We start from the raw sequence: 144179 nt of genomic DNA, 5'->3' as shown, positions 1-144179 counted from the left end.
TGCCGTTTTGTGCGTCTACTTCCGTTTTGTGCGTCACCAGAAGTGGGTCAAAATGGGCTTCCAAGATGGGACGAAAATGACCAAGAGTTCCGCTACTATCGAATTTCGAGGTCGTTAATTTCACACCGCGCACCTTTTTGTGCGCCTACTGTTCGCCCATTCGGCAGAGACCTCCAGTTGGCAGAGTGCCAAGGAGAGTCTATGTTAATGAAAAGAGAGAAGTGTAAAAGAAGAAGAGGAAGGAAGGCATTGGTTATTGGCGAGGGTGGTTTGTTTGAACAGTGTTACCAACCCGGCACCAAAACTATAGCTGATAAGATTTTATGAATAAAAAAATGAAATCTTAAATTTTACGTCCCACGGTTATGCCGGCTAGGCTAAAGGAGACTGATGATGAGAAATGAATGAAATGGTGGAATGAAGAAAGTGGGAGGAAACAGGAGAACCCCGAGAAAACCCACGAGCACGATGTTTGTTCACACAAGGTCCACACGTCGCGAGCTGGGATCGAACCAGGGACCCCAAGCAACGGAGGTGAACGCTCTACCACCGCGCCCCCATTTATGAATAATAATATGAGAATGAAATCGAAGTGGGCCTGCATCACTGAAAGCACGATAATCGGTGATTATTACCCGTAGTAGTGAAATGTGTGGTAGAATGATTTTTGTTCGAGTGCATCAATGGGGGGGGGGGGAGGATATAATGGTTTCTAACAACTAATTCGCGCATTAAATTGCTAAAAGAGAGCCCAAGAGCCATGATAAGAAGAACTGATGCTAGTTTGTTGTTCATGTCTATGTGCTGGCGATGTCCTCTCAAGATGAAATTTCACAGTTTAACGTGGGACCGAGCCACCTGAGTCTCCACCGGGAATCGAACCTGAGACCCCTTAATTGCAAGGTAACGAGCGTAACAATTCATCCACCGGTGATAGTACTTTAATAATAGGATATAGCAAATTCCTTTAGCTACATTGTCCCACATTCCAGTGCGCAGTAGTAACAACTGAAGGCAATAAAATAAGTAAACTAAATAAATAAATAAGTAATAAAATGTTAAACAACAAAATAAAGAAATAGCATTTTAAACAAAATAAGTAAATAAAACTAAACAGCTCACCTTAGGTTAAATCCGTTCATTCATCACTGTCATCAGAATAATCACTGTCATCATCATCATCACTCGCACTTACACTAATCACTATAGGATCACATACTTCTTCAATGATTCCATCTCTCTCCCAATACGTATTTTCCAATGACACCACATGAGAGTAATGCTTTTTCCACTCTTCCACGGTAACACTGTTAATCGCCTGCTCAGTGTACTTAAACAGAGTCATCATATCTAGATCTCCAGTTACATTTCGGTCACGGATAAACCTTTTCACATCTGCCCAAACGTACTCAATGGCATTAATGTCGCAATGGTATGGGGGTAATCTCAAAGCCATGAATCCATGCTCTTGGAGCATCATGTCGAATTTGAATATCTTCGTTGTGGGTGCGTTCTTTTTCACCAGGTCTAGCAGTTCAATTTTACGCATGTCTGGGGAATGAGGAACGTTGTTTACAGAAAGCCAATCCATGATCTCTTGCTTTTTGTTAGATGATGTTGGGGGTTTGTTTAATTGTATTGAGTGATATGGCGCATTGTCAATAACGACCACAGCATGTTCAGGAAGGTTTGGAATAAGTTTTTCTCTTGTCCACTTTTCGAAGATTGTGGAATTCATCTGACCATGATAATCGCCAGATGTCGAATTGGCTTTGTACATTAAATTGGCATTCTGTATAAAACCCATTTCTCCCCCCGCGCATAAAATAATTATGCGTCGCGAGGCATTTCCGGTTTCCACAACTCCATGTTCTTCACCACTTTGCCAACATTTGCTGAAGGTTAACTTGCTGTCTATCCACGATTCATCCAAAAATACGGTCGGTCTTTTTTCGTTCCTGTAACGTCGTACTGTTCTCAAATATTGAGTTCTAGCTAACACTATATTACTCCGCTCCATTATAAACTTTCGCTTGTTCTGACACTTCTTGAAACTAAAACCGATTTCATGTAAAACTCTCCTTAACGTTTCGCGTTGCCAACGAAAATTAATACGTGTTTGCAACACAGGAAGCAATTTGGGGAATAGTAGGAACTTTTTTCTCGTTCGCATAAAATTCATGTATAACTCTCCTTATAACGTCTCTATCAAAATCGTCCAAAGCTATGTTCTCGATAGTGGCCTTTTTCTGGCGCTTTTTTGGCGATTGAAATTTCGGCACATCTTCACCTTTCGCTTCTCTACGAATTCTTTTCACAGTTGACTCTGAAACTTTCGCAATTACACTTGCACGTTTGGTAGCCTGAGAAAGGGGAATTAGAAGACGGTCTTCTAGCGCTTCTTTGTCACAAAATGTCACCACATTATGGATTAGTCTTTTCTCGGCACTACGTAAGTGTTTCTTCACGCCAGCGCTGGTTGACGGTATTGGCTCCATCGTATTAAAATATACACAAAACAACGCACGTACACACACACACACACAACACACAAGCGCAAGCATAAACACGAAACAGGTGAGAGAAAGAACTAGAAAAAACAGTAAACTTCACAACCACAAACGTGTATCTACTGTAGAGAAAGACAATAGCTTATGTCCTCGCGCGAGTATTTGGCGCAATCAACCGAATATCGAAACCCCTAGAAACACAAAGCTAGGCTGCATTTAAAATGCGCGCGCTCTATTCACTGCGTGACATCATCGCCTGACTAGAATGTACTGCTGATCTGGATCCAATTTATGTAGCTTGGCAACTATGTTTAAACTTCCAGCCTTCTTTCTCTCGCCCCCAGAGTCGCTCCCAGAGGAGAAAACGAACACTTGTTGCCTGTACCTACACATACCTATTTTTTGTAGTGGACTGTTCTACTTCTGTCATGCGCAGAAGTGTCGAGAGACCTAATGTCCGCGGGTAAACAGTATTTCGACGTTTTGTGCGTCACTGGAAGACGGTCAAAATGGGCCTCGAAGGTGGGACGAAAATGACCCACTTCTCCGCCACTACCGAATTTCGAGGTCCTTCCTTTTGCATCGACTACTGAATTTTCGTGCTGTTGGTCTACTTTACGTTGATTTGGGACTTTTAAATTTTATTCAGTTTTCCACTGAAAAGTATCTATAATTCAACAAGGAAATAATTATTAATTATAATTATTATCTATATAATTGAATTCATTGTAATTTGTTCCATAACAAACACTTTACCATTTCGTACTAGCTGTTATGCCCGTTCTTCGCATGAATCAGATAAAATATCAATGTAAACGAACTGAACAATGGGAGAACAATTAAGAAACATTTCTAAAATTGGATATATTTTGTGTGAATATATATCCAACAACGTACATGTGTTTTCATAGGAAAGGCCGATGGGGGCTGAATTTGAACGTATACACTATCGGGGGTGTCACTATACGTCTGAGCAACCCCAATAAATATGGATTCAACACAAATTCTACTACTTTTACATGTCCCGGTGAACCACCCCTCAGACCCCCTTGGTTCGTATTGTGAAAAAATCTCCTCTGGCCCCCATCAACCCCCAACCAATACCGCGAAAACTATGAATGTGACACTAGCATCTGCCATTTTCTACTACTTTTTACATATGCCGGTAAAAGTCCCTATAATCCTCTGGTTCCAATTTTAAAAAAAATGCCTTTGGCCCACAGCCGATAGGGTCTGTATTTGGAAGTCAACGCCTGTGGAAGTATCACCATTCATCTCAGCGACAGCGAAAACTATGGATTTGACACTAATATCGGTCACTTTCCATTATTTTTACATGTCTCGCAATTCCCCACCCCCGGTGACTCCCGGCCCGCATACAATGGTGGCTAAATTTGAAAATCATCGCTAATGAAAGTATCACCATTGATCTCAGCCACCGCGAAAACTACGGATTTGAAAAAAAAAATGAAATTTTTAAGTTTAACGTCACACGGTTATGCCGGTTAGGCTAAAGGAGACGGTGATAATGAGAAATGAGTGAAATGGTGGAATGAAGAGAGTGGGTGGAAACGGGAGAATCCCGAGAAAACCCACGAGCACGGTGTTTGTCCACCACAAAGTTCACACGGCGCGAGCTGGGATCGAACCAGGAACCCCAAGCACCGGAGGTGAACGCTCTACCACTGAGCCACCGCGCCCTCCTACGGATTTGACATCGGTCATTGTGGATTATTTTTACATGTCTCGTGATCCCCTTTATAATGCCCACCTTTCTTAGCTGATGGGGGCTAAATATGAAAGTAAACGCGGTCTTGAGTTTCACCATTGAGCTCAGCTATCCCGAAAACTATGGATTTGACATTAATATCGGTCATTTTCGATTATGTTTACATGTCACGTAATTCCCCCCCTCTGGTGACCCAAGGCCCGCATACAACGGTGGATGAATTTGAAAGTCATCGCTAATGGTAGTGTCGCCATTGATATCAGCAACCGCGAAAACTATGGATTTGACACTAATATCGGTCATTTTGGATTACTTTTACGTTTCGGTACCCCCCCCCCCCGTTGACCCACGGCCCGCAGCCGAACACGGTGAATTTGGAAGTTAATGCAATCGGAGTTTCGCCATGGATCTCAGCGACCGCGAAAACTATGAAATCGACACTGATATCGTTCTACTTTTACATGTCCCGGTAAACGCCCTCCTGAGACCCCCTGGTTCGAATTTTGTTGAAAACGCTTTGCCTTGGTGTGGGACCTGGACCAAGGTATCTTTGGTCAAAATTTGGTAACTCTCGGTCGACTTTTCTGGTCCCCAGGCCGGTCCCGGTAAGCGTCCCCTCGAGACCCCCTAGTAAGGAAAAAAAACTCTTCGTCTTGGTCTGAGGCCTAGACCAAGCTACTCGTGACCAAATTTTGAAAAGTTTCGGTCCACTCGTATCGTCCACAGGCCGCACAAAGATAGACAGACAGACACACGAACAAACTCTATTTTATTTATATTAGAAAGGTCAGATCCGCCGTTATTGTATTAGTGCGGTGCTTGAGCGATTGATCGTAGAAATTCAAACTCCGATGAGTGATAATTTTATAGGCTTGTTTTATTACAAGTTTAAACTCTTTAGTCAGTAGAGAAGAGGTCGTGAATCATGGGTCAGAGTTGATGACAATGGGTTTTGGTGGGTCTGTGGGTCACAGTGGGTAAGAGTGGTTTATGGTGGGTGGTGGGTCAGAGTGGGTCACGGTAGGTCATGGGTCACGACGGGTGGTGAGTCAATTTGTCGTGGCTAAAGTTTTCATTGCCCCACGCCCTCTCTGAACTACAGTGTTGAAAATTAATCAGTGAAAATCAATTGCAATTGATCAATCAATTGTAAGTAATTGCTGTGGAAATCAATTGCAATTGAATCAATTGCCAATTAATTTCAATTGCAATTGAATTACAGAATTCAATTGCAATTACTTTCCACTGCAATTACTTTCAATCAATTGATCAATTGCAATTGATTCTCCTTTTTCAACGGCCAACTGCAATTAACAATTAACCATTACTTATTTCAATTGTTAATTGCAATTAACAATTAAATTTACAGATTAATTGTTAATTGTTAATTCAATTGAAATTTGCCCAACACTGGCTTTAGCCGAGCCCACCATAGGTGACTTTTTTTTTTTTTTTATCAGACTGTAGACAGCGTTACATCTGTTATCCAGAAAACTAGTGACTTGCATATTCCAATCTCACAATCCGTTTCATATCAGCCTAAGCTTCCGCCGAAATATCTCACTATAATCAGACGTTAACGTTAGTTTTATAGCGACTATCCCCGAACTCACAACCCAAAAAACACTCCGACATAGCAAACAACTTCAACGCACACTTAACTCCATCAAAGCATATAAACTTCGCTGTTGGGTGAAGACATGCAACAATCTTTCTGAATCAACGCATCCTACGAAATTCTGAATCCACTTCAATACATTGTGTGGAAAATTCTCTATTCACCTTACCCAATTTTATTGGGCATCACGCAATTTTTAGTGATAGTGATGAAGCAAATGCCTTTGCAGATCACTCGCAAGAAACTTTTACTCCGTCATCTTATTTCTCAAGCTGCAGAGAAGGTTAACATCTCATCGATGCAACTTCAACTGAATGATACTCATATCCTATCTATTAATAATGTTGTCTTCGCTCCTATCACCGTTCACAAAATCTCAGAAGTTCATAATAAACACAATACTCCACCTGGCCTAGGTGACGTGACTTACCAACATACTAAGAAATCTTCTATTGCTTACTCTTTTGAATATTTACATTCATATTGCGCATCAGGATCTTTCCTTTAGTCTGGAAAAGAAGATGTTTATGTTTCCCAAATCACATAAACCACCACAGAATGTTACATTCTATTGGGCTATACAACTTACTACCACTTTCAGTACGATACTGAAGCCTATTCTGGTTAAACGACTACATCTTTTTACTTCTGATTACAGCTTGCTTCCAGTCATACAAGGAAGCTTTAGGCTATTGTTCTCTTTCAGTGATAAGCTACTCCTACTAGCAATACTCATTACGTATTCATTATAATCCTGGCTAGCATTAAAAAAAAAAAAAAAAAAAAAAAAAAAACTTTTAGAGTTCATGGATTTCTTTGACATCTCTGTTCTGGGAATGCTTAAAACAGTAGAAAAAGCGATTTTACAGAACGAATCATGGGAAGTGAAAAGAGAAGAAAATATTTTTATTTTTTATTTTTTCGTTTCTTTCTGAACAAAAGAAATTAACATGGTTATTCTTCTATATTGTGCAGATATTAATTTTGCAATGATTTAATCCAGTCAGAATGGCACAAAAACAAAACCGTACAAGCAATAATATTCACTTACAGCAGTACGGACAGATTAGTATATTAGAACATATAGACTTAAAAAATCACAATATCCTGTTTTACAACGAGAAGTATTAGAAAAATTATCAGAACTTTTCCTTATGTTTTGCAACAGTGTACGAGAATGAAAACATAGCTATGTTTCACTTATTATCAGCTATTGACAATGCTTCAAATTAAGAAAAAAATAACAATTTAGTCACATAGTAACGCAAGAATCATAAAACTCAGAAAAAAAGAAAAATGTAAGTGAGGAAAGAAATGTAACTAAGAAACATTAGTATAACTTGTGTGGTTGATAAAATGAAGATAAGAATGTGTACAGTTTTAAACAGCAGTTATTTGTGATGAAAATAGGTTTCCTATATGTAAGTAGCTAATAAATTAATTTTACTATTGAAAAAGATTGGTACTACAGGACGACCAGAAAGTCATTTTATACCCGAGCTAAATTGATGTAACAATGTAAGATGTTAAGATATTTAAGATTTGAACCTCCCCTCCTGATCACTGATATGGCAACAGTGTTTCTCACGGGAATCGCCACGTGATTTCAGCGTGACTACCTGCAGAGGAAGGAGAATAGTTTGTGCGTTCACCAGTTTATTGTCTCGCCTTTTAGTGTTTGGCCAGCAATGGCAGGTGAAAAACAATGGCAGATACAGACGTATTCAAATTATTACAGTTGTGATATCACCGTTGAACAGCAGATGGCATTAGTGGAGGGGGATAGTTCTGAAAGTAGTGTTTCAGTTGTAGACAGCTATTGTGGCTTCTATTAACAAATTACAGTTTGAAGTGTTGTGGTTGCAGTCGTAAACAGTTTCAACATTCAAAGCGTTCATCAGTTCAAATGGGCCAGTTTAAAGTGATCGTGACGTGTTTTGTGTATTAACCTTTATTCTGTGAAGTCCTGTAATAATAATGGGAAAAGCCAGAGACCTTTCTCCGCATAAAGTGGAAGTTATCATAACAATTCTGGCGGAAGGAAGATATATATAATGACAAATTGTTAGTAGAGTTGGGGTAGGACAAAAATCTATGAGTAGAATCTCTGTTGCAATGAGCAAGAAGCAAAGGTATCAGCAAAATAGGGTTGGAAGGTGTGGGCGAAAACCAAAGCTATCGCTAAGAGGTATGAGAAAACTAAAAAGATTGGCGATGGGAAACAGAAACGCAAATTCTAGAGACTTAAGCATAACAGTAGCTGAGTATGGTGTCGCTGGAAATGTTCGAAGGATTCTGTGTGCTGAGGGAATAAAAGCACGCAGGTCAAGAAAGAAAGCAAAAATTATTCCAATCGTGGGAAAGAAGCGCCTCGAGTGGGCACGAGGTCTGATGATTGGAGAATATTGTGCTTCAGTGATGAATCATTTGTCTGTGTGTGTGATGAATGTTCACAACATGTACGACATAGAACTGGGGAGAAATTTAAGTTGGAATGTTTCCAACAAACCGTACACTGTATAGTAATTATTAGGGCAACCCAAAAACATGACAGCAATTTACACATATGGTTGGTACCTTGAACATGGTTGTGGTTGTCTAAGGGTCCAGAAGAAACTAATTTTAAAAGTATAATAAAGCATAATTTTAGAAAATAAAGCATGATTTAAAATATATAGCACAATTCTTGGAAAATTCTATTAGAACAATTTTCGGAAAATTCTGTTTAACTGCAAATTTAACATACTGTATTTAATATTTTTCGAAACCAATGTTCGCAAAATCGTTGAGAACATTTGCAACAATGAAAAGCTTATTTTTTTCTGTAAACTTTTCGGTGTGATCCTTTGATGTGGAGAAAAGAAAAAAGGAAAAGAAGAAAACTTTCTACCAAGAATGAATAGTACACAAGAACTCCACATTATATTGTTTTGTGTACCTTTTGAACTTGAGCACTTTCTGTATTTTTTGGTGGCATCTTTTACTTTCCCTTTCTGTACATATGCACCTCTAAGGCACACACAAGTGATAGAAAAAAACATATCTCTTTACAGTGCACTAAGTAGAAAGTTCATTGCTATAAAAGAAACTGGTTGCATAAAATATTAATAGATCAAGATATTTAGAATATTTACTATGTGGCAAATATTACACATTATACACGATTAATTAAAACAATAATTGAGATTAACAATAAAGCATAATTTGAAAAAAAGCATAATTAAACAAAAAATAAAGCATAATGTGGGTTGCTCTAGTAATTATATTTGAATATCACGTACGCATTTGTTTTATTGATATTGAAAGCGTGTGCCACATTCACTAGAAATTAGAACAGAGTTACAAAGCAGTAATTTGGACTACGTTCCACAAGGTGACCAGACGTCCCGTTTTAGCCGGGACAGTCCCTTATTTTCAACCCGTGTCCCGTTTTATTCTGATTTAGAAACGGGACAGCTAAATGTCCCGTTTTTAAGCAAACATGACCCAGGTGTCCCGTAATTATTATTCAAAATATAAATGGTCAATGCTAATTCTACACTCTTCCGTACCAACACTCATTGGGAGAGGGGCGGATCCAGAAGGGGCGATCGTCCCCCCCAGAAGAGGAAACTTTTATTTTATATATATAAATAAAACCCATCCCAAAGTTTGGAGCCCTTAAAAGTAGTAGTATGACAACCCACAGCCCCTCCCCCCAGAAGTCGGTCCTGGATCCGCCCCTACATTGGGAAGGTTCAGCCGTGATTAGAACTTCTGGATGTTCAAATGGGAATTAAGTATTCTATGGTTCAAGTGGGAATTGAGTGGGAATTCTGAGTGTTGAAGTAGTTAAAAGTACTCTTGGGTAGTACTTAGTAAGTTAGAAACGGTGTGTTATTATTCTTACTTGTGTATTTTGTAAATTGAAAACACTGCTGAGTCTCAAAATGCAATGTGAAAATCACCCACCCCCTCACCCTCGTCGCCGATTCGTATGCGTCCCCCTTTTTAAAGTAAAAGTTCTGGTCACCTGGACGTTCGAACGTGTTCTTTCACAAAATATTGTAAGAACAGTAAAATATGTAGAAACTGAATGTTGAGTCTAATAATTTGAACACGTCTGTACTAGCGACTTCACTTTAGAGGAGTGCTTAGTGGCAAATATGTGGGTCTATGAATAGAAGTAAAACAACCAAAATATACCGCAGATGATGGATATGTTTCGTGAATGGTTCGGTAAAGAACCACGAAGTCGAGACTTCGATCACGTGAGAGAAGAAAGCTTTTCGCCAGTACCCTTGCCCTTCAGGCCCGTATCCACAGGGGTCTAGGGAAGCCAGGCCTCCCTAAAATTTTACTGGCACCCTAAATGTTTCACGGTAGGCTTCCAAATGAACTAATAAGGTGATGAAATACAATATGGTTGGATTGGCCCCCCCTTACACTTTTGGGCTGACTACCGGCCTGATGCCCTTCATTCTGGTTGTTTGTCAACCTGAAAGGAAACATGTGCAGAAGTTAGTGCATCAGTGATACGTTCACCCTGCAAAGCATTCTGCAGAACTTGGAGTTGGAGGGAGCACAATGCAGCTCCACATGAAATAAGTGCTGGTATAAAGGGACTTTCTGGACACCCTATAGAGAAACTAAATATTACTTTAATATAAATCTCAAAATCTCTACAAACATGTTATAGAAAATTAAGTTCTCACTTTATTTACTTACGATCGTTCCATAGTCACATCTGTATACTTCATGTAACTATGATTTGCTATACTAACTCCTCAGACTAATTAAATTTACTCTCTTGTGGCCAGCTTTGCTGTTAGCACAATAATAATAATAATAATAATAATAATAATAATAATAATAATAATAATAATAATAATAATAATAATAATAATAATAGAGATGGAGTGGGTCGCGGGTCAACAGAACGTGCCGCACTGCTACCTACCACCCGCCCTGACCCACTCTGACCCACCGACCCATTCTGCTGTGTATTGAGACAGCATCTTCTGAACACTAGTGAACTTATCTACTTTCAAGGCCTCTGTTTTTTCCTTTTTCATTTGTTATTAGTTACTTACCTGTGAAAAAAAACTTTAGGCATTTTTGGATATTGATATTTGTAATTGTAATAGTAGCAGTAGGACTTACTACTTTGCTTTCGATAAATAGTCGAATATTACACTGTTTTTTTCCCCTTACTATACCTTAATTTGAGACTCAAGTTTCATCCTATTTTCCGCTGAAAAGTATCTGTAATTTAACAAGGAAATAATTATATATGATAATTAAGTTGAAATTCATCGTAATTTAGTCACGACAAACACTTTACAATTTTATATCGTGAAGGTCAGATCCACCTGTATTGTAACAAAGCGGTGTTTGAGTGATTGAACAGTAGAAATTCAAACTCCAATTAGTGATAATTTCACAGCCTTGTTTTATTACGAGTCTAGGCCTACTGTAAACTCAGTAAAGACAGTGGAGAGGAAGACGTGGATTATGGGTCAGAGTTGATGACGATGAGTTTTGGTGGGTGGTGGATCAGAGTGGGGATCATCTGTGGGTTGTGAGTCAGAGTGAGTCAGGGGGTCATGAGTCAAGTTTTCATTGACCCACGCATCTCTAATAATAATAATAATAATAATAATAATAATAATAATAATAATAATAATAATAAACTCTGATAAAGACAGCAAAGAAGACTGCGCGATTACACGAATGGGATATTCCAAGGAGCATTTACAATAAGAAAAGCTACAATACCCTTTTATTATAGACAACAAACATTTCTTTGCTACTTGGGCTGCATAGAAGCTAAGGAGTGTTATAAATGTTAAACAGGAACTATCACCGTTAAACTCACCGTTATCCATAAATAGTTAACGGATTACTCCATTAACGAACTCGACTGATTGCAAAAAAAAAAAAAAAAAAAAAAAATCATGAAGAGTTAACGTGTAGAGTAACAAGCGGACGGAATTAACAGTATAATCTTAAACGTTCTACTAGCGTGATTCTAATAATTACTATTTCTAAAGGAAATAAATGAGAAAAAATTTTCAGTCACAGAAAATGAGTCATTCGATAGAAAAGGAAAAACCAAACAGTTGAACGTAGTGGATTCTTCAATTCCAGGGAATTGTGAACAACTATTCATATTCAACGAAAGAATGATTTAAGATAAACATTAATAGTATTACCAATAACTGCACTGAAAATGTGATGTTAGATTTTATTCCACAGGATTATAATTTACAATTATGAACGTATTATCTAAAACTTCAGTTAGAGAAATTAAATAAAAAAAACTTTCTAGTTTAACACCACACAATTATGTCCTTTAGGTTTAAGGAGAGATCGATTATTAATGAAAGTGAATGATTATGAAATGAAATTTTTTGTGCTCTCACTGAGAATCGAACCTAGGACAATGTGCACCAAAGGCTTAAGCATTAGTCAATAGACCAGCGGGGAGAGCACATTTATAGAGGTTGTGTTGTTAAAATTCGATGAGAAAGTTAGAAACGTTATTCATTTTTTAAATTTCAAATATAATGACACGATATAACAGCGAAGAAGTTAGAAATTCTGTGAATAATGAACTTCCACTATTGCCTTAAACTAATTCATACCCAAAATTGCCGTTTGGGACGTTAATTTTGTGCACAGAACTCATATTGAGTTATTTTAATAGAATATTTGAAACTCACTGAAATATTTCTAGAACTGACAACATGATGGAAGCATAATTTTAAACCAAAATAAAAATGTTCTGTATCTACTTCTTTGTTCATAGATTTAGTTCTTTTGTGGCTTTGAGATTCAATTTAAACAACCAGAAAGCACGTGCAACAAGATATGTAATTTTCAGGCTCTAATAAGGTGGTTAGGCAACCGAAATAACATAAATGATAAGTTCGGTTACATAACTTCCCTTCCAGGCAAACAATTCAATGCTAGTTTGCCAACCAATGAAAATTGTCTAGCGCACGAAGAACTGAGTATTCACAAGTATTATAATGTATTTTATCAACTGTAGAACTTATTAAAAGAAAACAACATGCTAAATAAAGAAGGAAATCATTTTAGAAAAGCGAAATTTTATTTTCCCCCCAAAAGCCAGCTATTTATTAAAACACAATTTTCCACAACTTCTTTCATATCTAATATACATACATACTCGTAAATGTAAACGTATTGTGGGTTCTTGTTGCTTGCGTCCTTATACAATACCAAAGTTATAAAGGATAGGACCTTATTTATGTAGATACTGAACCATGTCCATTGGTTGCATCCAGTACAGTTATCGGGCGTATGAGTCATCATGCAACATCAACCCTCACTGCATAGACCGTTCTCCACTAGTTGTTTTACCCAGTAATGATGAGGGAGACTCTTTTTCCTTTAAATTTTATGGTCGATAGAAGAGTTGATGTGGCGCGGAGTTTCATAGTTCAGGATAGTACTTCATTGTTTTGATATGTTTTTCGATGAGTTTTCCGCCTCTTTTCTTTATCTATCTCTTGAAGTTAGTTGCATGTCCTGGTGTGGATATTTGTAGTGTTGTTATTCGCATCATTTAATAACCGGTTCTATGATTAGTACAGTAAGTTGATCTAGTATTATTATTTTTATTACAGAAATAAACTGGGAAGTAAGACTTACTATAGTGCAGAAGTTAAAACAAATTATAATTGTTACGAAAAGATCACAGTCTACAAACGATACCACAAAACTGTAACATAGTGTTGTCAGTTTCGTAACAGTAAATTTCTTGAACGAAGCTACACACTTTACTTTCCTGATTTGATGACTGATTACATGAAAGTCGACTAGTCATGTATGACTCCATCCAGACATTGATAGAAGATACTGGTTGCCTTAAAATAATTAGTTTCCCTTGCTTCTGTTTAATATGTTCGAAAAATGGATTGTTTTCAGAGCGCGGAAGTAGCAGCAATGTAGAGCAGATTCAGAGTTTCGACTTCTTTGATCCTCGATTTATTTGTCCTCCTTTTCACCTTTTCAAGTTTTTCTAAATGCCATACTACAGCGGAGTGATCAACGCTTAGTTTCTCTGCCAACTCTCGTGCCGTTTCCAGCTGATCTGCTTCGGGGATCAGCTTTAATTCGTACGAACGACGTTAGTGATCTTCCTCATCCTCCAAGCGTAAGCCATCACGACAAAATTTTTGAATCCAACCTTCCATTATATAGTCGCTTATATGACGTAAAGACGTAAGCGCCAGTTTTTAAAAATAGGTATTTCACCTGGGGACTCTTCAAACCTTACTCTATCATCTGACGAAGTGGCGTGAACAACTCAGAAGATAAGAACGTAAGTGACAGTCAGTGCGAAGATTGAAATAAGAACAAACGTGATGGTCATTCTGAAGATGAAGAAGAAAGTGTTCAATTACCTGATACCGTACATATAGGAGTGTGAATACTTAAACTGAAAATGTGAATATCAAAATATTCTCTATGTAAATGTTTCTTGTACTTCAAGCAAGTTGCCCACATTGACAACTGCAGAAACCACCCATCAGCTTCTGAAGAATTAGAAATCAGACTTTCTCCACGTAAGAAGCTTGCACATTATACAAATTGTGGTGAATTGGCGGCTCCAAGTACATCTACAGTTCAATCAATTTCTAGTACATGGCTCGTCGTGGGCCACCACACCATGTGCACTGAATAAAAGTTGAAGATTTTAAAGACTATAAGAATATTTCGGAAAGTATATGTAATAAATCCCTGAGAGAATTTGATTCTGGCATTAAAGTGGATTGGACGATGCACAGTGGTCGGAAACATGGAAAAAGCGGACAAAAATCGTTTATTCCGAAATAATGGAAGTTGACGGACGTCTGTCTATCGTTCTATACGTAACTGTCCCTTCTAAATCGATTGCAACTACTGCAAAAGTGATTCGAAGAACCCCTGCTACAATACGTGCAGTTATATATATATATATATACAGGGTGGTCCAAAATCTGGAAACCCCTCGCATAAAGGTCAAATACTGCAAAATATAACCAAAGAAACAATGTAGGAGAGTAATAAAGGTGAGGAACAATTGAGGAGGATATAGAACAATGAAAATCGCCATATTGAAATCCACCATCGTGAATCATATCATACATACAGTTTATAAATTGAAAACATAACATGTTGACGCCTTATGTGAATTGGACATCGCTAGTCAGTACGAAGTTATAACAGAAGTTAATATGCATTAAAGAAGCGATTACAGGTTCAATGTGATCTCCCTCTAATAGTATGTGCAGCTAATAAAAAGATGGTGTAAAACAAATGAGTGTTTGGCCTTAGGGTACAAAATTAAAGTTCGCGGTTTTTCACCCGCACCATCTTCGAAGAAACACTAATACTTACTGGAATGTAATTTAGTTAAGGATTATGTTGTTTCGGTAAAATTAAAAAAAAATCAATGTAGAATCTTCTTATATACTACTGCATTGACGTGTAATTTACAGCAGCTTCACGTCACTGATAGTTTATCACTGCAATATGTATGAATTCACTACAACTTCGATTCAGGGACGAAGGGCAATCCAGATTACGTACAAGACAATATGCCTTTTCCCTTTGTAAGGCTCGGATAACGTATCTCAACTGTGATCACAACAACATTATTCATCACGCATTTCCAGTTAGATGGGACTGAGAGCCGTCATATATCATTTACACAGGGCTATTATTTTGAAGCTATAGTTTTTAGCTGTGTGTGTAGAGCGATTCAATTACACTGAATTTTTTTTAAGTGCCTCTCCTGTAAAATTACACTTTAGGCAGTTATTTCTGTACGTCATATAAGCGACGATATATTTGCTCATGATGACTTAATTTAACCGTCCCTTTCATTAATGTTTCGAATTGTTTGGGTTCCTCTGCGATTGAATTTAAATAGTTACGCAGAAGTAGATTTTGCGAAAGTCGTGTTTTGGATTCCTACCCTCTCAGGCATAAAAATTGACAAATGCACAGATATATTTCCTATGACGTATATATACAGAGTTCTAAACATAAATTTTCGAATATTTAAAAAACAGCCAACATTTTTTATGGCCACTGATATGTGTCAAAATACCGAAATTTCTACATTAACTTTGGTCAACTCAACCAAATAGAACACGGGAATATCCTGCAGCCCATCAGAATATTATATGCTTGGAAGCCTCCAGGAAAATGGTCACTTCATTTTGTGCCGTGCGAGTCATGTTAGATTTAGACACGGGCTGACACTGGTCTTATTACTAAATTAATCTACCAAGATTATTATTATTTGCATTATTTCCAAAAATCAAGTAGACTAGACTGTCGACTATACGCTTCATTATTATATAGCCTAGTTAAAAAGAAAATAAGGAAAGAGAGAGAGAGAGAGACAGAGAGAGAGAGAGAGAGAGAGAGAGAGAGAGAGAGAGAGAGAGAGAGAGAGAAATCCTTTAATAAAATGAAGAATATTTTTTAAAACGGTTTACTCGACTTGTAACTCTTTCATAAAAACGAGACTGAGGCAAAGAGAAGGAGTCAACTACGAATCAAGGACATTTTCAAAAACAAAGAACTCAAACTCTGACTAATTTATACTTATTTTTTCACATTTGTGCAATCATTTATTAACGTTAAGGTTTTACTGATGTAATGTACCATTACAATATGAATACCAATTTCAAGAACGCCATGTTGGTAAACATTGATAATTGTGGACAGGAGTAGCATCAAAGTGCTTTGATTTTAGTGTTGTGAATCCTCAAGATTTAAGAATCAGTGATTTAAAACGTTTAAAATACTTCCTTTCACCTTCCCAAGTTAAGTTAGGTTACGATAGGCCTTGTCCTAACATAGCTTTTGTCTGCATACATAGTATATGTGATTTTTTTTGTACATGGCGGTATTCATAGTCTTCTTTATAGTTAAATTAATTTCCATGATGCCAGTGTAAGTTAGCATAGGGACTCTCATTAACTCCTAAATTGACCGAAGCTCCAACGGAAATGGGTTGAACGATTTTTTGAGGGTTCTTTTCCCATCATGAAAGGGACCTATCTTTTTTTCTCATTAATAGTAATTGGAAACCATAATTTAATTGGTAGTAGGGCTATTGGGCTCTATTTATTCCGTTTCTTTTTCATAGTGCATAGAGCCGGTTTAGGGTGGTAAAGTTCAGTAATTTGTTTGATTTATGTATAGTTGAGCTGTGTGATAAGATTATTTAACATGTGTGGTGATATGTATTAATATTTGTTTTCTTATATACCGTATGTGGGATGTAGCATGTATGTGTGTATAATTTAGTAATTTGACCTTAGAAGTGATGTGTAAGTGAAAGTGTGATTTATTTCTTTATGGACAGTGTATTGTCTAATCAGCCATCTCTTGTAGACAGTTTAAATGGATACACCAATTCGCAACGCAAATTCATAGTAATACTGTACCGTGATTACTTATTAGATTACTTATAATTATCGATGACAAAGTACAGGTTTTATTTAAAAGTAGAAAGTTAGTTCTCGTAGTATTAATGCCATCTCGTGCTGAGTTTGAGAACTATTAGTCGCTAGGTTTTTGTTACTCTGATACTTAACGATCTGGCCAACATGAAAATTACCCTTCTTTTGTGATTATTGATAAGTAAATATTAGTTCTGGCCCATATGAATAGGTATTTAGATGATTTACATTGTAAATTAACTTTTGAAAAGAACAGTCATTCATATAGGCCGGTAATCAAATTATTAATAATAGTAAACTTTGCTTTTTCTTTTAACCTGAAGTTTGCTTTGAACAGTCTTGGGCGTAATTGTAGAGTATAGGGTGTCAGAAAATAAATCGACGTCATAGGAAAATGAATAAATATATAAGTAAGCAATGATAATATTAATAATATATGTGTATATGGTAGTGAATATGAATAAATAATAGGACACCCCTACATATATGTGCCCAGTTGTAATTTTGACAATGTATTGTCTGTTTTTATATATATATATATATAATACATTAGTACATTAATCATTACGTCCGAATATTTGTGTGAGGAGAGTGTGTCGTGTAAAAGTGATGGATTGTATTTTCACTTTGTAACTTGACATTTGATAGCAAACATACATACTATCATCCAGCCTGACGATACGAATAATGGCCATATGGCACATGATTCCGGATATTTTCCAGTTAATCACAATACAGAATAACAGTTTGCAGAATTGATACAATTTTAAAAAACGCGTTCAGTTTATATTTGCGATACTACTCTGCAACTTACTTTTTCTTTTTCCCACGTCACCTGATGTAGCTAAGTTCACTACTGTCCGCAGAGGTGACGAATTGGATAGGATCGAATAATATAGAAAATTTATTATTACAGTAGAATCTCGTTATTCCGTACCAAGATGTCGATCTTCACCTCCCCAATATTTTCATTTTTCTCAGTTTTAAACTAGGTATTGATTGAAATTAAATGACACCTCAAGGTTGGCGCCCTTGCGGATGTGGGAGCTACTAGTAAGATTTGGCAGATAACTTACTAGTACGAAACTTATTTTATTTTATTTAATTTTATTAATTTTGGTAAATCCTTGCTAGAATTTTCTCTATTTTATCGCTTTTATTCTAGTTTCCATACTTTACTCGGAAGTCTTAGTTTCTGAGGGGTCGGATAATTTTTTTTATAGAAATCCTAAATTAGAGACCACAACACTGACTTCTCGGTAGTGCTGGAGTCTCCAAGGTTTCGGCCGGACACAGAGCGAAGTGAGATTTTCATAAAGCCACTGTCTTTTTGGAAATCTCGCTCAGGACACGGACTAGCTCGTGGGCTTGGAGATATTTATCTTAGGCTACATATTTAGTAGGCCAATTTTTTCGGCATATAAAAGCGTATTTGGCTGTGGATTGTTGTATGTCTAAACTCAACTACCTATCTTTGTAGTTTTAGTGTCCTAGCTTATTTCTTTGGCACAGCTTCTGCTTTTTCTTTCTCTTCTCTATCTATCCCCCTATTCTCTTCTTCAAGAGTTTCTTTATTTTTAACCTCCCCCCAGTTTTGAACTTGACAAATATCAACCATTCAACATATATCATTTGAACTTGATTTACCAACTGAGGTGTCGCGAGACACGATTCGTGGAGGTATTCGTTGATGTGGAATATTGAGGAAAGGTTTCTCCATCATACTTCGACCCAATGCAATAGCAAGCACACGATAAAATGTTACCTCTTTTCATTATTCGTTCGGAATTCCCCTTCGGATTATCAATCATTTCTACTGTTGTTTCTATTGGTAGCCATAAACGTAAATGTTTTTGTTGTTTTGGGCCCAAAAGTAGTGTTAACATTTTAGAATCATATATTTAAACATATTCTGTGTTTACGTGCCTGGCATACGAATTAAGTGCTGTCAGTTAGTTAATTTTGCGATATATTCGGACTCTCTCATGTGAAGTGTTGCAACCTAAAAATTTAATTTGTCGGGTTTATTAATTTGAAAGTTTAAGTGTTTATTGAATATATGTATATTAAGATATAAATATGTGTGGAATATAAATATGATATTGGAGTAAAGTGAATAGTGGTGAATTAAATAAATAAATATGTGTAAAAGGTCTTGATTCCTACCCCGAATGGTCCTTGGTTACTATAGTTCCGAAATATCCAACAAATATAAAATGTGAATGTTAGAAGATACCGCCGCATGTTATAGATATTCTCCTTGTAATCCTTGTAATCCTTGTAATCCTTGTAATTTTATTAAATAACATATGTAATGACTAACCTGATCTGTATTAAACTAACTTCATGTAGCATGAGATTTAGGCAGGTCATCGTAACCCTAATGTATCCTTAAATCAACCCTCAAGTTAGTAAACTGAAATCCTTCTGTAAAACTACATTTCGATTTTACGAATTCTCAAAGGAATTCTCAAACTTGACCAGTGTTTTTCCACCTCAGTAGTCGTGTTCTCAATACAAACAAAGTCCTTCTGAACTTGGAAAATTCTCGTTCCTTTATATATTGTGTGAATCCGACGATAAATGTGTGCACCTGGTAGTACAAGGTGATATTAACTGAAAGATAGTCAGTGAATGGGATAGTAAGTGAACGACAGAATAAGTAACATTAGTTACTGTGATATTAGTGACAAAACTTTGCTCTCTAAACCCCAGAAATGGGAGAAATGCCTCAATAAATAGTTCTACCGACAGAATATGTGTCAGTTATGATGAGTAAACATAATCTCATGTGTGTGTATAAAGATGAAATAAAGTTAAATGCTTGAACACCAGAAAGGGTGCCAGGATAATACATATGGTATTATAGCTTGTCTAGAACTACTAGAGAGGACTGGAATAATTACTTGAAGAATTTTCATATACAGTCTACAATATGAGATAAAGACTCATTTCTAACCCTCATCTCAAGTTTTTTTTCTTCCACTCATCATATTGTAGACTGTAATTATCCATGGACTTATATCATATCTACCAAGAGTTAAATGAAAATATATTTTTTCTTTTCCTCTCTTTCCTTTTTATTTGTTTTTAAATACATATAAATATATATAAATATATATATTCTTGCATTGCTATTGTTAAATCTCTTATGTGGATTGATATGTTTATATGTATGTTTATTGCATGTTCATAAAATTCTGTGTTTAATTTCTCAGTAAATGTAATAAACGTTCACCAAATTGTAGTTAGATGGTTTCTTTAAACTATTTTCACTCATGTCGATACGCTGTCCTGTATGTATTAGTGTATGACGGAAGTCATGAAAGATAACCGATTCTAAAATAGTCTAAATCATCTCTGGAAGAAAAGCCAAAATAACAGAATGAGCCTGAATAACGACAGTCTATTCAGAAATCTCAAAACTTCTATTTGTAGAAAATATATACATTACTTGAATTTTTTTCTTGGCTGACTCAAATGTGTATTCGATCTCCATTATGAATATTCAAATACTGGATACAGGTTATTTAATATTTCGAAATAATAGACAAGCAATTAAATTAAAACTTCTCGTCACCTGGGCTGGGTTAGGGCAACTCCCACTTGTGCAGTTGCCTACATCCAGGTCGGGATAGTATGAGGGAACATGTGTCTCTTCAGGATCATTTCAGACACGATCCTCAAGAAGTAACCTTCGAATATGAATCACCTTTTGATAACTATTCAAGTTTCTTTACCATATTTCTATAATTATCCAGTAATCCTTTATCTCTAGTTCCTCCTTCCTTTATCCTTTTCTTCTTCCTCTTTTCTTCCTTTCTCCTAACTCCTTCTCTTCTTTCTCACTCTTTCTTTCTTCTTTCTAATAAAACTGAAAAGGGGTCGTGATTGGGAGTTGTCGCTATAGACACGGTCATTAAATTGCTTTGATGTTTCTCTTCGGGTGTCCGATATGAATCAGTTAATCCTAAAATATATATATATGAAACAAGAATTCCAATTTCTTTTCTTTTTTTTTTTCGTATTTGGCTAAATTATCATAATTACAAGATTTCAGTTTAAAAATAAGTCGGTGACTAATTTTCCCAATCACGATGACCTATTTCATTGATTTTAAAATTACATAGTGTATTAAAATTATGTACAGTGTACATAACGTTTTCTCAACCTGTGGTAATGTTACGCACGCTGATGCTAGGTAGTGCGTACGATTTATGGCGGGTGGCACGGTAGTGAAAATATTGAGGTCCTCTAGCTTATATTGTTTCACATTTGCTGCAATTTAAGTGAGATAGTATTGACTTTATCAGAAATTTATACAATATTTATTTTTAGACATTTTTTTAAACGTACAGTACAATACAAAACAAATATTTAGAAAGTACTAAGAGATCAGAAAACGATAAGAGCAGGACTAAGATAAAAAAAAGTGAGTGGGGCAATAAGTTAGTAATTATAGAAGTCCGGTCTATCTGACTTTTTTATTATCAGATCTGCCCTTCCACCACATCAGGTCAGAAAATCGGTAGTCCACTGTATGTACATTTACGAGACGAGACGATAAATTTTCGAAACGAGACGAAAAAAAGTTTGCCTTGTACCAAAATCACTCTTAAACTATTCTAGGGTTTCTTCTAAAGTCCACTACTTTTATCTTTTTCTTTTAATGAAAAAAAGCAAAAGTGAATCTTTAATATTTACAAGAGTGAGGTTAAACATATATTTGATGAGTTCATCTTTTCCTTCATTTGAGTTTTATAGGCTACCGAACCAAGGATCATTACTTCTTTATTTTGTTTCTTCTCCAGCTTACAGTATCGGAGAAATACCCCACTTTTACGCCCAACGTACTAAATCAGGCGAGAATAGCTACAACTCCCAAATCGTAGCGAGATTTACCACATTCAAACGGGCCTGCGTATTTCCCCTTGCCTCCAGCTTATGTTACCAGGGGCAAGAAACTTACACTGCCCAATTCACTCTCTCGGGTTAGAATAGCTAACGTTGAAATCTCGCTGAAAACCATATCATTCAAACGGGATTACCTATTTCGGCGTTTATTTTGCTCTCCAACTTATAATACCACGGAGACAAAGAACGAATTCACGTTCAACATGACACCTCTGCTAAACATAGCTCACTTCCCCGACCTTCGCAGGAAAGCCCCTTGACTTTTATCCGAGCGTTTTTATATGTGGGTGAGAAATTCTTAAAAAATGAAAAAGTAGAAAAGAGATCGCTTTCTTTCCACATACACACAAGCATAACACACACACACGCACAAAATATAAGGGGACAAAAATATGCAAAATCTATACTTAATATTGTGATGACTATATTCCTAACTTTTCACCTTCTATATCCTTCCCAAAAATGATGGATATCCATCAAGTTCTTGAGAGTTTTTGTCTCCCGGATGGATGGACACATGTACAGATAGGGTAGAAATTTTGATTGGTAAACCAAACTCCTTAAAAAAAATAATGATTTAAAGGTTGTTACTTTACATTAAGCTGTAGCGAAGACTAATTATATGCTGTATAAATATGCTGACTGAGCTGTGTTACCAGTTACATAATCAGCTGACTTGCTGTTCGATTTTTTTTTTTTAATTCTCTTCGTAGGCCTTCCTTCGTCATGTGGAATATGCAAGTCACGAATGTGTTTCATCACAAAATGTTACTAGTCATGTTGTATTGCACCGTCAAGCTGAAAAAAACGAGGAAGGAAATGAAGAGAATCCTTCTAATGACTTTTTATTACTTTCTGTTTCATGACCTATTACGAAGTGCATACACAAGATTGTTAATAATTACGAATAATTACGAATAATTACGAATAGATTATAAGATAAGCCATATCATGGGCGTACCGGGATTTTTGGGGTGTCAACATCTGAAATCCCCAAACTTAAACTAGTTAAAATGTAATTACATAAACTTACATTTTGGTCTTCCATCGGTGTTTTATTTATTTTAACTTACGTTTCTAGTTAGTTTTGATGTTAGCTTCCTGTTCATCAAAGAGCCTCTTCCAGGTATGTTAAGTTTTCTCATAAGAGCTTTAAACTGGATATAATAAACTTATTTAAATTAGTTCCAACGTCAATTACTTTGGAGAAATTTTATGAGCAAGTAGAGACTGTAGCTATGGGATCGACTTTACCACCAGTCATTGCGAACTTCTGTATATGGAGCGTTGGGAAGAGAAAGCATTAGGAACCGCTAAACTGAAACCAAACTTTTGATATCGACATGTGGATAATACGTTTGTAGTTCGGGCATATGGAAAGGATGCATTATTAGAATTTCAAAATTTCTAAATAGTATACATCTTAACATTAAATTAACAATGATATCGAAAATGAAGGGAAAAATATCATTGTGGACACCTTAATTACGAAGAAAACCTAGGGACAGTTGAGTCATAGAGTATACAGAAAACCAACTCATATAGATTTTTATTTAGGAGCTAATCCATACCATTATCCATCCCAGAAAAATACAATATTAAAAACCCTGCTTTACAGGACGAAAACAACATCCTATAAAAATCACCTTCAACAAGAAATGTCATTTAAAATGTGCTTTTCTAGAAAATGGACACAGTAAAACAGATGAAACTAAAGTAATAACAAAAAGACTGAAATGTAACGTAAGTAGAATTCAGACAGGATTTCCGAAAGAAAGCAAAAATCAGCGTTTATATCCTTCATTCCCAATACATCTAATAAAATAAGTCATTATTATATAAATATGGAATAACAACAATTCGCTTGCTAAAGATCATTCAAATATTACACTCTATGAAACACCAGGACAGATTAGATACCCCAGGTATTTATTCAATCCCATGTGAATGTGGCTTAACGTATGTTGAACAAACAGGACGTGCAAATAAAAACCAGATGTGAGGAGCATACACAGTATATACGATTAAATCAACGAGGAAAGTCAACATTACCACAACATGCACTGGAAGAACAACAAAAACTTTTGTATGGAAATGCGTCCGTTATATGTAGATCCACCCATGGATATTAAAATGTTATTAAAGAGAGACAATGGAAACAAAATTACATGACTGCACATTGAACAGATGAAATTTGAAATGTTTTATTACAATAATAAAGAAAAATGAACGAATAATAATATAATAATTAAGAAAGGTTATACCTGTATTAAATTTGAACAAAATCGTGAATTATAGCAATAGTTGATTAAAATTTAAGATATAAAATTGCAGCAATTAAATTATCTAATATAAATAAGAGTTTGTGTGTTTGTCTGTGTGCGGCCTGGGGACCAGATGAGTGGACCGAGAGTTACCAAAATTTGGTCACGGGTATCTTGGTCCAGGCCTCAGATCAAGACGAAGCTTTTTTTTTTTTTTTTTTTTTTTTTTTTTTTGTAAATTTCGAACCAGGGGGTTTCAGGGGAAGCGTTTACCGAAACCGACCTGGAAACCAGACAAGTTGACTGAGAGTTATCAAGTTTTGGTCACGGATACCAAGATGAAGTTTGTTTTTTTTAAATTCGAACCAGGGGGGTCTCAGGGGGCATTTACCGGGACATGTAAAAGTAGTAGAAAATGACCGATATTAGTATCGAATTCATAGTTTTCGCGGTCACTGAGATCAATGGTGAAACTCCCATCACATTAACTTCCAAATTCACCCTACTCGTTTCCGGGCCGGGGGTCACCGGGGGGAGGGGGATACCGAGACATGTAAAAGTAATCCAAAGTAACCGATATTAGTGTCAAATCCATAGTTTTCGCGGACGCTGAGATCAATGGTGACACTTCCATTAATGCTGACTCGCAAATTCATTGTATGTGGGTAGGGGGTCAGTGGGGATACCGAGACATGTAAAAATAGCCCAAAATGACCGATATTAGTGTCAAATCCATAGTTTTTGCAGTCGCTGAAATGAATGGTGATACTCCCATAGGCGTTAATGTCCAAATACAGCCCCCATTCGAAGAATGGTTGTATTCAGCTAGTATTACAATTATTGTACAAATATTCTTCAAACTTGTAAAACCCTGACAACGAATGCAGTCAGGGCATTTGAAACGTAAGTTAAAATAAAGTAAAAAAGCAGGAAGGAACACCAATAATAATAATAATAATAATAATAATAATAATAATAATAATAATAATAATAATAATAATAATAATAATAATAATAATAATAATAATAATAATAAAGTTTATTTAATGACAGATATATCTGTGAAAATTATATCGAATATGTAGTTAAAACGTACATCAAAATTTCTAAAGTTGGTTTTATTTATTTTTTTTTTAAATCCTCTCAATCTAGATATTTTCTTGTTACATGATAGGCTATATAAACATACGTATATTTTTGTCTTTATTTGAAGAACAAATAAACGAACAATGAGAGTGTATGCTACAAAAATTAATTAATGTTTAGACACTGATAGGTCATTTTTAGAAACTGCTTACTTTTGGTCATTTTTTAACGTATTCAAAAATGACTTGAACTGTTCTGACGCTAAACAAAAAATGACAAGAATACTTCTTAACAATGTTAAAGGTAATAGTGTGGTATGTTAGCGTAAGTATCCTGCATTTCCGGTTACCAACATGAAAGTTCGCCATTTTGTTACAAGTCCAATCAAGGTTGGAAAGTTACCGGGAGACAGTTTATAGGATCATTATGGTCAACACTGGACGCCATATTGGAAAATGGCTAACTTCTAGTAACTTAATCTAAATATTTACATGAAAGGTTTAGAAAACACTTTTCTTCTTCTCCAGTCTGCTCTTAAACAGAATAAGAAACAGTTAATAGCAAAAATTTTCCGATTTTAGTCATTTAACCCTTTGGGGACCGATGGAACCCTTTGGGGACCATAGCGTCGACCTTTGGAATTTGCCTTATAAGTCTCTACTTAAGCTTTCCACACCGGGTTTTTTGTATTTATTCAAGCATCGAAGCATCAAAGAACGTGTTTCGTGGTCATTTCTAGTCACGCGTGCGATGTCTACGGGTGGTGACGTCACGAACATTGAAGAAGAAAAAATGGTTAATTATTTGGAAAATTTCTGACACGTTTCTATTTATTCTAGGATCATGGTTCCTACCTCGTTGTGTTCGTAATGAAGTACTGTTTCCAACTGTACTATTACAATTTCCCTATTGTGTATCAGAAGCGAGAAAATCGCGTCCAAATTGAAAAAAAGTAGATTTTTTAGGAAAAATTTCCCTTTTTGGGATTTCCCCCTCAGGGACAAGATAGGGACATATGAGTGGTACCATTCGAAAGCTACCCTAATTTGACACGAAATCGTTTGCGAATTATGATCCTCGGATAAATATGGACGTGTCAGGGATTTTTTTGTTTTTCCCTTAAAGTAGTAGGGGTTATGCTTTCCACGTGAGGGAATTTGCTTTACCGCCCTTAGTTTTCAAGATATGTGATTGATATTTTCCACAGATATTACATGCACCATGTAGTATGTTTTAGGCGATTTTCAGATCCAAGCGTTAACACAAGGGGGAGAGGGACCCAAACTTAAAAAAGGGTGTTTTTTTCTGACAAAATTTCTCTTTGGAGGTAATTTTCTGTCCACAGGCATACGGTACCCAATGTAAGTGGTACCATTCGAAAGGATGATTCATTCCAAAGACAACAAGTATAACGACTCTATAGAAAAGCGTCGTCAACCTGGTTCGTCTCGTAAAATATAAGTTACGAAGCGATAATTACTTTTCTTTATGCAAAAATCAACTCAGATATTCAAAGATTATTAGTCTCACCTTTATTGCTTGATATGTCTTAAATATTCTTTTTAAGACCGTAAAATACATAAATTCACTTGACTAGGTCAACACATAACATGTACATAGCCACAACTATCCCATAATAATCTCTTACATATATTAAAAACATTCTTCTTTTTTTGTTGATTTAAAATAAACATTCTACTAAGTATATTACATATTTATGAACACTTTTTGCCCAAGGTACAGGTTAATATTATACAAACTAAAGTATTTCGTTATAGAAAATGTCGCCCGATAAAGGGACTGAATATAAAAGTCATGAGTATGCTTGGCTTTTATATTCAAGAACCACTGGTCTGATTAGATTAATGTTCGTACATTACATATGTTTTTTATATTTTGATCACACCTCGTATATATCTTCATTACTTTTTGGTTAACCCTCATATATATATAAAATATTAGTTATTATCATTCACATAAATACATTTACAATAAATCTTTGATTTCATTAATATTTCTCTTTTATTACATTATTATTTATTCTTTATCATTAAAAACATCGTCGCTTAGAAATATAATTAACGAGGGTGAAACACAAATTATCAAGATTATTAGTTTCGATCATTATTACAAACGATGATGTGACAAATAATATTAGTTCTTTTCGGGCGCATTGTATAACAAATAAGTTAGATGTTGCAATTGCAATGTATACATAGTAGCACTAAGATGTCCAAAATAAAAAAAGAATTTCACTCAAGGTAGTCATTGAATAATTGATTTTATAGAATGGATCTTATTCTTAACATAATCTTTGATAATTAAACACAAATCAATCTAATATAAATAATCTTTGCCTTTAACTAATTATAAATTGAATTATGATTCTTCATATTAATAAGAAAGAATAAAAATTAAACATAACCTACGTTTGAATAATCAAATGGAAGTAAATAAATTTATTTTACAGAAACAAAAGACACCCTTTTGTTATTAAATAAACACATTTTTCATTATTATTGTTATTTTTCATTCTTATTTATTTGATCAAGAATGTTGGGTTCTACTAACTCTTTAACTAGATGCATTTCAAATATTTATAACCATCGTTTTCATTATTAATATTAACACAAACTTTAAAACGAAAATTCACAAGAATCTATAACCAACATGGGTTTAACCTAATTTCGTTAACGGTAATCATGTTACATTCGCACTGGCATATGGATCTAATAAAGTGCACTGTACTGCACAATCGTGATTATGTTCTACATTAGGTTGTACATGTCTTTCATCGTGATTTGAATTTTGATACGAAGTACCATCTCGTGAACAATGATTATGTCTATACATAGGATTGGTAGCATCTCTAGGATTTCGACATGTATTTCTATTATTTTTGTGTCTACTTCGGTTGATTAGGTTAGGCGGATTCCCTACATAGCCTTGTCTATTTTGTTCATTTTGATTGCTAGAGTATACTCGTCTTAGGTTCGGTTCATTATTATTCACACTTCGGATATTCAAATTCCGAACAGGGACCAAATGATCTGAATTATTCTTATTTTTACCCATTCCTGATTGTGTTAGATTCATAGCATGGTATTGAGTTTCGTAGCATTGTACAAGCATTAATAAATGACTGAAACTCATACACTGTGTGGAAAATAAGATCTGCTGTAATTTAAATGGAAGCAAATTGCGAATCGATGCAATTATTCTTGATTCCGATTGCAAGGGATTAACAACCTTTAATTCATTATAGACATTTACAACAAACTCTACAATAGATTTGTGCAATCGAGGATTGAAATGTTGATTTCTAAGAGTGGCATCTCTGTTTGCCAGCAAAAAGTCATTTTCGTAATTCGCGATCAATGCCGCTTTAAATTCCTCATATGTACTAATGTGATCACGTATTGCCTTAAACCATAAGGAACAAGGTGGGAGTAATACATGGGGTATTAATTTCATGTATTGTGATCGGTCGATAGACATTATATTACATTCGTCTTGGAACTTCTCTAAGAAAGAACTAGCATTTTCATTGCACTTACCACTAAATTTACTCATGGCTTTGATTTCGCTCATCTTGACACTTAACTTTACCTTTCTTTTCTCACTCCTTGTTCTTGTGGTGTGATTGTTCCGGTCCGTAGCGTGCTGTGTCATGATACCATTTATATTTCGTTCATCAGTGATCTTCGGACAATTTTCCTCTAATATAATATCCTCCTCAGATTCCGGCGAAGGCGTATTTATATCCGGTGATTGGGGAAACTCGAAGCGATCACTGCCCAGATTATTGCGATAAATGTTATCTCTAGCCTGTAACATTTTAATTTCTTCCTGCATAGTAGCCAACTGGATCTTTTGATGTTTAACGGAAGATTCTATTAACGTTAAATCCTTTTTTACAGCACGGATTTCATGATTTTGATGATCGTGCTTTTCTTGACATTCATCGGCTAACCTTTTTAACTTCTCTTCAAACTGCGAGGATATGTCGTTCATCACCTGGACGATTGTTTGTTTCGTATCGTCTGATTTCAGTTCTATCCGTTCTATTCGTTTACTTAATTCTTCATACTGCTTGCTAGCTTCGTTAAATTTCAGTTCTATCTTCTTTTCCATGGTCTGGTTAGCTTCATAGAACTTCAGTTCTATCTTCTGTTCCATGGTCTGGTTAGCTTCATAGAACTTCTGTTCCATGGTCTTGTTAGCTTCATAGAACTTCTGCTCCATGGTCTTGTTAGCTTCGTTGAATTTCAATTCTATCTTCTGTTCCATGGTCTGGTTAGCTTCATAGAACTTCTGTTCCATGTTTGTGTTAGATTCATTGAGCTTCTGTTCCATGGTTTGTTTTATCTCAGTCGTCATTTGCATAATTTGTCGCTGCACAACTAACAAAAGTCGATCCTCAGATGACAAACTTGGTGTTGCACTAATTTCACCTGGATTACTGGTATTAGATTCCTGTTGCACTATTTCACTATCCATTTTTCTTTTGATGACCTTACCGCTTCGTAATACGGTTAAGTTCGTATTCATAAATGGTAATATCCAAGTAAATTCAGCCCTACTTTCCTTCTTCGGGAACTGAATTTTCAAAAGTCCCGGGTTTGGTAAACCAAATTTTTATAACGACTCTATAGAAAAGCGTCGTCAACCTGGTTCGTCTCGTAAAATATAAGTTACGAAGCGATAATTACTTTTCTTTATGCAAAAATCAACTCAGATATTCAAAGATTATTAGTCTCACCTTTATTGCTTGATATGTCTTAAATATTCTTTTTAAGACCGTAAAATACATAAATTCACTTGACTAGGTCAACACATAACATGTACATAGCCACAACTATCCCATAATAATCTCTTACATATATTAAAAACATTCTTCTTTTTTTGTTGATTTAAAATAAACATTCTACTAAGTATATTACATATTTATGAACACTTTTTGCCCAAGGTACAGGTTAATATTATACAAACTAAAGTATTTCGTTATACAAGGTACGATTTATGTTCCTACGAAGAATAGTATTTATGCTGAAGCTCATTGAAACACAATTGACTGACAATGTATTATTGAGGGAAATTGGTAAATCGGCTAGAGCATCTACATTAATTTTAAGGGGACCATTCTTCATATCTCATTCTATTCACTATAAAGCAAAGTTTTTTGGTACCACATGCATGTTCGTGTCATGTACCACTTGCATGTTCGAGGGGAGATATTGGTGCCATTTTTTTGTGATTTCCGTTTTTCCTACTTTGGGCGGGAATTTCCCGCCTCATGTACAAAATAAGGAAATTTGACTAGTACAGTTGGAATCGCAGCTTCATTACAAAACAACGAGGTATGAACCATGATCCTACGATAAATAGTCTCATTGCAATAGCTGCTTGACTGAAACTCTAACATTTACCTAAAAAGGCAAGGTCCCATAAGGGTTAACTGTTAACTGCATGAATGGCCTCCCCACTCACCCGACCTTACTGTGAGTTTTTATTGTGGAGGTGTTGTATATCAAGTACAAGCTAATACAGTTTATCATTCTACAACTTTAATGCGTTTGCTACAATGTTACATATCTACATAACTCATATACACTTTCACATTAAAAAAAAAAAAAAGTTCAGCTGCTGTATTCATAGTGATATCACTATGAGCTTTGCCCTTCACATTTGCAAAGCAATCTACAGACGAGGCCGTACTTAATACAAGTACATTTCCCAGTACAGCGCAGTTTGCAACGGCATGTCACTAGTTGTCGACTGTTATCAGACATACTCCTCAACGTAGTCCACACAGGTTGGTAACCGAGTCCGTCATCTGTTTCCTTCCAACCCCAGTTCAGGGGTTCAACGTTATACACATCCCTTTCGAGGCACTGTCCCCAGATCTTGCACTGAAGAGTTGCCCTTCTTGTATGGAGATTCAATGCATTTTCGATTGAAGGTATTCTGTCTATTGTGCGATTTTTCCTGCTGAATAGAATACGTCTGGTTTCGTTGGGTTCCTCGCAAGTACTTGATCTGTCGTACATGAGCGTCACAAATCGCTGGATTAGCATGCGAGATTGGTAGATTACAACATCGTGAGAATGAACGACTGACAGTTCCTGGAAAGCTGTATTCACTTCTCTAAACGCCATCCAAGTATTCCATGCATTTGTCTTGTCAAGGAAGGCTGACACTGTGTCACAGCCCGTAAAACTGTGAAAAATCGGCAGCAAATCTATCATTCCAGAAGGTAAATTCGTGCACATGGTGTGTGTAGGAACGAAACGTCGCATCTTTGCAGAACCAAAATCAATCCATAGTTTCTCCAGAGTGGGTGACAGATGCAGAAACGCATAGAGAGCGATAACAACATCGGAGTCAACTGTGCGAACTGTAATAATTTTGTGTCCTTCTCGGCGGCATGACGGACGTGCAGAAGGATTCTTCCATCAGCTTCTGTGTGGGATGAGGGAGAAATACCAGTAATATCTAAGTCTGAGGAAGAGGATAAGACTTGATTTCCTCTTGTGCAGAATATTTCTCTTTCTGAAATATCAGCTGCAGTTATAGTTTTGGCGAGGTAATGAAATAGCCTTTCCTTGTTGTCATCGTTTGTAAGGAACTTCTGGAAAATTTTCGGAAGCGGTCCCGTTGGCTTGACAACAAAGCGGTCACCATGCCCACGCTTTTGACGCGTCTGTGTTTTCAAGCTCTTTTCAATGTAGCGGTCTAAGCGTCTAGTGTCTCGAAGTGTGAAAGAAACCCAGTTATTCACAACTGCGGCGTATTCTGCAAATGATTTCGCTGCTCCTGGTTGCAGTTGGTGTACCAGCATCTCTCCATCGACAACAAGGCAATAGGAATGGAAGGTGATAGTACTTGTACACCCGTCAAATTTTTCAAAACATTTCAAAATATCTGATTTAGAGGTAGGAAGTCTGAGATCTCCAAATTCAGATATTGATGGAGGATAAGTTGTGTTCTCATGAGAAAAGAACTCTCTGATATCGCCCTCCCTTTCCTGACATGCTATGAACATCTTGCAGAACAGGCTAGAATCTTTGTGTGCACTAGTAAGTTTCATCTCATCTTTGCAATGAACTTTCAACGAGCTACAGTTGAAAAGCTGAATATTAACTTTCTTTATAACATCGTGTATGGACCGCTTGTATGTCGTTAGACGGTTATAAACGAAGTCCTCGTACATTTTGATTCCTGTGGTAGCTGCGATGCGGACAGACTGGTATGAATCTTCTGGCGCTATACGTCTGGTGAACCCAACTGTAGACAGATGCTCTTCTTCAAAAGGATTACCAGTATCACGAAGTACATCATTTAGGTTCTTCACATGTGTCCTGTACTTGCTTTGGAATGCATCCGTGTCCTAGTGGTGTGATCTCCATACGTGCAACTCAGCAGAGTAGCTGTCTTCATACTCAGCCAGTAAACGAACGATTTCGGGACAACTGACTATTTTTTTCAAAAGAGTAAATGGGTTATCGGAAGCTCCCCATAGAGAACCACTTTCTTTTATCAGTTTGTTATTCTGTTCGTGAAGCTGGTCATCTGACATATTACGTGAAAAGTGCCGGTAAGATTTCCTACTGGTGAAACATCGTTTAGAGAATTCCTTAAATACATCAGATGATGAACTGTAAGTTGCTTCAGAATATGTATGTGTATTAATAGTCGATACATGTTGCAAATTATGGCGGCACTGTGACAACGCTAGATGTGAAGAAGGGGGCAAGTGCCCTCTGGAGGCATCGTGAGCCAGGCTCGTAGCCATCGCAAAAATGTAGGGGGGCGGTAGAAGTTAAGGGACCCGATCCAACCATATTAACTGTAATATCTGCTCTTGCAAGCCTACCGTGAAAACTTTAGGGGCAGTAGAAATTTAGGGGGTGGCCCTCCATGACCTCCGTGGATACGGGCCTGTCGTGAGTCCCCTTGCCAGGGATGTTGACTTGATATATAGGTCAAGTAACACAATAGTGTTATTTTTGGTGTACACAAAATAACTGCCCCCTCAGAAATCCTATTCCTTTTCACTAACCCCCCTCAAGAAATTAAACCTATTGCCGTTATTATCTAGCAGTTCACAGTCATCTATAGTCGTTTTGCCTGTGAATTTAAGCCCAAAGACGGTATAAATCGGACAACATTTGAGGAACTTGTGAAAAGTAGGCCATTTTTCAAGATGGCGCCCAGAGTCACACGAAACATATTAAGAAGCTGTCTGCCGGCTTTTTTTCTCATTTTCATGTTGCGTTAAACACTCTGACCAAATTTCGTGCTGGTAACCGGAAATGCACGATCCATACAAATTATTGCACTTACAGACCGCACTATAACTGCTCTAAGAGTGTTTAAACTTCTGATACATTAAGTACGTCCTGGCAGAAATGAGTTTTAAACAGTGTTAGAACACTTTATATATTACCATTTATACAAGTCGCTTCTATCCGTATACTCATTAAACATATAAGAAATTTAGGTACATTTTGAACATTGTTAGGGCAGTTCGTATTAATCACTGCTACGATGCATTCCTTTTCGCACATCTTCTGTAATACGCACATATACAATTTATTTCCAAATATTTGTTAGTTACCCATGAACTCAAATGAACTGAATTAAAATTTCTAGTTACACATCCCACAGTTGCGTCCTATAGCCCAAAGGATATAGATTATTAATTAAAGTAAATGATTGTGAAATAAATGGGAAAAATGAGTAAGTAGTAGGAAACGAGGAAAACCCGGAGAAAATCTACGAGCACAATCATGTCCACCACAAATTCATATGGCTTGGGATTGAACTAGGGATCCCTAATACCAGAGGTGAACACTTTACCACAATTATTATCGCACATTCAATGTATCCGTAACAGGTAGGAATCAGTCTAGTTCATCCCATATGGGCTGTGTGGTGGACAACCACTGTGTATGTGGTACTGTATGATGAAAACTTAATCCAACTAGCACAAAAGAAAAAGATATATCTAGAGGTCTTGAATCGATGTAAGTATATATAATACTTTCATTAAATCAATAAATTATCCAGGGTCTACTAAAAGTCCCTTCCATTACAACCAATCACAACTTCCTGCGCCAATGACATACCATCGTAGTCCCTTGCAAGATAACCACAGGTTACCAAGTTTTGATTCTATGTTATTAATTTCCAATACTTGCTTTCGTTTGAAATTTACGAAGTAAACGAACATTACCACAAAAGAGGGCTCAGTGACTGCTATGATATTCACAAACTTAATCGCCAATTGCCATGGAAAAGAAATTTTGGCCATCAATTAGGACGTTATCGCTTTTCAAGTCCATTATTCCGAGATGGGAAGAAAATTTAAGAACATCTGGTAGTTTGAATGACTGCAGTGGAGTTAGCGACCAATTTTTGCCAGAAACTATGGACAACCTGCAAGTTCCATTTCAATATGGCCATCAAATATAAACTCTAAGTGCTTATCAGGATCTACAGACACCGAAGACAACTGTTTATGAAGCAATGCATAAGATTTATGTCTTCATGTTTTTGATGTGCAAATCATCTAAGTGGGCCTCCCTTCCGACTCAAATTCTTTGTTCTATGTTAGACAACGTCACTGAACACTGTGAGCATCTGGTGATTACACTTTCCATTTGTCAGGACGTATTAACCGGTATAGCGTTCATGTATATGATTCTGAAAAATTAGAATGAAACTCATTAATACATTGGCAATATTCCTAAGATTAGTGTGTAAACAACCAAAGGGATAGCAAATTGTTGAAAGATGTTGAACTGACAAGGGACGTATGCAAACCGTGACAGCTAGATATTTATGAAAATTCGTAACCTCACTAATGGTGTATCTCTAATCGTCGTGGTGATAGTCACTCAGTGCGGAAATCTCTTGTTTACCCCCTACGTATAATACATATACCAAGCAGTGACCGGGTGGGGCTGTGCCAAGTTATACACCAAAAACGCCGGAAAAAGGCAGAAAATGAAAAATGTGTGCGGGTATACTGATACCTACGGGAGGGAAATACGTGACCAAGAACACAGCAGTAGTGTCACATAAGCAGTGTTGCCATCCCATCACAATTCATAATTTTTCAAATAGAACGTGTGCCATTTTATGGCATTAAAATAATTGGTATAAAACATGAAAGAAAATAAGCAAGAGATGAGTTATCAGTGCTGCCAAATAAGGGACATATGAGACTGTAATATTGATAAATTATTGGGTCCGTACAGAGAAACGAACAAATGTAGAAAAACAAGAAGATTGCAGAAGGAACAAATGTATGGTAGGGAGTAACCTACAACATGCGCAGTATCTAGTGACTAACGGGCTTGATGCAGGATTCTCCCAGAAAGCGTACATGTTAGAGTAGCCGTAGAAAGAAGAAATCCCATGCGGAAATATAAACAGCAACTCTTCCTGTTGCGCAGCAATTCCAATGGCGTTTGTCTGGAGTCGACATCTCGAACCGATCCCAAGAGCTATAAAACGAATTGTCTTGAGGTTGCAACACTGCATAAAATATTGTATGCCTTTCAAACCACAGAAACGACGGCGCAGCGCCTGAAAAAAGTAGAGAAAAGCTGTGGCACGAAAAGTAACAAATCTGTGGCAAGAAAGTACGTCAGAATCGATTCGCAAAGATTAATGAAATGTGATAGGTGTCAGTCGAGAGTATAGGAAATGTTATCATGTGAGACAACGTTGAAGACAAAACACGCTGCACTCAGGTGACCATTAATATACATTCGCAAGATATTTTAGCATAGTACACCAATACATGCAACAGAAAAGCCATAGATAGTATGGCAAAATACGTACATTTCTCGTCCTAGTTGCACACTCTATATGACGTATCAAATTCGTTAGTCACTGGATGCTGTACATGCTGTGGTTTACTCCCTACTGTACATTTGTTCCTTCGGCAATCTTCTTGATGTTGTACATTTGTTCGTTTCTCTGTACGGACCCAATAGCTTATCAATTTTACGGACTCATATGTCCCTTATTTGGCAACACTGATAAGCAACCTTTCGCTTATTTTCTTTCATGTTTTATGTCAATTGTTTCAATGAAATAAAATGATACACAATCTATTTGGAAAATTATAAATTTGTGTTGTGATGATGGAAACACTGCTTGTGTGATACTACTCCCGTTCTCTAGATCACATGTCTCTCTTCCGTATCTATCAAGTTACCTGCACACATTTTTCATTTTCTGCCTTTTCCGGCGTTTTTGAATAAAACTTGGTCCTCACCCGGTCACTGCCTCACCCGGTCACTGCCTCACCCGGTCACTGCTTAGTATATGTATTACACGTAGTGAGTAAACAAGGCACTTCCGCACCGAGTGACTATCACCACGATGATTAGAGATACACAATTAGTGAAGGTACTAATTTTCATAAATATCTAGCTGTCACGGTTTGCATACATCCCTTGTGGAAAAAGATCACTCGGAACCTGGAAGAAAAGTTTTTAAGTTCAGAAAAAAATAGGAAGATACGTTTGTGCGATTGCAGACGAAGTAGTGGGGGGGGGGGGTATTCGCGTAAATCTGAGAACGGTAGATTTTGAAGAAACAAAGAATCTTGAAATGTTATTGGCTTAACTCGAATAACTGATGATACATTTTAAGAGAAGATAACGACATATTGATAATGTTTGTTATTTTCGATAAACTTCGTATTGAGTGAATTTAGGGTATTTGATTGGGTGCAAAAGAAACATTTGGGTGGAATGAAGTTGCGTTGGGTTGGAATAACATTGATCTTCTGGAATTCACAAGATATCCTTCTCACTGATTATATGGGAAAAGACTATAATGAATGCCAATATTAGTGTAACCTTCTGAATAAATTATGTATAGTTAACAAAAAGATAGTTGCATGGCAGAAAGATTTTTGAAGGAGAATTTGAAAACTATTTTGAAAAACAAGTGTTTATGATTTTCTTTCAAATGTTTTGTCTACAGATAGATTACATTAGAGAAGCTATCTAAAACTTAAAAATTTCCTGGTAAAATATGCAATTATAATATTGTTAAGGATTTCAGAATCTGTGATTAAATTGCTTGCTTGTTGTGTTTTAAAAATAAATAAAAAATTTTGACACATTATACATTTGTAACAAAATTCTTAATTGAGAAATAAACCTGCAATTTTTTTTATTAGTTTTAGCATCGGTCGAGTGAGACAATGAAAAATATAAATTTTTAAGTAGAACTATAAACTAAACCAACTTTTCTTATCCGTAGGAAAATAATCTAAAAGGAGTAAGGCAACGTGTGGATTGTCAATGAGTCTAATGTTGCCACTCTTACAAAGTGTTATCGATTTACTATTGTCACCAAAAGGCATAAGAAGATTGACCTGTTCTTCTATTCAATAAAGTCTTGGCCTTGAAGTAAAAAACTGTATTGTTTGTGTGCAAACGTACTGCATATATTGATGACTTTTTGTGTGAGTGAGTATCTAGTAATGTCTATGCAGAAGAATGTCATTTGTCATTAAGTCCAACCGGAAGTACATGCTGTAAACAAGTTCACGAAGTCTGGATAAAAAATTCTCATCACCCCACAGAGGGTTAGTGTATTGGATTAGTTTGCGGTTATTGTTTTGCTTAAGAACAACTTAGTACCTCAGTAACTGCATGGTTTTCTTTAAATGATTAACAAGTTAAATGAAAAGAACACAAATGTAGTGAAATATTTAAAAGTAAGCACCTTAGTTTTCATGCTCATTGCTATATAATGGAACGCGGAAGTTTGCAAAAAATTAATAAATAATTGCCTTCTGAATGAAGTAAAACATTCAGTTAAAATTACTTGAGAAAAGAGTGTTTTGTCTTTCAGTGTAAAATGAATTTATACGGATAGTGGGTCTGAAAACTTGTTCAATGTCCTCAAAATACAGATTTATTGCACAAACATATAAACAGTAAAAGAATCGATATTTGGTAAATAAATACGTAAGGAATCGTTAACAAGTTAGTTTACTATTTTAATAATGCTTTGTCCCTAATTTCCCTCTATGTTCTTTATCCGTTTGTTGTCAGTTTATGTAAACAAAATAGTAGAGTATGTTGGGTAGAGATATCTCAATTTTTTCAGGTAAGGCCAATTGAGGTAAGGCTGCTGAATTTAAGTTCGATTAGGAGACCGAAGTCTTATTTGTAATATCTCAAAAGATATTTTTATTTTAGCAATTTTAAGAACGTAAAATAAACCATTTAAAAAATCAAGAGAGGCGTCTTTGGCGAACCAGGAGGTCTTTTCTAAAGCAGGTTGTAAATAATAATAATAATAATAATAATAATAATAATAATAATAATAATAATAATAATAATAATAATAATAATAATAATAATGAACCTTTTATATTCTTATCATTTGGTCATTTTCTTTCCAAACTAAGGCTACAATTAATGCAGTGGCACATATTTTTATAGTAATTTCTCACACACTCTTATATTTAATCGAATCACATTCTTCTTTTGTTGTGTAATAGTAAACGTTATATTCGTTACACTCAATACAGCGATCATTAGCATAATGTTTGTTCCCGTCTTTATGCACGTTATTATTATTATTTTGCTGCCACTATCTGTTATGTTAACATCACTTTCTTTGTATCTTTTTGATCTTTACTAATCGTAATTGATCTCATTACTTGTTTTGTGTTTACGATTGATTTACGTCCAGTGATATTGAGAATATTTCCATAAATGTTTATTTTGGGGTTAGCTGTTTCTTTTTTTTTAACTTTTTAATTACGGGAGGTAAAGCTAATTCTATAACTAACTTAGTCGGTAGGGATGCACACGAGTCGAGACGTCTCGAATCTCGACTCGACTCGACTCGAATTCGAGTCGAGATTCGAGTCTAAACACACTTTGTAAAATTCGAGGAGAACCGAGACAAACGTATTTCTCGACTCGACTCGAATGTCCCGAAATTTTTTCTATAATTTTTAATATTATTTTGAAGAAGGTATTCATTCAGAAACACTCGGCACGAGAATTTCGGAAACTGCAGGACTTGTCGGGTGTTCGAGGAGTGCTGTGGTGAGTGTGGCGAAACCAAGCGGTATCGACGTCCAAACTTCAAGGGGTTGCCCCCCCCCAAACTCATTATAGATGTCGGACGTCGTAGGCTGGTAAAATAGGACAGGCAGCGAACTGTGTCGGAACTAACATCAAACTTCAATGCTGGGCAAAGTACAAGTGTGTCTGAACTAGTGTAGTAAGATTTCCGGAAATTTTGAACCTGTTGTTTTTTCTTCTTTCGATTTCTTTCCGGAAAACTTGGAAAAATTGAAAAAACTAAATAAAAATGTTTGTATTAGGGTAATTTTACTAGTAATGGAATATTTTTTTTTCAAACGCGTGAAAAATAAAAGTTCAGAAATTTCAATATTTCGAATATTGAAAACAGCACTCAAAAATACAACTATTCCAATTATTATCATTTATCTATTAAAATGCTGCAATAGCAACAAAAGCGCTTTTTTTTTTTAGTTCGTCTCCCATTTAAAGAGTTGTGCCCTTTCTTCGGGTAAGTGCTGCAATGTAGATCTATTGTCTCTATGGAAACGTAGGTGGTCTAAGGGTTGTCAGGTTTATTATTTCTTTATTCATCACATTAATATTAAACATACATTGATTGGAATTATTTCAAGAGCAAAACTAAAATAAATATATAAGACAAGCAGTAATAGATTAATGACTAGAAGTGAACATTGCCAGTTATTACAAAAACACAAATGATCAGAGGAAAAGAAAGTTGAGGGCTGCAGTAAATAAAATGAACAAATGTAATGAATAGATGAAATGCAGTGCTTTGGACGTCACATCACAAGGTTATGTTAGTTTAGACGAATAAAATTATCTGGGGCGATTCAGGTACTGATGAAGACGGAGGAGGTCCTTGTTAATAGGTATTACTGTGCATATAATGGATAGATATCAGATGAAAGTTCATGCGGTCGGTAGATTGTATAGATTTCGGGGTCCAACATGTCATCATCTAACTGTAAATGATATAATGTCATGAAGTGTTGGAGAGGGGTGTCAACGAAAGTTGGTGGAGCATCGCTGTCACGGTCGTAGTGGAGTATATCAAGTATCATAGGATGGGACTGTGCCAAACGTTTGCTGATGTAACGTATACGAAGTTGTTCCAGGTGCGTTAATAATGGCGGAAAATCGATCATTTCATAAAGTAAACGTGTTGGACGCGGTAGGCTTATGCGGTATGCTAGGCGTATAGCATGGCGTTCTAGTATAGCAAGTTTTTGATAGAACTTTAGGGGCGCAGATGCCCAAGCTGTATGTCCGTAGGTTAATGTAGTCCGCATGAAGGTTTTATATGTATTGAGAACGGTATGTGCTCTTAATCCCCAGGTTGTGCCAACTAATCGTTTGAGATTAAGTCGATTTTGCGCTCGACCTATGAGTTTGTTGATATGTGGAGTCCAGGGAAGATGAGTATCAAATATGACACCGAGATACGTAATAGTACTTGAAACTGGAATAGGCGTAAGTTCAACCTGAAGGCGAAGCAGATTCGGGTTTCGATATACTAGTGAACGGTGTCGATGTGGTAAGAAAACTATGGTTTGTGTTTTGGAAGAGTTAATATTCTACCTCCAAATAAGATCAGCGACGTACAGTAAGTATAATAAAGGAGATAAAGATGAGCCTTGTGGTACACCAGATTGCAACAAGATAGGATGAGATAGCGTTCCATTGATTGAGATATAAGCTAGTCGATCTATTAAGAAGGAGTGTATGAAGCGGATGTACGAAGTTGGCAGGAGGTAGTTATGAAGTTTATATAGTAAGCCAGGGTGCCAAACTTTGTCAAAAGCCTTTTTCAAATCAAATGTTACAAGGCAGGAAGGAAAATCTGTATTATATTGATTGTAAATAGCTGTGGTGAGACGGAATAATTAATCTTGAGTACTAAACTTTGGTTGAAATCCAACTTGGTATGTTGGAAGAAGATTATGTAAGTGAAGATGGTCGTGCATGCGACGGACAAGGATTCTTTCCAAGATTTTGCAGAGACAACTAGTGAGGTGAATAGGACGATAGGATGTGATTTCTGATGGAGGTTTCTTTAGTTTAGGAAAGAGAAGCACTTTTGAGTATTTCCAGTCGAGTGGAAAATATCCAGTTCCCAGAATAAAGATATAGATTGTGCTAAGAAAGAGTAGCAAAGAGTGAGGCACTTGTCTGATGAGTACATATGTAACAGAGTCAAATCCTGGTGCAGCATTGCGTTTACCTCTAAGTGTATTACTAATAGTTTCGGGGTGAATCGGAATGGTTGGAGGATTATTTGATTCTAAATCATGATTAGCAGATGGGCGAATGGAAGTAGAAGCTGCATCAGTATGTCGGTTTATAGTTGCTTGCAAGCGATCAGGCATATGACAACCGGGTAGAGGTGTAAATATATCTTGAAAATAGGAAGCAAAAATATTAGCCTTTTCTGCATCCATAAGGATTGCTTGATGATTATGAACAATAGAGTAAGGCGTACGAGATACTCTACTGGTTAATTAATGGAACTTGTGCCCATATTTTGTAGGATGTGTACCACTAGCTAGTGTGTTGCAAGTTTGAATCCTTTGGCGTCTCTTAAACGCAACGATATAATAATGAGTGATCCTCAGGTATGGCAATGAAGCCGAAGTGACTCAAGGTTGCCCGTAGCGAGATATTTACGGAAAGCTCTTCGGGATGCTGAAATAAATGGTAAATATTGCGGAGGTAACTTAGGTTTTTGTAGCTGAACTTCGATTGTTGGAATGGAACGTTGTGCTGCGTCTTGAAGGGCTGTTGTAAGTGCTGTGATTGTGCGATCTAGTTCGTATTGCGTACTAGGCATTGTGAGTGTAGTTACTGCAGTATCTAAATCGGTGCGATATTGTTCCCAACTTGCCCTTTGGTAGCAATAGACCTTCTGAGGAGGAGGCTTCGTCTGAGTATTCGGAGAACAATGAAGTTCGACTTCATGGGGACATGGTCGCTACCTATGGAGCCAAGTACAGATAAATGAATGGACTGAGATAGTGAAGATGAAGTTATGAGTACATCAGGAGTAGTGCGACTGATAGGAGGTGAGGTTTCGTTAAAATATGAAATTCAGCTCGTGTTTCATTCCGAACAAAATCGAGAAAGTTGTCTCAGTCATGTTGGAAGCGGCTACGAAAATTGAGGTCGGCCATGATAATGTAATGTCGAAAGTTGGTATCAATATAGCGGAAGAAATCATAGCTGAAAGCTCTGCCTGGACGATAGTAAATAGTAACAAACGTAACTATTTTGCCTCTAAAATAAATTATCGTGATTAGTGTTGTAAATAGAAAAAATACCGTTCGTATTTTGTCAGAAATGTACGTTTTTTTAGAAAAAAACATTGCCCCTTGTTTTTTTCTAAATTTCGTTTTTTTTAAATAGTCATTTGTAATGCATCTTACGTCTATTTAAGTATTAAATATTTTTATGTAGGTATAATCACCGTAAAATCCAATATAAATTAAACGCTAGATACTGATACGCTACAAATATTTTACAATTTACATGAATACCATACCTATTAACAATTCGGGTTTAGCAGTTTCCGTCAATATCAACTAAGAAATAAAAGTAGAAATGAAATTTTGTTTTTTCGTGAAAGCATTCCTTTAATAAGTACGAAAATAGAGTCACGAATAGTATAAAATTCAAATAACTTGTCTAAAGGTAAAAACTAATACTAATTTCCCTAATAGTATTTTTCTAAATGACATATATAAATAATTTGTCGACTAGATATATATTATATGCAGAGTCGGCTCTACCATATATGCAACACGTGCATTTGCGTCGAGCGGCAAATTTGGATGGTCCGGCAAAATCTGTCATAAGTATATTATTTAAATTAAATATTTCTTGTTGGAAACAGACTTCATGATGATGGTAGTTACATTTACTAAGCTGACCTTCCATTTGAATACTACGTTCATAAATTATGTTTAGGTTGTATTAGTTTAAGGCCACATGGACAATGCTAAAGCAAATGGTCGAATAAATCCGAGCACAAATTGCTTGATTGTTGCCAAATACAAGAATTCAATTCTCGAATAGTAGTGAATATCTGTTCCATTTAGTAAGTTATCACAGTTTTGATATGACAACTAGTCTTGTTTTTGTCAGAAACAAGTTCCTTATCATTGAAGATAGAAACAGTTTTTTTAAATGTTGACAGATATAGAAGAGAAATCAAGAAATAAAGATAAAAGAGCTAGTTGCACTGGAATTGCAAACTGATACATTGAGATTGAAGCTCGATACTGAATTCTATAAAAAGGATTACTATCTTTCCTCTGCAGGTGTGTTTGCTTTATCTTTCACTAATATAATAGATTAATATTTAAAAAAAAAAAAAACAGACACAACGTGATTGCATTTTTAGTAAGTATTTAAGCCCTTTCGAGTGCAACTGCACTTACCCTCGCCTTTGTTGTTCATGCTGGAGTAGCATACTTAAAATCATGACTTTTAAGATATGTTTTTTCTGGAGAAAGTGGGAGGCGGCAAATTATGCCATTGCATGGGGCGACAAATTGACTAGGACCGGCCCTGATGATATGTATATAAAAGACATGTATATAAGATGACACAATTTGAAGTAATGCAGGGTGTTTCAAAATTAATATTAGTGTTTTGAAACTTCGTAGTGTCTATTACAATTAACTTACAATTATAAATATTATATCAAATGAAAGAGCAACTCAATACGCACGCATGTACATGCATTGTTTCTTCTGTCTGCCGTTAGAAAGAGCAAGTAGCAAAGATGGAGACTAGACAGCAGAAAGTTTTTTGTGTTTTAATAAAAATTGAATCTGTACAGTGCAACGGTCTGTGTGAAGAATATTAAGGAGACGCTTGCAACTACGTCCTTATCGTTTGCAGTTGCTACAGGTCTAAAGCCTACAGACTAGGGTTTACGTGCCAATTTCGCAAGTGAAATATTGCTGCATAACAATGAAGATTTTCTGGATCGTGTCGTCTTCAATGATAAATCGACATTTCACCTAAGAGCTAATGTGAACACTCATAATGTTTGTATCTGGCCGTCAGCAAATCCTCAGGAGATGGTACAGTTGAAACGAAACTCCCCTAAATTGAATGTGTTTTGTGCCATATGGCGGAAAGTTTATGGACCTTTCTTACCTATCGACTAGATGTGTGCCGTGTGACGAATGAATCTTACATTGAAGACTTGTAGCAAAGACTGTTTGAGGTGCTCTTTTACTTAATGCATTGCTTATAATTGTACGTAAAATGTAATAAGTACTATGAAGACTTAAAACCCCAAAATTCATTTTGAAACACCCTGCATTTCTCACAAACAGTGTTGGAACTAAGATGTAAAAAGGAGAGAAAATTTTCCTTATAAAGTTATTGGTTACAATAACGATATTATTATTAGTCGAGACTATAACTACAACAACAACACGAGTTAGTTGTCAAAAAATGTAATCAAATGTATACTCGGTGGCCCAGGTGGCCACGGGTGTGTCATTTGTTTAATCCGCTCCTGTGTGGACACTAATTAAAATATTGGGATATTATTCTTGCAAAATATGGTTGGACTATAGTTAATCATATTATTTTTTTCTTCAGGGGCGAATTTCCTTCTCAAATTTTACCCCAGTCAAAAAATTGAGAATTTTCTAATTTCGAATTTCCTTTACTTCTTTCTTCCCTGTAGCTTCCTTCGTTGTAGAAAGACCTCCTTAAGACTTGCCAGGTAGATACCTCAGATGGATACCTAACTGTTGACATCAATTAGACGGGCCTGCACGCAGTGTTGCCAATTAGGGAAATTAAAATTTTCCTAAATTTGGGCAAAAAATTAGAAATTTTTGTTTATAAATCCGTACCTATACGTCCGAGTGCAAGTCAACTTACGCCAATCGAACATTTTTTCTTACTTAACAAACGCAAGTACAGATCGTTACAGTGGGGTAATTAGGGAACGCACGAAAAATTCGTATTTAGGTTCTAACCCTTGAATTTTCTAGTTTTTCCCTACTTTTCTGTTTACCGTAATATATTTTTGGTAATTAGAAGTTTTGTTCCTTAAATATCGTCATAATACTTGTAGGATATATTAGTGGTGTATCAGTGTTTAATTTAATATAGTTTGCGTGTATGTCTGGTAGCAGTGTGGCCAGCTACAGAAAATTTTAATTACAGATTTTAGGGGGAAATTTTGGAAAAATTATCTGTTTTGTATCTTCCCTCTTGTTGGCTATATCGGACCAAACGTACCAGTATCTGGAAGTCTAGTCTTTGCTCTACAGAACGCACTATAGAAAGTTTCAATAGGATAATTAGGGGAAGTACAGTTGAGGTTTAGAGTAGACCTTGTTCTCTAATTGGGAAGATATCTGTGATTTTTTAAAAGGTAGAATGAGATATTTTTTATTGACATGCTTACTTTATTAGATATCGTCACAATACTTGTAGGATATATTAGAGGGATACCAAAGCTTATTTTAAGATAGTTTGTGTGTGTCTTATAGTAGTGTTGCCAGCTACAGAAAATTTTAATTCCAGATTTTAGGGGCAAATTTTGGAAAAATTCCCTTTCTTATTTCTATTATTTCCTTCTTGTTGGCTACATTCGAACGAATGTACCTGTGTCTAACAGCCTCATCCTTAGCCTACACAATGCACCATAAAAAGTTTCACTAGAGTAATTAGGGAAAGTACAGTTGAGGTTTATAATAAACCATGTTCTGGAAATGGTAAGAAAATGGTGAATTTCTGAAGTAGAATGAGATTTTTTTTTTTTTTAATTTCATGCTAACTTTGTTATATATCGCCATGATACTTGTAGGATATATTTTTGAGGTACTAAGGTTTATTTTCAGATAGTTTTTGTCTGTCTGATGGCAGTGTTTCCAGCCAAAACAATTAATTCCCGCTTTTAGGTGAAAAATTCGGAAAATTTCCTTTTTCCCTCTATTATTACCCCCTCACTGGCTACATTGAAACAAACGTACCACTACCTGATAGGTTCCTCTTTGCCCTACAGAACATACCATAAAAAGTTTCAATAGGTTAATTAGAGAAGCTGTAGCCCCGGCATATTTGATTTTTGCTTGTGAGGCGTAAAAAGTGTCAAAATTTCATGTGCATGACATAATTTTTTTTCTTTCCCTCCTTGAATAGAAGCCAGCGACTTCAGGATTTCAGTGTACCTTGTCAACACACCAAAGATTTTTTTAGGTGACTTGAACCCATATAGCAGCAGCGGTACTAGAAACAAGAAATTTTGAAAATCGGTTAGGGATTATATTGTAAATTTTCACTCCTACATTTCCCTCAATAATTTCCCACCCACTGAAAACACTGCAATGCAACTTACACCAAAAAATAGCCACATCCATTTTCTAAAAAACAAGGTCTTAGCTATATCAATCGAGTGAATGGTTTTTGAGCAATAAGTCACTAACTGGAAATGTAGGAAAACGCCAAAAATGACTTGGGGCCGAAAGGAATAATCACACAATTTTGCTAGTATATAGGTACAAAGAAACAAAAGATTTGTAAGTTACAAGGGCTTCGACTCAAGTTCTGTTGATTATTTCAATAATCTGCAACGTAAATCAATAAATAATAGTTGCCAGAAAAAAAAACAGACATTTGGAAAAAAACATGAAAAAGAACGATGTTTTTTATTGAAAAAAACTTAACAGAAAAAAAAACATTTTTTTACAACACTAGTCGTGATGTGATGTTCAGGAAGGTGAAGAGCAGGTGGGACAGTAACTGCACGATAAAGAAGACTTTGCCGAATAACAATAGCTGTGACTCCGTAGAGACGTGGTCCAGTTGGAGCGTCGTGTCGAAGTAAGTGATACTTTAGTATATAGCATGTTAAAAATGGCACAAGATAAGTTTCATTAAGAGCATTTGCGGCAATTTGTTCTTCCTGGAGGAGCCGTGTAAAGAGTAGTCAACAGTGTTCGTATGTTAAGAAAAAGTAAATTGTAACTCATAATGAATGTGAATATAAGTCCGTAGGTAGAGTTGTCCATATTAAACGTAAACTTCAAGTGGTTGGATTTGAAAATGCACTGTCGGTCCGGAATAAGTTGCATGGAGTTGTAGATTAAACACCATTTTGGCTGCGTGCATGATTTGAGTTAGAATATGGTTGCGAAGAAATGGATGGATGTTCTGTATAGAAATAGTGAGAAAGCGGAGTAGATCTTCGACAGTAACTGGATGGCGTAGCGAATTTGCTGGTGGAGTTGGTGCATCGACCGAACGTATTGTAACAACTAGTTCAGGGTTAGCTGGATCAGCTGTACGTTGGGTGAGGTTCAGAACAGCGATCACAAAATGGGGGTTCTTGAAGGTTTGGACAGTTTTTGGTAGGATGTTCGCGAGAACATTAACCACATTTGATGTTGTTTGTGCATTCAGCTGTCGAATGTGAATTATACTGTTGGCATTTCTCCCATCGAACAGGCAGAGGTGCTGGCGTGCGAGATGGATCAACCTTATGTCGACGTCTATAGAAATATGCGCCCTTGGATAGAATTTGGTCAATTAGCTGTTGTTGATCAGTCATCACTCGTACGAGATAAGTTAGCCTTTGGTTGTTCTTGATCCTAATACAACGCTTTATAGGTAGCCCTTCCTGGTGAAGTTCAGCAAGAGTTTCGTCATCAGTAAGATCAGGTTCTACACTACGAATAACTACGGACAACATAGGAGGTCGCCGTGGTGGAGGAGGAGTTTTGCGTGTACTCGGTTGTAAAACCTTTGCTTTTGTCCCAAAAATTTCATAAGTTGCCTTGTTACGAACATGTTTGGGGAAATTCGGGTTACTGGATTTCAAAATGATGCCTTGGCGTGTCTTAACAATTTCACGGATCTCAGGACGAGGGACGTACTTAACTAATTGCTGGAAGACAGCACGAATAGTGTCATACTTCTGATCATAGTCGGTTAGCAAGAAGTTATACACGGAATCTGACTAGTATTGCTGCTGTTGATTATCGGCAGAATGGATGCCCAATCCATAGAAAGACTGGTAGCTGTAGTCTGATTAACATTGGGAGTAATTGGTCGCTTCTTTGGATCTAGGGCTTGTTTGACATCAGAGAAAGAGTGAGAACGAATCCGATGTCCTTTAGTGATGCAATCAGTATAGGTAGACGAAGTAGTAGTGTTACGCTCTGAACAAGGAGTTCCCATAACAATTCGTGCCCGTTAGGCGACCGTTAGGCCCGATGTTGAGTGGTGGAGGTTGTATTCCTAAATCCTGACCGAGATTCGTTGATCCGTTAACCTTGCCAATGCCTGTCATCGTGATAGAGTAGCTGAGGGCCGGAGCCCAGATGCAGATGAAGAATATGAAAACATGTTAGATGAAGTTCAAAAAACAAGGCACCTTCCGAAAGCGAAAACTTTCGTCAGACCCTAATTGTTGTAATTTTGCTATGCTCGCAGGTACGTATGCAAGTGTTGGTCTTCGCTGGCACAGGACCTGACACAAGAGAGGTTAGCTTTCTTGGTAATGTATGATCAAAAGCGCTTTTTTTTGGTTAAGGAGAAAGAGACAGTATGGGTTCACTAGTAGAGTTGAAGTCTATGATAAAAGGATTTTCATCCTCCTGCCTCTCAGAGGGTTACGCCCTCTCTTTGGCATGGGATTCTTATACACAAAATAGGTGCAAGGAAAGGTAGGTGATGGGCTAGGAGATATTCTTTATTAACTGCTGAAGTGGAGCATCTATTAAAAGGGTTGTGACTCATCGTCATTTAATTTTATATTATCGTTTTATAGTTATTTTAATTTATGCTGATATATATAATACATAGTACAACAATAACTGTAAGACTGAATAATTATATAGTGCAAAAGGAGAAAAGATGAAATAAATGCAAAAGAAGAAAAGAAAACAAACATGTTTAATCCTCAGTGCAACAAAATCAAAAATGTAGAATAGGTGCAACATGTGGCGAATGAAATTATGAGGAGTGAAAATGATAAATGAGATGAAATGCTAGCACGTCACAAACATAAATGTGTTAATCAGACAGATGAAGGGTTATATCTTCTGTCCGGGGGCGACTCGGGACTAATGAGCACAGGGGGAAGCCCTTGTTAATGGTGAGGATCTTCGTGCAATAATGGAAAAAGTTGAGGAATGTGATCGGTAATGAAATAAATGACGTAGATTTCTCGTTCGTCCGGAGTCAAATGTGTGCTGTTGATATATAGAGATATAAATATGTTTAATGGTGAAAGTATGAACCGGTAGGCGGAGTCTGTGAGAGCATCGGAGTGAAGAATGTCTAAAAAGAGCGGATGCCCTATGTGTATGCGAGAGTTGATGTATCTAATACGGAGTTCTGCAAGATGTTCTGTAATTTTCGGAAACGAGATATATTCATAGGTGAGCCATGTGGGATATGGTAGCTTAAGGCGATAAGCTAGACGAATAACATGTCTCTCCAGTATGCAGAGCTTTTCGTAATAAGAAGCAGAAGCATTACACCAGGCAGTATGTCCATAAGTGAGGATAGGACGGAGGAACGCCTTATAGGTGTGAAGCAAGACATCCGCTTTAAAGCCCCAAGTTGTTCCAGTGAGTCGGCGTAAGAGATTCAATCGATTTTTAGCCTTAGCTGTTAGCCTCTTCAGGTGGGCGTTCCAGGTGAGCTTAGAATCGAAGACCACGCCTAAGTAGGTGACAGTGGGTGTAGGATGTATAAGATATCCATCGATAGTGACTCGGAGAAGATTTGGGTTCCTGTGAACTCTGGAACGTCTTTTAGGTGGTAAGAACACTACTGCTTGTGTTTTTTCTTCGTTGATAGTTAGATGCCACTTCTTGCACCAGGTGATGAAATTATTGAGTGTAGTTTGAAGAGCAGTATTAAGTTGATGTACAGTTTTGCCAAGAGCGAGGAAAGCCGTATCGTCTGCATATTGAAAAGTGAATACATTGTGCGGAGTGGTAGGTATGTCGGAAGCATAAAGTATATACTGTACAGTAAGGGGCTAAGTGCTGATCCCTGAGGAACTCCAGTAAACGGAAATACAGGCCAAGAGAGCACATTTCCAACAGTGACATAAGCAATACGATTTGTAAGAAAAGAGTGAATTAGCCTCAAATAGCACATGGGAAGGTTGAACGACTGAAGTTTTTGAATTAGTCCATAATGCCAAACCTTATCAAAAGCCTTTTCTAAATCCATGAGTATAAGACATGAGGGGAATGCTTTGTTATACTGGTTGGTGATGATAGTGCTAAGGCGAAGCAATTGGTCATCTATTGAGAAACGTGGTCTGAAGCCTGCTTGATGAATAGGTAGTATGTTACGTGCTTCCAGGTATGAATGAAGCCGGCACACGAGAATTTTCTCTAGTAGCTTACTGAACACTGATGTAAGTTGGATTGGTCTATAAGAGCTGACAGAATGTATAGGCTTATTTGGTTTATGAAACATACAAACTTTTGATACTTTCCATTCCAATGGATAGATACCAGTTTGTAGGATAAAATTGTAGATTTCTACAAGCAGGACCAGCAGCGATTGTGGAGCTTCTTGAATATGACGGTAAGAGACGTTATCAATTCCTGGTGCTGTATTCTTTTTCCTCTTTAGTGCGGTTTGAAGTTCAGCAGTGGTGACAGGTGCTGTAAGAGGATGCTCCGGATCAATGACATGCTCTGTGGAAGGCTGCAGAGCAGGGATGCTAGATAGGTTTATCCGTTCCGAACGTGTGGAAGCGGCAGAAGGAGTAAATACAGTCTGTAACTGAGTAGCAAAGGCGTTCGCTTTATCTTGATCCGAAAAGAGAGGTGTGCCATGGTCAATGAGAGGGTAGGTAGTTTTGGTGTTCTTTCCAGCAAGTTGATTGAAACGCTTCCAATATCTAGAAGGATGTGCGTCCTCAGATAAGTTATTACATGTTTTAATCCAATTCCTACGTTTATATGCATGCATTCAGATAGTTTTTAACTGTCGTTTCCACTGACGGTGGCGCTGAAGAGACTCACGGTTGCCTGTTCGATAATAATCGCGAAGATGTTGTCGCGCTTTCTGTGCAAGTGCAAGGTAGGTAGGGAGCAATTTCGGCTTATAAGGATGTACTTGATCTTCCGGAATGTGATGCTGAGAGCTGCGTTGTATTGCAGTAGTGATAGTATTGAGACAAGAAGCGAGGTCAGTGTCATTAGTAGGTGGTATCAAAAGCGCCTGAACTCCAATCTATAAAGTCTGACTTCAAGCCTTTGATTTACGGTTATTTGTGATTTCACGTTTAAAAAAAAAAACAAATATTTTAAAATATGTGCACTTTTAAATAAACTATTTAAATAGACCTTTTTAAAAATAAAGTTTGTGTTTTAAAATTATTGTTCAAAGCCTTTGTATTTTAATAATCCTTTTCCAAAATCAATGCAAATGAATTGTGCTGCTATCTTTGGAGTTCTTTTAAAGTATATGTTTGTGGAAGTTTATATGTTTGTGGCAAATCCTTTCGACATTGAGATCTCGGAAACCTCAAGCTATAGAAAGATAATGTTTTCACTGATGGATTGCAAATTTTGTGTAGATTGTCCAGTTCTAATTAAATATTTTAAAAAAACAAGGCTATTATTTCTTTATTACATTTTTACGGGTACACTAGAAGTGTTGAAATTAAAAGAGAAATAAACTAAAGCATTATATCCTACGCATTATACATTCCAACACCACATAATTGTACACAGAGGTTGGATACCTCTCAGGCATTTGTTTCATGGCCAAATGATAATGAAAAACGAGGGATAACCATTTCTCCACTCTAAGTTGAATCTTTATTGTTTGGAGGGTTTTGCCCACTGAACACCATTTGTCACTGACATTATAATTAATTGTCTGTCTAATGTATTTCCTTATTACATACTGCATGCAGGAACAAAGAAAACACTGATCATACATACATTAAAAACTCAACCGGAAGTAGTCTGAAATCTTACAAACGGTGCGAGATATTGAACAAGTAATCGAAAAAATCTCCCATTTAAGGTATCTCTTGCCAATTTTTATCAAGACCTTTTTGACTTATGTCTGTAAAGGGACATGTACATATGTTGCGAAGAATGGCAAGGAGATTCATGCTCATATGTGAATGATGCGCTGTGTACAGAGCGTAGGTTCAGCTAGTCTATATATTAAAATACTAGGTTTATATAGCCTATTTGTTAACACAGAAAAGTTTATATGTTTGTCTCCAATCCTTTCGACAATGAGATCTAGAATCCCACAAGTGCTAGAAACGTGTCGTTTTCACTGGTCGATTCCAAATTTTGTGTAAATTGTCCAGTTCTGATTGAATATTAAAAAAAAAAAAATGGCCATTAGGTCTTCATTACATTTTAGGGGTACACTGGAAATACTAATTTTTTTAAAAAAGTAAAGCTCATACCCTACGAGTTATATATTCCTACATCACATAGTTGTATATAGGGGTTGTTTATTTCTCAGGTGATTGTTGAATGGCCAAATGATAATGAAAAACGAAGGATAACCATTTTTCCGGTCTAAGATGAATCTGTATTGTTTGGAGTGTTTTGCCCAATGAACACCGTATATCACTGACATAATTAATTGTGCGTGTAATTTATTTACTTAATATATACTGTATGCAAAAAGAAAGAAAATACTGGTTATATATGAATTAGAAATTAAAACCAGAAGTGGGCTCAAATCTTGGGAAATGTGAGAGATATTGGAAAAAATAATCGAAAAAATCCCTTTTATGATAACCCTTGCTGATTTTTATGAAGACGTCCTTCACTTGAATCTGTAAATAGACATGTACAGGTATGAGGGATGACATCGAGATTCATGGTCATATGTGAATGATGTGCTGTGTAGAGAGAGCAGGTTCAGCTAGTTGAAAATTAATAGTCTGCACTCATTTATGGTATGTCGTTTATTCGTAGATGTGCATCAATTACGAAATTTTTACATTACATACGAGCCTACTATCATGAAGTGTTTCTGCTGCAAGAAACAGGTCTCTCGAATGAAACTGAGTTCTTAATATGCTCTTTGATCTGGTGAGATTTTGTTAATTTTAACCAAATTACTTCTAAAGAGAAAGAGCAGTATGCAAATTTCACTAATACTCATGCATTAAAACAGGTAATTACTATTATTTAATATTCTAATATAGACATTTATATAAATTTTATGTACAAAATCCTGTATGTGCACAAATACATGTTTTCTAGTGCGACAGATAATCTATTACATATCAAAATGAAGTGACTATGTTTGTAACTTAATAACTCTTGAATAATCAGACAGATCTCGATAAAATTTTCAACATAGATGAGGTTCGAGATGGTTTTTACCATTTCACTTTGAAGATGCAACTTGGGGGAAGGGGAGAGGGGGAAAACGATCGATATTAGTGTCGACTCCATAATTTTCTGGATCGCTGAAATGAACAATGACATTTCCAATGCCGTTTAAATCAAAATTCAGCCCCCAACTTGGAGGAGGGAGGAGATATATAAAAATTATTGAAAATTACCGATATTAGTGTCGAATCGATAGTTTTCGGGGTCGCTGAGATGAGCAGTAACACTTCCGGCCCTTTAAATTCAAATTCAGTCCCGCAACTTGGGGAAAGGAGGAGTATATATATTTTTTTTCTGGCGTACCGGTACCTTTTTGATGAGACGAAATATTTACTTTTCTGTCTTAAAAATGAGTTGACAACAAACTTAAAAATACCAAATACTAAATGTATAGTTTACAGAAAATCAGTTTTTTTTTTTTTCGTTTTTTCTTTCTAGGGAAAGAGCTGTGAATCCTTGTTCCTTCTTGAAGCTAGTTAATAGCATTCAGGGACTAGAAATATATGAGCCCTTCTCTCTTTCGTTCGCTAGTACGTCCTTGCGCTTCTCTTTGTTCATTCCATTTTATAAATTCTCTAATAAATCATAAAGGCTCTCAACCTACCAGATTTTTTTCTGAAAAGACTGACGTCTCACAACAAAATAATTACATCAAATTTGTCTGTCGCTAAGGTTCAATGGCCATTAGAGATGGAAAGTTGAGGGTTGAATTCCTGAGATAAATAAAGCAATAAGGCAAAAGTGGACGGTGAGCAAAAGCCAGTCTCTCTCTCTTTCACACACACACACACACACACACACACACACACACACACACACACACACACACACACACACACACACACACACACACACACACACACACACACACACATATTCATACATGTCATTGGTAACAGTAATGCCCATTCAACATGCAGATTACTTGAAAATTTCCATTCAATTATCTACAATAGCCAGCTACGAGTCTTTTTTTGGCCACGGGTACAGCCCGAACTACCCTTTCCTTCTACCAGATTGAGCTTCTTACGGAAAGTGTAACCTACCGAAGGACCACACATATTTTATCGAAACTATTGTGCTATTGTTTCTTTGTATTTCTTTGGCAGAAACTTCTTTAGATATCGACGCAAGCTTACTTTTCTTACTTGCGGACAAGTTGAGAAAATCAATTTAGTAAACCAAGCTTTGTGTCTAAAATCTTAGTGTTTTTCTTCGCATTGAGAAGCAACTTAATTCGTCGCGCTCTCAAGTTTGTGCTGAATAACGCGTGGAAATGATTGAAGTTCAAACCACGGCGGCTCAAGATCCTGTGAATCTGAACATTTTACAAGCGGCTTCGGTTTCGGGGACTTTGAATTTTCAGCAATTAAGTAATCTTTCATCTAGTTGTTCGTGTGATATGTAATGTTTTGTGGCAGACAAGAAAGCTGTTAATATTTCCGAACTATGAACATTTTACTTGAATCTTGAACGTGCGTATAAGTGTGTAGTGTGTAGAGGAACGTCGAGTAGTTATCTGGAGATATGGTAAAAAATATACGCGCTTTTTTAAAGTTGCCAAGGACCATGTGAGTAAGTACATTTGTTATCCTATGAGCCATGTTTTAAAATATTACGTTGTTTTTTCGTAATTTCCGTTGCTGTCTGGAGTAGGCTATAAAACGTAGATATTTTAACAGGAACGTAGGCAGGGGGCTTGATTTGGGAGTTCGGACCCCCGAAATACCGAATTTTGTACAAATTTAGTTTAATTCTAGGGATAAGTTTACAAATTTTAATATTTATCCTCAAATTAAATTTGAACCCTCCTAAATACCTTTGACCGTTCCGAAATAAAATCCTGCGTATAGATGTTCATTTTACTCCGACCTCACACACCCTCGCACTCTCAGTGGCAGTTGGCCCTCGCCCTCGTTCACCCTCACCCTCGCGAAAGGAATTGTCCGTCATCCTCGCGCACCCTCGCCCTCACGAAGGGAGTTGTTCATCATCCTCGCGCACCATCACACTCGCAGTGAAAGTTGGCCTTCGCCTTTGTTCACCTTCACCCTCGCGAGGATGGTTGTCCATCGCCCTCGTACTTGAAACTTCTCCTCGTCCTCGCGATGTGAGTTGTCCATCGCCCTCGCTCGCCCACGCCCTCGTGCTGGAAATTCGTCATTGCCCTCCCGTACCCTCGCCCTCGTCTCGTTCTGTAAATTTACGTACAAAATGTATTCTCTTATCTAGAAGTTTTTAGAATCTTTTGCGTCACGAGAGGTGCGAAAAGGGTGTTATCTAACAACATTTAAACCATTTTTATTATTGGAATATATTGTGTAATGATTTGAGTATCTTTAAACGTTCATAAATGCTCTTCACTGTGATTATACAATCACTTTTATCAATTTATAGGTTTTACGTACGGATCATTTAGCACTATAGTAGTGTTTGAGACCTAAGACTTGGGTGAACTAGTGTTGCTCACGAGATTCGAAAATGTTCTCGTTTTGTCTCGTAGTGCAAATTGTAAGTGACAACGGTGATGAGATTTAAAAAGTGTTGTTTTCAACGTATTGTTTCTTATAATTACTGACATATAAGGATATACGTATGTAAAATTTAGGTAAAGGACTAAGTTATTAGCACGAAATTAGTTTGGTGAATTTCATTTACAATTCCAACAATAACACCCTTCGTAATATGTGGTATATATTTTTTATGTGCAAAAATCATTGACAATTTTTTTAATGTTACTTTTGTGTGTAGAAGTTAGTTTTTATTTCTAGTACGGTGATGAGGAAGATGCCTCTACTAAATTCAAAGAAATCTCTGCGTCAGCACACGACGAAGTGTCGTTTGCCCTGTGGCAGCTTCAGATCATCGGAGAAATCTTTCACTGCCCCTCCCCTCAGGAGCCCATCGTGAATCCAGCCCTGGATAGCCTGTGGGTCATTCCATGTCAAATCACCTAGAGCACTGTGCTTCAATGTCTCAGATTCTCTTCAAAATTTTTTCATACAATAATACCAATGAAATTATGGTAAATTAATTTTTCTGATTTTTTGGATGAGAAATGAGCCAAGGAAAATTTTTTGAAAAATGTGAATTTGCTTTAATTTCACTTTTTGGCACTTAGCATCATGGAACTTAATTACCATACCTTCCTTATTTTTGAAGTTATTGGGTTCATCCAGGTGCGAAGTGAAAGTTTGATTTCTTTTCTTTCAGTAGATCTTAAGTAATATTGCAAAAGGTTACATTGTCAAACATGATCATATAAAGCAAATTTTACCGTTTTTACAAATTGTGCCATTGCTCAAAAGTTACAACTACGAAACTTTTAAAACTTTTTTGTACATTCATCTTAACACGTACATGGTATGGTTAGAAAATAAAGAAGGTGTTTTTGTATTTTTGTAATCATTATTTTTTTTATTACACAGAAATAAAATAATAATGTTATTTTATTATTATAAAACGGAAATATACAGTTTTAAGTTTTGTTACAAATTGTGTCATTGCTCGTAAATTACAACTGTTAAACTCTTGAAACGTTTTTTATAAGATCAGTTTAGCACATACATATATGATATGGTAAAAAATAAAAAGGGTGCTTTTGGTATTTTTGTACGTCAGAGTGCAATTCATGAATCTCTCTGGGCCATCTATATTCTACTGACCAGAAAATGAAGAATTTTGTTGGATACCTTTTGAAAATATCATCTGGAAAGTTCCTGTTCTATCTTTTACAAGCCAATCAGCCCGGACTTACGCGACTGAAAGCAAAATTAAAAGAAGACATCATATCATCAATGAAAAGAATGAGCTGTGAAATATAGAACACAACATTTTGTATGTAAAACTACGTAATTCTAAGAAAGTAGTGTAGAAGTTATCGATCTGGGCCATTTTTATCAAATTTTTAGTGATTTTTGGAACCAGATCTAGTAACTTTTTGTAGTCTTTTATGACCCCTTTTTCAATTCTAAAAAAGAGTATGAGGGTGTACGCATTCTCTTTTATGACCCTTATTTTCGACCCCTATATAACATTGCAGAGCATATAACTACTTTTCGCAAACCCTATGTAACATAGCAAAGACTACTAACATAACAGACAATAAACCGGTGTACTCGTTCTCTGTTATGGCTCCTATATAACATAAGAGTATGAACACCAATTTTTGCAACACATAGCAGAGCTAATAAAAGAGTACGACTGGAGTACCAAGCCAGTATTTACCGAATACTACTAGTATTAAAGAAAATTCAGCCAGGATGGTTAAGGGAGTAAATAGGTCAGTGTTGAAGCGCTCAAAGTATTTGGTTCGATCCAAGATCACATGAATTTGTAGGCAACAACAATGTGGTCATGGACTTTCTCAGAGCTCTCAGTTCAGAGCTTAAGGGAATCAGGTCCAATTACCAAAGATATAAGGAAAAGAGACATTATCTTTAAGTACATGGAAAAATTAACATTGTTTTTCAACTTCTAAGCTCTGAAAAGAGGTTAAGATAGAGATCTTAAAGAGGAAATATGTCCAAAATGACAAAGAGGACTCGATCCCCTTGTGCACTAAACGTGCTATATAATCAATCTTCCATCTCCATTTATTGACACACGTGTTCCTTTCAGCATAAAGGGCATTAATTTTTTTATTTTCTATTTCCTAATCCATGTGATCGGCCCCAAGATTTGAGCCAAAGAATTCCTAACTACGAACCGAGAATATCAACAGCTGCCATATAGACCTACAATGTTCTGTATATGTCAACCTTTGTCAGCATTGCTTTCTTTCTGACTAATCTTCTTACATTTTGATCAATCTTAACATTGTGTGTTTCCTGTAGCCTTTTATACAATAGAACCAAGTCAATGCAATCCCTATTTCTAATTCATGTATGCTATGTTATTTTCACAAACATTACCATTTAACTGTTTTATTGTTAACACTTGGAGTATAAAACACAATGAACATCCTGTATGGTGGCTATTCTTCACATACAAAAGAAACAGCGTCGAAGCGAGGCTTGCTTAAGGTCACATGATGAAATAGTTCGTAATGAACCTGAATACAAAGATCAAAACTATATTATGATGCTGATTTTATCCTACGTTTATTTGTTTCATTGATAATAATTTACCTTCCATTTCTCAATTTTATTCTTGCAGATATGGTTAGGTGCTTACTTGATATCAACTGACTCTAATATAGGGAATACGTACCATAAGAAGTCCGGACAACTTGTGAGGTGAGTTTTAACCTAACTCGGCTTTTAGTTTGGTTTTATTTGTCTTCTGGCAGTGAGTTTGAGTTGTTGTTTGCTTTTGTAAGATTTATGCAAAATCCTATTAATGCGATGGACTGTAGCTTATTTCTCAGTTATAACTATTGATGGAGAGAATTCCCTAGCGAGTAGAGTCTATAAACATCTCCATTGTCGGCGCAAGAATATTTGAAGAACAACTCAGATTGTCCTCTTAGTTCCAGGAGGCGTTCGGCAAAAAATTATCTAGCAAAACCACATGTTGGTCACATGTTTGAAGTAGTGTCTACTACTCTGCCTTTTCGTGGGAAGGATGGACGATCGTCGGTCTTTAGAGACAGTACCTTACAAAATATAGATTGGGCCATACTTAGATAAAATATGTACTAATTGCTCGTTCTAATGTAAAATCCTCAAAGTTTATGCGTAATACATGTAAAAACATGTCACAAGTAGGATAATGGGAAACGTTCATTGCGCAAGAGGTCGGAGTGTATGTACTAATTGGTATGTACTAATTGCTCGTTCTAATGGAAAATCCTCAAAGTTTATGCGTAATACCTGTAAAAACATGTCACAAGTGGGATAATGGGAAACGTTCATTGCGCAAGAGGTCGGTCATTATACTCTAGTGGGACTCGAACTAACCTTTAATTAGGTCTCACGGTCTACAGCCGAATGTCTTAGATCATGGGCTAGGGCGACAGCTTGCAATTCCAACAAATGTGTTTCCAGTAGCCCCTCTTGTTACAGGATGGAATGTATTTTGTATTGTCTGAAGTTTAAGCCTATTTCGCTCTGATGGAATATGTCTATTAAAATGTTTTGTTTACGGTATTCATTATTTAGACGAATTATATGTTATTGATATAGGTTCTGTTACATATTCGTTCATAAATATTATATGCAGTATCAGGATTATTTACGGTCTTTCATAGAAATTCACTGGTGTATGCGCAGTAGAAACAGAAAGATACGCTTTACTGACATTTCTGATACGAGTCACGACATAAATGTCTAGCAAACTGTCAACAGACTCTAATGGTTGTGGAGAACTGTCTGTTGCTCTGCGAGGAAAAATCGTAGGCCAAGCAACAATGCAACAAACTGTTCCTCAGATCGCTAGGAGGGCTACGATAAGAAAACAGTGGAAACAGTCAAGATTGATTCTTGGCTGCGACATGAAGAAGGGGTTGAACGATTCACGTCTCTGTCAAGTAGTGGGAGGTCTAAAGTGACAACTGCCGCTCAAGATAAAGGATTAGTTACAGAAGTAAGAAACAGAGCTCTACGTCACACGACCATCCTTTTGGACAAAACCAGGGAATACAGTCTAATTGTTCTCATGAATCAATAAAGAAAATATTGTCGGAGGCTTCTAAACTGTTCAAGATCCGCTACGAAGACTCTCCTCACGGAAACTCACAAAACTTGACGAATGAGATAGGTATAGAAGAACATAGCCCAATCTCAATCATATTGGGACTTAGTCGTCTGGTCAGGTTTTAAAGTCTAACCAGCAAGGCAAAATTATGTTGAACGGAACACACGGAATCAGGTGTTTCGAACAAAATATTATCAGAACTTCTTGTTCAGGACGAGTATAAGCACACTTCTAGATATATATGAGGGTTGCTGGTGTGCCAATTTGGTTGCAGTGCCTAGAAGAATGAACAGCAGTATTTACGTTAATATCCTCGAAAATACGTTGTTGCCTTCCTTAGAAAGAAACTTCCCCGAACGTATGCGGGACGACAGTGCTGTTCACAGTACTCGTCAAACACGAGAGTTTCTAAGTGAACATCTGGAGCTAATTTGTGTAGAGTGTTCCCCCTCTATCCCGAGAGTTCAACTCAATTGAACATCTGTGGGCCTATATAGTGCAAAAATAGGCAATTAGGCGTCAGGACTTGAGATGCAAAAAAGCCGGCTTTTTTGAATCGATGGTTTTTTTCACATAAAAAGAGAGAGAGAAAAAACGAGAATTTTGGAAATTTTTGCTTTTTTTTCATTTTCATGATTTTTCTATCTAAATAGCTTTCTTATAGTATATTCTATAGTTAGATAAGAATTTAATGACCTAAATGCCATATTTCGCTCTGAAATTCACCATCAAGATGGATGGAGCTCATGTTTTACGAATTAAAGCTAACATGAAGAATGTTGTATTTGAGGGCAATTTTAGAGGCTATTTAACTTTATTTTAACTTTTGAGTTATCGACTTTTTTCTTCTCTAATCATTTTAGTTTGTCATCCGTGTTTCATTTCTAAGAGCTTAGTACTCTAACTTCTAGCGCAAAAGTTAAACTTACGTTTTTCTATACACCGTATGTCCGTCAAAGCGTACGTTTTTCAATATATCCGTCAAACCGTACTTCCACATTTTTGTTATACTGTAGATGTGCAACCGTTACAGTACTGTATAATTTTCCGAATACAATCTTGAATACCAATTTATACAAATAATCAGTAGCAGATTTAGAAAAGTACTTTGGGAGGGGTTTCTCTGATTGTTTCGTTTTCTAGAGAGTCCTAATGTTATTTGAGAAGTGCTTGAAGTTTATGAGTACAGGCATAACTAATATTTCGTTTCGTTTATATGTTTAGCAATAATCTTCCGGATACAACCTTGAAGATTATTTTATACTGAGAGTCAGTGACGGATTTAGAAAAGTATTTTGGGAGGGGTTTTTCGTAGTAATGTTTAGTTTTTCTAAACATTCGTACTTTTCATTTGACGGGAGCTTAAAGTTCATAAGTAAAGGCATAACTAATAGATATTTCGTTTGTTTTAGACATTCCGTAACTTTGGGGGACAGGCTTCAGTCCGAAAGACCGCCCCCCTAACCTTCGCAAAACCATCACTTCTGGTAATTAGTAATAATAACGATTTAAAAACAATAAAAAAGGAAGTCGGCCAACTCACAGTACATGCACTATTTCTACATTCACAGATGGAATGAAGAAAGGCTTTGTCAGAATGGTCGTATGCTGGGTTAAATCCCGGACTTCCCGATAGAAGCGCAAAAGCTAACCACTCAGTCATATTTGTTGTGCGTATTCCGTAGTCCTTTTTGGGGGAGAGTTCCGTAATGTTATGTTGAATCCATCTTGTTAAAAATTCAGAAAACTTGACGATTGGGTAAACCGTGATGATGATTATGTAAAACTTAATTGTAGAATTTCGAGAATATACAGAACCAAAAGCTCTAGATGTGCAGCCTTTAAGTGTATCATAAATAAATCTAAGTATTTCTCTTATGTTTTATTTTAATTTTATTTTGTTTCAAAAAGAGGGTATGGATTATTTTGAAGTAAAAATACTACGTACAATTTTGCTACCGATAGTTAGTTGTGTACTTTTTAAAGAAGTGTTTACTTTTAGGAACTGGTTTAAACCAAAAAATAAAAAGAACGAAAAATGCGAACCGTATGAACTTCATGGTCACGTTTCCACATATCAAACCATTTGCATTAGTTTTATTTCCTTTTCACCTTTTAATCAAGGTGTCCCATGTTCAATTCTCGATCGAACCATAACCCTTTTTTCATGCGTAAACCAAGTAGCAGTTCGGATGTCACTTTAAGCGAAAGTCTTCTCCTTGATAACCTCTTTATTACGTAAGGTAGTTAAGCCTAAACATACGAAACGAAACCAAATTGTATATTTCTGCATGCTTGAATGTATGTTGTTTTATATAGAACCCAAGGTTGCTTAAATATATTGATAGAAATTGGTAAAATTTGTCGATTGCCTATGTATCTTCCAACATTAGGTTGGATTGGACTTTCTATGATATCTACATACTAAATTTGTAATTTAATGCCTCAGTTTTAGCGTACTGATTATGATACGTTGACCTCTAAATTTTACATCCAAAGCAATAAGAGGATTTTCCTGTTATTGTTTTACATTTAAAGCAATGACGGGATTTTCCCGATGGCTAGGGCGGGAGTTTCTTAATTTAAGAAATTTACTGGCCGGACTTCTTTAAGCTTATGGGACCTCTTCCAGCATAACTCCATTGTTGCATAATAACATCAAGGCGAAACAAACTTATTTCTGTGAATATGTAATATAAATATATAAAGCAAAGTATCTAAATAAAAAAAAACCTGGTTTAAACCTCCTCCAAAAACGATTTTTTGGCATTTTCAAAAACAACCATGGTTCTCGCCAACCCTGCTTACTTTTGTATATAAGAAGTTAAGAAATTCTTATTATATACATTGGTTAATCCTTTGGAATTCATAATGTAAATATGTTGAAGTAAAATTGTTTGAAATATCTTTTCGAAATCCATGGTTTATTTTCGAGGTTTTATATTATTATCAGCATCAACCACTAATTAAATGACTTTTTGTGTTATAGAGAAGCGAAACAAAGACTGCTTTATCAATTTAAAGCAGAATTTTGAAAAAAGTCCAAAATTTCCCAAGCAAAAAAGCGAAGCAGAAAAAACCGAGTTTTTTCCCAAAAAAGCCGTTTTTTTTTCGAGCCCTTGCATCTCTAGTCAGGACAGAAACCAAATGGTTCTTCAAACCCATAGCACAAGGAATATATAACGAAAAGATTGTGGTCTGTCGAAGGACGGAAAATCGCACCGCAATAGCATAAAATTGGGAATTAAAGTTAATATACTAAGAATGAAAGTAAGGAAGTCCAGTGATGGTTACGCCTTCAAAGGTTCGACAATCGGTGAGCTCATCACATGTGTAACCACATAAAACAGATTACTGTCAAGGCTGAAAATCAGCTATCTGCTAACACAATTACCGGTGAGTGGTCAAAGATAAATTATTTCAATTCCTCTAAACGACTACTGAAGCCCTTACTCTTCCATTGGAAAAGTGTCATATTTGAAAGATTAATGTTCAACCCATATCTTCCCATTGCCCCAAAAATGGGACGGTCTACTTTTTCTGTTTTCTTTTACGCGCTATGTTATTTAAAAATAATTTTTATGAACAGATGACTTTGGTATCTAGCAACACTAGACCTGCAATTTCAGCTTGCAATTTGCTTACTAAGTGCTTACGGAAAGGAGTGAATTTGGTGGAAACTCAACAAAACGTCAAGTTGGAAAAGTTGAGTTGTTTTTTCCTACCTTTTAGTATTTTAACTTTGATCAATTTCATTTGCTCATTATATTAAGTCCTTTCATATTCAAAAACAATATATAACTTGTACGAATACTGTAGCTTTATATTGTTAACTGACATAAAATTCAGACGCCCCAATAATTGGGCAGTGGAAACTGTAGGCGTGGTAGGAGTTAAATCTGCAGAAGTTGTTGGTTTGCATGACTTTACCTGATTCTTGCAATTTGAATGTAAATAGAAAACGATATTGCGTTGATTGATACAGAATATTGTTTGATATTTTATTTGTGTGTGTGTGTGTTTAAAGTTATCTCAAACGTGGGTAATGTAGATGCAAGAAGCAAATATTGTAAATATCGTTGTCTATTTACATCCAAACTGCAAGAATCAGATAATGTTATGCAAACCAACCACTTATGCACATTGTACTCCCACCAAGCCTACAGTTCCTACTGCCCCATTATTGAAGCGTCTGGGTTTTATATCACTTAACAATATGAATTAGTCCCAGAAGCGACAGTCCTTAGCGACAGGAACTGTTATCTGTCCTATGAGCGACCGATTCATTTACATTTAGATGATGGAAGATGATATGATTCCATCTCGTAAAGTATGTTTGCCTCTGGCGTTATTAGCACCCGAACAACCTTGGTATGAAATATGTACGTGCCAGTGATACTGTTCGTCAAATATATTTTTCCTCTACTGTGAGTGCAAATAAAACTTATTTTTATTTTGAGTTAGATTTGACATAAAACATATCAAATAACTTAACGAGACAACAGGGATATTTCCATGAAAGGTATATTCCTATGTAATTATTGAAAATGCAGTTGTAATATCCCCCTTTCTTCAAAAGCTTTGTTTTCTGTACTTAATTTGATTCAAATCTAATTACTCACTAAGCCCAGTAATATATTTTATTTTGAAAAACTTAAACGTGTAACAGTTTCGCCGTGAATAAAATTTTAAAAAATGTCAATGACAAAAGACAGCTTTTAATATCCCTTACATCTGATTGGCTATTCTCAACCAATCCCACGAATTACAATGCAGTTCACTCTAAACAGTCCAAAAGGTAAACAAACTCTTTAAACTACCTTCTTCCCTATTGTAAGCTACTAAAACGTAAACTAATTGCTTAATTTGCCTTCCTCCCTTATTTTGACTTATACATAAAAGCTTGTCGTGTAGCAATCTGAAATAGTACCATATAACTAGACGAACTGCGAGAGATTTAAGTCCTGCGACAGATTTGTAACTTGTGTAATAATTTCTTCGAATACACCGTGTTTCTAGATTTCTTTGATATCCTCAAGTGGTGAACACCCTCTTTCCATGGGCACCCGATGGGAAGGCAGGGTTGCCCCCCTGGCTCACAAAAATGTATACGTAATATAGCAAACCACATGTATTAAGTATCAGATATACAAGACGTGATACAGCAACCATGGAGATGCCCTTCCCTAGAAAATTTTCTTCGGGCGCTCCTACCTCTTTCTGATTTATTTCTTATGCCATAAACATATTCAATCTAAACTTATGCTTCGTATAATTTTAACATGAAATTTTTAATTATATTAGAATCATAGACAAAGGCGGAGCTACTCTAAATATTTAGTTAGTTTTCCTCTTGATATAGTCAATGTATTCATACAAATTAATTCAAAAAATATAGTATTAGGAAAAACGTATAAAAGATTGTTAATGTAATGAGAGCATTCTCACGTATTAAATTCAAGTAGAGCGAAATTTTTCATAGTACATTTTGTTAGGTTCTAAATCACATTAGCATGAAACAAGTTAAAGAAGAGAGAACTTTATATTCTTCCATTATCTTAGTATGAACGAATCGGTGACTCATAGGGCAGTTAACAGATCGAATCGGTCGCTCATAGGACAGTTAACAGTTCCTGTCGCTAATAGGACTGTCGCAAGTGGGAAGAAACAAACAATATAAAGCTATACGCCCCTAATATTCGTACAAGATATATATTGTTTTTGAACATGAAAGGACTTAATATAATGAGAAAACGAAACTGATCAAAGTTGAAGTACTAAAAGATAGAAAAACAGCTCACCTATATACGTTTTTCTCTTAATTATATGTTATTAATATTTGTTTACTCCAGTTTATAAAATATAAGGCATAAAGTGCTAAATAAAACAAAACGTTCATATTCGCTCCTTTTCTTCACTTGTAAGTACAGTGCATCTAGCCTATACTGGTACTTTTCATGTCACCTATCGTCCGGTGCCTATTGCTCCACTTTCGTGGCGATCTACTGCACATAAGTAAACGGCCAGAAAAATAAATTGTCATTTTCTTGATATTACTCGGACTCTAAATAGGCAAAGTAAAGTGAAAAAGAAAGAAAACAAGGAAAAAATAATTTGGGAAGATATGTGATAAGACAAACCTCACTTCGGATATCAGAGCGAATTGTCTACTCAGTATCCATCAATTTGTCCTCCACCATATATGATTTCATTGAAATCGAAGGTGGCTCCCAAATTGATGGAAATTTCGGCTTCCTTTGTGAGAGAACAGAATCGTTAAGACAACAATTCATGTGCTGATTTAATTTGAAGCTAGCAATGCATGGCGAGGGACAATGAGGCGGCATTACTTTGAGGCCACCATTACTAACATCACATGTTGTTTTTGGAGGCTCGTTAAATAAAGCATCGAGTGGGGTTCTCGATTCAGGACTCTTAGATTAGAAAGTTCAGATGGGATGGAAACATTAAATGTCTGTCGTCACATATTTTTGGAGAAATAGCTAGCTGCAACAGAAGCAAACGAAACAGGAAGCGAGGTTACGATTCCTTCTTTGAATTAACTCGTAGAATATTTAGCGGATATCTTTCCTAAAACCATAAATTCTCTGATACACTTGATCCGTTGAAAGACTGAACAATCCCTAGATCAAACTGAATAATTACCCTTACAATTAATATAATAGGGCTTAGACGTTGTGTGGGACTTCGTACCATGCGAATAGAGGGACAATTCGCATAAATAGCAGACTTAGCATTACACGACGTGCCAGTTTGTCCGAAATGTTGACACTTAAAGCAGCGATCAGGGCTCGGTGTTAATGGTCAAACTTCGAGCCGATAATAATTAGTCTTCACCAATTCCGGAAGTGTAAATAAACTGAAAGTAAGAATCAGTGACCGTGCTGAAACAGTTCGCCTGATTTCTTACTTTTAATCCTAACTACTGCTATATGTTGTTAAATGTAAGGGATGTTTTCTAGACATACTGCCGGTAAGAAAGAAAAAAAAAACTAATAGTTTGGCATAGATCATTGTTAGAGCTAATTTAAGGTATACATTTGTAACAAAACTTATGCAAACTATTTCCATGAATACACATGTTATTCGTGAGAATCTGGATTCATATACCGAGTAATGCATCCTATAGCGCTCAAAAAAGATCATAATTTCAACATTGGTGTTATTTAAATTTACAAGAATTAGTTCTCAAAGAATTGAAACAAGAGAGTATCCCTCTGTAGCATAGAGATAACAGTGCAAGCTTTCGATGGGTGTGGTCCCAAATTTTATTCCTTGTGGAAGCACTGAACGAGAACAGTGTACATTTAATATTGAGGGTCCCAGCATAAGATTTTCATGCGTTTGCTGTAGCACAATAATGTAAATACAAAATATGTAAACAAACAAACAATATTCGTAAGTTCTACTGAGAATTATTGTTTATAACACCATCATTAGATATAGTAATTATAGTTTATTAGCTTTCGAAAGCTAATTGAACGTTCTTATGTGATTACCGAAATATCTTGATCGATTCGAGTCTAATGTTCATCTGCAGTACCTAGGCGAAATGTGACGGAGTTTATTGTTTAATGTGGGCTATAAATTAGTTTTATATTCGAGGCACATTCCATTGCCTGGAATGGAACCTGAGCTCACGCACAAGAAAGACAGCAGGTGTACTACTTCTCTATGAACGGGCAGTTGAATCTCTAAGAAGAACTCTCTCAAATATGTTTGTCCATTCTAAAATTATTGAAATGTAAATGTAATCAAAGTGAAAGAAACTCTGGGACAGTTATTTAAAGATCTTATTATACTTATATACATTATTCGAATATTTTGATAAAGTAGAGCAACATTGAGTCGGTCCTTTGTTGATCAGTTATATATTATGCATAATCAAGGTCATGACCCTCTTATATATATATATTCTTTTCAGGATCATAAAACAACGAAAACAAAAGAACGAATATTCGTAGCCAGGAAAAGAAGATATCAAGCTCAATTCATAAAAGAAACAAAAGAGTACGCGTTTGTTCACTGTCCAAAAGGATTCCATTCAAAGACGAAGTCGAGCTCCCTAGTGGTTATATGGTTAGCGTAAGCATCTTTGAGGTGGGAGACCAAGATTCGTTTCCAGTGCGACTCATGTGTTTCACATCCCACGTTCAGCTGTAGGCCCACGTCTCATATAGCCTCAGTGTTGAAAGGGACGCTAAACCCCAAATCAAACCTCAACCAACCGTCAAATCAATAGTTTCTACGAAGTTCTAGAAAGATTAGTCTGACAGCATTAATTTTCTTCCCACTTTCTCACTCTGTCTGTACTGTACATGTCATATTACAGAGACAAGTGAAGAACTGAACAACTCACGAAAGTGGTGAATTGCTATAGACAACCATATAAACGTAGCATTTATAGGCCTAAATATAAAAAGGTTAGAATGAGTTTGTAGCAAACTTGGATACATGATAAATAATTTTTTTAAAGAAAAAAAAAAACTTTCTTATAAATTCATATCCGAGTACCCCTCATTGGATCTCTACAAGACTTTCAAATTACTAATATTTTGTGTTTTGCAATTCAGATTAAAGCAAAGCACCTGAAATGTTCGTCAACCCGTTATATATAGCTCTTCTGCTGGTTGCGTAGCACAAGGATATGAACCCTAGCGATGCTCTAGCGACAATGTTAATCATGGTAGCCCAAAATGACTCCCGAAACGTAGAATTAAAAAAATAACGGCACTTTTTTGAAAATTTGAATGAGAACTGGCAAACCTACAGAAAACTTGAAATCGGCCAGCAAAAATGCCACACATTGATATGACGGTTTCTAGAGTTTGTGGTTTTTGTGGAAGTAAAGATTCCAAATGGATGAATCGAGTTGAGGGATGAGACATAGTGCGCCTGATAAGAGGATGTGAAAATATGTGTATGTGCAAAGTTATAGCGGCTGAGCGCCATAAGAAACGGAGGGGGAGGAGGTCAAAGTTGGTGGGAGAAGGGCTATGTTGTTATAGAAATACATCAAATAAACTGTTGAATCGTAAAAATAGTGAAAGATAGACAATACAAACAGTGGTAGTTTCACATATTGACGAAAGAAAACTGGACAGAGTAGATCACGAACCTCCGCTGTCATCTTGAAATCCGCCATTTTGAAATCTGTGATATTTTTTGAAATGGAAAAATAGTCATGTGTTATATCAATTAGGGCCATCATGTTCTCAAAAAGTCTATTATGAACTTTATTTATCGTTATCTGTACTTATTTGAAGATTTAGGATCATATTTATAGTTATTAACGAAAAGCTAGGACACTGATACTCGTAGACATATGTCGAAAGTTTGGATTATCACGAAAACACATGTAAGTTATATATATATATATATATATATATATATATATATATATATATATATATATATATATATATATATATATATATATACAAGAAAAATAACAGTGAAATTCGATATCCGAGTCGTATATTATTACATTATTATTATTTACGACATTACTTCTAATTTGCTTCATATAGTGCCGGAGAGAAGTGTTCCGATCTGGAAGAACCTCTTCCGTTTTTCTTTCTTTTCTTTTCTCCGTCGACAACAATGTGGAATTTATATTGCTACCTTTTGTTAAATGGCATACTACAGTGAAACCTCTACTAACGGACACCTCTATAAAGCGGACACCTCCCTTAACGGACATATTTTGTAATCCCCAAAGTCTGTAATAAGAAAAAAACATATTGGCAAACCTCTCTAAAGGGGACACTCTCTAGTACGGACACGGACAGTCTTTTCTGTCTTTTATAGGTATTATTTACCTCCGTATTACGGACACTTTCTCTAACAAATAAGTTGAAAAGTGTAGTAAAAATACATTTTTAGTAATTCATACATGTGTCACCAAGGAAGCATTGTGAAAATATTTTGCCTCCTCAACTGTCTGCTCAGCAACCCAGATGAAGCGTCTCTGTTCAACAACACTCTTATGTCCTTTGCTTGCATTTCGCTCCCACCCAAGCTATTTTAGGCACAAAAGTGATTGACAGTTGCCCGCCGTTAGGGATGACACGTTATGCTACTGTCCCGTTGGAATCCCTAACCAACCAGAAGACAAATTTAGTATTTTTTGCCCTCAGGTATATATATTATCTCAAAAAGGACACTTCAGGACTGCAATTAGCTCACAAATTAAAGCGCCATACTGAAAACGAAGGAAATACTGATAAGTGTAAAGTGCAGAGAACTATAACATGTTATTTCCATGTTGTGCCTCGAACATAAAGTATTGGACGACAAAGGATAATGCATGTAATATTCGTAAATACGTGATTCATGCAAAAATATTTTTTTCTAATTGTATATTGCCTTGCTCACTAATTTACATAACAAAATACTGAAACCTCTTGAAGGCGGACATCTCTCTATAGCGGACAATTTTTGATTCCCCACGGCTGTCCGCTTTAGAGAGGTTTCACTGTAATGTAGACCATAATACAATAAAATCTAATAGATTGGAATACAATAAGTACGCGCTGTACGTAAACCACTTTTTTTTCACCACTTGCTATATTTTTCATTCAACTTTCTTTGTCCACCTTCATAAGCAATAGCAACTTGTAGTCTGGAGGAAATTCATCGAAACTAAAAATTTCAGTATGTCTAATGTTTCTCGGTGGCTTTTACATAATTTGAGGGTGCTGAATGTGAATCTACCGGGTGTACAAATGTACACCATGAGCGTTTCGAGTAATTCAAGATGGCGGCTGTAAAATTGATAGGAATATTTTTGTATATTTTATCAAGATGGGTATCAAATTATATGTTTTTGGGTTGCAGATTCCAATAATAATGTCAAAAATGTTATGAAATTGATACAAATCGAGGTATTCAATATAGCGGCCGTAAAATTGACAAGAATATTTTTGGAGTATTGTATCGACATGGGTATCGAATTATATGTTTTTTGGGTTGCAGATTTCAATAGTTACTTCAAAAACCTTATGAAATTGATAGAAATCAATATATTCAATATGAAATATTCAGATTCGCGACCCTCGAGCTAGGTGCATACTTAGAACAATATCTGATACACTGAAATTTTGGATTGAGTGTTGATGCTTTCTCCGTCACCGCAACTCACCTTGTTTGCGCTCCAGAACATTTTTTCCACATTTTGGGCTTCTCTGTATTTATTTACAAAACCATTCCTTTCTGTGTGCAAAAGAAAACAAACAACACAAGCTTAGGTTTGAAGATTTTCTTGTATTTTTTTCCTAGACGTTTTCTTAATCAAGAATTATGTTGCTGGCCACATTAATGCGAAATATGTACATTTACAATACAAAATGCCGATGTTTCTATGTTACTCCGCAACAAAATAATAAATATCACAGATCAGTCACTTGTCAGTCTTCGTCAGAAGAAGTATCTATGTTTTCGTCATCTAGACTCCTAGTATTTTGACATGTGAAGATATTCTGGAATCGTTTAGAGGCTTCACAATTGCAGAAGTCAGTGCAGCTATTATGATTTGCCACACAGCCACAACGTCCTTTACACATGTTTTCAGAAGAACAGCCGCAACTCACTCATCAAAATTAAGATTTTATGATTTATTATTACTCATGTCAGTAAATATTTTTTTCAAAAATAGGGTTCAGAAATGACAACATAAACTTCTTTTGCAGCCGCCATATTGGGCACCATATTGAATATCTCGATTTGTATCTATTTCATAACATTTTTGCTTTATTATTGGAATCTGCAACCCAAAAAAAACATATAATTTGATACCCATCTTGATAAAATATACAAAAACATTCCTGTCACTTTTACAGCCGCCATATTGCCCGCCATCTTGAATTACTCAAAATGCTCAAGGTGTACATTTGTACACCCGGCAGATTCAGATTCAGCACCCTCAAATCAGCTAAAAACCGCTGAAAAACATTAGACATACTGAAATTTTTGGTTTGGTCCAAAAGTAGGGTTTTTCCTCCAGACTATTGGGACGAGCATAGCATGTCATATATCGGGATGAAAAGTGAACTACTGTAGTTGAATACAGCAAAGAAGTTTTAACGGAATATAAGTTATCGGTTGAGGTGGCTTTCTCGAGTGTCTATCCTGTTGCATTTCGAGCATGTGTTATGACGGTATCTAAAGGGATAAAACAGGCCATAATTCATTAGCGGTTAGTGATATTACAAAATAGACAGTAGCATTGCATTCCTGATCAAAACACAGTCTTAACACATGTGTTATATGGCTACTTTTCAATTTTAAAAAAATATCACAGATTTCAAAATGGCGGTGGAGGTTCGTGATCTACTCTGTCCAGTCTTCTTTCACCAATATGTGAAACTACCACCGTTTGTATAGTCAATCTTTCACTATTTTTACGATTCAACAGTTTATTTGATATATTTCTATAACATAGCATAGCCCTTCTCCCATCGACTTTGAATTCCTCCCCTTCCGTTTCTTATGGCGCTCAGCCGCTATAACTTTGCACATATACATATTTTCACATTCTCTATCAGGCACACTATGTCTCATTCCTCAACTCGATTCATCCATTTGGACCCTGCCTTTACTTGTAAGATCTCATTATCGAGAGGAATTGATCATAAATATTTAAATGAAGTCAGGGACGTAGCCAGAATTCTGAGTTTGGGGGGGCCACATTTGCAAATTAAATAAACCATATATATATATATATATATATATATATATATATATATATATATATATATATATATATGTGTGTGTGTGTGTGTATTATATTGTGTACTCACGATAATTCGCTGAATCGGGTGGCGCGGCAACCGCGGATAATCAACACGAAAACATCGTATGGAGAACTCACCAGTAAATTGTTTGAAGTTAAACTTTAACTACTCTTTAGGGGGTTAGAAAAGAAAAGTGCACCTCTCCTACGAAATGCGATAATGAAACAATAATTTAAAAACTATGTATTAGTAGTGTTGTTTACTTATGCAAGGACATCCAACTAGAACATTAAAAAACGCAATACTTCATATAATTACTTTTTGATACATTTATATATACTGTACATTTTTGCCTTGTAGCTTTATATACTTTGTAGCTTGATAAAAATAGTTACAAATAATATAGTAACAAGTAATAGGTAACAGGTAATACAGTAACTACCCTAAAAAGTGACATGATTTTCATGAGGTTCCCTAAACTGAACACACAGGCTCTCAAGACATATTTTTGCGTTAAAATGTAATATTCTACATAGTTAAAGAAACACTATAGCCTATACTAGACTAATAAACTTCAATATTTCAACTGACTATTATGTAAATTTAATAACCATTAACAAACTTTAGCATTTATTAAAGCTCTTGACTTCCTTTATATATTAGTACATTTTTATTGTTCACAAAATCGTTAACGTCTTCCGTGCGTCTCAAACATATGAATATTAAAGAGGCCTACAATACTTGAACGTCCGTAAGCATAAAAAATCTAATCAACGAAGTACATATACAATAGTAATTGGTAAAATAATGGTCTAATGTTACACCACCACTTTTTATGCTGTTCTTGCATCCACCTGACAATGTTGTGCCGCATTGCATTTACAAATTACCTGCTGGATACAAACTGTAGCGCATCTGCGACGACTTTCTGAATAGGCCTATGTCAATAATTTTATCTTCTTCAAGCTTAGAGGCTATCTCTTGTTCTATTTCAAGTGCGGCTAATGCTGATGTTCTGTCCTGGCCAGACTTATAACGAAGATATTATTTGATCAGTGGCGTATTTAGGGGCTCTGGGCTTAAGCCTTCCCCACGAAATTTTATTTACTATATTAAAGTAAATGACATATCTTGCAGAATTTTAATATTTCCAGGACTAAAGTTAGCAAAGTCCCGAAACAAAATCGTAAATACGCCACTGGATTTGAGAGTTTTATGCACGCTGAAAGAACACTCACAAGAAGCTGATAACGCAGGTAGCGTCAAGGCTATTTCCAGCAAATTCGTAATTTGGGAGAAAATTGCCTTGGGCAGAACAGCTCGCAAGTCCGAGATATTTGTAATTTCTTTCTCCATAAGAGATACTACGTAATTTTTACAATAACGAATTCATATTCAGGAAAATCTATTTCGAATTGCGTAGCACACTCTTCCATTGCCTCCTTCATCAAGAACAGTTTTGTTTTAAGATGACATGCTTGAATACCACCAATTACAGATATATTTTCCTTGCAGAATTTTCTGACGAACGCGTTCACAATGTTGTCATCATTCTCCTAAATTTTCGTAAATAACTATAAAGATGGTCCTAAATTTTCCAAATAAGTACAGATAACGATCACTAAAGTTCATAATTGACTGTTTAAAAACATGTTGGCCCTAATTGATATATCACGTGAGTACCTTTCCATTTCAAAAAATATCACATATTTCAAAATGACAGATTGCAAAATAGCGGCGGAGGTTTCTGATCTACTTTGCCCATTTTTCTCTTTTCAATATGTGAAAGTATCACTGTTTGAATTGTCTATCTTTCACTATTTTTACAATTCAACAGTTTATTTGATATATTTCTATAACATAACATACCCTTCTCCCACCAAATTTGACCCCCTCCCCCTCCGTTCCTTATGGCGCTCAGCCACTATAATTTTGCACATAAAAATATTTTCACATACTCTATCAGGTGCACTAAGTCTCATCCTGCATCTCAACTCATCCATTTGGACCCTTTACTTGTTAGTCAGTTATAAAAAGTGCATTCGTATAGATTTTTAGCCCTTGGTACCTCAAGGCGACTATAAGGCTGGAATCACTATGGGGTTAAAAATGACGACTCCCAGCCCCAAAGTTACTGATCTTAAACTCACATTACCGTTCACTTAATGTTTAAGAAATAGCCTATAAATGGGTTTTAAAAATAACCTTAGAAGTATGAAAAATTTCAGTTTACTATGGATAATTTTTTTTTCATTTATTGTCGGATAAAAACAATTTGTAACATAATTTTAAATAAATATTTGAGGGGGCCAAACCAAGATTTGGGGGGGCCGGTGCCCCCCCGTGCCCCTCCCTAGCTACGTCCCTGAATGAAGTATTTTATCATTTAGGTTGTTGAAACAATCCTTCACTTTCACATGCTAAGAACACATTATTTTACCGTCCTCTTCTTGTTCAGTCTGCCATGTTTACGTCTTACAAAACGAGAAGTGTGGATTTTGAGGCAAAGGATGTCTAGGTGAACGAATATAGGATATTTGAGAACATAGTCTCAGTGACCTGCAAAATATAAAATGAAATGAAATCTTTAAGTTTTACGTCCCACGATTATGCCGGTTAGGCTAAAGGAGACGGTGATGATGAGAGATGAATGAAATGGTGGAATGAAGAAAGTGGGAGGAAACGGGAGAACCCCGAGAAAACCCACGCACACGGTGTTTGTCCACCACAATGTTCACTTGGCGGGAGCAGGGTTTGAACCCGGGACCCCAAGCACCAGAGGTGAACGCTCTACCACTGAGCCACCGCGGCCCTGACCTGCAAAATAAGAATTTTATCAATATGTAATGTATTCTCCTACTTATCTTTGTCTCAATATGTAATTTATATTTTCTTCGTTTGCTTAAAATTAAGTGAAAAAGAAGAATAATTTTCCCGCCTTTTATTTTTCGTTTAATTTTGAAAAAGAAAGGAACTTTACGCTAGATTCTCTCGTTATCATACATTTCGTGAAAAACTATTATACCTAGGTACATTCTCGGAAATTAACTGATGGAAAATGCCGTCAAGTATTCTTGGTGCTGGACAAATTAGAAATATTCTCAGTCATTCAAAGAAGATAAAATATAGCGAAGATGAACCAAGTTACGTACAAGATACCTCAGACGGAGTAACAAGAATGCAACACTAAGCATTTTAAATGCCGTATAGCGTTCAATAGAGTTTCTTCGTCCACATAACAGAACGCTTCTTCATGTGTATTTGTTACTGTTATAGTGAAGCAGAATTTTCTATTACGACTGCCGAAGTAGAATGGAAGATTAACATGATGTAACATCAAGCACAATTAATAAATCAGTGATGGCAAAGACCTTGAAGAAATAAATATTACAAAAGGTAATCATTCATACCGCAGAAGAGTCATATATAAAAATGTTGAAATGTTGACCCTTTTTGTTAGAAGTGTGACCTATCTTTGGGTTTCGTTCAAAGCTGAATCCTAATGTTTTCCATTTTAAAACAGCGTAGAGTCAACCACAGGTCAATGTTATTGAGATTTAAAAAAAGAAAAAAATAATATTCCAACCACAGACACACACATTTACACATTGAAAGAAAAAACATAGATTTAGCAAGAGGCAAGGGGTAGTATACGGTACCACATCAGGTAAAACTATCACGTGCCTAGTTTAGACGTTTCCTATTGCAAAAAAGAAAAACAAATACTTTCCAGTTAGGTAATAAGATGTTTTGTTTTATTAATTTATTTTTACCAAACCTTTTTTTTCTATTGTCTAATCCCTCTGTTTTTCTCAATATTTGCCTCACAATTGCAAATCCTTACTTTCGAGTGAAAGGTGACATTGCAGAATCACAAACATCCTTGTGGTTTTAGGTTATCCTTGCATCCTGTAAGCATTTATTAGCAATCAAATTATATTCGGAAATAATAGTTAAGGCTTAAAGCTTTTAATTGGCTGTAGTTCACAATCCGTCTCCTGTGCTTATTACAAACAAGTGAAATCCTTTTGCGAGTGATATTTTGTTAAACTTATTGAGGTAAGTCAGATCAATATTTTCTACCCTATTCAAAATTATAGGATTAGTAACAATCGCTTCTCACGTAAGTTTTTTATTTAGTATTTAAAATTGTAAACGAGATGTATTATAATATGAATTAATAATAAAAGAAATAGCTATGCAACGGCACAAAGTTAATGAAATTGGTTTATTGTGATTTCTTAATTGTAATTCATAAATAGGAGATTGGGTTATTGTGTTTTTCTTCATTATCATTTATAAATAGTGAGTATGCAAATGGGTTTACGAATATCAATTAAAATGGATAAGCAATTTCTTGCCATGCTGTATTCCAAGTGAGGTTGCAGATATGAACTATCGGTTCTGTTCCAAGGATAACTTGTTACGAATCGGTACATTGTAATTATTATTATTGTAATGGTATTACAATAATATTATACCGATGGTATTACATCGGTATTTATTATTGTAATGTAATTAATATTTGTTCTTTCTGCATTCAGGATTATGTCCTAACTAACGCATCATCTTAACTTTTCTTTCATAATGTAGCTTTAAGCTATTTATTTATTGTAGTCTATGCTGAATTCGATAAATAGTATCAGTAATATATGCAGAACTTTTCATGTAAGCCAGTTAGTCTAAAACTAACTTCTTTGACGATCAAAATTTAGCCATTTATTGTAATGGAAGTACGTTGATTGCCATTTGTTACGTGTTACTACTTCGCATTTTGTAGGGAGTAAAATTTTCTGTTAGTTTAACTGTGAATTGCTAGAGCAAATTCACTTTCGAGCAAAGTTGCGATTCGAATACTTAGAAATGCTTTCTTATAAACACAGAATCATTAAAATGATATTCCGTTTTTCTGTGACGAGCAAACTCTGGCGCACTCAAATTTAGAAATGTATGCTCATAGAGTTATTTCAAATGTTCATAGCTCAGGCCCTAATTGGTCTACGTATACGAAACAAGAAGCAGAAACACAAACATTTAGAAAATACATGACGTGTACAGATTAAGGGAATCTTCATTTCAGGAAGTGGGGTGGGGGTGATGGAAAATGGATCCCAGGTATAGTTCTTGTTTTGTCCTGACCGCAGTGCATTATTAATTAGCCAAGAAAAAAGCGAATGTAAGAAGAAAAGCACCATAAAAATTAACTTTGAAAATAGAGAAAAACCTGTCTGAAAAAATGACAATGATCCCTTCGGAATATGCTCAAGAAGTTAAAAAACTTTACCAAAGAAGATAGATTTTCTCAAACTTAATTAAGAACTTTATTTTTTAATTTATTATTTTTTCTGTATAAAATATTAGTAGTAGTAGTAGTAGTATTAGTATTATTATTAATAATGCATATTTAGGCATCCTAAAGAATTTCTCCAATGGTTTAAATAATATTTTGATTCTAATTTTCCAAGAAGAAATAACTTGCAGTAGAAACTACTTCACATTTCAGAAAAACTGTTCATTGTAATATTTACCAAAGACAACAAACCAAAACAATGCCGAAACCCTAATCAAATTATTCATTTGAGCTGTCTAAATCATTACTTAAACATATAAGTAAGATATAGCAGTTATTAAGCAATTTAAGTTTATCTTCTTCCCCATTATTAAAACTACATTTTTTAGTCGGTACCATTTATCTCAATGGAAGGAATTTCGATTATTCAGTTGTAATTTAACGCCCGTTTATAGCGTCGAGGCAACATGAGACGGGCTTTACAGCTTAAAATGGAGTCAGAAGCATTACTCTAGTTTGTACACGGGATTGAACCCAGGATCAAACGCTTTTGATACTTAACTACGAAGGGTAAAAGTAATTACGGTAATTTATTCAGATTTATTTAGTGACGCAATTTATAATGCAATTGATTACTCCTCAACTTCGTTATATTTCTCATGAGTAAACTTTAAATAGGTTTGCCTACGAGACAAAACGAGATGAATTTTTTTCTCGTATCTCGTCTCGTAAACCTTTATAGAGGGCTCGTCTCGTCTCGATTTTAGAAGAATTATTTCTCGTCTTGTCTCAATTCTCAAAAAAAAAAAATCTCGTCTTGTTTTATAAATTTATGTACAAAATGTATGCTTTGATTTTTCTTAATTTTATCTAGAAGTAATCGTAACCTTTCCACGCCACGAAGGGTGTGATATAACAACACTTAAGTTGCGTATAATTAAATGCTGTTCATTATGTTCATAGATCACTTTAACAACTTATAGTTTTTGTACTATTGTCTAAGACTTGGATGAACTAGCGTTGCCCTTCAGACTTACGAAATTTCTCCTGTATGAAGCAAACGCTAGTTTTAAATCAAATACGTACTTTTGATGTTACCACTTGAAAGGTGAGTCTTATTTCCTATTCTATGCACTACTTTTGACCATAGTTATTAGTCTTTTTATAATAAAGAAAATATTGCTCATTGTTTAATCATTTCTATTAAAGTAGTTTCATCTTCTCGGCAAGTCAATCAATTAGGAATAATAACACTGCTCGACAAAATGAAACTTTTTGAAAGCTGTTTTTGATTTGACACCTGATTTTATATAAGTTGAGGTTGCTAATTACGAAAATGAAATTAGTTTTCCCCCCAGCACGTTAGGTTTTTTCACAAATCGGAAAACATGATTGCGTAAATTGTGCTATTTACACAGAAACGCTGCTAATATAAAGTAACAGTATGACTATATATTTCTATCAAAGGAACATTATTTTGCGTCAGAACTAATCTGAACGTCGATATTCTAAATAATTAAGGAAATCAGTGATGTAACTAGGGGGCAAACGAGGCTTGTGCCCCGGGCGCCGGATTGGGAGGGCCCAAATTGGGCAAATATTTGGGGGAGCGTTTTGGTTGGGTTGGTAAGGGGACGATAAGGCGCGTTCTTGCCCCAGGCGACAACTAGCGTATTTACGTCACTGAAGGTCATTGATAAACAACTTACCTCATTTTTGTGTCTGTTTTTTCACTTGGAAGCTCCTAAAACTAGACTTCCTTTTGTGAGTAGTTCGTAAATCTTCACTTACCAACGTCCAACAGTAATCCGCCAACATTGTTGTTCTCCTACGTCCCTGATAGTGGAATTCAATTGCTTTGATGCCCTGGTGAAATCTTTCATAAAGTTCTACACTTTAATCACCGAAGTTAGAAGGAAAGCTGTTAAGTGTAAATATAGAAAATAAATCTTAAGACTCATTTTGTACCCTAATCTTCTAAACTTCTGGAGCATATTAGAAACAATGTACTTGTAATTTTCGTCTCTGTTATTCCCGAGAAAATTATGACACACGTACTGAATGCACTTCATGCTTCCTTTTCAACACTTGTCATACAATGTTCAAAATCTGACTGATCTGAGACTTTCTGATCTGAGGACCAATGAATATTCCTTCTTTTAACTTAGCACTTGAAAGTTCTGGGAATTAGGTCACTAGACACTGGAAGCACTGCCCATCTTTATTCAGACCTTTGACAAATTGTTTCATTAGGCGCAGTTTAATATGCAAGGTGGTACTATGACTTTTGAAGGGTCTACGAGGCAGATGTTTTTCACATTTTTAATTCCTATATTGCGGCTTTCACTGACAATCAATATGAGTCCAGTGTTTATTGCGTCCTCTGCTGTTCCATTTGCAAAATGTGGCATGGATATTTGTTGTACCCTTACTGCTGTCCAAGAAGCATACATATCACCTTCAGATCGCCGCAAAATAACTACTGATGATCCTCCTATTTTATTTATTTTTTTTTTTAATTTCCATATTTTCGTAAATCTCCTTTAAATGTACAGAATGAATAATGGGTATACAGAGGGTTGTTGGTTGCTGTTGTGAAGAAGCAGACCGTTCAAACTTCTCTTGTTGGAATCAATGAAAAGCCTCCATTTCTCTGCATTATAGTTCTCGCAATCACAGCTTACACAACACTGTTATTGCGTTCCCAACGTGTAACGCATTGTGATATCATTCAGTGCTACCAGATTCAGTACATATATATATATATATATATATATATATATATATATATATATATATATATATATATATATATATATATATATATATATATATATATTAATTTTAGCAGAATAAGTAACTGCACGTCTTTTATTACAAATTCAAAGATAATCAGAAGGCTATGGCATCGAAAGTATCTTTTTTATATTTGTAATTAAAATCAGCACTTCTTCTCAAATATACATTTATACGGTTATTTTCCTCTCCCCCTCCCCTCTATTTTAAGAAAACTGTACATGATAGGGCAAAACTAACTACATTTTTGGATTTCACAGGTCAAAAACATTAAGAAAACCTTAATAGTTTCCAAACAGCAAAATCATTGTAGAGCAGTGTAATATAACTTTCTTTTTCGATAGTAAGCCAATGTAATATCATACATTATTCTTTTGTGTATTCGTTTCGAAACAAAGTTATTGAAATCTTTAATTTAACTATGCATGTTAATGTCGTGTAAGTTAAAGGGGAATGAATTTCCACACTAAGGTTACAATAAAATCACAGAGCAATTTTCGTTTTATGAATGCGAAACTTCATTGAAATTTCATCATATTTGTGGATGGAATAACTTTTTGTACTATTTATCTAACAGCAGAAATTAATTAAATAAGTACAAATAAAATATTCGGACTAATATAATTAAAATTCAAGTTGAAAATAGTACGGATATATATATATATATATATATATATATATATATATATATATATATATATATATATATATATATATATATATATATATATAGAGAGAGAGAGAGAGAGAGAGAGATTGATACATGTATGTGTGCTTCTATATTAATTATTAATAAGTTTATTATATAAAAAAGTAGAAGCAGAAATATGTTTCTGGCACTTCATACTCTCTAACTGCACAGATAATATTGAACTGGCGAAATTCAAACTTAAAGGGCCTCTAAAAGGTATCTTATATAATGGAATTGAGAATATCAGTACTCTTGGTTGCAGGCGTGCATCAAGAAATTTTTGTTGGGAGAATTCCAAGCTTCGGGGGAGGGTGTCCAATATTATAAGCCATTACATCTATGTAGTATTAAACTGGTATTGTTCTGCACCCGAAAAGACGTTAAGAAATTGTAAAATACTTCCACCTATATTTTCAAAATAATAATAATAATAATAATAATAATAATAATAATAATAATAATAATAATAATAATAATAATAATAATAATAATAATAATAATAATAATAATAAACTAGATTGTTACTATAAGAGAAAGAGTACAGATGAACGTAAGTTCAAATTTTCATGCTACATCAATGATTTCCCTGTTAATCAAGTATAGTTTTATTGAGAAATTATATTCAGTACAAATTTATATTCAGTTAGGAGCTTTTGGAGGAGGGTCCGGGTCCGGTGGACTCCCTCTGGGTCCGCCCTGCTTGGCTGCCTCACGATACAGACTCAGTATGTTGACAACTCTGAACCCAAAACGGAAATGAAACACAGACTGAATGCTTCAAAATTAAGTTTGGTAACCTTGTTTCAATGATATAAATAGAAAACATACCTGAAATTTGGTAATTTCACTATTTTGTTTTGAAGGGGGGTGGGTGGAAGTGTTTGGAAATCGTTCATATTATTCTTTGATAAAATCTTAAAGTCATACCGTCAAAAGATAAATGGCAATTTGTCCTTATTGGTTCTATATTCATCCCTTAAAATATACTACAGTGAAACCTGTCTTTAGCGGAATCGAGCGGGACTTGCAAAAATTTCCGTAAAAGTCAGGTTTCCGCTTAGTGCAGGTAGACCTTTCCTCTTAAAAAAAAAAAAATACATGCTTATAAAGGGGCATACTGAGAAAATGTATTGCTGTACGTACATTGTACGATTACAATACTTCTTTCTTCTACGAATAAATACACAAAAAAGTTTAAATGAATACAAAATATACTATGCACACGTTTTCTTCACTTTTCAAATAGCCAAGCAGGGGTTTCTGTGTACATTGCTGCTTGGCTGCTTGACTTTCCGCATACACTTTAACCTGAGGCATTATACTAAGTGAATCAGAATCATTTTTCCGTAAGGCAAATTTTTCAGTTCCTTTAAACTTCTGAGAGCATCTTGATATGTATTTATTCTACACTCTTCTTCGAACTCGGTATCGTATTCCTCTTCTTCCTCTATCACGTTTTCTTCTTTCCGACATTCCGTATGATTTTTGATTAAGTTGCGGGGATTAAGGACAATTTGTGGGGGTGAATATGAGTAGTGGTTGAGGAAGGCGAACACTGTCCAGACATATTTAACAAAAGAACGAACATTTTATCGCAGACAGTGTAATGTATATGTCTCACAAAATGTCTAAACATCTTCAAACGCTGTAGTCCGGAACTCAGAATTTTCCGTTAAATGTTTATTTTTCTTTCCGTTGCCCGCCTAACACAGTTTCCGCTTAATGAAGAGACTTTTTACACGTTTTGTTCTCCAAAATTCATGGGACCGTGAAATATTTCCGTTTAAGACAGTTTTCCGTTTAATAAAGGGTCCGTTGAAGACAGGTTTTACTGTATAATATACTTTCTTCTTTATGACTTCATCACTCAAGTTCACACGATATATAAGCACTGAACTTTGTGTGTCGCAATCCTATTGATTAGTACTGATTACATCACATTGTGTTCATAATTGATTAGCGTCTTCATTTTATTCCATTGCTTTCATTCACAAATGTAAAGTTTTGAAAGTGATGTTGACAGGAATTTACGAGCAGAACAAGTTTACTTTTTGGAAGCGACCTTGGGTAGGCCATCATTTGAATTCTGACATTGTCCAAAGAAGATTTTTCCTCTCTTATTATTTTTCCTTATTTTCTCTTAGCTCACTTTTCATTCCACGTGGCTTTCAAGTGGTTCAAGGTGTTGGTGCACATTATTATCAGCATATACGGATCTGGATTGAAGATTATACAGCTGTATGTATTATAAATGAATTACATATTTGTTTTCAATATGCATTTTCGGTCATTCAGAATAACATAAAAAATTACCACATTATTGATTTTGGTGGAAGATTAGTTAATATAAACTAACAACTTACTGGCTCTAAAGGGGCTCAATATATTGATGCATATTATCAGCATATACTAATCAGTTCTAATAACACAAATGTTTGTGTTACAGATGAACTATGTATATGATTCTTCAATATATATTCTGGTCATTAGGAACACAAAATAAACACATTATTAATTCTGAAGGAAGACTAATTGGTATAAATTAACGAACTGTTGATAGATTAACCAGATAATTTCACTGATCATGTCTCACTTTTTGAAACATGTCTAGTAATGAATCTTTGTATCTTTGCTCAGGTATTATTAGTAATGTATTGGAGGAACATTATTTCTTTCATTGATGTTTTTCCATGTCCCACCTACAAACTTTTCACAATTATTTTCTTAATTTTATAGAAAAGTAACGTACTAGTAATAAAAGGTGAACGTCTTAGTTTGTCCATCAGTGCGTCACACTCCTAATAATACTGTATAAGATACAGCTACTAGCACTATAGGTTGCTCATCAAGGATTTAAATCAACACAATGTTGTTTATAGCGAAATCTTTGAATAATTCTATATTTATGGTATGGAATTTGGGGTGCTCGGTGGACAAAAAAATAAATAAATAAAATAAAAAAATAAAAATAAAAATAAAAATAAAATAAAATAAAATAAAATTTAAATAAAAGTTGAATGAAATCTTTCAGTTGAACCTCCCACAATTTTACCGTTTATTTTAAGAGAGACAATGATTTAGGCAAGAGAATGATGATGGAAGAATTGGTGAAATGAAAATGTGGGAGGGAACGGGAGTACCCCGAGAAAACCCACGGACACGATATTATCCAGAACAAACTTACTTGGTCGGGGATCGAACCAAGGACCCCAAGCATCTAGAGGTAAGCAACCGTGCCCACCCCCCACAAAGAAATTTAAATGTTAATAATTATATATCTTAAGTAAGAACGATATTAACCTATAATTCAGAGCAGTGCGAAGGTTTGAGGTAACAACCAGTGTAACTAAACTAATAGCTGCACCCAAAGATTTCTAGTAACCAATGACTGAGATATGATCAGCCATATATGCGTAAATAAAATTGTAGTAACCGTTGTTATTAAAGTGATAATTGTATATATTAAAATAGGCGCCAATTCTACAATGTACTAGTTTTCGAGATGATCGATAATTTTCATGAGTAACTTTTGAGAAAATCGAAAAACACAAACTTTAAAAACGCTTTTTAAAAAGTTTATCATTTGTTGCCAATAATAAATAAGATTTTTTAAATTTTGCTAGAAGGAATTGTCTCATTTAATTATGTACTGTATACGTAGCAAAATACACTATTAACTAGAAGATTATTGTTTACCTTTTCTAACAACGACACACGTATTTTTTATACATATGCTACTTGTAAATAATTACGATCAATCATTGCTTTTTCTAATATCAATTTTATGCTCAAGTTACTTTAGACCATCTTACTTACAATTATTTCGACATTTATCCGCTGTTAGGGTGGTTGATGTCAGGAGTTAAAAGCTAGAAGCTTTGATTTTGAGACGAGTATGATCAAATTACGATTAACTTAAATAACGACTAATATCATTAGACTTACAAAAGATACGATACAATTGAAGTTAGGACCTAATTTTTGTTTTTAATTAATTCACAGAATAACAAGTAGTACTTTCTCTTATTAGGAGTTTCTTCGATGAATATGGTACTAAAGCTTAGGCTTAGGAGGACTTCCACTTCCAGAGTACAGAGACCGTAGACTTTGTGAAAAATGAAATCCTTAAATTTTACGCCCCACGCTTATGCCGGCTGGGGTAAAGAAGACGGTGATGGAAATTGTGGAATGAAGAAAGTGGAAGAACTTCGAGAAAACCTACGCACACGGTGTTTGATCGCCATAAATTTCACTTGGCTCGAGCTGGGATCGAGGCAAGGACCACATAGGCCTATACCACAGGTGAACGCTTTATCACTGAGCCACCGCGGCCCTCAATTTTGTGATAGACAAACACAGTAAAAACTGATGTCTTCTGTGCATTCATCATTAAACCTATCTATTGTCCGCACACAATATGACACCAGTACATTTTTTATCACTACAAGTATTACTATGACTACAACAGCCAGTAATTATACAACATGCTTAGCGTGTAGCGAAAAAACATCTCCAAAGATGAGAGATATTGTATATCAATGGATAGATCTTTCTGAGCTGAATAAAAATGATATGCGTGAGTGTAAAAGCTAATATGTGTTTTCAAAAAAAAAAAAAGAAAAAAGAAAGAAAGAAAGAAAAGAAAAAGAAAAGAAAAAGAAAAAAAAACAGTAAAATGTTTTGATCCTGTACTCGAACAATGCTATTTATTGAGGTGAAACTGATACCGAAATACTACACATATATTCGCAAGTTCTTGATTATAACACTAGCAAGACGGCAGTACATAGTATGGTTAATAAGATATAGCCTAAAATTGTTATTAACTCTTAAATGTTAATTTCTGTTGAACAAAAAAATCTTCAAATTAAGATATACCACATTTAATCGAATATAAGCGCCTCATTTTCTAAAAAATAATGTAGGATTAATATTCTGGAGAGGTGTTTATAATCTCATAATACATTTTTTTAAACAAATCGTACCATACAATTACTAGTAGGTGCCTTCTAATTATTGTTTAATAATAATTTCTAAACAATAGCAATGATTTGATAATTTTGACCAAGGATCTTATAAAATAGAGGATCTGACCATATGTATCTTCATCCTATAAAATAAATGAAGCCAAAAAACAACCGAGCATCGGCACGTCTGATTGACTACTCTCGTTTCCGCCATTGTCTGATTGGCTACTTTCGTTTCCGCCATGATTGTTGTCTAAAACACTGCGATCCTATTGGGCGGAGTGGGCAGAGTAGGGGTGGCGAAACTGTGACGTATGGCTTCAAGATTTTGTTGTAAGGGCAGATTCTCTATTTTATAAGATCCTTGATTTTGACAGTGTAAAGTTATATTGTCAATTATTTAATTTTTCGTTTCACAACACTGCATGTAAGATAAAGTATAGTATTTTTCTGAATACATGAAGGTACCACTGAAACTCTATATGGAAATGTACTTCATAAAAGTCATTGATTTTCAGCCTATAATGATGGTTGTCAGATTGGTAGTGGCATGAATTTTCTGTAGTAAATCTTACAGGTGTGCTTATACGTCCGCATAATAAACGAATTCTCAAAACCAACACAAAGGGGAGATCTTGTATTCAAGGAGTGCTTATATTTGAATAAATATGGTATATAGATCTAACAATCAATACATCACACAAGCTGAACTAGAATCCATCTGAAATGATCCAGAAAAAAAAAATGGTTGCTCGACTTTTTTTGAAAATTATGAAACTTACGCAGTTGTTTGCTTCATGTTTCAAGACTTTAAAACTGTGTTTACAATATGTTTATCTGAAGCGGTTTGCCAGTGGAAGCCATGTTTGTTTCGAGGCGCGGGTCTATTTCCATGATTGTAAGGGTTAACAAAAACGTTCATTACGAAAACAGTACTTGGTCTAGAAGGATAAAACAAAAATCATTTGATTGGTAATGGATCGAAGTAAAAACTAGGCCTATAGGTATTTACCTATGTTTCTCTTTTCTATGAAAAAGTTACAAGTAAAACTAAACATCATTATTGGTGCAATTTAACGATTTGTAATGTTTTGTAAGAAAGAAGGAGCGGTATATACAGTTTGATTTCGTTTGTGATATCAAGAGAAAAATTCAGTAGTTTTACCAGAAAAAAATATTGATTGTGATACACTTACCTTTATGTTTTTATGATCGTTTTAAAATCCCGGTTTTGTCGAAAAACCCGAAGTTTGAGTTCAAATAACTCCGATGGGGCTAGTGATAAAAATCTCAAATTAGCACAGGATGTAGTGTTGTTGCACATTTTTATGGCAAATAAAAGACATTCTTGTGTATTTTACTATTACAAAAGTTATAACCTCTCAAAAATAAAATATACTCCGTGCAGTAATATCGTTTTGGCACACGGCCGAGCTATGTAGAAAGTTAGGGGAGACCGGGACTGGTTGACACAGGGGTAGGTTGACACACTGCAAATTAAATCCACGTTCAGCGGTTGGTACCCACGATACTCATGTCATAGGAGTGGCTACGTACGACTCAGTTGCTGTTGTACTTTCATGGATACAGGAGAGCATTTCAAGAGTTGAGAACAAAAAAAAAAAAAAAATGTTTCTTAGAGGAGGCAAGTAAATTTTTATAATTCTAGTTTTTAATTGTGATTTTAGTAGATGGTAATGTATTAATAAAGAAAACAACGAACGATGGATTTCAAAGATTGCTATTTCGCCTACAATAGGCATCGAGACAAACAGTATATGACTCATAGTCACTGTTATGTCTCACATAGCTTCAATGTTGAAACAGTCGCTAAATTCAAATCCAAACAATCATTTCACTGGGATATGGACGACTCCTGGTTCAATTCTTAATTCGTGCTCAATGTCCATATCTGTACACGTGTATCTATCAAGAGACTACCAAATGAAAGAAATATATTTTCACGAAGAGCTACAGCAATTTTTGTCCCAGAGTGTAAAATCTTACCAATAGTGTATGAGACAGGTTCCTAATTTCTTTAATAGATTATTTCTCAAAGCTGTACACCCCTCATCCCCCAGACATACAAAAAAGTAAAAAATGAGGGAGAATTACCTAATATTGATATTGTCTTGTTCCTTCTCCATGTATTATTATGATGGACACCACTTTAAAGACGCAAACACTTAGAGGATTTCTTTCTAACAGGAATGCTATATGTTGGACTATAAAATCCAGGGCCTAGTTAACATACTCTTGTACTCTAGGTTAGACTTCTGAAATCTTCCCCTCTAATAATAATAATAATAATAATAATAATAATAATAATAATAATAATAATAATAATAATAATAATAATAATAATAATAATAATAATAGTAATAATAATAATATTTCAGATATTTTTCTACCTATCGAATTTGAAGGTACTCTTCTTACTTTTATCATTCTGTTTTAATACTCGAAGAAACTTTGTTTTTATAGATTTTTGAACTTTGTTCTAAGTTACAATTACCTAGTTGTCGTCGAGATTGGGTGTCTTTTACAGTGGCGGTTCTTGAGGGAAGTCATATCAATAAAAAATTAAAATTTATTCCTGCAAGTTAGTGGGGAAAAGCTTACTTAATGCAGTAACTCATATACAGGACTATGTAGCATTCTTTCCTTAGGTTATAAAGACAAAATCTAAATTTCTACCAATGTGACTTCCCTCAAGAGCCACCACTGCTCTCATTGTTCAATACACATTTATGCTACACAAAAGAGAAATTTCTAGCACATACATTAATTTATTCTGTAACATGTAAAGATGGGAAGGAGCCAAATATGCCGTCCCAGTCTCTACTCAGTGTAGGCGTTAATCCGGGCTTGATAAAATCTCAACGTCTGTTTGTACTTTAACTTCCTTTTTCTGCACTGAACTTATATGAAACATTGATCTCTGCATGCACTCCCACCAGAGATTGAACCAGAGTTTTCTGCACTAAAGTGATAACTCTAATTATTTTGCCACGAACGAAGTCAAATTCCCAACATGCAGACAGTGCTGATCGTACGTTTTCTCATAAATTTATTTTTTCAACAAGAAGAATGGGACCAGAGTGTTGTCGGTGTCAACGGCTGCTAAAGTGGGAAATAGCTTACTCCGCACAACTCAAACAGAATGCCAGATGTTGAATTCTGTATCTCCCATTCTCTTTTCCCGGAAGCTGACGAATCAGCAAGATTTTTTTCACATTGTATGCTTATACACATACACATACATGTGACAATGTATATGTGCATTAGGCGTGATGTAACATAGGAATTCCAGCATGGACAAGAAAAAAAAGAAGTGTTTTTAATCATTGAAACACCATAGACATAGAAGTTATTACTATACAATTGTTACTGTTAAGAGATTTTTCTAACTGATTGGAGTACAGTGTTCAGTGTCACTATATGTTAATGTATTTATATGTAATATATAGAATGAAAACATTAGGAAGTGCGTTTAACCATGGAACAAACTGAATTAGCAGATAATAGTTATCAGTGTATTCAAATTTTATCAATTCTTTCTAAAGGATAGTGAACAAATCAGAATTCTTTCGAGTATACAAGTAGGCCTATTACAGGTGAGATAAATTCCTGTTTTTTTAATATATTTTTTAAAAAATATTTTATTACACTTTCTTAGTTTGAAAAAGCTTGACTCCCTTAAGATCATTTGACATCGAATCCGAAAATACATTTTTGACCTCGATTTAACTTTAGAATTTAAACCTACGAGCATAGTATTCGAAATTGCAGTCTATTTACCATTATGATGAATAAATTATAAATTTGTATGTTATATTTATTTTCAGCATATACTTCGAAGTACATTTAGTAGCTATAATGTATATCTCACTATATAAAATAAGTCCTGAGGGAGTGAGTGACAGGCTGACTGCTCAACGTCCACGCCAAACCGCTTAAGCTAGAAACTTGAAGATTTTGATAGTGCATAGAAATTGTGATGTAAGGTACCACTAGGGAAGAATTTTTTGAAATTCAACGAGAAATGAGGAGGGAAATAAGGATTGCGATTATTATAGTAAAATGTCTCTATTTTTTAAATATTTCCTCTACAAGGGAAGAAAAAAGGTGGGTAGAAAAAAGAGTGGGATTTGCAGTGTTAAAATAAAATGGCGATATCTCGAAATTCATTAAGATTAGAATAATGAAATTTGTTATTTAGATTTTCATTTAAAATAATTAAAGACATATTTTAGCTTTATTTGATATCTCCCCTATAAGGAAAAAAGAAGGCGGGGAGAAGAAAAAAGTCGAGTTGCATTTGTTAAAATAAGATGACCATATCTCGAAATCGTTTAAGGTTAGAAACATGAAAGTTGTATTTAGGCTTTTATTTTAAAATAATTAAAAACGTGTTTTTGGATATTTATCTTAAAAGCGAATAAAAAAGGCCTGAGGGGAAAAAGGGGGGTTGTGATTCTTAAAATAAGATGACCATGTCTGGTTATGAAATTCCCACCAAGGAAGAATTTTTAGAAATTCGACGGGGAAGGGGATGAAGGAGGGATGGCAATTATTATCTTAATAAAATAGCCATAACTCGAAATCTGCAGATTAGACACATGAAATTTGGTATATGGACTTCTCATTTAAAATAAACACGAGGTTTTGCATTTTTAAATATTTCTTTTATATTTCTACAATGGAAGAAGAAAGACGGAGAGAAGAAGAGTCGGGATAGCAGTTGTTAAAATTATGTAGCCATATCTCGAAATCTTTTAACGTTAGAGGCATGAAAATTGGTTTTTAATTTAAAATAATTAAAGACGAATGTCAGCGTTTTTTTTATGCTTACCTTAGAAGAGAAGAAAAATGACTTAAGGAAAAAGAGTGGAGCTGTGATTCTTAAAATAAGATGACCATATCTCGAAATCACTTAAGAGTATCTCGAAATTAAATTTCGACAAGGCATAGGAGTTGTAATGTAAGGCCCCACTATGGAAGGATTTTTGAAAATTAGATGAGGAAAGTGAGAAACAGTGGTGGCAATTATTATCTTAAAATGGCCATATCTTGGAATCTCTTAAGGTTAGGGACATGAAATTTGGTAAGTGGACTTGTTATTTAAAATAAATAGACTAGTGTTTCAACATGTTTTGATATTTGACCTAGAAGGGAAGAGAAAAGAGTGAGAAGGAAAAAAGTGGGAATTACAATTATTATAATAACATGTCAATATCTTGGAATCTTTAAAGATTGGAGACAAATTTCGGTATTTGTACTTTTCGCTTGAAATAATTAGATACGTGTTTCACCGTTTTTGATACTTGCTCTAGAAAGGAAGGGAAAAGGGCTGGAAGAAGTAAGGATGGGGTTGAAATAAAGGTAGAGGTTACAATTGCTATAATTAGATGGCTTATCTCGAAATTCGTTAAGGTTAAAGACATGAAATTTGGTATTTAGATTTTTCATTTGAAATAATCAGACATGTTTCAGCGTTTTTTAAAAAAATATTTCCTCTAGAAGGGAAGAAAAAGGCTGGTAGAAAAGAAGATTGGCGATTCAAATGGTTAAAATAAAATGGCCATGTCTCGAAACTCGTTAAGATTAGAAACATGAAATTTGGTATTTAGACTTTTCATTTAAAATAATTAGTTTTAGCTGTTCCCTTAGAAATTAAGCAAAACGGTCTGAAGAAAAAAAGATTGGGTTTTAATTCCTAAAATAAGATGGCATATCGCAAAATCGATTAAGAATAGTAATTAAAGACGTTTCAGTATTTTCTGATGTTTCTGTTAAAAGTGAAGGAAAAACGTGGGGTTGGAGTTGTTATAATAAAATAGCCATATGTAGAAATCGCTTACGATTAAAGATATGCTAGAGAATGCAGGGATCTTGGGACAAAATCCCTAGTTAGCCCAAGGCTAGTTGAATATATTTTCTAACTTCAAGAAGAAACAATATTCGAAACTAATTTACTACTTAACTTGAATTTAGCTTATCTGTTGGTGGATTGTAGTTAGCTGAATCATCATTGAAATTTTACTCATTTTCATTTTAAAAAAATTAAAGCTAGGCATGATGACCCAGTGATAGAGCGCTCACCTCTGATCCAAAGAGTTCCTTGTTCGATCCCAGGTTATGCGAATTCGTGGTGGACAATATCATGTATTTTCTACGTTGTTTCTATCGAGATTCTCCCGTTTTCTCCCACAATTTCATTCTCCAATACTTTCACATTCACTTCTACTAATTTCGTTTCCTTTAATCTGCGGGCCATAATTGTGGGACGTAAAAATACAAAATTGATATCATTTAAATTCTAAAATTCTTTTTAAAGAGATTGTATGATTAAGAAAAGCTTATTAGTTTTTCTTTCTTTAATTATAAGTCAGTTTTAGTGTTGATGGTAGCTTGACAAGTGACTACAACGAGATAGCAACAGCAAACCATTTTTACGTTGTTGCCACCTATTTAGCTGCACGAACTGTGTTACTATTTTGAGCTCCCTCGTGGCTAAGCGGTTAGCGTACGTGCCTTTGGTGTGGGAGACCCGGGTTCAATTCCTGGCGGGAGCTCATGTGGTTCGGATTCCACGTTAATCAGTAGGTCCACGTCTCATATAGCCTCGCTGCTGAACGGGACGCTAAACTAAAATCACCTCACCTGTGTTACTATTTATTAATTAATCACAGTAATATTTAATGTAAGTGAGATGTTGTTTTAGGAAGTCTTTTGGGTGCAAATCACCCTCCACAGTGCTCATGAGGGACCCATATCACGACAGTGAAACTATTCATTTATATTCAAGGTAAACTATTGAAAAAAGTAGACATGTTATTCCCACTTAATACTTTTTTCTCTGTTCGATTACCTTGATCACTTAAAAACATAAAGCGTGTACGTTTTTTACGAACCAGTTCAACATGTTACAAAAAATATATTTTTAACATGTCTTTATCTATTTATATATGAAACTGACATCGACGCTGTGTGTTACATCATTACGGAAAAACTACTGAACCGTTTCAGACGAATTTTTTACCGTGGATGTTACCAACCTTGGAACTAAGTTTTATTAATGTCACTTTCATTAAAATGTATACCCTAAGGGAATGAAAGGTGCTAAAAGTTTGTATAAAAAATTAAGTATCTCAGGATTCTTTTAACTTACAAAGATGAAACTAGTTATGTAATCTCCTCTTTAGAGATAAGTTTCAGCGTTTTCGAAAATTTCACTTTTAAGACAGCGAAATGGGCAATTTTTATAATTGTTTTCTTACTTTCAAATTGTTGCTACATATCGAGGTAAAACGGATGAGACGTTTGAAGTGAATTTTGACACATAGCACTTGGCTCGAGCTACGATTTCAATACGTCATTTTCATTAAAATCCGCATCCTAAGGTAAATTAATTCAAAATTTACGCGCAAAAATAGTGTTTTGCGTACAATTTTTGAGAGATGAGGCTTGGTATATAAACTGCTTCTTAAAAGTAAGTAGAAATATGGAAAAATGGGAGGCAACTTCTCTATTTTAGTCCTTCATTTGTTTTTTTCTTGTAAAGAATATTTATAAGGATAGTATTGATATATATCGTACTCGCGAACGATGGATTTCATGCAATCTTGACTAAAAACTGGCCAGATGAAGAACTTGACGAGGTTAGTACAAAAGTTAAATATTATGGTGTACAAACGTTTGGTTCCCGAATTATTTAAATCAGAGTTGGGGTTGTACTTTGTGGAATCATCATCATAGGTATTCTGTCATTATTGACGGATCACTTGCCGCAACTGAGAAGCCTGCATGATCTACGGTCTTCAGTCAACTTCTTCGTCTTCACTTACGATTTTTCTGCTTTGATATCGTCCATTAATTGTAGTCTTCTTCGCCACCTGCTTCTCTTTCCTGCCACCATACTCTCTAGCACGTTCCTCATGATACAGTTCCTTCATAGCCAATGACTCAACCAGTTTTCCTTCCTCTTCTTAATAATATATAAAATTGTTCTTTCCTTCCCCATCAATTCTAATACCCTCTCATTCGTTTTCCGCTAGACATAACTAATTCTCTCCCTTCTTCTCCACACCCACATTTCGAAAATATCCAGTCGTTTAGCCATTGCGATCAATGAAACTAATTCAATATTAACCAAATTTAGTATAGTGATAGAACTGGATGAGGTCAACATGCATATCGCATATTTTGGTATGGTAATCTTTGTTTTCCGAGTGGAAGTCAATAAATTTCACTAAAAGGAAAAAAGGAAAAAGGGGATTCATAATTTCGCAAAGAATAACGACTGCACCATTTGAAATGAATTTTTGAACATTGCATTTAGATTGAGCTGAAGTTTTATAATTTCAGTTCTTTTCAAATACGCAACCTAAGAAGGGTAGGGGAGCAAGGGAGTTCAAAGATATTTTTCAAATATTTTTCATTTCTGTGTAAAGAAAGAGCATTTCATTCAGCATATTATAATCTAATAAAAACGTAAATTGAAGACGTTTAATGTTCAGGATTCCGTATGGCAAATATTTATTTTTCTGTTTCTCTTAATTTCAGGATAACCAGTTATTATGTCCAACGCTGATGTTATATCCAAGCTGACGGTGGACAGAAGTCCCCCTACGCAACAGCTGCAAGAAGTGGCTCAAAAGGAGCTCAGGGAATCACCAGAACGAATTAAAGAAGCAATTGTAGCTTTAAGGAAGCTAATTAAAGGTTAGTGGTTTAGTTGATACTTTGAATCAATAGATATAGTTATATTCTTAACAGAAAGATAGTTTTGCCTCCCACATCTATGTTCTGCAGACTAAAAAACGTGGATTGTCTTTACTTGCAAGGTGGTACGATTTACAGATTTTCAAGCAATTAAAATAACTTGGTGGAATTAAATATTTATTAAACTTAGACAAAGGCTTAATCTCAAAAGTTAAGTCTAATTTAAGCTAAAACGTGGCGTACTAATAAATAGCGTGAAAGTAAAGGGATGTGGAATGGCCTTTGGGTTTGATTTGAGGCATCATTCCAAAGATTCAAATGAAGAATGCAGATTTATAAGGAAAACGAATTCAGAAACATATTAAAATTCCTTGATGTTGTTATGATCAGGTAATTCCATTTGTTTCAAATTAAAGAGATTAGAAATTGTGAATAAAGTCCCAAAATCCATTTCTGCATATAACCTTGCGCCCTTGTGTTTTTCTATGTGGAACTGAGATTTGAATACGTTTTTATTGAAACTTACGGCTAACTGCTTTCAGAACTGATAGTTAAAAGTGCATTGTTTCAAAATCAGCGTCAAGCTAGCGTTATATTTGAGTAACACATGCCAATAAATTTTCATTTTCTTCTTTCTCTTCGTTTGGAAGACCAACGTTTCCAGGAGAAACATGCTCAATTATGTTCCAGGATCTATTTTCTGAGTAATAGATGTTTGCATTTATGTAACTATATCACTTTTTTTAAGTTTTAAAAGTATTAATAAGAGAGATCCTAACAGTAGAGGGAGCTTGAAGAATTGAAGCCGAGACTTCCAGAACCGCACAAGTCCAGCTGAAGAAATATTGAGAAACTCAATAAAAAAAAAAAAAAAAAAAACTGAATATTTGTTGGAAATGTGAACTTGGAAATCAAACTTTTTTCATACTTCGTGACATTTGTTATTCAGCATACTGCAAGTATGAAAAATGTCTGATTTCCAAGTTCAAATTTCCAACAAATATTCAGTTTTATTGAGTTTCTCAATATCTCTTCAGCTGGATTTGTGTGGTTATGGAATTCACGGCTTCAATTTTTCGGTATTTAAGAGATCTCCTAATTTCTTCAGCATAGAAACTTGAAATTTAGTAAACAAGTTCTCCTCAAACTCTAAACTGAGAATTAGATGAAGCACAAAATACTATTCCTATGGAAAAAAGGTTCACTGATTATTTCCCTTACTGTGCAACAGATCCTCAAAACTATCGAGCATAGAAACTTGGATTTTTGTACAAATTTTCTTATTGAAATCTGGGATGAGGATAATAGGAAATTTTTAGGAAATCCGACCCCTAAGGGAAGGCAGTGGGTTTGAACTACTTTACGCTTTGCAACAGAAACAGTTGGACATAAGTAACTGAAATTTTGCACAAATGTTCTTCTCAGACTCTAGACTAAGTGTGAGACCACATTTTCTGAAAACCACCGTTTAAGAAGATGAAAAAGGATTTAAACGTTTTCTCGCTCTACAAAGTTGAAGTTTAGCAGGACGATACTCTCTACTTATTTCATACTGTATATAAGACAAAATTTTGAGGGGTATGTAAGTTGATCGAAAGCTTTTCCACTATTATTACGTATTTCTTTTGACATGTTAACCCTTAAATGCATGACTTTTTTATTTATTATTTTCTTTTCTGAAAAAATACCATGAGTAGAATTTAATGTTGTGAATTATTGGAAAACAAATTTAAAATCCTAGTACCAAAATTTAGGTTAATAATTTATTATTAACTGTTTGTAATTATTTCCTCATAACGCAATTTACACTTCGAACCCGTGTCACAATATCTACTTTGTGGTTAGCGTTTGTTTTTAGTTTTAGTAATAGTACATGTTAAAAATATCTTTTACACATTCACAGATACTAGACGTGTATAAATTGCACTATAAAATAACTAAAAGGTAGGACATAACTATCACTTCACAAAAAACGTTTTGTAATGAAAGAAAACTCAGTTCTTCAGAGGCCTATTAACGTTTTCTTGTAGCGCTTGCAGAAACGGAATGTATACATGCTGCTACAAAATGCACTTATGAAAAGAAACAAGTATTGTGAACTTTAGCGCAACTAAGTGTGTAGCTAATCAGCTACACGGTGCATTGAAGGGTTAAGCACATAACCACTAAATGTATGTACTATATATTTTCACACATGAAATATGATTATTTCATGCAATAAGTTGATTTGACTCAGTTTACAAACTGGAAAAAAACATATTTAAGAGCAAGGTTAGAAAAGTTTATTTGAGAGACAAGAATTTTAAGTGAGAATTTCGATTAAGGGGAGAAAATCTTCCAGTTTATAGTTTAAGAAAGATATTTAAATTGATTGATGCTTGAGAGGGGAAAACTTTGAGGCAAACCAATTCTATCGAGATCCTATCTTTGTTTCAAATTTTAAGGAATCTTATTTTCTATTATATTAGGTAATCAAATACGTAGAGTTATTAAAGTAGGGAGAATGTATTAATTTAGTGTATAAAAATATTATACACAGTGTCATGTGTAATATATATATATATATATATATATATATATATATATATATATATATATATATATATATATATATTCCGTAGTGCATATATTTATTTATAACAAGTTGTAATATACCTGCGTTTATTTGTAGTACATTGCATATAAAGGCAACCAAGAATGTTCTGCCGCTTTTTCACCCACTACCTTCGAACATCGACATGTCACCTAAGACATACCAGGAAGATCAAAAATAGTTCCTATCAGCATCGACGACCTTCTGCCTACGTTCTGAAAGGCCATGAATTCCATCGCAATAGAACTTGGTGGGCCATGAAGCGAAGAAAGCGTCAAATGCATTTTGTACCTCTATTAGGGATTTGAACTGGCATCCTCTAAGGTTAATGTTCAGGGAATGGAACCGGTGATAATTGGACTGTGCAATATCCGGAAGTATTGACGGATGTAATAGTGTTTCCCATCCAAGGCGTAGAATGGTGTCGCGGGTCATTCTAGCAATGTGGGGCTTAGCGTTGTCCTGTAACAGGCTCCAGAGTTTTGAGTTTATCTTGAACACGGCTAAACTGCTGACAGTACACAGTTGTAATGATGCTCTGACCAGCTGGTAGCAATTCCCGATGCACGATGTCGCAAGCAGTCCACCAAACACACAGGAGGACCTTCTTCTGGTGCAGTGGTGGTTTCGGCTATTTTGGAACCGGTTCATGGTATGATGATGGTACCGTGGAGCTTCATGCAGGACCCACTTCTTATCACCAAACCCTGTTCAGAGATGGCTCCTTCCTCAGACGAGACAGCAAAGAAATACAGGTTTCAGGTGTCTGCTCGCGTTGCCTTCTAACATAGAGTCAAATCATGGGGACCCATGGAACCAACTTGTAGTGTTTCCCAAGTTGATGGAGGTGCTGCCGAATGCTTTCTTCACTGTGGTACCAGTTAATCACAGTCTGACCACTGTTCGCATCAACTGTTGCCTGAAGATTTTCATTTGGTACATGTGTTGGTTTTCTGGCACATGTTGCGTCTTCGAATGTTTCGTCACCGTCTTAAACTTATTAGATCACTGCTGCACTGTCCGCATAGTCACGACTCCCTTACCAAAGGCCTGGCATATCTTCTGCCCGCTGCAGCGGCGTTTGACCCCAGTTTGAACTCGTACAGCCTACATGCCCTTATGACGCTCGCTGGAGGTTCCATGTTCATTGTATCCTTACGCAAGTTCACGGTATAACGGAACTGCCACAACCAGGTAGTATGTTGGATACATCCAAACCAACACCTGATCTTCTCCTTACCTTCATTCGCATTAGAGCCAATTGAACACATACCTCCACAAAAAGCGACAGAAATTTCTTGGTTACTGTTATATTAAGAAGTAGATATAATTCATGTCTTGCAAGGTGCAATTAAAAAAGGGTAAAACCTCTATTAAATTACATGTCTACCACGTTTGTTAGAGAGTCGGACGCGGTAGACTTGTATTTTAACCATTGAAATTTCCGACGTTATTATGTTAGCCCTCGGATGCTCTACGTATACATGATTGAACATTAATACGAAATTATTGTAGGGATATAGGGAGTAGCTCCTGTCATCGTGTCGCAATACTGTCACCGCATGCTATTCCAAAATATTTCAGAACTAATGTCGCCAGGTTGAACTGGAGGCGAGCTTGGATATCAGCAGGATTTGTGAGATTGGGGGCTAAACTTTCAAATTAAACATTTCTGCATGTAATGCCACAATTACTTCTAACACTTATAACCACTGATACTGACTAACACTACCATTACCACTACCAAACGTTTACTGTACTGAATTGAATGGAAACAACAAAAAACATTAGTGATTATAGACTAGCTAGCCTACCTCATTATTCATATTTTTCTGAGCTTCTCGCTGCATCAAAAAAGTAACATTTTCCGCATGAGTTTTGTAGAAATCTTGATACTTCATCTTTAAGTACATCTGAATACAAAGTCCGCCAACAGTAAGTTCTGTTGATATTCTGTTTCTAACATCTGATTAAAGTTTCCATTACACTAAATACTCATTTAGCATGTGGATTACTGACTGGTATAGCGATAGTATACTGCATTAATTTGATCAACTTTACTGCATCTGCTTTATAGAAAAAAATCTTCTCCGTAACTTAGAATTATTATTATTCTTCCTGTCAAGTGTTAATATTATGAATTTTACAACAAAGAACTTATTGTATAGTTCATTTTCACCGAAATTAAATTTCAAGTTTCATTCTACCTCTGTCAAATCATTAAATGAAAATAATGTGGTTGCCGCGCAATAATACAGACGCAACAACTAGCGCTTAGTAACAATAAAAAAACAGAATTTTTGTAAGTAACTAAACAACAACTCTGTACAACATGTATTATAAGGTAAGAATGGAATATATAATTAATTATAGATACCTTAACATTTAAGCTCGTAGATTTAGTTCATTGGCCTGTACATGTTTAGAACGTATTTCAAACCCGGGCAATACGGGTAGCTTCCAGAAATCTGGTAACCCTACTCGCAACCGCCAACTATAAAATGAACGACGAATGTTCAATTAAATTTACAATTATTATACTAAAATATGTGCCACTTATTTCACTAATACAAATTAATGTAAAAAGTGTCGAAAAACTAACTAAAAACAAAATTTTACTCTGCACTTGTGCAGAGAGGGTCTATCAGTATGTGGTGTTATTTTGTCCAAAGCATGTGTATATAGTGAGTGTAATAAATATATGAGAGAACTCCGAAGTTAGGTGCACGTGAGTTAGTGTATTGAGGTGTATGGCTAACGTATTTAATGGGAGAGATGAATGTGACGAGGTTTTATGGAGTTTGTGGGTGGTAGTGTTATTAAAAAAGTTGCATGTTTAGATAGCTAAACTTCCGTGTGCGGAGATTGATGATGATAAGAGGAACATCAATATTTATCATAGTTGTAAGAAGTTTATGGAATGAGTTGAGTTAAGTTAATTTTAATTTAGCGTCCCTTTCAGCAGCGAGGCTATATGAGACGTGGGCCTACTGATTAACGTGGAATCCGAACCACATGAGTTCCCGCCGGGAATCGAACCCGGGTCTCCCACGCCAAAGACGCGTACGCTAACCGCTTAGCCACGGAGGAGCTCAGAAGTTTATGGAATGAGCATCAGACGTAGTCAATTTAAAAGTCAATCTTCTGAATCAAACGATAGCTGTTACAGCTAAGCATAGCTGGCAGTGACATCTTATGTTGGACATGAAGATTATATGCGTAACAATAACTATGATAGAGTCGTTGGACACGTGCCTCATGGAAACTTAAAATAATAATAATAATAATAATAATAATAATAATAATAATAATAATAATAATAATAATAATAATAATAATAATAATAATAATAATAATAAATAGGTCGATAAAAGTGGATGAAAAATAGCGCAAAATAGCTCAAGACGAAAAATAGCTCAAGACAAACGAAGAGAAAAGTCAATTTTAACAAAGTTGTATATTTAAGTTATTTAACACTACATTACTTTTATTCTAAACACTGCATTAATCAAAGCTGACAGATAGCCCTATTTTCCGGATCGCTCCTCACTTTGATAACCTTAAAAATATATTGGTCTTTCAAGTTGGCTGGAATAACCCACAATCTTAATTAATTGCAGTTATGCTGCACATTATTTTCCATTTCGTCATTTGAAAGTTAGTTTGAAGCTGGGAGTTTCAAAATGACGATGTAAAAGATTTCAGTATTCGTAGTGAAAACAATTATAAAGTCTATATTAATATAATTAAAGTTTTCGAGAAATTATTTTAACTTTTTTTAATTATTAATTTCAGATGACAACAAACTTCATATCCGAGATGATGATGAATTTCTTATGATTTTCTTGCGACCAACAAAGTATTATCCTGAAAGTGCATTTAGTCTCGTAAGTAGTACCTAAACATTAGGTATAGTAGATAGATAAATATGAGTACACCTAAATTACACAATATATTATTCTGTTAATAATATTCAGGGCCGTGGGCCAGTTTTTCTTTCTTTATTTCTTATTCTCTTTCTTTCTTCTTTTTATTTGCTTCAATTACCGAGTCTCTGTTGATATTTAAGTCTCCAATAAATATTTGATTGGCCTATTCTTTCTGGCATTACTGTTAAAAGAACAATTTAGAGTACAAACGTAATTTGCTTAAGATCCTTGCTCCTTTTAATTATAATTAATAATATAGTTTAAAGTTTGAAACCAATGAAAGAAATGACGAATGGCACATACATTTAATGTAATACTTTCTCCAAATGTAAGCCACTACTCATAACACACTTCGTCCAAGATTCACTATATTCTTTCAACTTACGACGATTCAGGTTCCAGAGAAAAGTTGCAACATAAATTTCAAGTTGAAAAGCATTCCACATAGCAAAATTCCATGAATTCATCAGTGGCAGCCTTCGTGTGAACTCCATGTCAGCTTTGTTCTAAAAATGAAGGAAGTGAGTCAAGTGCACATCTTCCTTACATAATTTATACTATACATATACACACTTTATTATCTTCAATCACATACCGTCTTGCATATTACCCTTTTACATTATATTTTTTTCTTTTTTTTCCCTAATTCTCCCTTGTCCAGACGAATGTTTAACACTTTTTCTTTTCTGTTTTTCTCTCCCGACTTCGACTTCCTGATTTTTGACATTCTATCTTTCTTGATTGTGACTCTTTCCCCACTTATTTTCCACATTATATTACTTTACCATACTTATAACTTTGCACACTTTTTATTATCTGTCATAATTATTACATTGTACATTTCAGGCTGTGTAAATTACCGGTAAGTCTTACTCAATGTAAGTTCACGTCGCGTTTTCCGTGTTGAAAGAAGAAGCAGAAGACGAAGTCCATGTAGATGGCCGTGTTACCCAGTCACAGATCCTTTCCTCTTAGTTCATCGACTTCGAAACAATCTAATATGTAGTAGCGCATGATATCTGCAGACAACAATACTACCATGGTCATTTGTTCCACATATGTAGATTGCACGAATGCTACCCTGTAAAAATTCATTATATTGATAATCTCTTTTTCAGTTAGGATATCACTAGTTTTTAATTGAAGAATACCGGGAATCAATTAAGAGTTTTAAAATATGAACATTTTATATTGGTCAATTATTTTCAATAATAATTTAAGAATGTTCGTTGCATCCAATTATTCTACAGCTAAATTAAAGCTAAATTAGCTTTAATTCAGCTAAATTAAATTATCCTACTTGGTTTTTAAGTGACATAGTTAGATTAATTTAAAAAAATCATATCACCATAAGAAATGGAAGCAGGGTTCTCGGGATCCACTTTTTCACTACAATAAATTTAAAGAATTGAGAATTCTTTCTAGAAAAGAAATCTCTAATGCACACAATATATATTTAAACAACTATGAGGCCAATACTATAAATAATTCTAAGACTTTCTGGGCGTATGTTAAGAATAAAAACGGTAATTAGGGAAGTAATATCTTTGATTATGATGGTCAAACTTTGAGAGACATGCTGCTATTGCGTTTATAGCAAATTTTTAAGTGACACACAATAAATCAAGCTACAATCTTATTCCTATGGAGCAACACAATAATTCGGAAATCCTGGATAAATTAAACATTAACTTTATAGAAATCGAAAATGTGGAGAATGCTATTTAAAAACTTAAACCACGGTCATCTTGTGGACCGGACAAAATACCCCATATATCATTAAGGGTAACACTGAAACTGAAACAAAAATACTGAAACATCCCCTACAAGTTATTTTTAACAAGTCAATAGCTTCTTCTACATTTCCTGCGAAATGGAAGATTGGTGAAGTTTGTTCCATTTCCAAAACGGGGTGTTCTACTGACCAAATAAAAAATTATCGACCGGTAACTCTAATATCTGCCTCAACTAAGGTACGAAAAAATTTACACACATGTACGGTCAATAATATATCCCTTTCAACATGGCTTCATGTAAAAGAAATCAACTGTAACCAATCTCTCAGAACTCACACATTTTATAGCTAATCAAATTGATAAAAAGGAACAAGTAGATGTAATTTATACAGATTTCTCCAAGGCGTTCGACGTAATTAATCATGATATACTTCTTAGCAAACTTGTGACATTTAATTTTTTACCGAATCTTCAACAACTTATAGCATTCTATCTTTGCCAACGCAAACATCGCGTTCGATACAAGAATGTTTTAGCTAAGGAATATGACGTAGACTCAGGTGTGCCTCAGGGATCGAACTTAGGACCTATATTATTTATACTATTTGTTAAAGATTTACCACCTGTAATAACATTCCCACAAACTATTGTTTGCTGACGATCTAAAAATCTATCGCAGTATCTCCACTGAATTAGACGCTATTTCTTTGCAAAGTGACATTAATGCTATTTCCCAATGGTGTGAATTAAACAAGTTGCTGCTAAATATTAAAAACTGAAAAGTAGTATCATACAAAAGAAAAATGAACTATGACCGCAATGTGCATACTATTAATTAAACGCCAATTGAGTGGATTATGTTACTGATCTTGGAATCAGTCTGCAGTCAAACCTATCATTTGATATTCATAGTCAACGGAGTAGTTGGGGAGGCCTTTAGGAACCTTGGATTTGTGATGAGATTAGGAAGTGATTTTTCTAACATTAATGTCCTTAAATCATCATACGCTGCCTATGTACGGTCTAAGGTGGAATATGTAGTGATAATATGGGGTTCTAACAGTAAGAAATATATAAATAAAATCAAAAACATTCAAAATAAATTTGTGCACTTTTTGACATATAAAGAAACAGATTTATCCAAAATTTGAGAACTACGAAGGTCTTCGAAACAAATATTCATTACAATCTCTTGAAAGTAGGAGAACTCATTTCATTTTATCTTCCTTACTTAAAATAATTCATAATGCAATAGATTCAGAATATTTATCAGAAATCAAAATTCACGTCCCACATAGAACAAGAAACCCCATAATGGCATATTTCATCTTTCAGCGTAAAGGACTAATGCATTGGACGTATCGCCTGTCAGAAAAATGTTTATATTGTATAATAAGCTTACACAAGGACACCCAGATACAGATAGTTTTAGTTATAAACAAAATTTTCATTCTATATAAATTTGCTATATACTGTACATCGTGCTATAGAGACCTGCACGGGCCGAATTTTTCGGCCCCAGCCCATTCCAGCCCGAATGTACCTAGGCCCGGCCCGGGCCCGAAAAATTTTGGAGAAAATTGAAATGAAATCTTTAAGTTTAACGTCCCACGATTATGCCGGTTAGGCTAAAGGAGACGGTGATAATGAGAAATGACTGAAATGGTGGAATGAAGAAAGTGGGAGGAAACGGGAGAACCCGAGAAAACCCACGAGCACGGTGTTTGTCCACCACAAAGCCCACACGGCGCAAGCTGGGATCGAACCAGGGACCCTAAGCACCGGAGGTGAACGCTCTACCACTGAGCCATCGCGTCCCCAAAGTTTTGGAGATTTTCGGCCCGAGCCCGGCCCGGCCCGGCCCGATAAGTTTTTTAAAAAAAATTCTTGGCCCAAGCCGGCCCGGACCCGATAAATTTTAAAAGTTTTTGACCCGACCCCGGCCCGGTAAATTTTTTTAAAAAATTAGCTCGAGCTCCAATCTCTCTCAAAATTTAGTATTAAACTTGACCTAACCCTCAGAAACATTTTCTAAACTCTGGTTCACAACCTGACGCTTGCCTCCCGAATGGTACCATTGCCTCCTAGAACTTTGCCTGTCATCGAGAGAACAAAAACTCCATTTCCTGCAACAAAAATCTAACTTAATTGATTTTCAGCATAAAGTGAAGATGGTAATATTGTTTAGCGACAGGCAAAACTTTTCCGCCCCTTCTTGTCATATTTTGGGTTCAGTGAAGGTCAAGGTCAGAGTTCAATTTACCGCGCAATGCCTGCAATCCTCTATAGTGAAAGTGGAGCCGCTAAGCAACACAAACTGTAAATAGCTATTGCATGCTTTGTAACATTTTTCATGGGCACACTTCTTCAACGTTTGGCGTTACTCCAATTATCGTTTAACGAAAGTCAATAATTATTAAAGAATTGTTATTAATATGCCCCAGTCCGGTTCAACCTGAAGAGAAATCAGTGTCGGCTCGCCCAAGCCCGGCCCGGCCCAAAGAAATAACAGAGTCGGCCCGCCCAAGCCCGGTCTGTGCAGGTCTCTATCGTGCTATGTGTATTTTAACGTATAAAACGTATATTTTGCTTTCATATTATTATTATATATATAGGCTATAGATGCATTTTAAAGTGTATTACCATACAATGATGGAAAACTGTAATTAGGAATTTGCCTGTTGATTTCCGAAATAAATTAAACACTTTTTATGCTTTTCAAAATATTGAAAAATCACGGAACAATCTTCAAATTTCTCTTCATGTTTTCCTGGTGCTGGACCTATTACTATTCAATAACATAGTCAATGGTGTCGATTTGTTCGTCACTATCGAATACTGGTCGTTAAGTTGACGATGTCATAATTAGTTTGCAAATGTAGCATATTTATTGATGAAGAAAATGTCGAAAAAACACTTTTGATTCTTTCGCTCAAGTATACTTTAAATACCAAAAAATTGCACAAAATAATTTTAATATAATTCTTTCATTTTGATAATATTTTCAAAAACGTAAAACTAAGGGACCGATTAGCAAGGACAGTATCGTCACAAAGGAAAACGGTATATTGAACGGTAAGATATTGAATATTTAAGGCACATAGTATTCATTTACAAACAATGTGGTTAAAGTTTAATTTCTTTCTCTTTAACAGTTTAATTTCTTTGTTTTGTGATTCACAGCTACAACGTTGCATGCAATTTAAGATCAAACATGCTGATCAATTGGAAGGGCTCCTGCCAACTACAATAGAACATGTGTTTAAATCAAATATGGTGAATGTTCTGTGGCACAGAGATCAACATGGAAGAAGATTATTTGTCGTGAATGTTGGAGGTAAGTTTGAGAAATTGTAGGCATCCACCTTATATGTGTTATAATATTGTGTTCAGTATAATAATTATTGTGTTGTAGCATATACCTAAAAATGTGTTTGTTATATTAAACAAAAGGAACTAAGATGAGGCAATATCTATCATTAGAGTACATTAATCAATTAATTACTCAACCTGTTTCTAATGTTAGTTTTACTTAGAAGTTATTTGTCTTCTTTTTATGACTTTTGAGCTGAAGAAACGTGGATAAATCTGATCTTTTAAACTTTGACCTTAATTCATGAATACCACTTGTAAATCTCTAAAAGCAACTTCAGATTTTATTTAGAAATAAAAGGAATAAATGCCATAATAAGGAGAAATGAAAGCTAATAAATTTGATTACAAGAGACAGGAGTTACTATTCATCTATTAGGGCATTGAATTCTGAGAAACTTCGGGTAATTCTAACGCAATGTAATAGTCTAGAAAGGATAAGGGGATAGCTCTAATTCGTTTATATGGACATTCTGTTGAATATGGAAGATGATTGTAATTCTTTTTTAAAATGTTATTAATATCATAACTGTGTTTCCCGGTAAGTATATTTTCCCTTCCATAAGAAAATAAGGGGAAAAAATTAAGTCAGCTACAGACAGTAATGTGGATCAGATTATTTCATATATGAAATGTGTAATATTTGAAGTAAGAAATGCTTCATGCCATTTCATTATAGGTGACCAAGATTTCTTTGATATTATGTAGATCGCATGGAAACCAGAGAATGTTATAGAGTTTAAATGGAATATGGATAGCTCAATGTTAAAGTCACTGTTATCCGTGCAGAAGTTATCAAGTCGTGTTAGTTAGGACTAGCATTATGATTTCAATTCCAGTGTGATGGGTGATGCTATTTTACAGATATCAACTTAGATATGTCTGAATCAAAACTAAAATTTTAACGTAAATTTGGCTCAATCTTAAGAAGTTCTTGTTTTTTTCATCTGAATTTCGTTCATTCTAGCTTTGAAACTGCGTTGCCTTAATTAAAAATAAAGTCTGACCAAAGCAAAACATATTTAATAAATAATAATGTTGCAGTTTCGGAAATAACACAATTATTTATTAAAAGTATTTTGCTTTTGTCAGATTTCACTTTTGTTTTTCGTATGTACTAAATAAAAAAAATGCCTCGGATAAACATGCAATTGTAAATGGCGGCAGATATCTTATAGCCCTTTTGGGAATTTCGGTATAAAAGGCCTTAAACTGGAACCAGAACTCCAGTAACGGTACTGAAGGGAAACCTTTTTGACCATCGAATCACAAGATAGTACGATAAGTTGTTTTCCTTCGAAAAAGAAGCCCATAGGCAATTCCGAGTCTGAGAAGGGTCTATCCATCTGAAGTGGTCCAAAAATGGGGAAAGTGGTTGCTCGACCATCTCCGAAAATTATTGAAATTGAAGTGTGATGAACCTTGTGTATGAAAAGGTCAATAACACTATTCACATTGTCGTATGTACAAGTGTTTCTGAATGGCGGCCATCTTTGTTGTCGGTGGAGTGCCATTTTTTGCATTTGCAAGCGTTTACGAAACTACAGTTACTCAGGACGAACGTATCAGACGAACCCCGAACAAAAACCAATGTTTAGAGGAGAGATTAGGGTACACGAAGAACATATACTCTTCCTTCTAAATAAATATGCAGGGTTGCAAATCAATATATGAAATCACTAGAAAAAATACAGACAATTACACTTTTCAAGGGGCTGTATTTTGGAGTGGCGTAAAGTGGGAGATTCATAAGTTTTGTGCTGAATACTATTGCATGTAAAGAGTCTGTAGAAATATCCACACCTACGATACTACTGACATCGTAGATTTATGGGGGTCCGAAATTTGAAATTTGTGATTTTGATGTCATGTTTGGAGTGAAATATCTCAGGAGAGCAAAGTGCTAAAAAATGCTGCTTAGGCCACAAAGTAATTCTGTATATGAATAAACTATTGCAAAAAAAATCATGACTGATATTGTATGGAGAAAAAAGTGAGGACATGGTAAAAACGCGAGAAAAGCACGCGCGTGACGATGGTCATAGCCCGGGAAAATTTAAATGTTTTGATATGTTTCATGCTAGATCTCAAAAACTACGCATGATTCAGCAATTAGGCCCGCTTTTGCCTGTGTTCAGTTGTGCAAAAGTTTGAGAGTGGCGTTTATTCAATCTTTCTAGCTCCATGATCATTACCACGCCTGTATGATAAGGGGGTTACCTCCCTCTTGCACCCACAACACCCATCGTCGAACTGGACCGCAGTATTAAGGCACTTAATCTATGAACAAAGTATTATTAAAATCCAATCCTAGTTACGGAAGTTACGGATGCGTTACACCTATCTATCCTATCCTGCTGAAAATGACGTATTTGTGGGAAATATTTAAAATGATTGTTGTCTCCCTTCTCTTCTATAGCATTACAGCAATAGCTTTTAGTAGCTGTAATTACAAGACGTTCTCGCAATTATACGATTTAAGCAGTGTTGCAAACCAGCAATCTTTATCATATCTCCGGAACGGTTTGAGATATCGAAGTGCTGTAAACGGCAAAATAATTTACACATCGATTACAAACCATACAAGTAACTGGATATGATACTTAGCGTTTTTTCGAAATAAGGCTTTCGATTTTCAAGCCCTTGTAACTTCGTTCCTATAACTTCGAAACAAGTCATACCATGACCATGGTATCCAACACTAAAGTACTTTCGATGTGCATTATCCTGTACATCTCCGTTATGCTGTATTTGAGTTGGAAGCCTCCGAACTTTGGATGTTTGTGATACTATAACATCATTAGTTTGCAACACTGAATAATAAAAGTGGTATTTTAACTTCATGTTTGACAAGTTAATTTGAAATATGTAATAATCTGACGTAGTATCATTTGAAAGAATATAACTTTATATTGAATTGGCAACACTGTTTGTTGAATCTTTCTGTTTAATACGTACAAAGATTTCCTTCTTCTTGTAGTTGCTTCGTGCAAAGTTTCGCTTTTCTCTCTCTTTTGGTTTGACCGTTATAGCGGATGGTCAAGATAAATTGTCCACTCTGTAGACGTGGCAATGATCATGGAGGTAGAAAGATGGAACAAACGCCACTCTCAAGCTTTTGCACAACTGAACACAAACAAAAGCGGGCCTAATTGCTGAATCATGCGTAGTTTTTGAGATCTAGCATGAAACATATCAAAACATTTAAATTTTTCCGGGCTATGACTATCGTCACGCGCGTGCTTTTCTCGCGTTTTTACCATGTCCTCACTTTTTTCTCCATTTGATATGTCCTGATTTTTTTTTGCAATAGTTTATATTTACATACAGAATTACTTTGTGGCCTAAGCAGCATTTTTTTTTTTTTTTTTTTTTTTTAGCACTTTGCCCTCCTGAGATATTACGCTCCAAACATGACATCAAAATCACAAACTTCAAATTTCGCACCCCCAACAATCTACGATATCATTAGTATCGTAGGTGTGGATATTTCTACAGACCCTTTACATGCAATAGTATTCAGCACAAAACTTATGAATCCCCCACTTTATGCCACTCCAAAATACAGCTCCTTGAAAAGTGTAATTTTCTGTACTTTTCCAAGTGATTTCATGTATTGCTTTGCAACCCTGCATATGTATTTAGAAGGAACAGTATATGTTCTCCGTGTATCCTAGTCTCTCCTCTAAACATTCGTTTTTGTTTGGAGTTTGCCTGATACGTACGTCCTGAGTAACTGTAGTTTTCGTAAACGCTTGCAAATGCAAAAAATGGCACTCCACCGACAACAAAGATGGCCGCCATTCAGAAACACTTGTACATATGACAACGTAAATAGTGTTATTGACCTTATGCACAAGGCTCGTCACACTCAAAGTTTTATAATTTTCGAAGATGATCGAGCAACCACCTCTGGAGCACTTGGTTTGGATTGACCCAGTAGACAGTTTTCACCCAATCATTTTTTTTAAGGGCAAATCGAAAATACACACGTAGTTGAGATGCAAATGACCTCAAATGTTCAATATCATACAACAATACCTTACGTACTTTCAGCAACATAACTAGAAATCAATTAAATCACTTAGGTCCATTGAACTGTCTGACAAGTAAAGGGTCCAAATGGATGAATCGAGTTGCGGGATGAGACTTAGTGCACCTGATAGAGGATGTGAAAATATGTGTATGTGCAAAGTTATAGCGGCTGAGCGCCATAAGAAACGGAGGGGGATTAATTCAAAGTCTTGAAATCTTTCCATTTCAAAAAAAAAAAAAAAAAAAAAAAAACACAGATTTCAAAATGGCAGATTTCAAGATGGCGGCGGAGGTTCGTGATCTACTCTGTCCAGTCTTCTTTCGCCAATATGTGAAACTACCACCGTTTGTATTGTCTATCTTTCACTATTTTTACGAATCAGCAGTTTATTTGATGTATTTCTATAACATAGCATAGCGCTTCTCCCACCAACTTTGACCCCCTCCCCCTTCGTTTCTTATGGCGCTCAGCTGCTATAACTTTGCACATACACGTATTTTCACATTCTCTATCAGGCGCACTATGTCTCATCCCGCAACTCGATTCATCCATTTGGACCCTTTACTTGTGAGGAAAGGGAGTAAAAAACCTAAACAGGGTTACATAACTTGAACTTAGTTTCTCGATAGAACGAGTTCATAGGTGTGGACAAGATACTTATTAGACATTGCATTGTCATATTCCTTTTAAACCTTGGAAAGTCAACTGCAGGAGCCAAAAGAACCACCAATGTTGCGAATGAGGAGGGTAGCATTGATACAAGTGCGATGAGAAAATTGTACAAGTGCGATGAGAGAAGCAAAGAAAAGAAAGACTACAAATTCAAAAACGATTATCTGGAAGCGCTACTAGAGGAAGATCCGTGCTAAGGAACAAAGAAACTGGGCGAGGAGCTTGGAGTTGACCATTTGCCAATCGTTTGAGGTCTGACGTACTTAGCAAGTTTAAGAAAGCAGACAAGTGGATCTCATACGAGTTTACAGAAAGCAATGTAGAGGCTCGTCTGAACGCTTGTGTGTCCCTTACTGCTCAACATAGAGAGAAGTCTTACGGAAAACCGTAGCAAGAGATAAAAAGTGAGTTTACTACGATGGTCCTAAATGTCGAAAGTCATGGGTAAATCTTGGTCAGCCGTCAACTTTTGTCACTAAAAGGAAATATTTTGTTCTGGATCAGATAGATAAAAAGGGCGTGAACCATTACGTTCTGAAGCCTAATGTAACCATCTATGTTGAATGCTACAGCAATCAATTGTTCCGATCGAGTAAAAAAAAAAAAATGAGAAGAAACTACCTTTTACTAGCCAAGGAACGCGACAGGTCAAAGAACTGTTGCATGACAATGCTCGTCCACATATCGCTTTGTCAACAAAAGAAACAATCTTCAATTTGAGCTGGGAAGTTTTCCATATGCTGCTTATTCGCCTGATCTTGCTCCTTTCATGTTATTATTTGTGTAAGTCCCTGCAGCATACACTTTCTTTTCAAACAACGATAATATCAAAACTTGAGACAATTTCATCGCCTCTAAGCCACTTCTTCTTTGAGCAAGGAATGCCTAGACTATTCTATCTGATTTGTGGGATAAAATTGATCGAGTGTTAAGCAAACTACTTTGATAATTAAGATTGTATTTTGTTGCTAAAAAGTGTAATTTTTATTCTCAATACAAAATACTGAAATTCTCAATACATAGCATTTTTCTTTCTCCAAACAGTTTCCTTTCTCACCACAAATGTATTTTCTTGATTTTTCGCTTTATCTTGTCTTGCACAGAAAACATAGTTACACAGGGGTGCCCACAAGGGGGGACTATGACGCAAACTGCGTCATTGAAATATTTGGGGGGGGGGGCTAAATCTATATAAATATGTTTGAGGGGGTGTAAAAATTAATCAAATTTTTTTTTCATGGAAGAACACCTACGGATAGACAATTCAGGGGGGTGCGTCATGGACCTGAGGGGGGGTGGGCACCACTGAGTTACAAATATACCTTCGAGACTCGAGCTAAGCATTCGAGATGTTAAAATGTTCGGCTAATAAACAAAAGACAAGAGCCATGTAGAAGCGTCTAAATTGTGTTAACTCAAATAGAATTGATTAGGAAGAACCTCATGTCACAAAGCTCGGAAGCGTATTCCGAGATAACTAGGAATTGGTGACTGTAATAAGCAGGGTGCGAATTACCGGGGGGGATGAGGGGGATTTTCCCCCTCAATCACATTTTGTTCCCCCCCAAAGAAGCCAGCTGAAGTATCCCCACCGGGGATGCTCGCTTTCCCCCTCAAACTATGCTTAGTATCACTCCAAATTTCACTGATTTTTGTTATTTCTTGTAAATTTAATCTTCTAGCTGTATTTCGAAATGATCGATGTAAACTGTTCAGTTTTGGTCATTTCTACTTACCACCTAATTACCCACTATTTTCAACGTTGTTTAGTAGAACTATATTATTATGACTACGGTTGTTACTTGCAACTGTACCTTCGTACCCTTCAGTTCGTCATCGTTTGTGAATTTGAATGTACTAATTGCGTATAACAAAGCCACATATAGATTTATAAATGTTCTTAGCGGTTGGCCAAGAAGAAGTAAACAAATAGCTTCTTCTACCATACTTGGCAAAGTTCGGATATGTCATATTCATCCTCTATATTTGTATCGATTATCATCTTATTTTAATTTTTGTTATAACATGTTATTTCATTTTCCAGTGTACTCTTTGTTAGCATGTGGTCTTCATTCCCTAGTAGGTTGTGTGTATGCAACTCAAAAGTTGCATTTATTTGTGATAATTAGCATAGTAATCACTGCTTTTACAGTTTACGGAAATGAACTTTTGAAACTGTACTCAAAATCTGAGATATAGGTATTCTCTCGTAAGTATATGTTAACGTACACGCTGGGGGATACGCTCCTAAAGTTCATTCAACGATCCTTCTGATCCTGATGTAAACATTGTAGAATGGTATTACTCCGCCAGTCATCGGATGATTGGCTATCGGTCACCGCTTCTTTTGTGAAGCGCGTGCTTGTACCCTGTCGGCGTTTTGCATATTCCCCGCACGCAGCCATATTGTAAACTGTGATTCGCGCATAAGGTGGGCCAAACCCAGTTTCTACGCATGCGTATTCTCTTTTATTGCATTAATTCAATTTAGTTCTTAGATAGAGTATTGTTTCTGTTATTTCACTGTAAGTAAATTGTATTTCTGGTAATGAGCCTTATAAGCAACAAAAACATTGAAAAACAGCTTACTTGGCAATGGACTATTTTCTTCTGCCACATGGATGCGGCAAGGCTCTTTAACCAATAAAATCAAACAATCACCACGTGTATTTGTTTACATGAGGTACTGAACGTTCCTTGAATGAACTATAGTGAGCAGACATGTTAATGAAGGTGATTCTTAGGTGAATAAGCGAATAATTCAAGATTTGTTTCAGCATTTGTTAATACGACTGGTTCTCTGTGTCATTGTCCGTGTCTGTATAAGCATTTCAACTGGAGCGGGTATTTTTAAAGTTAACCCTTCATTTTTCCATCTTTTCGCTGTACAGTTTGCTGTCCACGCAATTAATGTTGTCTGAAAAACTTCAGTGTAATGTTTTACTTTATTTGAATAACGTAGCCCATAGTGAATCAACTCATCTTCAACCTAACAGTAAAGTAATTTTTAAGTGTTGACTTTCCGTGCCCATCACGGAATCGATATTTGAAGAAAAAAAAAGTCGTGATGAGCACAGCTTTAGCGGGAAGTAGAAGCACAAACTCGAAATTTGAATTGAGAGATTTTAAATATTTGGGCTTCGATTTGACCTTGATGTGAGAAATCGGGTCCAGCAACAATCCATTTCTTATTTGATAGGCTAATATCTAGATTTTCTTAAAAAAAAAAAATGTCCGGTTTAACTGATAATTTTAGTGGTTTTCACAAGACTGAAGTAGGTTTCTTTTCGCAACCTGTATGTATTAATGCAAAGTGGAAGCATTCAATATGAGTGGAAAAATTAACATATGCTTGTGATCATGGCTATCGCTCGAGCCAAATTATTAACTAAATAAACCTTAGAGAGCTACGGGGACAAGAGTGAGTACAACATTAAAACACGTTCAGAAAGGTTTAGTGGGGTGTGTGTATGTCAGACAATATATATGTGCATAGTTATTGTCGGTAGATTTATTAAATTAATAAATCTCTTATTTATTACAGATGTCACACACACACACACACACACACATATATATATATATATATATATATATATATATATATATATATATATATATATATATATATACACTGCTCCACAAAACTTAAGCAACTCGAAGAAAGTGGCAGAAAATAAAACGACACGATCACTGCACCAAGTATAATGAACAAACAGACGGTCCAGATGCACAATGCAACACAAGTGAAGACGAACAATACAGTTAGGATGTACAGGGTGACCAAAAAGTTCAGCACTACGATACCTCAACAGGTGAAGCTGGGTTGTGCGAGGGCATAGGCAGTCAATATGGCATGTAACCACCACGAACAGCTATACAGGCACGACATCTGGCCTCAATGCTGCAAATCAGAGTGTTGATCAAGTCTTGCGGCAGATGGTGCCACTCCTCGAGGAGAGCTGTTTGCAGGTCAGGGAGAGTGTGTGCTGGTTAACTGCGCTGCGCTATTCGCCGCCCAAGAGCATCCCACACATGCTCGATGAGATTCAAGTCCGGCAGGCCATGCAATACGCGTAATGCCTTCGCTCTCCAGATACTCGGACACACGATGTGCACGGTGTGGGTGGGCATTGTCATCCATAAACAGGAAGTCTGGGCCAAATGCTCCGCTGAAATTGCACACATGTGTATTGAGAATTTCATTCAGGTACCGTTGTGCTGTCAAAGTGCCATGTTGCACAATATGGAGGTCCGTTTTCCCGTCCAGCATAATTCCACCCCACACCATAATGGAACCACCGCCATAGGAGGGCCGTTTAGCAATGAAGTTTGGATGATAGCGTGCTCCTGGCTCTCTCCACACTAAAGTCCGATCAGAATCTGACGACAGGTTGAATCTCGACTCATTGGAGAACATGACACGCGCCCACTGGTGTTCCCCCATACAACATGTTCCTGACACCATGTGAAACGCGCACATTTGTGCTCCAGTTTCATGGCACACACAGCTCAGGCCTTTTTGCATACAGTCCTGCTCTATCGAGTCGCCGACGAACAGTTTCACGACTCACGCGTTGTCCTGTAGCCTGAAACAACTCATTGGCCAGGTGAGAGCATGAAGCTTGACGGTTACGTTTGACAGAAATTGTGAGAAATCGGTCCTCGACGGCCGACGTCTTCTTCGGACGGCCTCCTCCATGACGTCTACTGACTTCGCCTCCATTTTGAAAGCGATTGCACAGCCTCCACACAACACTTTTGTTCACGTTGAATTCCTGCGCCACTTCCACTTGCGATCGGCCAAATTCCACCGCCCAATTGTTTGCTCGCGGTCAAAGTCACTCAAATGTCGTCTACCAGCCATTTCAAGGTGTGTACCCCACACAAGAACCACTAACTCAATGCTTGGAGCCTCGGACACTACTGTGCTGTGGTGTACGGCTCATGGCATAAGTTGTTCACCGCGCTTGCAACGATGCTGCTTATGCGATAGAGTGGGTGCTCGACTTGCCTGTGTGTCTCTGTGTATGTGCATGCCACTAAACAGTGTTTGAATGGGCCCCACACGTCACTTATACCACGTTCTCTCGGGTTGCTTAAGTTTTGTGGAGCAGTGTATATAATATGGGGGGTAAGGCGTGTATTGTCTCATTTTGTAATTTGAACCTTCAGACTATGTCCTTTGGCCTAATTTTATCCCCCCCAATATAGATTATCTAATTCGCACACTGGTAATAAGGAGTGTACCTGATCACTTCCCATTTCAGTACAAAAAGCGGAAAATAACAGGCTATTAAGAGGATGGGCTGTAATAAAATTGACAATTTTTACTGCCTCGTCAAGAACTTCTTTTCATTTTGGGGGCATACGGCGTGTATTTAGTTTAGTATATTAATTCGAATGAATATGTTGGATCATGTCTAGCTGGGTATTAGGGGGCGCGGTGGCTCAGTGGTAGAGCGTTCACCTCTGGTGCTTGGGGTCCCGGGTTCGATCCCAGCCCCCGCCAAGTGAACTTTGTGGTGGACAAACACCGTGCTCGTGGGTTTTCTCGGGGTTCTCCCGTTTCCACCCACTTTCTTCATTTCACTCATCTCTCATCACCGCCTCCTTTAGCCTAACCGGCATAACCGAGGGACGTAAAACTCAAAGATTTCATTTCATTTTTTCTAGCTGGGTATTGATAGCTTAAGTCCTTCAAATTGAGAAATATTTTGCGTAAATTTTTCTTTTCTTTTTTTCTTTTCTTTTTTCTTTTTCTTTTTTTTTGTATTCTATTCTTTTCAATTGGTTGAAATCAATGAGCATTACAAATATCCCAGTTGTGAGCAACATGATAAAGTTTACTGAAAATAAAATGACCCGCAGACCCTCTTTAAATTTCTCGCGGATCTCCGGTGTCGCGAACTACATGTTGGGACACACTGATCTAAAAGCAAACAATTCTTAGTTGAAAGTTGGAATGACTCCCAATTTTATCTGGAAGTATTTCTAACAATTTTAATGAAATTTGATAAAAACCAATTTTCAGGTGTTTCAACTCGATTTAGAAGAAACAAGAAAGAAAAATAAAGGAAATAACAGGACCTCCTAAAAACTGGAGGCTTTAGAAATTACGTTGCACATAAGTAACAAACTAGTTGATGAGAAAATTGAAGATTATTAACGCTACTTTGCCTTCTTTGGCAGCCATTTTTCTCATGTCACCCCAAGCGGAGAACTACGTTACTATACGGGTAGTTTTATCTCATTTATTTTGCACATCAGTGTATTCTCGCTCATTCATACTCAAAACCATTACATAGAACAGACTTATTTACGTAATACTATTTTCGTAAGCCTCTAGGGAATATATAGGACATTATGCTGTAAATTTCTTAGTACAAAACGTAGATTATGAACAAGCTCACTTCAAATATCTCGTAATTCCCTGATAACTTCACACTGAAAACAAACTTATATCCTTACTGTAAGTGGTAATTCTACGATTATAGATTTAGAAAATTAATATCAATATTATTCCAATAATGATGTAACAAATTGAATTATATATATATATATATATATATATATATATATATATATATATATATATATATATATATATATATATATATATATACGAGGGTTGGGGCAAAAGTCATGGCAACTATTTTTTTCTTGTGGGTGCGGTTGGAAAATGTGACATATACAGACGAAAGAACAAGGTGTTAACTACATGTGTGGACAATGAATAGCCCTGAAATATCGTAACACACTAATTTATTACGGTAGTATACAGGGCAAGGAGCGTCATTTCAGACTTTGCTTGGGGGGGGGGGGCAAGACCCCTTGATATAAGTAAAATTTCGCATTTTTCACTGATTTACTACTATTCTATTGATAAAATCTATATACATCTCAAACTCAGGGGGGGCAAATGCTCCTCCCTGCCTCTCCTAAATGACGCTCCTGGGCAATATGTCCTTCACAGTGCAAAAGAATGGCAACACAGTACGCATACAGTTGACATGACAAAACCTGGGCCTAAAGACCCTCAAAGTAGTCCCTTGCTACTTGCACCACACGCTGCCAACGATGTGGGAGGCGCTGAATATCATCCGCCTGTGCATTAGCCGCACCATATGTGAATCGGGTCCCCTGTTCGCGCACAGCATTAGCAATGTCCTCACGTGTTGCAAACCGCCTACCACGTAGTAGTTCCTTAATCTTTCGAATGAGATCAAAGTAACATGGCGAAATGTCAGGAGAATACGGTGAGTGCTCCAATTCTTCCCATCTCCAACGTCGCAGTAACTGCCCTACACACTCTGCTTTATGTGGGTTTGTATTGTCGTGCAGGATTATTGCACTGTCCACAAGATCCGGACGTTTCTCCCGAACGCAACGTCGTACCTGTCGCACCAGGAAGTCCCTGTACCTCTGTTCTGCCATGTGGAACAAAGTGGCAAACAATGACACCCCTGAAGTCATACGCGACGATCATCATCAATTTTACTGGAGAGGATTCTGACGGAACTTCTGCCTCCTTGGTGATCCAGCATGCCGCCACTCCGCGGACTGACGTTTCAGTTCTGGTTCGTATGCCCTGGTCCAAAATTTATCGATGGCGATTATTCGTGACAAGAATTGATCGCCGTCCTGTTGCCAGCGTGCAAGGTGGTGGGAGCATATTGCATAGCACATCCACCTTTGAACTTCCGTCAGTGCATGCGGTACCTACCGCGATGCAATTTTGCGTAGTTGTAGCTCATTACGCAATATCCTGTGGACTATGCGTTTCTCGATGCCACTTGCCTCCGCCAACTCCAGTAGCGTCCATCGTCTGTCTTCATCCAGGAGCTTCTCGATGACGGCACGTGCCACGTCAGTCCGCACACTGACAGGTCGCCCCGAACATTACTCATCACTGGTTGACACACGTCCTTGCTGAAACTTTTCTATCCACCGTGCTACTCTTCGGTATGGTAGGGCATAATTCCCAAGGGCTTCCACTAGTTCACTGTGACATTCTATCTCATTTCCCCTGCGGAGAACGGCTATTTTGATGTAAGCGCGCTGTTCAACACGGGTTACTCCCATCTCGCACGACACTCACCAACTAACTGATTTCACAGCCCTCGCTGTGCTACTACCAGCTATTAGAGAGCCATCTGTTGTTCTGCATACACACTATACTTGCAGAACTTCCACACGACACATAGAAGTTTGTGATCCACTCACATATCTGGAAGAAAAAATAGTTGCCACGACTTTTGCCCCAACCCTCGTATGTATATATATATTCCACATAATTTTCACGGAGATATATGTAATTTAAAAAGTTCAATTCTGGTTTTCTATTCGTGTTTCATGTATTTTATTTCAACTTATGTTTCGAATACACTGACTGCGTTCACCTCTCTGATGATGAACGCTTTCAGTGTATTTGAAACGTACATCAAAATAAAAGAAATAAAGCATGAATGAAAAACCAAAAATTTAACTTTTTTTAAAATTATGAATAATATGTTGCTTAAAATTCAAAACAAGGTATACAATGATTTATTTTATAACCGATTAAGATTGACTCTGACAAAACATTTTGTATATCAAAAGTTACAAGTTTATTTTAATAGTATTATTGAAGGCTACGTTCTTGAAGAAGTAATGAGGTCTATCTCATTCGAAATAATTATAATAAAAGTTTATAATTATTTCGAAAGACAATATCTAGAGAATATCTACCTATCATTAGAAGTGACAAATGGCGTTGCTACTTCTATCTATTTTACTCTGCACGATATAAGCATTGCGTCATTAACTTATAAAAAGATAAACAAAATAATTTGGATTCAAAGATTAACCATAGAAATATTCTAGACGTAAATATCATGGTGTGGTTTGTCTCGTTTAGAAGAAAGAAAACAGCAAGAAAAAATCTAGTTTTTTAAAAAGTTTTTATCACGTCTTTTGGAAATATTTTTTATTTAAAGATTTGAAAGGTATATTACCCATGCCCATTCATTCTTTAGAACCCTTGACTAATCTCTAAATTTGTTCTTAAATTCCCGAAATTTTCTTGTACTCAAATGGACTCATTGCTTTGTAGGTGTTTGGGATCCAAAACAAGTGACCGCAGACGAAAGCTTCAAAGCCTTTTACATCTTCCATCAACATGCGATGCTTGAACCAAAGACCCAAATAGCAGGAGTAGTAGTGATTCTAGATTTTGAAGGACTATCCATGAAACAGGTGGTAGCAATCACGCCCTCTTATGCTATGCGACTATTAGAATTTATCCAGGTGAGTTGTGTATAAATGATAGCGACAAGGTTAGGTAACTAGCACATATATGTTTGTATTTATTGATTGAGATGTTAGGAGACGTTATTGTAAAAAATGAATCAAGAAGTTGACTGTAATATAGGGTTATTTTCGGAAAATTTTATTTATAATTGTATGTTTCTCTGTAGTAACATATGGAATAATTTCAGTTTTATTTTTAAATGTAAGGTGGTTTTGTAATTATCATGTTCTTATTTTGTGTTTCTACTTTATTTATCTTAAAGGCCATTATTTTGTTTTAGGATGCTCTTCCCCTTCGTTTGAAGAACGTTCATATTGTAAAACAGCCTTTCCTTTTCAACATGGTTTACCAAATATTCAAGCCTCTCATCAAAGCAAAGCTTAAGAGTAGGGTGAGTACAAGTTATTTAATTAGTGCAGTTCTTTGCATATTTTAACACACAAAATTACAAGTGGAGTATAAGGGAAGTCAATATCGACAATATCTTTCTATTACACTTTGGTCTTCAACAAAACAATGTTGTCTGCTGTTCCTGAAATTGTGGAAGATAATTTCTTAATATTCTTCTTTACTTTACTAGCAGGTTCAGTGCCTGATGATGTCCTTTACACCACTGATAAAGTTGCTATAGAATAACTCTAAGACTAATACGGATGGTAATATTGAGCAATGTAAGAGACATCGGATTTAGATGAACTTTAATAAACCTATTATTAGTTTCTCTGATGTCCAGTCAATATCACGACTCTGATGGAAAATTTTCCTTCAGGAATGTTTTTTTTTCCATAAGTATGAGAAGATTAATGACTTTTTTGTGAGAACTGTTAAAATTAACATGGTAATAATTCGTTGTTTCTTTCCTCAGTTGATTTTGATGAAAACGTGCTCAATACTAGTACTTTTAGTTTGCAGTTTGGCACCAAATAAAACCAGATTGGAGTTTTATCAATTGTCTTAACCTGTTTTCTGGAAAGTTTACTTAGATGAGTAATCTGACCAGGAAAACAGTCAACTCTGTTTCAAAAGCTAATGGCAATATTTAACAAATACTCGTTCATCTTTAAAGTGCGAACTCCAGCCTCCTCATGAAGCTGTCTATCTATCTTTGACTAACTGGATCTTGGAATGCTTAAACTTTTTCAAGATAATTGACTATGAAAATTAGTTTCCTTTATTATTATCATCATCAGAACCGTATTTACGCATGAGCCAACATGGGTCATAGCCCGGGACGGTATGTTTCGTGTCTAAATTTAGTGTCTAGACAATAGTTGAATTACGGACATTAATCAACATCTGAAGGTTAAAGTGAGATATAAAAACAAGGATAAGACTGTAAAAACAAGCGTTTAGAGCAGTGTTTCCCAATATATGATCCGCGGATCTCCTCCTCCGGAGCCGACTAGAGATTAAAAGAGCCATCGGGAAATTTTATTTCTACTAAATATCCTAAGAAGTTCGTAAATATTCCTCGTAATATAAAACATTATATTCTTTCTTTGATAGCACATTTCTTTTTAAAAAATGTGTTAGAAATGTTTTATTAAGTTGCTAACAACTGTAATATTTTTACCGTATATTATCTGGGCTTCAACAAGTTCGAAAGAATAGAATACAAAAAGATAAAGAAAGCAAATCAAAATTACCAACTAAGACTGAAATATTTATGTGCAAAATATATCTCAACATCAAAAACTTAAGTTATTAATCCGCAAGTGATACTGGGTCCTATATCAGATTAATAAACTGGACAGGTAGTGAATTAGTAGAAGTTGAAAGGAAAATTAAGTTCTTAATTCAGCAACATTATTTCAATTCTTGCTTTGGGGTTCAACATTCTCCACCGACATGAGTTTAAATTTTTTTATTAATATATTAGTATATAATCGATTAGAAAATATACTTTTCAAACCCCCGGAGGCGGAGCATTTCCATTCACAATATTTGGCTTAATTGACATGATAATAGTTTTTGGAATATGTCTATTTATAACATTATTGCATTGCCATAAATTATGCATTTAGTCTTGTAGAATTATTATCTTTACTTTATTTCTGTATGACATATATATATATATATATATATATATATATATATATATATATATATATATATATATATATATAAAGTCATGTTTTATTTCATGGAGGCCACAGATTATTAACAGTGGTTACAAGGGTTCACGACATCAGAAAATTGGGAAACGCTGGATAAAAGTTAAAGAGTTGTCAAAGGTGTCTTGTATAGATTGAACTCTACAAGGATTAGAAATGTGAACATTATGAAACGGAAAAGCCATGAGGACGTGTTTGCGAGGTTTAGGAAGAAAAGAAATTTAGGGATTTAGGAATTAGATTTTTGGGCTTTCGGTATCTATGGTACTGTTAGGCCATGACGCATGAAAGATGACGTCCCTCGGTGATTACATTATCCGAGGAAAAAGAAGGAAAAAAGGATTAGGAAAGAAAGGCAGCAGCCTGGGACATATATGTTAGGTACCATCCTGGCATTTGCCTGGTGTAAATGGGGAAAACTCAGAAAAACTTACTCAGGATGGCTGACCCGAAAAATCTTTTACACTTTTTCGACCGTGTGTCTCCACCGGAAATCGAAGGAAAATAGAATACTGGGCATATAGAGAGGACAGGGGAACAGTAATGATAATCGTTATAAGTATTTTCTTATTAATGGCAGGCCATTTGCCGCAAACTAAGAAACTTCCGTGCACCTAAGTCTTCAGCTAACCTCTCGTCTCTATTTTCTGCAGTCCATTAATTGTAGTCAAATTCAGTTCTCACTTTTGTTCCTTCTCTTGTGTCTTCTATCACCCCTCTGATTATACATTTTCTTCTCAGACAATGTTTCTCATTCCTTTCCCATTCTATAGTACTGAACATAGTCCAAAAGAGACACAATAACTGGAATCTACATTATTTGAAATGAAATTAGGCTGTAGTAATGTAATACTAGAAATGTAGGAAGTAAAAGTAAGAGGAAAGAATATATTTATTGATGAAGAATATGGAAGAGGATAATTGAAAATTTTAGGATCATAGTTCTTCTTCTTCTCATTATTATTATTATGAAATGCACTTAATATAGGATCCTATATTTAAAGAATTTCATGAACTGTACGATTTTTTTTTTTTTTTTTTGTTTCTGATGTATTTATTATTATTTTGCTTATTTTAACCATTTTGATCTCATCCATTATATTTCCTAAGATCACATTGTCTAGTAACAAGGAGTTACTGTTCAAAGTAAAAGAGCTATGAATTCAAGTCGGGTCTATCTGAAAAAACATATACAATTGTGTTCGCATTCGAATTCGCACTATTACCGAAAGGATAAAATTGTTGAAAAGAACGTAGACTTGATCTATGTTCCTACAATACTCAGAACCCGGAATGATCTTGAGGAACGCCTTAGTGCTGCTATAAACTTAATTACATTGGTTACTGTTCACAAAATTTAGTTGGAGCTAGATTATCGTCTCGATGGTTCCCACGTAACAGATGGCACTCACGTCGCATGTTCGTAATTCTAATCAACACTACCAAAAACATTTTGTTTATGTAAATACCACGAAAGTTTGAGCAGAATAGTACTTTTGGTGTTAAAGTTATACCCTTCAGATGCTTAGTGTTTCGTTAGTGCCCATTAGTACACTAAACTCCAATTTTAGTGCTTCATTAATAACTTCTAAAGTATGATAGTACTAACGTTAGTGTTTAGTGCACGAATGTGCAATAACGAAGCACTAAACATGTAAAAAGTTTAGTAGCACTTCAGAAGCGTGAGGGGCTAAATTTAGACACATAGCATTTTTCACTTTGTAAAATTCCACCAAATTTAAAAGCACTAATACCCACATATAGTGGAATGGTTATAATATAGTGTAGTGTTAGTAGGTCTTATTGCAGAACTCCTAACATTAGTGCTTCAACAGTATGGACAGTAGAAAATAAAACTTAGGGAAAGCTAACTACAGTACACGCTAGCCCCTCCCCATAAAGCATTCACGATGAGAAGCACTAACGTTCGGTCTTGGTGCACTAGCAAGCAATAACGAAACACTAACGATGGCACAAGAAGAGACCACTACTGCTTTTGAATTTCGTGAGAATTTGACCCAATGAAAAATTTCCAAGTTTTTCTTATGGGAGTTTCGTGACCCATAATTGGGTTTATCTAAACTAATATTGAAGCACTAACGAAACTACTAGTGCTTTCTTGGGAGGCTAAGGATTTTCGCTTTTAGCGTTCAAGCTATAGAAACACTAACCTTGGGAGTTAGTGCTACAAGAAGTACTAACGATTGCACTAGAAGAGATCATTAGTGTTTTTGAGTTTGACGCAATGAAAAATTCTTCATGCATTTCTTACAGTAGTTTCGTGATATAATTTGCCATAACTACACTAATAGTGAAGCACTAATGAAACTATTAGTGTTTTCTAGAAGCATTAACGACGCACTAATGAATGTCACTAATTCTTTCGTTAGTGCTTAAAGTAAGGAACCACTGTGCATCATTGTATTGGCTCTAGAGCATACAATAATAAAGCACTAACGTTAGGAGTTGATACACTACCAAGCACTAAAGATGCAATAACGAATGACACTAATTTTATTGTTAGTGCTTGAAGTGGGGGCAGCGTGAACTTGGTCCCCCAAATGTTTTTACTTGTAGCACCTACACTAATGAACCACTAAGGTTAGGGTTGGTGCACTAAGAAGCACTAATGATACACTAACAATTGCGCTAGAAGAGACCATTAGTGCTTTTGAATTTGGCGGTAATTTGACGAAATGAAAAATTCCCCATGTATTTCTAATGGGAGTTTTGTGACTTATAATTGGCTATATCTACACTAATAGTGAAGCACTAACGAAACTATTAGTGTTTTCTAGAAGCACTAACGATGTACTAACCAATTTCACTAATTTTTCGTTATTGCGTGAAGTGGGGGCAGCGTCTACTATTGTTTTGGCTCTAGATCCTACCTAATGAAGCACTAACGTTAGGAGTTGGAGCACTAAGAAGCACTAACGATGCACTAACGAATGATACCAGTGGCGTAGGGAAGGGGGCCCCCCCCCAAAGAGGTCCGACAATGTACTTTAGTACTTTGATGTTTGTAATTTTTTATATATTTTTATGTTTATATATTTTTTGTTTGTAAATTTTCTATATGTACCTATAACAGCACTTGGCCCCCCCCCAAACACACATCCTGGCTACGCTACTGAATGATACTAGTTATTTCGGTAGTGCTTGAAGTGGGAGGCAGCGTGAACTTGGCCCCCCAAAGTTTTTTCTTGTAGCTCCTACACTAATGAAGCACTAACGTTAGGGGTTAGTGCACTAAGAAGCACTAACGATTGACACTAATTTTATCGTTATTGTCAAGTTCACGGACGTTCTGGCAGGGGTCACTTCGAGAAGGTTGCATGCCGACTTGAAATCTCTTTCTATTGATTTGAAACCCCTTTATTTTAACGGAATACTTGATTAAAGTTTGTCACTGCACCTCTCCCTATTCGGAGTGCTTACATGTAGCGAGTCCTCTCGCCTCTCACTATGTCAGAACTTCATATATATTCAATTGTTATAATTATGAATTTATCGAGAAAACGCTTCACAGTAATGATATTTTGTTAAAAAAAAAAAAGTGTGTTATGCATAAACATTGTTTACACCAAGCTCACCTTATTACAGCAATAACTGTGACAAATTGCAAAATGCAGCACGGTCTTCCTCCAAATAATTGTTTTTGTATCACGCATATTTAATAAGATTTGGAAATCTGGGAGAAGAAAACTGATTATGAATTAGTGATTTGGATCTAAATTATATTATTACGGAAATGTAAATTTATGTTTTAGTCGTAGAGGACAGTATCAGTAAAATGTCTCAAGAAGTTTTTCCACGAACACATGAAGAGGCTGTGCCGAATGGTTTCTATTTTGAGGTATTTTGTTCGTAAAATAGGTTGAAAATTTGATTAATTTTGACCACTCTACGAATCTATAATAATAACAAAATAGGCTTTGCATTAGACACTGGGAGAAGAACTTCTTGAAACCATGAAATGAAATGAAATCTTTGAGTTTTACGTCCCAGGATTATGCCAGCTAGGCTATATTTCACAAGATTTGATGTTACTTTCCCGAATTTGATGCTTTCACAAGGACATTTTCAGATTAAAAGAGGTTGTTTTGGAATATAGGCCCAAATATTCCATCCTTCTCCTGCAAAATAATTAACAATGGTGATAACACAACACCATTTTCAGAAATTAAAGGCTGTATGGTGTAGCTGTGAGTCATAGATTTATTGACTGTGCCACACTTTCCACCGTTTGCGTCTCTGTAAACGCTATAGTGAGAGGTGCAGAGACTCACTTTAATCAAGCATCCCATTAAAATGAGTACAGAAAAGGCTTTCAAATTGCTTTCAAATTCTGGGCCTAGTAAGTTTGTCGTGGACAACATTGTGTCCATGGGTTTTCTCGTTTCTTCCTACATTCTCATTCTACCGATTCTTCAATTCTCATTTATTTGCCTTAATCATTGTCTCCCTTATCCTAACTGGCATAAACGTTGGACGTTAAACTGAAATATTTCATTTCAATTCAATTCTTAAATTTAAGTCGTTAGTACATTGTGTTTAAATGCTAAGCATATAAGTTTCGGTAGAAAACAATGCAATTTGAAATTTTTAAAGAATATTATTATTATTATTATTATTATTATTATTATTATTATTATTATTATTATTATTATTATTATTATTATTATTATTATTATTTTTATTATTATTATTATTATTATTATTATTATTATTATTATTATTATTATTATTATTATTATTGCTATTCTTATTAACATTTAGCGTATTTCGAAAGAAGTATTTACTAAATAAGAAAATATTGTTTAATTTTAGTCAATTTTCACTCGGTCTAAAAGCAATATTAATCGCGTTTAAGTAGTATTAGCATTTACCCTTATTATATGCGTACACTGAAAGGGTAAAGTATAGCAATTACGAGGAAAAAAAAACACTTTGAGTTATATAATTTTTCTTGTAAAAAATACAGAAGATCAGCGCGTGTGGCTTAGTGTTCCTGCGTGTACTGTGTGATTTTCACATGCCCTTGACAAATACTTATTTTTTCCCCCTTACTATTAAGAAGACAATGTTGCCAGACTTTTGCCTTTAAATTCTAAGCATCCCAAAACAACAAGGAATAGAAATATTTAAAACAGCTATTCTTCTGATTGATTTCTGTTTTCTTTTTCAAAATTAATGTGAATGCAAATGGATTTCAGTAAATTCATGTTATTAAACTAAATCAATTTGTCCTCTATCTTACAGATTTGAATTTATCTTTAATTTTCCATGTTGGTATTAGAATTTGCCTTAAATACAACTGCGTACTAGTAATGTGTAAATATGAGTGATTAATTACACAGATGTAGATAAAACAAACATTTATAGTGTACAGCCACAGACACTTATAGTTTACGACTACTGTACCTGACAAAAACTGGGAAATCGAGAATGTTTACTTGCGGCGTATGGGAGAATATGTCGCAGAAAATAATGTTTCTGTGAGTTCATCTTTCAAAAAGAACCTTCGGATCAAAGACCTACCGTTGGGCAAAATATCTCCAGATCAGCAACATCATCATAGTAGCAGCATAGTGTACAGCTCTGCCGTGTCGCAACAAAATGCTATAACTTGAGTTACATTGTTTTGTCGCTATAAGCATTTTTGAATTTCCCGGCACCGGCATTTATGTTCACCAGGCCCAGCATTGAGCTGAGTCAAATACTTTTGAAAATATACCAAAGAGAATTTCGATGTAAGTAGGAAATTAGCCGGTCTGTGGCGACTTTACGGCTCTTTTTCTCAAAACTGCTCCGCCAAAGTTACAGCGTTTTGTCACGACAGGGCAGAGCTAGTGTAGGGAGATAAGATAGTGCAAGTGTAATAACCTAGAGCAACGAAAACCACCAATAAACAGCATATCGATCAATTATGTTACTTACTGCGAATTGTAGTTGTGGTATCGCTCATTTGTGAAATGCTACAGAATATTCATAGTGTATGTTTACACACTGTGCGTCTATTTTTTTCAATCTGAGAGTGACCATTTCGGAGTGATATTTCTGTGATATGACCATCAGTTAACGAGGATATTCTATTGCTGACTCGTTTCGCATAATTGTTTGTAACATTGGTTGTTGTGAGAATGGCGAATGTTCAGCCATCAGGGTGTGGAGTATGTGGAAAATGGTTTCGAGGCAAACGGAAACTAGCCATTGGAGGTCAAATGGAGTTGCAGGCCGTAAGTTACTTGCGTAGTTCACTTGAGAAATCTTTCTGTTTTGTAGCGGAAGTTAATTATCTCTGTACAAATTCTTAGAAACTTGCTTAAGGAAGTTCCAGTCGCTAGTTGTACTTGTGACGAAACTGTTTCGGCTGAAGCGGATATGATTAATTGTAATGTACAAATTGAACACTGTTCATACGCTATGGATGTTACCTGTATTTCGGACAATGACTTATTTGCTTTCACTGGCGTAAAATCAAACAGTTTATGCATCTTCGTCAGTTCTGTTCCCATTTGCGACTAAGTGCCAACACGAGTGTCGATAACAGATTGGCAATGCTCCTCATGAAATTGCGACATGATTTGTCAAACAGTTTCCTAGCTGCACTATTAAAATACAAAGACGAAAGTGGAGTATGTGGAGCACTGCAATCTGTTTGGGAAGTCTTGGTAGAAAGGTTTGTTCTCACTGTTCTAGGTATTAAAATCATAGCTCGCGATCTCCTTCTTACCAAAGTTCCGGAGTGGAGTGGACAATTATATGGAATTCCAGCAAATAACCTTGCGTTAGTTATGGATAGTACTTACATATATACTGAAAAGTCAAATAATTACAATGTTTAGAGTGCTTATACAGTGTACAGAAATGCCAATGATGATTACTTGTAAGCCAATGATGATTGTCACACCATCTGGGTTTATTATCGATGTTATAGGCCCATTCGTTGATGCAAACAACGATGCCAACATTACCAATTCTTTGTTCAGGGATACTGCTTATAATTTACAGGACTTTATAGAGCCTGGTGACTGCGTCCTGCTCGAGGATTTCAGGATTCCATACCTGTATTGCAGGAAGCAGGAATACTTGTCAACATACCGGCTCTTATTCAAAAGGGCTCAAAACAACATGAAGCAGTTGATACGCACGTGTAGTCACTAAAGGCAGATGGCCAGTAGAGATAAAAAAAATAGGCACATCAAAATGAAGTTCAAAATGTTCCGAAATAGAGTCTCCATAGCAGCGTTGGCACATATTCGTGCATATCTTTTGATTGCTTGCGCCATGGAAAACCAGTTTGCAGCGCCCCTCACTAAAGATTCAGATGAGATGCAAGAAGTTGCTATTATGTTATCACGTGCTAATCTGCCAAATCAACTGCAACAAAAGCTTACTGATTCGGGAGACATTACTAGGTGGACATCGTAGGTTTGGACGCCATGTGATGCTACTTCACTCACTGAATTTCCTCGTCTAACTGCAGACGATTTATACGAAATAACATTAGGTATCTACCAAATCGAGAATGCTCAGGCCTACGCGGCTGAACACATGAAAAGTTATGGCAGCTTCGCCTTATTTTATGATGCAGTTACTCCCAACATTTTAAGGTTTAAAATACAATCCCGACATGTGCAATCCTTACGTTACGTTCTTTTTGTAGAATTTGATAACACCCAGGTTGGGTCAAAATCCATTACTGGTTGGTATTGTAAGTGCCCAAGTGGAGCAAGGGTTTTTGGTTGTTTTCCCATATCGCCTTTGTTTTATGGTACTTGGCAATAGACAGGTACAGCTCATTTACTTTTCCTGCTGCCCACTTAAATAATCTTTTCGTTGGCACCAAAGACTTGTGAGTTTGACAGCACCGAGTTGGTATGAAGTGTTCCACATCTTTGCAGTCAGTGTCAATTTGTTATTCACGTATCATAAGGATTATATAATGTTTTCCGTTTTTTATGTTTGGTTTGAGTTCGATTAGTCGGTTGTGTACGACAAAACCTTAAAGAAAATACTAATTTTAGTTGGTGTAGACTACGTGCATTTTTGGAGTCAGTGTAATTTTGTTTCATCCATGTGTCATACGGATTATGAAATGTTCTCGCTTTTTTTCATTTGGTTTGCTGTCAATTAGTCATATTTTATATGTACGACTAGAACTCGAAGAAAATATTAATTTTAATTAATGTCAGCTGCTACGCATTTCCATGGATAACAATGCTCCATTGCATACTTTTGCGTCCGGCACAGTAGTCGGAAACTATAAAAGTTTCCATCGTAGTTTTTAACTATTATTTGCCTATGTTTATGCTTTACACGCTGTCCAAATTTCAGATCCCTAGGCTCAACCCAAGGTACCTAAAAATTCATTTGCCACATGTAGTTTCCCATATACTCCATTATAAAATATTTTGATATTTTGCCCCTGTTTGCCGTGACAATTACTTTATTTAGGGAACTATACTTTTTCATGATGTGTCAACCTTATACCTTCCTGATACCACAGAGTTTTGCAAAAATTAGACATTTCAATTTTGAGCTCCTTGTGTCAAGGGGTCAACTTACTTTCGATATTAGAAAATGTTTCTTATAATGCAATAGTTAACATTTTGTGCGTTAAGTCCTAGGCGTGATTTGGGAAGCACATGCAGTTAGCATCACACATAAAGCTGTAGATTTTTGTTTCATATAGCAATAGTGCTAAAAAGGGAAGCTAAACTTGAAAACCAAGAACTGAGCGATATTAACAGTACTCTTTATACTCGATTCATCAATAGGCTATAAAGTTGCTAGTTTTACTTACCTTATTCAATGCCAAGGTAACGTGCTAGTAATCCACAATTATGCAAACACTTTCTGCAGTATTTACAAATAAACTAATTCCTAACTCCAAGTTTCCCATCACAACAGCAACAATGTTTCCTTAGATTATGACAACAAAGTAATATAAAGTGTTGCATAGTTTGTTTTAATTCAACTTTTCAGTTGCAAAATCATACTGTACATATAAGATAAAGTTCTACACATAACGTGGAATTAGAAAACAGAAAATCAAACTTGGATATATATTGATTTTATGTCCCGATGGTATCACACCAAAAGGAGAAAAAATAAAATAATAGTTCCGATATTATGAACGTTATCCAAATATTGGCAGCAGCATTTGACATTTATTGGAAGCTCACAAAATACAAATCAGCGCCCAAACTGGTGTTATTTGCATACGTTACAAGTAGCATATGCCATTCACAGGAATATGGTTGGCACCGATAAGAGAAGGAAATAATAACAAATATAATCTGCTAGTTAAGGATATATATTTTTACATATAATCGTGCTGTGCACAAATAACCCGAGTTCAATTCCCGATGGTTCACTCGGTCGAAAAAGTCTAAACCTTTTTAAGGTCAGTCATCCTAAATGAGGTTTTTCTGTGTTTTCCTCATTTGTACGAGGCAAATGCTGGCTGGTACCTAACATAAGGTCCCAGGCCTTTTCCTTCCTTCCCTTTCCTCGAATAGTGTGATCGCCGAGGAACGTCATCGCTCATACATGACGGGCTAATATGACCATAGATGCGGAAAGCCCAGAAATCTAATTCCTAATCCTAATCCTAAATAAATAAACAATATGTTCCAGTAGATTTTTGAAAAAGAAAATTATTATTGGAAACATACGACACTTTTTAAAAGTGACATCGATGTTCTTTAAAACTATTGATCAAAATTTACTCTCAATCATCTCTCGTTATGCTCAGCTGTATATCGTATATGGACTGATATATGCCTCATCTGTACACAATATTATAGTTCAATAGGAATTAAAGTTTTAAACTTAATTATAATTTTGGACTGTATCTCATTAATCATGCGGTGTACTGTTCTGTAACCAGGGTCATAATGAAAGGACTGATAAGGTTGTACTTCAGCATCACTTTAATCTTAATAAGTATCCCTATTGTGCAGTACCACTTATAGGTTCACAAGTATATTTTTTTCTGATTTTCTCAAAAACTACACATGAGGATTTACATTCAGCTATATCATTGTGTTCAGCTCAGTGCGATCTATCAGTTGGCATATATCTTATTTTTGGACATTTTTCCACGTTTGAACCCTAATAATATTCTAGAAATTTTACGAACAAAAAATAAATGTCACTACATAATACGATATTGTCTACTGTAACTTTCACGATACTTATCAAATCATGTCCTGTTCAATTGTTTGTTGTTACCAATACAACTGTGGAAGAAACACTAACTTATTTTTATTGGTTGAAATTGTAACCGAAAATCTGTCATATAATATTCGTATAAATAGATCTTGTGTTACAGGGGAGGGCAGACAACTACATTAACTTTTAGTTCTGGTACTAGTCTAATAAATTCCACGAGAAAAATTTCCATAATTCAATAAGAAACTTGAAATATTTTCTAAACTTACAAATGAGTTATCCAGTTCCTAAACGGATCTTGTCCATCGATATCAAATCCCAGAAAACCAACGAAAACTGTAGGATCGATGTTTTGTAGAACTGGAAATATTTGAGAATTTTCTAGTTTTTCATATAAAGTATTTCCAAGTTCTACAAAACATGCAGATAATTCATTTTTTTCCCCTAAGTTTTCTGGCATTTGCTGTAAACGGACAAGAGCCGTTTTGGAATTGGACGACTCAAATTTTCACAATTCCGAATGGATTTTATTTTTGACCGTATTCTGAATTAAGATCAGAGGATGTTTAATTGACTACTCCAGCATCACTGAGTTCTAGTGTCGTTCTGTAAAGTTTAATTAATAAATAAGGTGTGGTAGACAGTAAAAAGAATCACACACTATAAGTTTCAATTTTGTCCGGTTGCTATCAACTGCTGAAGGATGTTTGGTGCCATCTAACGGCAAGATGTGTAACTTTCACTAGTTTTGTTTCAATAGTAAATGGGATATAGATTGCTTCTATTAGAGTCACTCGTGAATATCTTAAGGAATTCGCTCCATTAACGAACTCACTGTGCTAATCGCTCTAGCTATCTATTGCAAAAAATACAATTCAAAACTCTGCTTTCGTTCAAGAGTTATCACGTGGAGTAACGGACAAACATAATTCACCGTTACCCTTTAATATATTAACAGTTGATTCCATTAACAGAGGGAGAACGGTGGCTCAGTGGTAGAACTGGTGCGTGGGGTCTCTGGTTCTATGTCCGGCTAAGGAAGTTTGTGATGAACAATATCGTGTCTGTAAGTTTTCTCGGAGTTATCTCGTTTCCTCCCACATTCTCATTCCAATAATTCTTCCATCATCATTCACTTGCCTTAATCATCCGTCTCCATTAACCCCTTACCGCATGCCGTGCCATATATGACACATACCCTCTTTTCACTTTAGCTTTTGTGTGATTTATCAAAGGCATCAAATGACTGTTTTATCTGCTGTCTGAGATATTGACGTGTATGAATAAGAGATTTTGGTGTCATCTGGCATGTTCTTTGTGAGTTGTAAGTGTGTCATATATGGCACTTACTTATTTCTCGTCAGAATTAAGTGAAAAATCTAAAATTCAAGTTTTAATTCATTTTTCAAGTTCCCATATGAGGATTCCCAATACTGATTATTCTTTTCGCTAAAAGAAAAAAAACATGCAGAAAGGGGTTAACCTAACGGACATAATCGTTGGACGTTAAACTGAAAGATTTAGGTTTCCATTAACGGAATCAACCGGGATAATCGGCCTCGCTATCTATTGCAAGAAAAACAGAATTCAAAAATTTGCTTTCGTTTAAGAGTTATTGTGTGTGCTAATGGACGGATTGAGTTATGTCACTATTATTATTCAAGATGTTAAGAGATTGGTTCATTAAAGAATTTGGCCGAGATAATTAATCTCTAGCTATCTATCGTTAAAAAATAATTCAAAAATTCGTTTCTGTTCTAGAGTTATCGTATTGAGTGATGGACAGACAACTAACTAACAGTATTGTAAGTCCCATTTGCAAAATTCTAATAATTTGAACATTAAATGCAACTAATTTTTTGCTAAGTGTCTTGCCCATCTTCGTTGTATTTTTTTTTTTTTTTTTTTTTTAAGAGTATAGACTTTGTCAAGTTCTACAATCTTGCTACTGTCGATAATACTCTCTACATGGCTTTTAACTCCCTCTTTAATCTAATTCATTTAGTAACATCATGTTTTCGTGCTAAACAATGTGTAAGTGTATGAATGTTCTATTTACATTATTGTGACTACATTTTAGTGTCATATGAGTTATAAATTTTATTTTCTAAGGTGATAATATTCTCTTTGTTAAGGAAATCCCCACAAAATCGATTCTTATTTTTTATTTTAAGTTAGCGATTCATTACATAATTGAGCAGTTCGGGCGAACATAATGGTAAGCGCCACTTCCGGTGAAATTGAGTTATTAGGCGGAATGGGTTGGGATTGAATCATAGAATAGTATATAAGTAGTTTAATTACGGAAATGTACCTGCAGATAGAAGGGAAATCTTGTTTGATATGGGAATGTTGAAGCTTCTTTTCCAGTTTACTCGAATGTTAGAAAATGTGATATACCATTATGTTTCCCCGAGCCCGTCAATTCACTGTTGAAAACGTTTTGATATGTAGCAATTCATTGTAATATTTCTGAAGAAGTTGGTTTACCAAAACTCCTTTATATATTTACTCCGCTTCGTGTCTCTGACAGTCCAAGAAAAAAACAACAACTTAAGAACCACTTGATGTGTCACCGTGAAGTTTGACCTGAATATAAAAGGTCAAAATTTAGGAATGGATTTTGTTGGTCATCCATCGACTGAAACTGACAGAAATCAACCACTTACTGTCTTAACGTTGATTATTATTGAGTAAAAACGGAAATAGATAGCGAGAAGCGGTTTCCTGCTTGTTATGCATTATATTAGTGCGTGTTATTCTTTCAATAACAGTAACTCTTTCTGTGGTAATATATTAAAACTAACGTTAACTCTTTCTACGTTATTTTGTTTGGGAATAATGGATAAATGTTAGAATTCTTAGCTCTGATTCGAAGGTTTTTCATGTAATACCACATCATGAGAGTTTATAGTGGGCAAAATATATTCAATTTTCTACGGATTCTACCTTCTCCCTTATCTACCTCCTTTATCTAGGAACTGATTCATAATCATTTACTTTGACTTATCACCTGTCTCCTTTGCAATAGAAGAGATACCATACGTTTGGATCGTTATATTAAAAACGTTATTTATTTTCATTTTCACTAGCTCTTTCAATACCCTAACAATTTCAATATTTATTTCTTCTACAATTATGCTTTTAAATTAATATAATTCTCAGATATAATCTATACATGAAGATATCAACGAACAGTAACAGATATATGTATATTATTTGTTATTGGGAGTTTACTATTATCATATTTATTTATTTATTTATTTTACTTTCAGTTGTTCTTCCACGGCAATAATATGAAGTCATTGCATCAGCACATATCTCCAGAATGCCTTCCAGAAAATTATGCTGGAAAACTTCCTAAAATAAACTACGGAAGCAGCGACTGGTACCCATTACTCACAAAACACGAAAATGTAACTAAAGGTAATGGTAGTTTATATTTGTTTAACTAGGATTTTAAATTTTATATTGAGTTGTGTCTAATTAAGTTTTTACTAGACTAGAGATCCAGAGAAAGCCAGCTTTGTTGGGATGGAGGTTTTCTCCCCGTAAAATCAGCCTGTTTTTATTAAAAGGGGAAATTGTCACTGTTTTTTATTTTTTTACTTTTTATAATTTTCTGAATAAAATATCAGGCGACGTTAGTTGTCTGTTCGTTAGTTATCTGTTTATTGTCATGCAATTTTCCTCAATAAATGTGTTTCGATTGTAACAGGACCACGAACAACGTTATTTATTTTTAAAAACGAGTCCAATAAACATGGTTTTCTATGGACACAGTTTCTGTTGTTTGGAAAATTTCTGAAAAATCAATAGTGTGATCAGATTTTTGACAATGACTGTACATGAATATTGTTTAAGTTATCTATATGCATCTATAATCAATATTTAAACCTATTTCATTTTCTGTTAAATGATTAGAAGAAAAAAAGCAGTTATTTAAGTTAAAAAATATTATTCAACTATATACGATCCAATAGTAAAATAGAGAAGCAGCAGATTCAATTTTTTGTACTACATTTAGGTCTGAATTTTCTGATTTTTTCAATGTTATCTGCTCTCAAAAGAGCCAACTTATAATAAAAAATGATATAGTTCAAAAGTCTACTCCAATGTTAATATTGTTCCTTTTGTGGTCTGAGAGTTTAAAAATGTTTGAAAAGTATTAATATTTAGAGAAGAAAGGTTTTAAAAAAAATATAATGTAGTATATACATAGTGTAACTTATTTGTATTTAAAATTAACATTAACAGGCATACTGAGATGTAGGTGAATCTAAACCATTTGTATTTGATGAATTATTTAGCATACATTTACGCATGTTTAAAATTTATATATAGGAACTATTATATTTTACAGTTAATTTTTATCATCAAAAGTCGGGTTGCATATTTATTGAAATATTTTTTCTTCATAATAAAATTACAGCAAAGGACACCGTACAAAAAGCATTGCATTTCCTCGTCTGTCCGATTTGGGTGATTTTTGGATATGTTGTATCAGAGGAACTCCTGTCCAATTTTTTTATATGGGGCCAACTCCCTATGAGCAGCCTTGTGACCTCCAGAGGTGACCAAAAGTCACACCGTACAAAAAGCATTGCATTTCCTCGTCTGTCCGATTTGGTTGATTTTTGGGTATATTGTAGCTGAGTATCCCCGGTCAATTGTTTATATGGGGCCAACTCCCTGTGACCTATGGACGACACCAAAAGTCACATTGTTACATGGACTTTCCTCATTTGCGGTAGCACAGTATAACACACAACTATTTTTTGTATGTCAAGTTTGAATCAGTTTTACCAACACCCGTTGTGTGTCCTTTGGTGACCTCTGGAGGGCACAAAGTTGGTGATAGAGAGTTGGCACCATATAAACAATTTTCCGGCAGACCCTCGCTACAACATATCCAAAAATCTTCCAAATCTGACAGACGAGAAAATGCAATGTTGTTTATAAGGTGTGACTTTTTGTGACCTCTGGAGGTCACAAGGTTGGTCGTAGAGAGTTGGTTCCATATAAACAATTAACCAGGAGGTCCAAAGATACAACATATCCAAAAATCACCGAAATCGGATAGACGAGGAAATACAATGCCTTTTGTACGGTGTCTTTTGTGGTAGTCAGTTAGGTTGTCCCTACTCACCACATGCGACCCGGTACTAATTAATACAAATTATTTATTTATTATTTTAGTAATTAAAACCTGGAAGATTAGACTATAGGTTTTCTTAAGTTACACAGTATCGTGTCGCATTATTATACAAAACTGTGATGCAAACGAAAGCTTGTATCTGAAAATGAGTAGTATATATGAAAACAATCTAATGCCTAAGTGAATTATTTTTACAAGAAAATAGTATCATATAGATTTTTCTTAATGATAAATGCGTTTTCTTTTGATTTCATATGTTTAAGATAAATTTCTCCTTGAAAAGCTGTTTTCCTTTATATACCTTTTTGGTGCTTAATAATACGTACTACCAATTCACCATATCGCTGGATATTAGCCGTAGAGTTGACGACAAGAGATCATGTGCCCTTTGACATTTGTAGCATATGAAAATGAAACATCCCAATGGGATTTAAATTACAAGACCTCGGCTTACTTTTCGGAAATTAGATAACCAGCTAAAAAGCGGGAGTTCATCATTATTCCTTTTTCTGTTGTTCTGTTGTTTCAAGCTCACGGTCAAGAAGTTTATAATTGATACTCCGGAATAATTATTCCCCAATAAGCAGTTTTCGATTTACATCTTCCAAAAATAATTTTATAAAATGCAAAGTTGTTGGTATAAAACCGAATCTGTTTTAAACTCGAAACCGATTTTGACAATAGAAAACCGAAGCTGTTTTTAAAATAAAACCGTTTTTTATAGAAAATAGAAGCAGTTTTGAAAACATGTTATTGAAAGTTTACAAAAACTGCTTTTGTTTTTCTTTAAAAAAAAACAAAAAAAAAGGATTTAGTGCCCACCAATAATTTGTACAAAAGTTGACTTACACCAAGCTGCTGATCAGTGATTCATATATACATATAATCATGGGTTTTATGAATTGTATATTACTATTGAGTATGCAATCTCCCTTGTTACTCTATAAGATTGCTTTTTACTAGGGATGGCCAGAACCGGTTCCTGGTGGAACCGGTTTTCGGGTCTGAACGGATCCGGTTCTAGAAGATCCGGTTCCGGAACCGGTTTTCGGATCCTGGTCTGGAACCGGTTCTTCGGATCCAGGTCTAGAACCGGTTCTTCGGATCCAGGTCTGGAACCGGTTCTTCGGATCCAGGTCTGGAACCGGTTCTGAAAACAGAACCGGTTCCTCGCGGAACCGGTTCCGCTGGAACCGAAACTTTGTTACCATCCCTACGCTAAACGCGAGCTGCTGGCAAGCTGTGAACAGTATGCTAGATGAAATGGTGGAAGCAACTGGCAGGTGCCCAGGCGGCGGCAGCTTGTCTCATTTGGCTAAATAAACTGGGTAACTGGCAAACTCATTGGCTAAACAGGCAAACTGGTCAACTCATTTGGCTAAACACCCACTGGAGGACCAAAATTTTTTTCTGGGGCACAAGCGGGTTTGGGCGGGGAAGGCACAAGCGCATGGTCCTCTTTGCATTATTTTTGAAGGCGAACTTTCTGCCTCCTTTACGGGTCTTTGGGGGTTTTCGGATCCAGGTCTGGAACCGGTTCCTAAGATCTGGTTCTGGAACCGGTTCCTAAGATCCGGTTCTGAACCGGGTTTTCGGATCCAGGTCTGGAACCGGTTCTAGAACCGGTTCTGAAAACCGGATCTCCGAGAACCGGTTCCTCGCGGAACCGGAACTTTGTGGCCATCCCTACTTTTTACGTTTTAGTTTCGAATGAGTTTAACACTCATAAAAATTATAACTGTAATTAGATAGACATTGCCTCACGTTCAAGTCAATAAGGTGGTGTAATTGACAACTAAATACAGGGTGCGGCACGTAAAACCGGCCCTTAAAGTGAACACATAAAATGAAATGTAATGTATTGAATATGATTAACTACAACACATAAATGAAATGTAATGTATTGAATATGACTACTCACCTTCACAGCAGCCTTCACAGCAGGTGCTGAAAGTGTCCTCCGCCCACTTCAACACTCATGTGAGCACGATTAAGGAGATTCATATATACCCTTGTCAGTTCTTGTGTTGTAATGCTATTGGTGACATCCTGGATCCTGGTCTTGAGTTCTTCAATTGTGTGTGGATTTGTTTCGTATACTCTTCCCTTTAACAGTCCCCATAAGTAAAAGTCACACGTGGATAAGTCGGGTGACCGAGGAGGCTACAAGCCTTTGCTGATTGTCCTCTCTGGTGTAAACATCTCATGCACAAGGGACAATGATGCAGCTGATGTGTGGCATGTTGCACCGTCCTGCTGAAAGTAACATAACTGACGCTCCTCTTCGGTCAAGTGTGTATAAAACTCCTCCAGGATTCCCATATACACGTCACTGTTCACTGTCGTCTCAAAGAATATGGGCCCAATAACGCGTGTGGCGGAAATGGCACACCAAACACCAATCTTCTCATTATGCAAGGGTACCTGGTGGATTGTGTGTGGATTTTCTGTCGACCAATACCGGTTGTTTTGGGAATTTACGTACCCAAACAGGTGGAACCACGCCTCGTCACAAAAGATCCAGTGAGAATGAACCCTTGCGCTCGGGTATCGAATACGGCATTATCACACACTGACACTCACCCGGCTTAACACAACGAGGCCTTTTTCTCAACTGGTTTCGACAAGTTTCCCTGGCTGCGGCTGCACGTGACTATTGCAGGTCATGTAAGTCGACCCGACCTCGACACGCCATCTCTTGGTAGGAAGGTAGATTATTTAAGTGTTGCCAAAAACACAATATACCAGAATATTACGACAGGCCGGTTTTACGTGCCGCACCCTGTATAAGAAAATAGGACTGCATGGGGGGTGGGGGTTGTGGTGAAGCAAATGATAATCATTTTGTTTATCGTGAGTGTAGTTACTACGTATATGATAACAAATTACATCCGTGTCTCTTTAAAAAATACTAAATCAAAAAACTGGCAATCTATAAATTAGTTATGTTACTTTTTCTTTCAGAATGGAACTCATATGGATATCCGAAGAATTGAAGAATTTGCCGAATCTTTTCGGCTAATCTTTGGGCTCTGGATATATGCATGAAATAAGTCTGTTTGATGTTTTCGAGATTTGTAACTATATATGTATTTGTCGAGTTCCCATTCATAAAAGAGATGAGAACGGTTTTGTGATGTATATAATTTCATCCAACTATTGTATGTTATCTTAATATGATATTTATCCATATTATACGTACTCTTGTTCAGTTATACCGTTTTGTTTGTGATTCAAACTTTCCATTTGAGAGAATACACAGAAAATACTTCAGTGTATAATCAGTAAGCGAGCCAAAGTTTACTTAAGATTTGATCTTATATATATGTCGAGCCAGAATTCCAGAAAGATTTTCGTGGATATTTTGTCATAAAAAATTTGCACTTTATTAACGAAAATGATTTTTGTATTTTCATGCATATCAAGATTATTCACTAAAATTAGGCTGTCTGAAACCAGAGTGAATAACTGTATTTTCGTTGATTTCTGATTTTAAGCATGAAATCTTTTGAGTTACGCGTCATTCACAGCGTAGAAACTAACGCAACGGTCACGTGAAGCTCATTTCTTAATGGGAGTAGTTCTTAGAGTTGTGACAAGCTTGTACTCTTCAAAAATGCCACAAAATTTCTCACAAAACACAAAACTGTAATTACTTCACTCTAGTTTGGAATAGCATAATTATTCTTCATTTTATTCGTATAATGGTAAGTTAATACTGCAAACTGTTAAATGTGAACATGTTTGCATACGCGTTCAGCGTCTAAACTTTAATATTTTTGTTTATTGAGTGAACTTTAAATTGAAAAATACTATTTTTATGTATATGACTAACAAAATATTAAACTATAGCTAGCTTGTATCTGTGGTACAACGTGCAAACATCTCTAATGTTATTGCTCAAATTTCATTAAAATAAGTATCTGGAAAAAATTAATTACATATTTTATGAAAATGTGATGGTCAAATTAAAACCAGCAAGCTCATATTTACCTTATATTTCTGAATTTGTTATATTCTTGAAAGGTTAATTTCTATTTATTCGGAAGTAATTAAAACTGAACTGAAACATGATGTTGACCTGAAAAATTCCAAATATATATTTTATCCTCTTGTGTATTAGTATGAAACATAACTAATTCATTTTGACAGTCTTTATATTAGCGTGTGTATGAATACTGTTCATTATGTATTAAGTGGTATGAAAGTTGTAAATATTGTAAATGCCTGAAAATATACATATATATTCTAAGAATTTGTTTTTTAATTTTTCGTCGTATCATTATATACATATATATTCTAAGAATTTGTTTTTTAATTTTTCGTCGTATCATTTTATCGTATTTTTATATAGGGTCTATTTTAGTTTATTGCAATTAAAAAAAATACAAACCAATATAAGTAACTGGGTGCGCATGTAGTTATCTCTGAATTCCGTATCTTCTGTGTAAGAATCAAATCTACTGTATATTTTCACTTAATCAGAATTTTCCACCTTCACGACAGTCTTTAAAAGGCGCATAACTAGAATCAGTGTTGCCACAGCTCTACCTCTGGAGTGGGCTGAAAAATAGTACCAAATTGAAACAAAAAGGGCGGAATTCATTTTTTTTGTCAAAAAGTCAAATATTTTTATCCACGTCATAATCGTTCCTGATCTAACTTTAGGCCTATACATAAAGTTTATTACAACTCGTCGATATAGATTTATGAAACGCACAAATGTTCGGATATCTTTATATTCGTCAATATGCCATAAGCCTGTGTTAAGCGCAAGCTCAACAGAGATATTTTTTTTTTATTTATTTCTATTATTCATAAAAAATTGCATATACAATCTAAATTTTATATTCAGATCTAAAATTTATTTATATTTAAATAGTTTATGTTTTTTCTTATACATTAGATTTCAAGCTAATCATTCTAATATTATTTTATTTTATGTTCAACTAGCAGCGTTCACCCCGCTTCGCTGCGGTCACCCCGGAACGCAATAAACTTTGTTACTTAGATAATTTTTACTTTTTCGCTTTCAAATTGCAGTAAATGTTAACATTATAGCGCCTGCCATTTATGTTAACCCGCCGAGTGACACGGTCATGCGGGTTGCATATAAATACGTTTATTTTTATACCTATGATGAGCTAACAAAGGATTT

At 35.6% G+C, this 144179-nt stretch overlaps 2 protein-coding genes across 5 annotated transcripts; one reads left to right on the top strand and one right to left on the bottom strand.

Moving 5' to 3' along the window:
* Window positions 1–1138: 1138 nt before the first annotated feature.
* On the bottom strand, window positions 1139–2020 carry LOC145692369 (uncharacterized). The gene has a single exon (XM_081767668.1). The coding sequence runs from the start codon at window positions 2018–2020 to the stop codon at window positions 1139–1141; it is 882 nt and encodes a 293-aa protein (XP_081623794.1).
* A 57174-nt stretch (window positions 2021–59194) lies between these two features.
* LOC145693319 (clavesin-2-like) lies at window positions 59195–143276 on the top strand. 4 transcript variants are annotated; one of them, XM_081769202.1, is made up of 8 exons: window positions 59195–59309; window positions 95776–95934; window positions 102323–102414; window positions 107376–107529; window positions 121367–121560; window positions 121845–121955; window positions 137139–137289; window positions 141986–143276. In XM_081769202.1, the coding sequence occupies exons 2-8, from the start codon at window positions 95790–95792 to the stop codon at window positions 142015–142017; spliced, it is 879 nt and encodes a 292-aa protein (XP_081625328.1). In that variant the 5' UTR covers window positions 59195–59309; window positions 95776–95789; the 3' UTR covers window positions 142018–143276. The 4 variants fall into 4 exon arrangements, with proteins under 4 accessions (XP_081625328.1, XP_081625329.1, XP_081625327.1 ...); XM_081769203.1 differs by lacking the exon at window positions 59195–59309 and adding an exon at window positions 77394–77522; XM_081769201.1 differs by lacking the exon at window positions 59195–59309 and adding an exon at window positions 84330–84478.
* Window positions 143277–144179: the final 903 nt, after the last annotated feature.

The sequence above is a fragment of the Thermobia domestica genome, chromosome 8, assembly GCF_964235325.1.
Source record: "Thermobia domestica chromosome 8, izTheDome1.hap1.1, whole genome shotgun sequence".
Classification (NCBI taxonomy): Eukaryota; Metazoa; Arthropoda; class Insecta; order Zygentoma; family Lepismatidae; genus Thermobia; species Thermobia domestica.
The sequence above is the reverse complement of the archived record's forward strand: the minus strand, read 5'-3'. Positions and strand labels throughout refer to the sequence as shown.

What these genes read in the sequence shown, in the direction of transcription:
- LOC145692369 (XM_081767668.1), bottom strand. Translation starts at nt 2,020, where the DNA reads ATGGAGCGGAGTAATATAGTGTTAGCTAGAACTCAATATTTGAGAACA.
- LOC145693319 (XM_081769202.1), top strand. Translation starts at nt 95,790, where the DNA reads ATGTCCAACGCTGATGTTATATCCAAGCTGACGGTGGACAGAAGTCCC. An exon ending in CTGAAAGTGCATTTAGTCTC is followed by an intron (nt 102,415 to 107,375) that starts GTAAGTAGTACC and finishes TGTGATTCACAG; the next exon opens with CTACAACGTTGCATGCAATT. An exon ending in AAGCAAAGCTTAAGAGTAGG is followed by an intron (nt 121,956 to 137,138) that starts GTGAGTACAAGT and finishes TTTTACTTTCAG; the next exon opens with TTGTTCTTCCACGGCAATAA.